This window comes from Microcebus murinus, chromosome 7 (assembly GCF_040939455.1).
Source record: "Microcebus murinus isolate Inina chromosome 7, M.murinus_Inina_mat1.0, whole genome shotgun sequence".
NCBI lineage: Eukaryota > Metazoa > Chordata > Mammalia > Primates > Cheirogaleidae > Microcebus > Microcebus murinus.
Genome location: NC_134110.1, coordinates 3,180,305 through 3,318,095, shown reverse-complemented (window position 1 = coordinate 3,318,095; position 137,791 = coordinate 3,180,305). Strand labels below are relative to the sequence as shown.

At 40.0% G+C, this 137,791-nt stretch overlaps 2 protein-coding genes, 1 long non-coding RNA gene and 1 other non-coding gene across 10 annotated transcripts; 3 read left to right on the top strand and 1 right to left on the bottom strand.

Annotated features, from left to right (window-relative positions):
• Positions 1–24,497: 24,497 nt before the first annotated feature.
• Positions 24,498–49,970, top strand: TM6SF1 (transmembrane 6 superfamily member 1). 7 transcript variants are annotated; one of them, XM_076004709.1, is made up of 10 exons: positions 24,498–24,980; positions 29,533–29,636; positions 32,164–32,261; positions 34,400–34,503; positions 36,405–36,487; positions 37,128–37,249; positions 39,018–39,122; positions 40,914–41,006; positions 41,540–41,659; positions 44,880–45,405. In XM_076004709.1, exons 1-10 carry the CDS (start codon positions 24,889–24,891, stop codon positions 45,054–45,056), a joined length of 1,098 nt encoding a protein of 365 aa, XP_075860824.1. In that variant the 5' UTR covers positions 24,498–24,888; the 3' UTR covers positions 45,057–45,405. The 7 variants fall into 7 exon arrangements, with proteins under 7 accessions (XP_075860824.1, XP_012618665.1, XP_075860823.1 ...); XM_012763211.2 differs by lacking the exon at positions 44,880–45,405 and adding an exon at positions 49,760–49,970 and having other exon boundaries at positions 24,511–24,980; XM_076004707.1 differs by lacking the exons at positions 24,498–24,980; positions 44,880–45,405 and adding exons at positions 25,310–25,327; positions 49,760–49,970.
• Positions 49,971–52,406: 2,436 nt separating this feature from the next.
• On the bottom strand, positions 52,407–119,459 carry HDGFL3 (HDGF like 3). The gene is made up of 6 exons (XM_012763208.2): positions 118,938–119,459; positions 74,171–74,247; positions 68,393–68,531; positions 67,909–68,067; positions 62,941–63,087; positions 52,407–52,545 (listed from the first exon to the last, which is right to left on the bottom strand). The coding sequence occupies exons 1-6, from the start codon at positions 119,019–119,021 to the stop codon at positions 52,540–52,542; spliced, it is 612 nt and encodes a 203-aa protein (XP_012618662.1). The 5' UTR covers positions 119,022–119,459; the 3' UTR covers positions 52,407–52,539.
• Positions 119,460–120,983: 1,524 nt separating this feature from the next.
• Positions 120,984–127,927, top strand: LOC105870556 (uncharacterized). Its single transcript, XR_001153660.2, has 4 exons — positions 120,984–121,086; positions 124,230–125,126; positions 125,652–125,758; positions 126,499–127,927. It is a non-coding gene; the product is annotated as an uncharacterized LOC105870556 (long non-coding RNA).
• Positions 127,928–135,131: 7,204 nt separating this feature from the next.
• LOC142872217 (small nucleolar RNA SNORA36 family) lies at positions 135,132–135,264 on the top strand. The gene has a single exon (XR_012920433.1). It is a non-coding gene; the product is annotated as a small nucleolar RNA SNORA36 family (small nucleolar RNA).
• Positions 135,265–137,791: the final 2,527 nt, after the last annotated feature.

The following is a 137,791-nucleotide window of genomic DNA, read 5'->3' as shown; positions in this document are numbered from 1 at the left end:
TACCTTCCCAGAGCAGGAAAGAGTGAATATGTGGCTTCCTTATCAAGGTGGTTGGTTTAAAATTAGGGCATCCAGGGAGAAGACCTGGTGTCCACTCCCAAGAATGCAGAATTGAGAGCCAGGGACCTGCTGGGTGAGGGTGAGGTGACTCCATGGCTTGTCCTCCTGGTCAGGGGCCAGATGGACAATGTGGCAGTGATTTAGAGGAGCTCATGGGTCAGTGACAGCCACGGTGAGGTTGAGCCAGCTGGAGGGCAGCCCTCAGGCTCTGGCCAAGAGAAACAGAACTAGTTAGACCAACTGCAGAGGTTAGCTGTGGACACCAGAACACCAGGGACAGGGACAGGTTGCCTCTCAACGATCACCAGCCCACACATACCAAAGGGACCAAAGGGCCAGCATGAGGCCAAGGGAGCCTTCCATCCCCACAAAATCTCGAGGTCACTTGGGCCCCTGCCCTGTATACCCAGATGCTACCTTAGGGATAAACTGGAGGAGGAGAGTGGAATCTGAGACTGAGTCGTTCTACCTATGAGACAGCTTTACTTAAAGGGATTGGTTACATTCTTGCTAATTCTTACTAACTGTCCTGGAATAGACTAAAATACATTTTTTCCATGTCACTTTGAAGGTGGGATCTGGTAACATCAGATTACTTAATAAAACAGCTACATTTCGTCTGCACTTCTGAGTATAGTATGAATAAATTGGCAGCCTTCTTTCTTTCTCTCTCGTTTGTTTATTTTTCCTAGATTTTCACCAACTTGTAGACATTAGTTGCTGCTGAAAATAGTTTGTGTCAGGAATTTTTCTAGATATTTGAATAGAATTTGAAAAGAAAGCTCCCGAAATTGCAACTTCCCACAATCATTCCTTTATTTATTAGTAAAACTATCTTTATAAATTTTCTTACTTTTTCACTCTATTCATCATCTACTCATCTCTCCACCCACCCAAATAACAGCCATTTTGTTGGCTCTGTGTGTCAGGTGTTGAACTATGAGATGAATAAGACAGTCCTTGCCATAGACTTTCGAAAATGGAGAGCAAGCAGGTAACAAACGCTGGTCCATACTCACTTTTTCACACACCAGCACGGGCTTGTTTTAGCTTCAGTGTCTGGGCGTTTGAATTGCCAGGCCTTGTTCTAGGCCTCGGGTTTCTGAGTCTTGACATAATGACAGTCGTCGTTGGGAGCTTCCTTGCTTTGTAGTATGTGAAGATGGACAGCTCCTGTCCCAGGCCTGGAATCAGCCCTTTCTCTAGGGAGCCCCAGTTCCCTTTAGTGGGAAATGTATTTAGAAATAAGAACCTGGCCTCCAGGGAGCTCATTTCTTCTGTGTTCATGATTGTTTCTGGGACTTTTCTTTTTTTTTTTTTTTGAGACAGAGTCTCACTTTGTTGCCCAGGCTAGAGTGAGTGCTGTAGCGTCAGCCTAGCTCACAGCAACCTCAATCTCCTGGGCTCAAGCAATCCTCCTGCCTCAGCCTCCCAAGTAGCTGGGACTACAGGCATGCACCACCATGCCCGGCTAATTTTTTCTATATATATTAGTTGGCCAATTAATTTCTTTGTATTTATAGTAGAGACGGGGTCTCGCTCTTGCTCAGGCTGGTTTCGAACTCCTGACCTCGAGCAATCTGCCCGCCTCAGCCTCCCAGAGTGCTAGGATTACAGGCGTGAGCCACGGCGCCCGGCCTGTTTCTGGGACTTTCAATGGACAAAGCTGAAGTGAAGAATATTAGGGGAGGAGAGATTTTAAGAGGTGAAAGAAAAACCAGTTTTTCTCATTTTTTCTATTATCAATCATCTAGATTGCATTTTTTATTATAATGAGAAATAAATCTGTTATAAAGACCTTTATAGCTTTTTCATTTGCTTTGAATTCATTTGCTTATGATACCTGACTCTTATGGATTTATTAGGACAAAGGGCATGGACACCCAGGTGTCTAGCCTGCTTATTTCCTCAGGGGTATCTGCAGGACCACCTACCCAGTTTTCAGGGCCCAGTGTACTTCCTACTTCTACCTCACTGTCTCTCCATCTGTCCTGGGGTTTTCATCTGCTGATGTTGGTTCTCTTGGGCACAGGGATGCAGCAGGCCGAGCACAGCCCTCACAGGCCCCTGGTGGTGTGCACGGAGCACACCGGCTGCGGGTTCCCCCTCCTGCCAGCCATCTGACCACTGGCCTTGGCTTAGGGCGGGGAAGTTGAGGCACATCTTCTCTTCCCATTGGCTGGCTGCCAAGCTACAGTGGACCTGTGAACCCCAGAGTATTGCAACCATTAAGCCAGGACATGCTAGGCCCTAGGCTGCAGGTGGCTGAGAGGTTCGCCTTTGATTTGTCTACTGAAGGTCCCATGATATCACCAGTCTAGGGGGCACGAAAAGAATGCACGTGCCCAGCTCCAATCCTTCCCGCCAGGGATGGAGGAGGACAGTGGTTGCTGGGCAGGAGCAGGGAGAGGCCAAATGAGGCCCAGGCACCAGGGGATGGGGAGCCGGTGGCTTGAGTTGGCCCGCGGAGGTGGGAAGACAGCAGGAAGGGAGACAGTGGGTGAGCTGCAGTGCAAGCTGTGGTGCGTGCCTCACTGTGCCCTCGGACTTCACTTACACAGCACTAAATCAAAGGTAAAATTATGAAACATTTTAAGTTGGCAACTGCAGAACATTCAACCCCAAACATGGAGCTCTTTAGAGCTTAGGGCCCTGTGGGACTGTGCTCGTGGTGTGTCCATGAAGCTGTCCCTCACTATGAAGTGTGGGTTGCAGTTTTTAGGTTGGGGCTCCTGAGGTTCATGGAGATCCTTTAGGTGCTCTGTGAGGTCAAAATTAATTTTATAACGACACTAAGATGTTATTTGCCTTTCCCACTCTCATTCTTAGGAGTGTGCGGTAGGGCTCTCCAAAGGCTACCTGACTTGTGATGTGGCCACAGACTGAATATAGGAGGAGAGAATCCTGCTGTCTTCTATTACGCCAGACATCAAAGAGACTTTTTCTTTTGGTTAGCTAATTTTATCTAACCTTCTTTCTTTCTTTCTTTTTTTTCTTTGAGACAGTATCTCACTGTGTCAGCCTAGCTCACAGCAACCTCAAACTCCTGGGCTCACTCGATCCTCCTGCCTCAGCCTCCTGAGTAGCTGGGACTACAGGCATGCATCACCATGCCCGGCTAATTTTTTCTATTTTTAGTAGAGACGGAGTCTCGCTCTTGCTCACACTGGTCTCAAACTCCTGACCTCAACTGATCCGGCCGCCTCGGCCTCCCAGAGTGCTAGGATTACAGGTGTGAGCCACTGTGCCCAGGCAGAGAGATTTTTTAAAAATGTAAAACAATATCTTCTCACTAATTTCTGTTGTGGAAAATATAGGGTTTTTAAAAAAATAAAAATGTTCTTTAAATTTTTTACATATTTATTTCTATATATTTATTTGTGTTATTTTAAGATGAATTAATAAATATTTTTAAATTTTCCCAGTTTTAATTTCAAATATAATAAATATTGATAGATATAATCCATGGAAGCAAAAGCTTGTTGAGGTCTCAGTATTTTTTTAAATGAATAAATTTCAAAAATTGAGGTAAGATTCACATATCGTAAAATTAACCATTTTAAAGTGTACGATTCAATGGCATGTACATCCCAACATTGTGAACTTTCACCTTTATCTAGTCCCAAGACATTTTTATGGCCCCAAAGGGATTAAGCAGTCACTCCCCAGCCTCTGGCAACCACTAGTTGTCTTTCTATCTCTATGGATTTACCTGTTTTAGATGTTTCATCCAATGGAATTATATAAAATATGATATTTTGTGCCTTTAACTTAGCATACTATTTTTTTCCTTTTTCTATTTTAATATATTTGGGGGGTACAAGTTGAATTCTGCTACATGTATATATTGCACAGTGGAAAAGTCTTGGCTTTGGCATATCCAAAATCCGAATAGTGGACATTGCACCCCATAGCATGTCTTTGAGGTTCACCCAAATGGTTGCATGTATCAGTACTTCAATCCTTTTTATGGTTGAATATTATTCCACTGTATGATATGCCATATTTTGTTTATCCATTCATCAGTTGGTTGATATTTGGGTTGTTTCCACCTTTTGGCTATTGTGAATAGAGAATAATATGAGCTTTCGCATGCAAGTATTTGTTTGAATATGTGTTTTCAATTCTTTGGGGTATAAGCTGAAAAGGGGAATTGCTGGGTCTTATGATAATTCTATGTTTACATTTTTGAGGAATGGCCAAACTGTTTTCCACAACAGCTGCATCATTTTACCTTCCCACAAGCAATGCAGCAGGGTTCTAATTTCTCCACATCCTCACCAACACTTCTTAGTTTCCAATTTTTTATTGTAGCCATCCTAGTGTGTACGGAGTAGATATCTTTCTTGTGGCTTTGGTTTGTATTTTCCTAATTATTAGTGATGTCCAGTATCTTTTCATGTGCTTATTGGCCATTTGTAGATCTTCTTTGGAGAAATGTCTATTCAAATCCTTTGCCCATTTTTACATTGGGTCATCTTTTTATTGTTGAATTGTAAACATTCTTTATATATTCTGGATACTAGAACTTTATCAGATACATGATTTGCAAATATTTTCTCACATTCTGTAGGCTGTCTTCTTACTTTCTTGGTAGTGTCTTTTGATTTTGATAAAGTTCTAGTTTTTCTTTAGTTCCTGGTGCTTTTGACATCTTTTCTAGGAATTGCTTGCCAAATCCAAAGTCAGGAAAATTTACCCCTATGTTTTCTTCTAAGAGTTTAATAATTTAAGTACTTACATTGAGGTCTGTGATCCACTTTAAGGTAGTTTTTTTATATGGTATGAGGCAGAGGTCTACCTTCATTCTTTTGCATGTAGATATCCAGTCATCCCAGCACCATTCGCTAAAGTCTATTTTTTGGTCTTGGCACACTTGTTGAAAACCAATTAACCATAGATGTTTGTGTTTATTTCTGGATTCTCAATTCTATTTCATTAATCTTTATATTTATCCTTATGCCAGTACTGCACTAGCTTGATTCTTATACTTTTGTAGTTTTGAAATTAGGATATGTGAGTCCTACAACTTTATTTTTCTTTTTCAGGATGTTCTGGTTAAACAGGAATCCTTGCAATTCCTTATCAATTTATTATCAGTTTTTAAATTTTTGCAAAAAAAAGTCATTAGGATTTTCAAAGAGATTACATTAAATCTGTAGATCACATTAAGTAGTACTGCCATCTTAATATTAATAATATCAAGTCTTCTAGTCCATGAACCCAGGATGTCTTTCCATTTATTTAGATCTTTATTTTGTTTTCAGCAATGTTTTGTAGTTTCAACATATAAGTCTTATACCTCCTTGGCTAATTTGATTCTTTATTATACTATTATAAAGGGAATTTTTTAAAAATTTATTTTCAGATTGTTCATTGCTAGTATATAGAAATAAAACAGATTTCTGGGTATTGCTCTTGTATCCTTCAACTTTGCTGAATTCATTAACTAGCTATAATAGCTTTTTTTGTGCATTCTTTGGGATTTTCCATATATAGGATCATGTCATCTGTTAATAAAGATCATTTTACTTCCTCTTTTCCAATTTGGATGCATTTTTTTCTTTTTCTTGCCTAATTGCTCTGGCTAGGAGCTCTCATACAGCGTTGATTAGCAGTGATGAAAGTAGGCATTTCATCAGTTTTCCCATCTGCAAAATGGAAAATCAAAGTAGGTATCCTTTGTCTTATTCCTGATCTTAAGGGAAAAGGTTTTAGTCTTTCACCATTGAGTATGATGTTAGCTGTGAATTTTTCATAAATGCTCTTCACCATGTTGAGGATAATTTCCTTCTATTCCTGATTTGTTGACTGCTTTATAATCAAAGTTTCAATAATTTTTGTGAATATAAAGGGAGCCTGAGACCAAGAATGTTAAGAGGTCCTGAGACTAGTTTGAGAACTGCTGGTATAGAGTGTTAGTTAAGAGCAAGTGGTTTAAAGCGTTAGTTAAGAGCAAAAGCTTTAAAATCTGTCTACCAGGATTTGAATTGCAGTTGGGCAACTTATTTGCTATATGACCTTGGCTGATTTTTAACTTTTCTGTGCCCTAATTTCCTTATTTGGAAAATGGGGATGACAATAGTTGTTCTACCTCAGAGGGTTAATGAAAATTAGAGGAATACATGTTAGAACAGTGCCTGATGTAAACTAAGTGCTCAATAATGTTAGCAAGTACTCAAAGAACTGAACCAACTTAAATACTGATGGTAGTTTCTGCATTACTATTTTCCTAAAGTCTACCCTACATAGATTTAATATATATATATATATATATATATATATATATATATATAGAGAGAGAGAGAGAGAGAGAGAGAGAGAGAGAGAGAGAGAGAGAGAGAGACAGAGTCTTACTCTGTTGTCTGGGCTAGAGTGCTGTAGTGATCACAGCAACCTAAAACTCCTGGGCTCAAGCAATCCTCCTGTCTCAGCCTCCCTAGTAGCTGGGACTACAGGCATGTGCCACCATGCCCGGCTAATTTTTGGTAGACACTGGGTCTTGCTCTTGCTCAGGCTGGTCTTGAACTCCTGAGCTCAAATGATCCTTCCACCTCAGTCTCCCAGAGTGCTTGGATTATAAGCGTGAGCCACCGTGCCCAGCCAGACTTAATAATTTGACTTCACTTTTGTTCATTTAACACCTGGTGCCTCATTTTTCAAATTTACATTTCTGTAGTTGCTATTGTTTAAATTTTCACCCAAGTTGTGATTTTTTTTCTTTGAAATCTATTTTAACTCTCTGGTTGTACTTCTGTCATTAGCTGTCTCACATATTGTTTTGATGAAGTCAAATATAAGATAAATAACTAAAATTATTCCAGTCTATACCACATCATCAAGGCTGCCGTTGCGTTAATAAAAATAATTTTAGGGCTCCAAGGACAATGAAGAGCTGGAATTATCTGTCCCACATGTTCTGAATCTTTTTAATAAGCCGGACTGAGCACAGTTGCTGTGATTCTGCTGTAGTGATATAAATATGACCTTCCACGAAAAAGCATGTCATGGCCAGAAATGAAATTCAAAGCAGCAGATTGGGTTTCAGAGTCCCCATCGATAGAATATGCTGCCTCTCTGGTTACAGCGAAATAAATATAGACCTGACTGATTATGTGAACACATTTATTTAACTTCACCCATCTCTGCTTACTTCCCGGCCAACAGAAACGAAAGCAGCCCAGCTATAAGTAGGTCTGCTAATCCCTCTCCCTCCAGCTTCAGCGATTCCCTGCTTTTCAAAGCAAATTTTCTACCTTTGCTCTTGAGTTCTTTCCCTTGCTGTATTGCTAGACTAGCTGTCCATTTTCCCTCTGCTGACCTTAATGTCTTTATTTCTACTGGTTCCTTTCCCTGATGCCCACAGATACATCTTAATAGCTATTCCACTAACAGAAACGATTTCCTCAAAGCCCCGGCTCCAGCCTCTGAGTGTCTGCTGTTCTTTCTTCCTTCCTGTCACAGTTTCTTCACTCCACTTCTTCATCTCCTCACGCTCCTCAACCACGGCAGTCTGGCTGCGGCCACCACTTCCTGAGTGGCTCTAGGGCCACTGGCTGGTGAGCTCTAACTGCCAAGTCCATGAGTCTTTTTCTGTCGTGTCATTTGGCCTCATCGGGTATGAAAGTTGACCATTCACTCCTTGAAACTCCCCTTGCCTGGAATTTGTGACACAGTTTTACGTTTTTTCACACTTCGCTAACCTTTCCTTGTTCCTTTGCTGTGTCACAAGTTTCTCTCCTGCCCCTACCCTTGGGCAGTGGCATTGCCCATGGTGCCACTGTGTCTCATCCCCACCCTCGTTCCGCATGAGCTCATCGATTTCCCCATGATTTCAGCTAATGCTGGTGACCCCCAGCTCTGTATCTGCAGCCCTGATCACCTTCTTCTTAGCATAAGACTTGTTTCAGGTATTTGAATGTCGAATAGAAATCTCCTACTGGTGGCCTACAGACATGTCAGACTGCGCTGACTACGTCTCCTTCCCTGGCACCTCTTTCAATTCCTTACAAGGTAAATCGCTGCTACTTAAAGAGAAAAACTCCAGCTGAAATCCTGGAGGTGAAGTGGGGAGAACGTCTGGCAGTCTGACTTCAGCCTGTGGCCTCAACAGATCAATCATATCAGAAAGCAAGAGAACCGTGTCGTGTGTGTCGTATGACTGCGTTGAGAAATGAGGGGAGTGATCTAATTACATTCCTGTCTCCGGTAATAGCACCACCCACCTGTCAGCTGCACACCGTGGTGGAAAGTCACTGAGCCATGGTCGCCCTCCTGGTCTGCTCGTCACCAGCTCAGGGGAGCTTGGGCAAGGCTTTAAAGCTTGCCAAGCTTCCATTTCTCCATCTGTCAAATGTGGAGAATAACATTGTTGTTTACTTACCTAGGAAAACACAAAAGATAGGATTGTTCAATCAGACTCACAAGAATCAGAAATCTTACCCAGTGTTGGCCTTTACTAGTAATTCAAACGATACAGTTAGTATTGAGACTTGGGTTGACCATGCCATGGAGAAGTCTGGGGCCACCAGGGCAGCTGCAGGTCCTCGCTCACCACATTAAGACGCACCCTGGCCCAGAATGGACATATGAGGTCTTTAAGGGATGCGAGCAGGACATCACTTACACGAAGGGGTCAGGAAACACTTCCATTTTATACTCGGTAATTACACAGCCGACACTAATGCTTTCAATGGGTAAGGTCCCATAAATGCATCCATCCCAGACATGCTTACCATAAAGTACCAGCTCAGCCCTGGAAAACACATCGTGTAGATTAGGCTTCTCTATTATCTTTCCAAATGTAGATGCTACCAAGAGGTATTTAGGCCGGGCGCTGTGGCTCACGCCTGTAATCCTAGCTCTTGGGAGGCCGAGGCGGGCGGATTGCTCAAGGTCAGGAGTTCAAAACCAGCCTGAGCAAGAGCGAGACCCCGTCTCTACTATAAATAGAAAGAAATTAATTGGCCAACTGATATATATATAAAAAAAATTAGCCGGGCATGGTGGCGCATGCCTGTAGTCCCAGCTACTCGGGAGGCTGAGGCAGAAGGATCACTCAAGCCCAGGAGTCTGAGGTTGCTGTGAGCTAGGCTGACGCCACGGCACTCACTCTAGCCTGGACAACAAAGCGAGACTCTGTCTCAAAAAAAAAAAAAAAAAAAGAGGTATTTAGCAGGAGATTGACCTGGATCATTTCTTTTTTTCTTTTTGTCTTCTTTCCTAGGATGTCCTGAAATTTGGGAATGTGACTGTCAACCATCACCTGACAGTTATTTCTTCTTCTTTCTTAGTTTATAGAACCTGATTTTATTTGGGCAGCAACATGCACAAGGAAGGAACACCTGTCCCCGGGCCTCAGAGAAAAGCCATGATTGGTCCAAGCCCGCCCCATTCCCCTGCTAGAAATTGGTTCTGAACTGAGCATGTGCTCAATTATGGCCAATGAAATGGAACAGTCTGGAAGCAGGCTTTTGGAAGGATTTTTGTAGTCCAGTTAAATATAAAAGCCCAGAGAGGAAAAAGCCTCATATTAACAAGCTTAAGGGCAAAAGCCCTACATGCTGAGGATGGGGATTAGGAAGACATAAAGAAGCTGGGTTCTTAATGACATCCTTAAACCACTGCAGCTAAAAAGGAACCTTCTTTCTCCAGGGTTATTGTGATGTCAGATTTTCAAATGTCTACATTGCTTAAACCAGTATGAGTGTGGGTTCTACTCCTTGCAACTCCATGTGTTCCCGACTGAGACAGTACCTTGTAGAATTCTTTGAGGATCAAGAACGACGGCTGAATGTAATGGTCAAGCATATAATAGATCTTTAATTTACAACCACTAGCCACCAGTTTTTCTCCTGTCTTTCCTAGTTTATAAACCTGATTTTATTTGGGCAGCAACAAGCGCACGAAGGAGGACCCCATCCCAGCCTCAGGGAGAAACCACAGTGGGTCTCTATAGGTCTCAGTGTACCTCAGTCCCCTTAGTTCCCTTCCCCTTTCCTTCTCCCTGCCAGCTGTCATCCCTACATTCTTTTCTGGTCCCGGCTGCCACATCCAGGCAAGCACCAAACTCTGTAGACGGTTTCCTGACTGGTTCCCCCTTTCTGCTTTCAGTGTAGCCCTGCTGGCTTGGATGACTGCTCTTCCCCACTCTTTGTGCCCATTTCCCTCCCCCACCTCATTCTCTGCACACCTATGGGACTGAGCTACAGAATGGTCAAGCTGAGCCTGTCACTTCTCTGGTTAAGACGCTAGTCCTACTCCTGCCCCAGGGGGGTGGCTGGAGGTTCCTAGATGTGCTATGAGATTGTAGCCTCTGGGCCACTCCACCTTCTCTAAGTGCCTTCTTCCTGAAACGCAGGCTCTGCCCTGGTGGGGCTTGGGGGGGGTCACGTTCTCTGATTTGCCTGCCTTCCTGGCTGATTTAATCACTTCCTCCTGGTGGGGTTCAGGACACATGACCTCCAAATATGGCACCTTGGCATTTGAGAAAACAGCAGAAGCAGGAAGGTCACTCTCACTTCCCCCTGGCCCTTCTCCCCAAAGCAAGCCATAATTTCCTCACGCCACAGTTACCCTCCCGAAACCCAGAGGAAAGGGACAGTAGGAACATCCTAATCCTCAGAGACACGGACAACAAGACTCTGAACGAACTGGCCTTGCTAACTCCCCTCAGTTTGTTACCGTTAGATCACACCCGCCTTGTCCAGTCCTCCTTCCTCACAGCCGTCCACTTCTGCAGGCTCAGCACAAAAATAGGTATTTCCTTGTTTCTTTGAGTCTTCCTTTCCAAAGGCTCCTGTGTCATGTAAAACTTATGTAAATAAATTTGTTTGCTTTTCTCTAGTTAATCTGTCTTTTGTCAAAGGTGCCTCAGTGGGTATAATCCTAGAGATGGGTGAGGAAAGACATTTTCTCCTCTAAGATCTCCTGTGCATTTTTACCTTATTCACACTCTCACTAGAGCAACTGAGCTGTGATCATTTGTGTATGTGTCCCCTGTAGACCGTGAACAAGTTGGTCACTTATTCACCCTTTCCATCTTTATACCCACGGTGCCTAGTACAGCTGCAGCACATTGTATTCACTCACTATGTAAGCGTGTGTTCAATGAATGAGTTTTAAATTTGATTGTTTGGGTAGGGATTCAGTTAGCCCGCCAGAACCTAGAGGCTGCTTATAAAATATACAGCTTATTTAGTCCCCATCCTCTGTCTTCTTATGTCTCCCTTCTACCTCCTGCCTTTGGCCCATGTTCTCCCACACTGGAGTCGAGTGGGTGGTAAACCAGCGTGTGATGAGTGAATTTGACAGTGACAGTGAGGTTACCATACACAGAATTCTCATTGTGCAAGTATTCGCTATTCAAGATCCCACAGTTAGAGTTTACTTAAAGTAGCAAAAGCCATCAACCCTCCCAAACGTTCACTAACGAACTGGCCAATTAGTCCCAGAGTCCATCTCTGCCCATCGTGCGTGGCAAAGGCTTTCTTTCTCAGAGCTAGCCAGCCTCTCCTGGATTGCTGGACTGCAATTTTATCAAGTTGATTAAAGTGATGTCGGACAACAGCTTAAGTGTAAAAACAAGAATTTGATTGCAAAACAATTAACAAAGGAAGAGCAAAGTGACAAGGATGAAGACATGATCAAGTGCTTCAAAGAGGGTGATCTGAATGTCAAAAGATGAAGAGAGGCCTTTGGAAAAACCACTAATCCCTTGAATACTTATGCAAACACACTTATCTTTAAGATCTTGCTGTAAAATTCAAACATAAAGTGAGTGATGCTGTATTATTCCATCATACTCATTGTACTTATTTACTTGTCAAAGTTATGTGTGTATTTAATAAAATAATAAAAATAGATTTAAAAGGCTTGTAATGAAAACAAGAATTCTCTCCCCCACCTTCTCCACACCTGATTTTTGCTCCCAAAAGAAATATCTTTTAATGCCTTCATTTGGCCCTATATTTTTAAATAACATGTTTATATTGGTATTTCTTAATTTTTTATGTTTAGATGTTATCTATTGACTTTCTACAATAGAACATGAGGCTGCTTTATTAGTTTTCTATTTTCTCTCACTTCAGCCTCAAACTCTGGTGAAAGAGTTTTTCTTCTCTTAATACCTTGAAACACACTAGGTAACCTAGTAATTTCATCTTTTTCTAGAGACAGCAGCCCTGCCCTACATGGGACTGCTTGTCCTCCAGGCCTGCTGCACAGCTGTAACCCCATCATCCCGGGGATACCTTGACCTCATTCCTGTCTCCTGAATCCCATGTCTTTCTCTGCATTGTGTACCCCCTTGTTTTGGTGGAGTACATTCTGCAGTAGCTTTCTGAGAAAAGGCTCATAGGAGTGAGGACTGAACTCTGATCTCTTTTGCCCAAAAATTCCTTTCTAAGGGGGCCTGGGGAGTCACTCCTACAAATGATAAAATCTCACTAAACAGGTTTTGTTAACCCAATATAATGTAGTTTACTTCCCAACCTGATTCCTGTATAGCATCACATGAAAGATAAAAACCCTTATCTTCTTTCTGCTGACTCCTGGTCTTTTAAACAAAGCCTAACTCTTTCACAATCAATTGTCAACTAAAGAATCCCTAAACCCACCTATGAGTTGTAAACCCCCAATGTATGCCTTCCATGTATTGATTTATGACTTTACCTGTAATTCCTATCTCCCTAAAATGTATAAAACCAAACGATAACCCAACCACTTATTCAAGGCTTCTTGAGCATGGTTCCAGGCCATGGTTCTCAAATTTGGCTCAGAATAAATCTCCTTAAGTTATTTTACAGAGTCTGGTTTCTTTTCCATTGATAAGAGATAAATTTTTTGAGACCTTGCAATTCTGAAAATGCCTTTTTTGGGGTCCTTCTCACTTGATAGTTCCTTTTCTTTTTTTTAGAGACAGGGTCTCACTCTGTTGCCCAGGCTGAAGTGCAGTGGCATCATCATAGCTCACTGTAACCTCAAATTCCTGGGCTCAAGAGATCCTCTTGCCTCAAGCTCCTGAGTAGCTGGGACTATAGGCATGTGCCACCATGCCTGGCTAACTTTTAAAAGTTTTTTGTAGAGATGGGGTCTTGCTATATATTGCCCAGGCTGGTCTCAAACTCCTGTCCTCAAGTGATCCTCCAACCTCAATCTCCCAAAGTACTGGGATTATAGGCATGACTGACTACACCTGATTAATTTTTCAAGTTAAAAACCAAGCTATCTGCACTAGATAATATGAAAACACTATCAAACACATTTAAAATTCTGGATAAAATAGAATAAGTCATTTAAACACATAGCCAAGCCTCTAAGAAAGTTACATGAAAGCCGCAGAGACTAAGAAAAAACTAAATTCTGGGGGCTAGAGTCTATGAGCAATGTAGTTGTTGGTTCAGTAACCTGGAAACTTGGTTTTTATGTTTACACCAGGTTAGGAGACCAGGCTTTGAATTCGCTGGACACAGGAAATTGAAACTGACAATCTCTGCAGAGAGCTAGGGCTTTTAAAGGTGACATATAACTGTGATAAAAGGGTGAACCAGCAAAAAATTCCCCTGCACACAGGGAGATAAGAACAAAGCCTGTATGTTTGGCCTGGGCTCAGACAAGGGGGAAAAACTCTTGCTTGTAGAATTGCAGCCATTCTATATCATTATTTGAGATTTGACTTTCTCCAACCAGCATGTTCTGGGAGCAATGATTCCTCTGCAGATAACAGAGGAATAAACTACATCCTTAGTTTATGTCCAGTTTGGGTGTAAAGATATTGTCTGCGTGGATTAGGACAGTGTTCTTCAGAGTGTATGCTGGAGATAACGTGTATCAGAATCTCTCAGGAATCTATTAAGATATTCAGATTCTCAGGCTTTATGCAGAGTTAACAAATCAGAAATCTGGGAGACTACATTTTAAACAAGTTTCCTAAGTAGTTCTTGGGCACACCAAAACTTGAGAAATTCCTGATTGAAGCCAACCTAAGTGACTCTTCTTTTTATTATTATTTTTAAATTTCAGAATATCATGGTGGTATGAACATTTTGGTTACATATATTGCCTTTGCACCGCCCAAGCCAGGCTACAAGCGTGTCCATCCCCCAGACAGTGTGCTCTGCACCCATTAGCTGTGAGTCCACCCCTCCCACCTGCCCGGCACCCGATGAATATGACCTCCATGTGAGCACATACATGTTGCGCAGTTAGTACCAGTTGATGGTGAGCACATGTGGTGCTTGCTTTCCACTAGGGCTCTTTGCTTTCCAAGCTCGTCAGGTCTGTGGAGAACCTGGCTGGAGCTAGCCCTGGACCAATCAGGTACAAAGTGGCTCAAAACAACACACACACACCCAGGACGTGGCCACTTTGTTTTTAAACATCACTGCCCTGGAGAAACTTCTGAACATGTGCACAAGGATGTTCACTACAACATTGTTTCTAGTAGTGAAAAAAATTAAAAACAACTCAGAGGTCTGTTGTGGGGGAATGAAAGATAAATTGTGGTGTGGTCATACAATAGAATAACAGTGAAAATGAATGAACAAGTGTTTAGAAATCAGTGTATTTAAAAAATTTAATGTTAAGAGAAAAACATGAAAGGATATTCATGTAAACTTTAAATTTTAAAAGATTAACTATATATTGTTTGTATGGAAAGTATATAAATATGGACTGAAGATGCTCCAATTTCGGCATAGAGATTGCTCCTAGAGATGGAGAGAGAGAACTGGGACTGGGGAGGAGATTTCAATTTTATTTCTTGAAAAAAAAAAAAAAAAAGGATTTGAAGTACCTTCTCTGCCCATCCCCCCACTCTGAGATTTTTGTCAGTTATTATTCTTACAATGTAAAGGTTTATAACATTTACATTTTATTTTGTAATTCTAAGTAAGTTTTCTTGGTTCTGCCTATAGTTGTTTCAAAATTGGAAAACTTTTAAATAGCATATTCAGCTTCATGAGTATGTAAATATTATGCACCAAGAAACCAATTAAGTGTTATAGCTCTTTTATTAATAGAATTTGTTTGGGAGGTTTTCACATTTTCCAGAAAACCCCCATTATAAAAAAAGGAATTAATGTGATTGGAGCCAGAGAATATTAATAAATGTAAATCCTTGTGTCATTTAAACTCAGTTGGTCCAGGGAGATTCTTTTGAGCATCCCAATATGACAAATCCTCTTAATTTCTTGCTGGCTTCTTTCACTTCTTTGGGGTTTCAGTTTCTTGAATTCCATGTTGTTCTCTTTCTTGGACTTCTTTTTATTTTTGCTGGAAAATATATTTGAATAATTTTGTCATCCACAGAGTATGGATAGTAAACGTTCTAAGTTCTTGCATTTCTGAAAATACCCTATTATTGCCTTCACAAATAACTGGTACTTTGGTCAGGTTTAGATTGTAGGTCCGACATCTGTTTCCTTGCTAACTATGAAGATGTTATTCTTTGTTTTCCAGGATCCAAACTGTTAATGGTAGATAACAGTTCTGTTTCTTGTTCTTTTATGGAAACCCCAAAGATTTTAGGATTTGCCATTTATATTTTGAGTTATAAAATTTTTCCAGGGTGTGTCTAGATTCTAATTCAATTAGATAAATCTTTATTGATGGCTGATGGGTGCCAGCGACTATTCAAGGTGGTGGGTTTCATTAGGGACAAATCAAAGATTCCTGCCCTCCTGGAGCTTACAATCTAATAGGGACGTAAGTAATATGCATAATGCATTAAGAACTTTATACAGTATTGTCAACAGAAAAGAATCCAAACGCCGTAAAATAATTTAAAGAGGTTTATTCTGAGCTGAATATGTGCAACCATGGTCCCAAGAAACCTTGAGCAAGTGGCTGGGTTACAGTTTGGTTTTATACATTTCAGGGAGACAGGAAGGACACATAACAGTCAGAAATCAATACATGAAAGGTATGCATTTGTTTAGCCTGAAAAGGCAGGACATCTTGAAGTGGGGAATTACAGGTTACAGGTGGGCTTAAAGATTCTTTGATCTGTAATTGGTTAAAGAAATGACGCTTTGTCTAAAGGCTTGGAATGTTTTAAGTTAAGATAGAAAGTCTGTTACTCAGAGACAAGCCACTGGACACACAGTCAGACTCAGTGATCTGTTAAGTACATTGAGGACCAACAGATGTGGTTCAAGCTCTGTCTGGCATGGCCCTAGGCTTGTTACTGGGCTACAAAGGACATCTCCAAGAAGGAGGGGAGCATGTGGAGGCTTGTCTGAACTCCCTTCTCACAGCCAGTAACTCAGTCTTAAGGTGTTTCTGGGGTCCCTCGGCCAAGAGGGGTCCATTCAGTCAGCTGGCTGGTGGAGCGTCCAATCTTAGTTTAGTTCCTGGCATGCTAGTAGGTGAAAAGTGCTGCTTTAGTCTTTTTATTTAATTTTGTTCAGGGGACCCTTTTGTAAGAGAGAATTTTTCCACTTCCTTCCTAATAGCAGTATAACTGCATACAACCAAAGAGTGACCTCTGACTAGATTTCAATCTTGTGCATAGCTGCAAAATAGCCTGACTTTGTAACTATAGAGTAATACTTGACTAGCCTAGAGCTTGTGCAGACTTTGTAGAGAAACACATGACTAGACCTCCAGCTTGTGCAGACTTTGTAACCATTTGTTTCTGAAACATGTAAAAGCCATCATGCTTAGACCTCATTTTGCTCAGAATTTGGAGGCCAGACGCCTCTGAGCGTAATTAAAGCCTGTTTTGCAGTACTCTTGTGTGGCTCTCGGGTTGTTTCCTGGTCCAGTTTCCTGTAACACTTTCAGTCTTAAAGACCCATGTATTTCTTGAGCTTAAGAAAATGTTTTGTTACTTCCTTGATTATTTTCTTTCCTTCATTTTCTGTCTTTTCCTAATTAGACTGCTGCCTGTCTCCTCAGTGCTCTCTTACCCTTTCTGCCTCTTTGTTTTCCTTGCTCCACAGTCTGTGAGATCCCTTGATTCTACACCAACTGCTTGGTCTTTCACTGATGCCAATTTACTATTTGGCCCATTTATTGAATATTTGCTGTTGCAATCCTCCTTTTAATTTCCAAGAACCTTTTCTCGTTCTTTGATTTGTTCCCTTCTCATAGCCACGCCTTCCCGGTTCTCTACTGCAACGTCTCACATTTCTCTGAAGATAGTAATTACTATTTTTATAAAGTCCTTCTTCTTTCCTAAATTGTTGCTGTTTCCTCCAAGGTCAATTTTTCTATTGGTTCACCTTGGACTTTCTCTTTCATGCTATTGGTTTTCCTAATATATCTGCAATCCTTGATTTCCTGCCTATACTGATGAATAATAAAGGACCATGTTTATTAGCATGGCAGTTGTCATGAGTGTCTTTGCTGAGGTGTAGGTCACTCTTAGCCCCTTCCTTGACTGACAGTTGTCTGAGGGTTCTATGTAAGTAGGCGGGGTCTATCAAAAGACAGAAACCCTTGTAGGGTGCCTGGGTGAGGAGCAAACTAGTCAGGTGAGAGACCCTCACAGTAGTACAACTGGGCTTCGTTGCTCTTTAGTATTTCAAACTGGGGTCTGCCTCATTCTCAGGCCCTACACCCTCCCTCAAACACTTCCTAGGCAGGTTGCCTGCTTTCCTTAGAGAGCAGGTCCCCTGATCAATCCTGAGTGTGAAAGCCACTGCCTCCAGCTATGACATGTTCATGCAGGGGAGGGGACAAGGGCTGACTCTGAGCTGCTCACGGTACTGTTCCTGAACGATCATCCAAAGCCTCCTTCTACTTTTTGCATGTGTTGACTCTGAGCTCGGACCTGCTCCTTGTCTCCCTTAGGAAGAATTTTGGTGTTTCAGGTTTATGTTTCTCTGTTCTCTGTCACTGCTTTCTATTTTTCAGTCATCCCCTGTCACATAACAAACCACCCCAAAATCTAGTGGTTTAAAACATTAAAAATGTATCATTTCTCATGATTCTGTGAGTTGACCATGCAGTTGTTTTGTTTCATGTGGTGTCGGAAGGTTCAAAATTACATCCTTTTGTGGCTGATTGTTACTGCTTGTGACTGGTGGGGATCTCAAGTCAGGTGTCAGCCAAAGGCCTTGGTTCTTCTCTGTGTTAGCCTCTCCATGTGGCTGCTTGAGCTTCCTCACAGCATGGTGTCTGGGTTCCAAGAGGGAGCATTCTAAGAGGATAAACCCTGATGTATAAGCACCCACAAGCCTCTGCTTATATTTCCTAATGTCTCGTTGGCCATAAAAAGTTACATGGCCAAATGGAAAGTCAAGTGGTAGGAGAGATGTGGTTAATTAGAGGCACCCAAAGTAACAGTACAATCTTCTATGTATCTTTCATATTTTCTGGTCTCCTGGTAGTACCCTTCCCTGTTTTCAAGCTCTGTGTTGTTTCTTCTTTTAGAAACAGAGCAGAGCTGGACTTGGTGGCACTTGGTGGCTACTCGGCTGAGGAGGGAAGATCACTTAGCCCAGGAATTCAAGGCCAGCCTGGGCAACATAGCAAGTATGAGTGTGTTTGAAATACCTCAGGAGCAGCAACATTGAGTTTTGAGTTAGTCCTTGTCCCAGGTCACCTTTTTCATACAAAATGGCAAATTACCCTCCGCTTTCTTGTTTGTCAAAACATAACGTTTTGTCCTTTCTTATCAACACAGAATATTTCTTCTTTCTTGCCAGCCACTATAACTTCAAACTCCCTATTGTATTCAAACTTTATTATATAAAATAATATTCATAGAGAACTGCTTGAAGGATAGTCATGAGACTTCCCTTTGGTCAGAGCTGGCAGGTAGATTCAAGTTGGCATGTGAGGAAAAACGTAGCAATGAATACTGTTGGGGAGGGTTATGAAGTGATGTCCAGTCTCAGTGGGAAAATGTTTAGTGATCATTTGGTGATGTTTGCCCTGGGCTTGGACTGGAAATACTAGTGTGGGTGCCTGGAAGGTATTTTTCCATCCCAGTCTCCAGATATTGTAAAATTTATCACTGAACCAAGCCAAACTTTCAGAGAGTTGCTGATCTGCATGAAATCGTTTTGACCACTTACATGTACTGAAAGGCACTTGGCAACATGCCAATCACCTGCATCGAGGATATTCTGAGAGACAACTGTTCAGAATTTGATTCTATATTTATTGCAGGAATGTTGCTGGGGACAAACTATATGACACTGTGTTCCCTTTAAGAGGATCCAGGGAAGAGTTTTTCTGAGCAAGGGATCTGTTTTTATCTATGGACACTGTACATGTTATAACTGATTATGTTTCCTTCCTTGCTTTGGTTGCTAGGAAACCCAGGACAAAACTGCAGACCTCTTCTGGCAACTGCACAGGACCTTTGAAAAACATTTTAGGTGCTAACTTCTCCCTTCATTTCATTTTTTAATCACTCTTTTTCCTACAGAACTCCTTCCTTCCCGATTCCTTTCTTCCTCTCTCCTTCCCCCTCTTCAGTTAACATTAATTGAGCATCTGTTGTGGGCCAGAACTGTATAAGGGGATGGACACACAGCCATCTTTCCCCCCCAAAATCCATGTTAATAATTGCATCCCTAGTTGGGGCACTCAGGCTATTGGAAAGAGTTGGGGAGACCCAGGCACTGAGAGATTCTTTCAGTAGTTTGCTTGGCAGGGGGTTGGCTCCTCTCTGGTCCCTTCTCCACACAGGACCCTAGGGACTTACCCACTAAGCACACCATCCTTGCCCTGGTTACTCTCAGGCCATTTGTTCTGTCCCTAGACATCCCACAGTCAGCCTATTTAACTGCCTCTTGCACGTTCATCTAGAGTGCGTAACCTTCCCTAGGAACACGGACACAACTTTTATCGAAAGGATAAAAATGGCAAAGGAAAGCATGTGGTGGTGGGGGGTGCAAGTCCGGGAGCTGGGGGCTAAAGCATAAGGGGGGCACTTCCACTTCACTCTTCCACAAAACCATCAGTCTGATTAGTCTGCCCAGCGACATTCTTTTGTAGTTCCCACTTCCCGTCTGACCGGGCTCCACAGGGTTCCACTTTCACTCTTCCCCCTACTTTCACTTCCCCTCTGTGTCAGAAACAGTCATCGTGAGGGGGCCTTCCATTTAATTCCAGATGAGTCACTTATTTTGAATCTATATTATAAAAAACTGTGTCTTTCTCACCAGGTAATGGGCAGTGTGCAGCCCTCTATGTTTCTATTTTTGCTTCCAGGAAGCTTGGAGTCAAATCTGATACTTTGTCACAGCTAAAATATTAGCCTTCTTGGCTTGTAAGATTGATGCTCCTAAAAAAACCAAAAAGCAAAAATAAAAAACCAAACAGCTTTACTGTCTGAATGCCTTTTGAAAAAGCCATCTACAACTCTTTTTCAAACTTAGTAAGTACTGGTCTACATCCAACAGAACTCCAGACCTCAGCCTCCTGAGCAGTGAGTCAAGGTACCAAACTGGGGGTGTCCATCTCGTTTTCTAAGGCGCTGTGCTGCTTGTCAGCTGTGGCATCATGAGTACAGTGACTTAGAGTCAGAAGACACGAATTCAAGTTTGCCCTTTGTCTTCTCAGCCCTGTGAACTTGGGCAAGTCATCTAACTTCTTTGAGCCCCTGTTTCTTCATCCATAAATGACTCTATATTCTTCAGAGTGTTGTGAGGATTACAGGAGATAATACAGATGGCATTACCTTTTAATCTACAAAGTGCTATACTGTTGCAAAATGGGATTATATGCACTGGGTTTATAACCTACTCCCAAACCAGGTTAGGTCCTACAAAACATTCTTCCCAACGGCAAGCATTCTGACCACTCATATCTTAAGCATTAAGAGAGACTGCTGTTAGCATAAATCATATAATCTCCAGTATTATATCACAATACCTCAAGGCTTCGCCATGTCCCTGGGGCCCTTGCAGGCTCTGAGGGAGCAGCTCCCTGCCTGGGATGTTGGATGTTCCTGCCACGGAGTTCAGAAGCGCAAGGCTGTCATGCTGGTGGCAGAGCTCACCAGCCCCTCTCAAATGGCTTCTGTTTACCATCCTCTCTGACTCTACCTTCTTTATGGGACATTCATTTTCTTGATTTTAAGCCCCATTTCTATGTTGATGACCCCAAGAAGCCCATAGCCTGTGCTGCTCTTGGTGCCACAGACTAGTAGCCCAAATTGCCTGTGGGACAGCTTCTCCTGGGAGCCCCATGGGTAGTGAAAACCCAACATGTCTAAAACCAAACTCATCTCTAGCACTTTCCTCCTGACCTTCTCCAAGTCCTATCCGGATCTTCCACATCTGTCTCCTGCTCTTCCTTCTCACTGCCATCGCTTTGGTTCAAGTCCCATCATCTCTTGCCAAGACAACTGTCGTAGTTCCTAATTAATTGTTCTTCTTGCCTTCTATTTCTATTCCTTGTAAACTGTGGTCCCTACCAGCTGCCCAACAGAGGTTTAAAGATGCTACTCTGATTAAGTCAGCCCCTCCTCCCACTTATCATAAATGGATCCTTGCACTTAAGGTTCTATGACATTGAACCTCAGATCACCTTCCGTCTTCACCTCCTGTCAGCCCACCCTGACAGCCCTGCATGACATCCCAGCACTTCCAACCAGAGAAAATGGCTTGCAGTTCATAAAGTGACATGCTCCCTCACACATTTCTGCTTTTAACACATTCTGGCTCCATTGCCTGGAACACTCCACCTCTTCCTTGTCTGCTTAGCCAACTTCTAGCTGTTCTTCAAAGCTGGTCTAAAGCTTCACTTCCTTCTGAAGCTTTTCTTGGCTCCTCCAGACCAAATTGGCTGGTTTCTATAGCAATTTGTACATACATCTTTTATTGCATCATATGGCAATTGTTTACACGTCTTTCTCTCAAACTAGATTGTGGCTTTTTGGGCAATTTGTAATTCATTTTTGTGTGTTCCCTTAGAACAATGCCGGAAACATGGAAGACTCTCTGAGGATGTTCGATGGTTAAATGAATTGATTAGTGATTTACTTATCACACCTATTCTTACAATAGTAGAAAGCACTATTGAAGCCAGGTCAATATGGTAGGAGGAGTAAGTCTAGAGCTGTGATGTCCAATAGAAAAGCCACTAGCTACGTGTGACTGCCAAGCACTTGAAATGTGACTAGTCTGAATTGAGATGTGCTGTGTCAAGTATACATGAGATTTTGAAGACTTAGAATGGAAAAACGAATGTAAAGTATCTCATTAATAGATTTCATATCGATGACTTGAAATGATAATCTTTTGGATATATTGGACTAAAGAAAATATTAAAATTAATTTCACTTCTTTTTACCTTTTTCACGTGGCTGTAAGATAAAGTGTACACGTGGCTCACGTTTGTAGCTTGTATTATGTTTCTAATGGACAATGATGATCTAGAGCATCCACCTACTGTATAATTATTTCTTGAGAAGCTACTATGTATCAGGTATTAATCTAGCCAGGGGTCCTCAAACTACAGCCCGAGGGCCGAGGACATTTATCCCGCCCGCTGGGTGTTTTTGCTGCCGCTGCCTGTCCTGCTTAGCAGCCGACTCATCCCGGGCCCACAGTGCACGTGTGGAATGTGCGCCGCACTCTCCAACGGCCCTCCAACGGTCTGAGGGACAGTGAACTGGTCCCCTGTTTAGGTCCCCGGTTTAAAAAGTTTGAGGACCCCTGATAGACAATGGCACTGGAACAGTGAACAAGACCGATAAGGTTCCTGACCCCAAGGAGCTTCCATTATAGAGGAGGAGAGACACAGACGAGTAAACAAAGGTGTAACCAAAATGATGTCAGATAGTAAAAGCACTATGAAGACAGTCCTGCAGTGTGCTTGATAGCATGGGGGAGGCTCAGGAGGGTGGTCAGGTAAGGCTTTCTAGAGCAAGTGGGGTCAGGGAGAGGGAGATGAGGCAGGAGACTAGGACATAGTCTAGACGAGAGGTGGTGTAGACAGAACTAGGAGGTGGTGCAGATGGGGAGAGGCAAACAGACTTGAGTGATACTTGGAAAGTATCACTGGGACATCTGTGTAACCAAAGGGATTCTGGAGAGGTCGGAACGGCTGTGGACGCCTAGGTGAGTGGGCGAATGTGGTGCCACCAGATGAGATAAAGCAGGAGATGTCCCCAGGAAAAATGAGGAATTCCGTGGCCATGTGGAGTGTGAGGTGCCATTGGGATGTCCAAGCAGCCACGCTAAGGGAACAGGTCAGGAATGATCATTTGGGATCTGTCGGCATAGATGTGGTCATTAATAGCAAATGTTGCTGAGGAAGGAAAGAGAGAAGATGGTAAACAAAGAGGAAACTCAGGTCCAGGGAGCACATTCCTAAATTGGAAGATACTTGAGTGTGCGTCTAGGTTGAGGGGAAGGATCAGGGCAAACAGGGGTACCGGTGTAAGAGGGAAGGCAAGATCGATGGAACAAGGCTTAGTGGTGATGGGAGAGCTGGGGTGGCCGGGTGTACTGGCTGGGAGGAGATGAGGGGTGTTGGAGGAGGTGTGTTAGGGAGGAAGGAGGAGTTTAAAGACAGTGGCGAGGCTTAGGTGAGGGGTAGTTGCGATGGCCAGGTTATGGGTGAGGACACCTCTTGGAGAAATTTTGGCTATGTCCCAGTTTGGGCCAAGGCACTATCATTATGTGCTCAGAAATGAAGTCTTCAAGAAGAGCTAGGATAGGGGATTAGGAGAGCTGCCTTTTGGAAAGTTGCGTGGCCCTAGAGCAGGTTATAGCTTCTTTGTGGCTCATTTTCCTCATGTCTACAATGAGCCAAATGGTCTCTTAAGTTCCCTGCAGTTGTAAGGACACTGAGTATTCGCCAGGACCTCTCTCAGTTGCTTCTCAGTCTGGAACTCACTTTCCTTCCCTTCCCCCACCAGTGGCCCAACTCAGGCTCAGGCTCAGCCCCAAGGGGCTTCCTGACACCCCCTTGCCCCCAAAGCCAGCTCAGGCAGTCAGCGCAGCCCTTGGCACACATTATTCTCTAGAACCAGTAAGCACTTATCTGACCACATCTAAGGGGGCTTGCTTTCCAGCCCGCTGCCAAGCTGGGCAGCAACCAGGCCTCCAGGACGCTTCCCGGAATAGAAAGGAACGTTGTTCCAGTCGGTCAGGTCTTGGCATTTCTCTGAGTGTCAGTTTCAATATTAAAACCAAACCAAAACAACAACAAAAAAGGAATTGCAGGAGATAGTGTGGTGAACAGTGCAGAATAAAGTGCTTCGTCCCCATGAACTCAGCTCACCCCACAACCAACACCGTGAAGTGGGTCATGCTCCTTTCACGGATCAGGGAAGACACAGACCCCCCAGGGGTCGCGCGGGTCGTGGGCACCAGAGAGGTTAAGTAACTCGACGAAGGTCGACAGCTGGTGAGTGGACAGCGGGGTGTAAAGCCAGGATTCCTACTCCGTGCAGGAGCTGTGCTCACTCGCTGCGGGCCGGTGGCTGCTCGGCGGAGAGGTGCCAACGTTTCGGAGCGTTGTCCCTTCCCGTCTCCGGGTCGTGGGCTCCCGCATGGACGCTCGCGCACGCCCTTCCTGCTCCGACACCCGGGTCTGACTCCACCCCCCTCGGCCCGTGGCTCAGACCCGCGCCCCTCCGGCTGCTCGCTGCCCAGCCCCGGCCGTGACCAGGCGAGGACCCGCGCCGCTGAGCCCGGGCGCCCCCGGCGGGAGCGCGGGGAGGACCCGCGGGACTGCACCGCGGCCCTGCGCCCCGGGCCGGGCGGGCGAGGGGACTCGGTGCGGGCGGCAGGGGCGCGGGGCGGAGCGCGGCGGGGGCGCCTCGGAGGGCAGCGCCGAGGGGCGCGGGCGCTGCCGGAAGCCGGGGCGGGGCGCCCGGGCGGGATGCGGTGAAGGGCGCGCGGCGCGGCCGCCGCGATGAGTGCCTCTGCGGCCACGGGGGTCTTCGTGCTGTCCCTCTCGGCCATCCCGGTCACCTACGTCTTCAACCACCTGGCGGCCCAGCACGAGTGAGTGAGCGCGCGGGGGTCGCGCCCAGGGCGCGCGGGCAACTTTTGGGATGAGGCTCGAGCCGCGCCGGGGTTGACGGTTCGCGCCCCGGGGGCCCCGCGCCGGCCAGGGCGGGGGAGGCGCCCCAGGGGTCGCGCAGGGAGCGGGTGCCAGCCCGGGCCGGCGCGGTCGGGGATCTGGTGCGCGCCATGCGGGGCACCCGGGTCACAGAGGGTAACACAGCCGTGCCCCTGCCCTGGGGGAGCTCCGGGCGGGGTGGGGGTGGGAGCGGACCAAACAAGGAAATTGCAGCCTGGCCACCTTATCTCGGGCGTGCTCCTTTGGCGTCTCACGGGAACGTTTCCATGTATGGACTTTCGCATACTTATCATTTCTTATTAATTTTAGAAACTGTTGTGAATGACTAGCAGAAATAGACCTGAACCGACAGGCCAGGACGTGGGTTCTAGGCCTGGTGGTGTAGCCTGGCCTCAGTTTTCGCTGTGTCAGGTGGACTGTGCGCCCACTCTATAGCGACGATCCAAGGGGACCGGACTGTGAAGGGGTGCTGTGAATGGAGAAGTGCTTCCACGTCTCGGCGGTGGCGTAGGGTGGGACCCAGAGGCAGAACGGTTCCATGCTAAGGAAATGGGTGGGGTGAAGGAGGCCACAGGGCTTGGGTTCCCAGTCCTGCAGGGCCACTGGCTAGGGGACCGCACCTGGCAGCTGGAGGCCGAGAGGGCGGTGGGGAAGTGCCTGCCTCTGTGCCTGCTGTCTGGGGTGAGGAGGAAGTAACCCATTATGTTTCTTAGCAGTTGGTGCTAAGGAAATTACATCAGTCCCACACTGCAAACCCCCTTCAGACGTTCAGGCTGCAGAGCAGCCTCTGTGTGCAGTGGTGACTTCCTCCTTTCTCCCTGCTGTAGCCACTTTATACCAACAGCGCCTACACCAAGTTGCCAGCCCCGGGCAGTGTCTGCCTTTGGTCTGACCCAGCCTCTGGCTGCATCTCACGGAAGCGGCAGCTCTGGGCAGCTGAGTATTATGCGCCTGTCAGTCAACACAATGCAGGGGCAACCCCGTGCCCCTAAAATGGCATTATGGACAGTTTGGTGACTATATATTGAGTGCCCACTGTGTGCTTGGCACTGTTTCAAGGGTTGGGGACATAGCTCTGAATAAGCCAGAAAAGGCTGGGGAGACATGTGTTGAGACAGACATCAACAAATGCACAAACTGATAGCCACCTGCTACACAGACAGTAAAATAGGGTGACTGGGAAGGCGGCTGGTGGCCATGGAAGGCTTCTTGGAGGAGGTAACACTTGAGCTTGGGAAGATCTGGGGACAGCCTTTTAGGCAGGGGAACAGGAAGCTGTGCAGGGGCAGGAAGCCGACGTGTGCTGTGGGAGCGCAGATGGGCTTACTGAAGGGTTGCATGGCAGCAAAGAGGGTTTGAGGATGACGCCTAGGTTGCGGCCTCAGCCATTGGGAAGACGGTGATGGCGTTTACCGAATACAGACTGAATTATGTATTGCTGTGCATTATTGAGCGCATTGCTATAATGTTTTGAATAATTAGTTCCAACCCTTCTTCTTACCCTCCTGCAGGTTAAAATCCCAATGGCCTTTGACTTCTCTCTCTCCTTTCTCCACTCCCTTCCTCCTACTGTCCCTTCCCTGCAAGTCTCAGGGCTAGTCCAGTATCTATTCCCTCCTCTCAGTTCTCCTTGGCACTGGCCCTCTGACCTGTGGCAAAGGCTCCCGCCTGAGCCCCCTGCCCCAGGCCTGGCCACAGCCTGCCCCCCCCCACACACACTAATGCTTCAGTGACCCCAGACTGCCTTTGCCCCTGGAACACTCCTGTACACTCCTGCCTCCTTGCTGTGCTCACGCTGCTCCCTCTGGCTGGGGTGCTGCCTCCTCCCCGTCGCTGACTGTTGAAGCCACACCTGGACTTTATGGGCCAGAGAAAAATGCCACTTTTTCGTTTTGAAGACCCTCCCCCTATCCTCCCCCTCCTTTGAGCCCCCTCAGCCCCTTGATTGGAGTTTTCTGTGGTCAGAACTTAGCTGGCCAGGCTACGGCTCACCTTGGTAGTGTCCTGCGCAGCCCGGTGCCTTGTGCATTCGGTTGTTTGACTTTGTTAAATTGAGCTTCCTTCCCACCAGACCTATTATGAAAGTCTGAAAAACAGAAAAGCAAATTAGGTTGAGGGTCAGGAAAGGGTCAGGGTCTCTCTCTCTTTCTGCTCATACTCTTCCATACACGTCCCCTCTCAGTAGGTGTCTGTTCATAGACGGGCATAACTAGCCCTTCCCACGAGGGTCAGGAAAGGGTCAGGGTCTCTCTCTCTTTCTGCTCATACTCTTCCATACACGTCCCCTCTCAGTAGGTGTCTGTTCATAGACGGGCATAACTAGCCCTTCCCACTCCCTCAGACTAACCACCTTTCATCCCTCAGTTAGCCTCAGTCCTTCTCATCCCCGAGTCTCCGCTGGGCGTGTTTCTCCCTGTTTTGAGCAGCCCCTGCACTAGGCTGTTGTAGGTACGTCTCTGGGGACCACACCAGGAGACAGAGATGATCTGCTGACCCAGTTTCACTTCATTCTTCCCTTCTCTCTAGGGGTGGAGAGCATGAGAGGACACCCTGAACCAGTTTACACTGCTCTCTCGTACTCCAGACATGCACGGCCGGTGACTGTGCTGGCTGTGAGCTCAGGCCCTTGGTAGGAGCAGGGATGGATGTGTCTCCTGACCACCACCTGCGGCTGTCAGCCTACCCGGCACACTGCACTGCTGCCCTCCTCACGGATGTTTCCGCACAGCATCTCGCTCTTGACCCACTTTAGCTTCCTCCTTCGGCTCATCCCATAGGAGGAGCCTGGAGCATCCACTCATGTGCACCACCAGAAACCAATTTTTAGTTTCTCACCTGGACACTGACATTGCATCTCATTCTTATCATAGAACTAATGTATTTCTCCCTACATCTGTCATCCATCCATCCATCAGCCCATCCATCCATCATCCATCAGTCCATCCATCATCAATCAGTTCATCTATGTATCTATCATCCACCCATCCATCATCTATCAGTCCATCTGTGTATCTATCATCCTTCTGTCCATCCATCTATCAGTCCATCTATGTATCTATCATCCTTCTGTCCATCCATCATCCATCTGTCCATCCACCATCCATATTCCATTCATCCATCATTCATCTATCATCCATCCATCCATCATCCATCTATCCATCTATTTATCATCTATTTGTGCCCTGCTCCTCACCTTCCCTCCTTTTATCCTTCTCTTTCTCTCTCCCAGGGACATATGGCTAAGGCTCTCTAGAGGGCCCATTGTTGGTTGTGGCGGTGTGGAGGGGTCTCAGCTGAGGAGTGGTGCTTGTGGCAGTCCTAAGGGGTTGTGAGGAGGTTCTAGTATAGCAGGCCATTGGAGTGGGCCAGATGGTTCTTTGTCTAGAATTGGAAGCCCTGTTGGTGCTGGAGGTGTGAGAGGGAGAGGATCTCTCCTGGACTGGAGGTGACTCAAGTTCGGAGAAGAACTCAAGTTCGGAGTTCACTGATAGGTCTCTCCCTGTAGACAGGGACCTTTCTTATTCATCTAGTCTTCTTAGGTCCTGTAACAGTGCCTGCCACATAGGGGTGTGCAAAATGTTTTTTCTTCAATGTTCTTCAATTAATTAATAAACAGATGAATGCAATGTGTGACTAAGGTCACATAGTTAGCAGCAGTAGAGTGGGTACTAGGAACCAGGTCTCTTGACTGCCAACTCTACTGAGTCTCATGCCCCAGGGCTGCCCCATTGAATAGGGGCCTTGGCCCCTGGTCTCCTTGGTGCAATTCCCCTTCCCCAGAAGGACTAGGGGATGTGCCCAGCCAAGCCTTACCTTGGTTTCTCTGGCTAGTGGGGTTGGATGCTGGCCTGTTGGCCTGGATGTGGGTGTCTGGCTGTCTTCATTCTGGCCTCAGGTCTAGCCTAGACTCTTCTCCTCCTTGGATTCCCTGGCCTCATTCTCTGGCCCATTTGCTTCTGCACATGATGTATGGCCCCTTCTTCCTTGTCCCCTTGGAAAGTGTGTGAGGCTGTGATGCCTGTGTGTTCCTTGGAGCTTGGTCTGAGGGTCTCTGACTGGCCCTGAGGGAGGTGGCAGATCAGTGGTCAGGCCTGTCAGCCGCTGGGAATGGGGCTTAGAGGAGTGGGTAGGTAGAGGCAGCAGGGCAGCGGCCATCTCAGGGGCAGGTGGGGAGGCGGAAAAGGGAGTTCCAGACACACTGTCTGTGTGCATGAGGCAGGTGGGCAGGGTAAGAGGAGAGTGAGGGAGAGGAGAGTGATGGCTCTGGTCCCTGGAATTCAGGGGCTGTGGCCCAGATGGGCCAAAGTGCTGCAGATACACTTCACGAACTCCATCTATGGTGCCATGCGCTGCAGGCAGAGGCAGAATTATGTACGAATTACACAGTGCTGGGAGAGAGTGTGTTCAATAGGCAGGAAATTCCAGGCACCAGTGTGTTTGTTAGTGACCACCTCCCTGTTCTGCTTGCTGCAGTTCCTGGACCACTGTAGGGGTTGCTGCCCTCATCCTGCTCCTGGTAGCCCTGCTGGCTCGTGTCCTCGTCAAAAGAAAACCACCCCGGGACCCGCTGTTCTATGGTAGGTCTTCCTGGAGGGAAATCATTTGAGTCTACTTCATAATGTAATACTCCAGCCTCAGTCACATGTGTTGGTTGTGAATGCTGAGCCCACTGGTCACAGTGGCTGGAGGTGCAGGTGCTGCAGGACCACATGGCCCTCACCTCCAAGCTGTCACCTCTCCGGGGTCTGGACCCCCCTTTCTCCCCAGGTGGGGTCCTGCTGGAGGGTTCTTGCCAGGGCCAGGCAGAGCACCCCTCCATTCTTTGCTCCCAAATCCCCAGCATGCTTTGACCTCTGACCTCTGTACCAGCCTCATCCTGGGCTTTTTGCCTTCAGCCTGCTACTTGCAGTCCCCCCCACCTCGTGCTGAACTCAGCGGTACCTTGCCTCTCCTGTTCATTTCCATAAAGAGGAAAATAAATAGTACCTGCCATGGAGAGTTGATACGTTAAATAAGATAATATTTGTCAAGTATTTAGAACAGTGCCTGGCAAATATACATGTATGTTAAATAAATAACAATGCCTCTGAGTGTGCCTTGTACGGCTCTGAGCACTTTAGTGGCATCGCTCTATTTAATCCTCACATTCCCTCTGCTGGAAAATGAAGACACTGGCTCAGAGATGCTACGAAATGTGGTCACGGTCACGTGGTCAGTGAGAATAGCATTGGTCCCCAAAGCCCATGCCCTTTCATTGTGCCTAAAGCAAAGCTGTTACTGGCCTCTCAGCACTTCCTGTGCCCGACACTTTGCTGGACATTTAAATTTCTGCGTCAGTGATGCTGCGTGTCAAATCCTACAGCCACAGACATTATTTTTCTTGCTCTCGGGTTTGTGCGTTGGCTGCGGCCGCTCTGCTTCAGGCTGTGGGTTGGATTCAGGCTGTTCCATGTGTCTCTGTGTTCTTGGAGCAACAGCTCCCCAGGCCGTGCCCTTCTCGTGGCAGGTACAGAGCACAGAGGGGCTGGTGGCCTTGGTTTGGAGCTGTCCCGTCATTGCCACTCACATTTCAGTGGCTGAAGCGTCACAGGGCCGAGCCCATCATCAATGGTGTAGGGAGCATTCTCTGCCCACAGTGGACCTTGGCAAAGGTGGGCTGAGAAAGAATAATTGTGAGTAATTAGCTTCTCCCAATCCACATATAAAAAAGTGAAGCCTGGAGAAATGATGTAACTTGCCCAAGGTTTTGCAGCCGTCCGCAGATGAGCTGGGCCCTCTGGCTGCCAGGCCCGTCTGCCCTTCCACACTGGTCTCCGGTGCTGTCTGGCCCCCTTCTCCCTGCCCACTCGACGGAGTCCACGCTAACTGTCCTGATGACTCTTCGAGGCCGGATGCCCACTCTCCTACAGCCTCAGTCCCCTGTCCTGGCCGCTGTTATAGCTTTGATCACGCTGCAGCCTCAGGGCCAGGGCCCAGGCCAGACTCCTCGCCCCCTAGAAAGCAGAGACCCCGCCCCAGCGGTCACTGGTAGATGACGTGCGGAGCACTTCCGTCCCTGGGAGACGGATGATGGCTAATCACCCAGGAGGCTTCTGTAAAATGAGTGTCAAAAAGTGATGCTGTCGGTGAGGACTGGGCTGAAGGCGTCCCTGGAGACACGGGTTAGGCGCGTCTGCAGGACGGCGCACCAGCGGGCCTCGCGCTCCTGGCAAGGCAGATGTGAATGCTGGCACGCGGCCGCAGGCTCTGGGCAAGGCTGGCTTCTCTCCTCCGAGTCCACCTTCTCCTCTCTCCTCTCCATTTCTTCTTTCACAGCCTTTATTATATTCACTGTCAGATTTTTCTGCTGTCCATGCCCATCCCATAGTCTGAGACGCAGATTTATGACAACTTGGAAATGCAGCTTTGACAAACTGATGTGCACTAAATTTCATCACCTGCTGTTTAAAAATTGTTCCGCAGCTGTTTGCTGCTAGTAGTTTTAAGCCCATTTAGGAGATGCCCACAACTCCAGTAAGATTCTCTATGATGCTACAGCTTTTCTTTTTTGGTATTCAGTTGTACCATCTTGTATTCATTTTTTAAAATCACTGGCTTTTTTTCTTTTCCACTGTCACTTGTACATCAGCGTCCTGCCTGTCTTCAGGAGCTCCAGTATGGAGCAGGGCAGACGCAGCGCACTGTGAGTAGCTGCTTGGTCATCATTGGGATGAATCACCTCATCTGCATCATTTTAAACCTGGTGGTCACCTCTCTGCTCCCTTGGCCACTTGGTTACTGCTTTTGTACCCACTGCCCAGGTGGGATGTGGGCATGTAGGGAGGGGAGTATGGGTAGGGTGACCTGTAGGATCTTCTGGGACAGACTTAGCAGTGACTTTGTTATTCTTGTTCCTGGGTGAGAACACTGGGCAGGGCTGGGGAGGTCCATGAGCACAGACAGAGATCCTGCCGGATGTGCAGAAGGTCTGTTCTATGTTGGTGATGTCCACAGTGTCTTCTGGAAAACATTAAAAACATTCCATTATTATCAGCTAATGCCAAACGCTTAGTAATTGTCCCTCCTGAGCTGCTGCTTTTTAAACGGCTGCTTTCTTTGCTCTAGTGTTTGCAGTTTTTGGATTTACCAGCGTGGTGAACCTCATCATAGGACTGGAACAAGATGGGATCATCGACGGGTTCATGACGTACTATTTGAGAGAGGTATGGGACTGCTTAGTGACGACGAGGCTTAAACCAAAGGGCCAGCAGCCCAGACCACGGGCCCAGAGACAGAAATTCTCTCATTTAGTGTACGCGGGTCCGGTACGTGGCGCTGCGTGTCCTGTAACAGACTCAGGCTGCTTATTCCCAGGGAAAGTGAAGCAGAAAGGCGAGATCAGACCGTGGGAGGCAATTCTCCCCAACAGTCAGTTCTCACGGCTCCTCTCACTCAAGACCCACATGTTGACATGACCTACTTCTCCCCTTTATTTGTATTTAATATAAATGAGGTACGCTAAATGAATTTAGTATTTGTGTGTCTGTGTTACTACATTAGTATCTCAGAAAGCCCAAGTCAGTCTTCAGCTGGTGAAGTACCAGACACTGAGGCACTTAAAAAAGCCATTTGACTGTGATGATGGACACTCCCCCTGCCCTACCCGAATCATAGCATTACAGAGCTCCCTGACACCTAAGAGAGCTCGTCCTATTTTCTTATTTTAGGGTGGGCTGAATCCAGCCCCAGAGAGGTTAAGTGGCTTACTCAGGTCACACAGGAAATAAAGAGCAGAGCTGAAAGCATACATAGTCTTCACCTGTGTTTCAAGTAACGGGGAGCTTTGTATGTAAGCTAACAGAGGTAGGGAGACCATTTGGGAAGGTAGCAGTGGTCCAGTGAGGGATGCTGAGGGCTTAACTGAGGCCATGATGAAGGGGGGGTGACATTACAGAAATAAAATTGATAGGATTTTCCAAAGACTGCACAGGAGAATGAGGAATAAAAGAAAAATGACCCGGTGGTTTTGACCTTGGTAAGTTGAGTGGCATGGCCCCTAATGCAGAGAGGCCAGGCGGGGGCTGGTTGAGGGGAGACGCTGATGAATTAAAGGCGTTCAGGTGAGTTCGAAGGGCCTAGGGACCACCCAATTAGATGTCAATCAAGCCACCAGGAGGGGACAGCTCTGGCTCTGAGAGCCAGGTGTGCAGGCAGGAAAGATTGAAACCATCACATTGGACGTATTCTTCAGCCAGAGCATGTCAGAGAGGGGCGATGTGGGCCAGGCTTGGGTATAGAAGTACAACTTCAGTTCTGTTTCCCCCTCCTCTGTGATTTTAATTTGATTTGATTTGTGGGGAGAGATGACAGAACAGTCCTTGCCCCAGGGGAGCACGAAGCTTCAGTGAATGCCTGCGTGGCTGGCTGATTGACGGGCTGGCTGATCCACACTCTTCCCTGCTGTAGAAAGGACTTGGGGCAGGGCAGGGAGACAGCGACACAGCCAGGAGGGCACAGACACGGGAGAGAGAAGAAAGGAAAACAGGTGGAGTCAGAACAACAGTAAAACCCATGAAAATTTGATAGCGATTGTCTAGGAGCCGCCTGCAAATGGAACCACCTGCAAAAGGGAAATGTAGTTCATTATATAGTCTTGTTTTCCTAAAGTTAAAAATTTCCCAGGAGAGGTATGGCTTTTCGTGGTAGTACAGTCTCCACTAGACATTAGCTACAAGGCCTTAGTCGTGTTCCCTCTAGGAGCCTCTATTTCCTCATCTGTGAAATGCAGTCAATCCTATCCATCCCATGGGGTTGCTGGGAGGGTCAAATGAGGGGTTGGGTGTGAGGCTCTGAGCTCAGTGCCTGCCTGTGTGTAGGTGTGTGGGCAATGAGCGCTGTCCCCATGCCCAGCCCAGTAAGCCATGGGATCAGCACGAATTATTAAGGTCAGCCAGTGGCTTTGGTGGGCAGGGTCTTTCCTGGTCACCCCTCTGGCCATAGCCAAGCACCTTTTGTCCCAGATTTGGCTTGGCCTCAGTGAGTTTGCCATGACGCCAGGATGGCCTGTACCACCATGTACCTTCGTATCACAGCGCAGACCTGTGTTGATGCATCACAGGCCATTGGCCAGGCCCTCTCTAGTTCCAGCCTCTGTGGCCACACCCTCATTTTGGCAGCTCTGGGGTAAAGTTATTGTTTCACATTTCTAACAGTTTTGTAGCGAGGTAGGAATAGTTTCATCCTAGCAGACTAACACAAATTTGTTCTGCTGTTTTATTTTTCTTGCAATACAGGCCTGGTGTTCTGCATCGAAATGTCTGAGTCTTATTTAAAGTGGACTTCTTTCTAATGCTCTCCTCAGGGTGAACCGTATCTGAACACTGCATATGGGCACATGATCTGCTACTGGGATGGCTCCGCGCATTATCTGATGTACCTGGTGATGGTGGCGGCCATAGCATGGGAGTAAGTCAGTTCACCGGTGTGTGCCCTTGCCACCTTAGCGACTGATAAGCGGTATGTAAGGAATTGTTACGCATAGAGGCAGATGCGCAAACAGGTACACCCCTACGTGAATGGAAGCTCCAGGGGTACAAGGCAGACATGGCTAGGTTCTCCTCGTACCACTGCCTTTTGAACACGTGCCTTGGGCTGCTCTGCAACAGCTCGGGCAGACCTTGGCTTTCTGAGTATGTTCTCTTAGAAGAACAGTCTCATTTTCAAAAATTAAAGCCAAGCACATTCCAAACTTTAATCTAAATTTCAAAACTTCAGTCTCATTTTAGTTCAAGACTTCTGTCTTTCCCCCAGTTCACGTGTAGCTCTGAGGCTTGGGGATGTGGTCCTTTCGTCCTCTCTCACCTCACCCTGCGGCTGGCTCTGGGAGTGTGTGTGAACATGGGATTGGAGACGCTGAAAGTGGCTGTTCTTTGGTTACTGGCACCCTCTGTCTGTCGTGAAATACTGACTTAGTCCTGTGAGGCACACGTGTGGGTTCTTTGGTGACCCCTGCCACAGGAACCTTTGCCTGGCACCAGTCTCTGGGTGAACAGTGCTCTCTCTGCTGAATTCCTGTGTCTTGCCTGCCCGTGATGGGACACCCACAGCTTCTTGCTGCTGGGGTCCCTGTAACCCAGGAGGTCTACCCTTTGGGGAGGAATCTTTCATGATGTCTCAAGACCAACTACCTTCCCAGCCTCCGTTTGTTTCCAGGTTAGAGAAAGCCATGCATTTCTGCCCTATTCAAGGCTGCAGTTTGACACCCACCCCCCTGCATGATGTACTCAAGGACAGTGCCAGCTAATTCTTGTCTGTCCTCCCTGTGACAATCCCAGTCATTGTGAATGGGACCCTTAGGGTTTGGTTGTATTTGGCTTGAGGGCTGGGGTGGGACAGGAAGCACACAGTATTCTTCATTTCTGTTTCCCTTCAGAGAGTCTTCCTTTTGAATTTTTCTCATAGCCTATTACATAGTATGGAGTTGGGTTATTGGGGTTATTAGTTGAAGGAACTTTTTCTCAACATTGACAATTAGGGGTGTATGTCTAGCAGCTCCTTTATAGCATGGGGTACATGTCATTTATTATCTTCACCTTTGGGGCTTTGGCCAGGATTCTGTGACCCAGGGTAAGTCCATTTAACATCCTATGACTCAGGCTGGGTGTGGTGGCTCACGCCTATAATCCTAGCACTCTGGGAGGCCAAGGCGGGCAGATTGCTCGAGGTCAGGAGTTCAAAACCAGCCTGAGCGAGACCCCGTCTCTACTAAAAATAGAAAGAAATTAATTCACCAACTAAAAATATATATACAAAAAATTAGCCGGGCATGGTGGCGCATGCCTGTAGTCCCAGCTACTCGGGAGGCTGAGGCTGAAGGATTGCTTGAGCCCAGGAGTTTGAGGTTGCTGTGAGCTAGGCTGATGCCACGGCCCTCACTCTAGCCTGGGCAACAAAGTGAGACTCTGTCTCAAAAAAACAAAACAAAACAAAACAAAAATATCCTATGACTCATACTTATGATGTTTTGAAATAGGAATCCAATTTCCTTTCTTCTTCGAACTTTTTCTTTTCATGCTGTGGGTTTCATACATAATATGGAAATCCAGGAGTCCTTTGGCAGTGATGACCATGTTGCAGTTTAACAGAAGATCAGTGTAGGCAGCATAATTTCCTATTTAAAATGACACAATAAAGGCTATACAGTATATCACACATGGAAATGAAGTTTGATTAGCAGGGCTCCTTGTGTTTGATTTATTTTGTTCCATGTGCTTAACTAGTTTGAATAAAAATAATATTGAGGGTCATCTTTTGCTCATAGTGCACTAAGACAAATGCACTAAGTCAAGCTTCTTTTGTTGTTACAGAGAAAGTTATAGAACCATTGGCCTATATTGGGTTGGATCTATTATTATGAGCATTGTTGTTTTTGTGCCAGGAAACATTGTAGGTAAGAAACTTTATCTTAAAATTCATTTTCCTTTTCTGAAACAATGGGGCTTATTTTTAAACAGAGAAGCTATTTTGGTGATAATAGAACCTAGAGATTCCACGCTTACCAAAAATCTGTTTTGCACATTCATTCTTTTTTCCCTCCTTAATCATATCTTTTGAGCAATTTTCAGAAGTGTGCATTGAACAATGAGAGAGTCAAGTATCAGGGATTCCTGACTTTTTAGAAGGATGTAGAGGGGGCGAGTATGGTGTTTATGGCTACATTTAGTGTGAAAATATTTCTTAAAACTCTTTGTATTAGATATAACTCCAGACACAATGAGAGCTCCAAAAATGTACTTGCAAATTAAGATTCTTGAAGGCTGAAGTAAAAGAGCTTATTTATGCATGTAGGAAATCAGGATATTATATTAAATATGCTTTTAAAATACTATAGATAGGACATGTCTGTTAATACTAAACATGTAATAGTTTTAAACTGATCCCCTTTTTTGGGGGGGTCTCATTAAAAATATTGTATGGCCTGTAACAAAATTTTAGATGACTTGAGATGGGGAGGTATTCTAAATGTTACTTGTGTTAGATGTGCTTTTGGTAAACTTTTGACTTTCTCTTTCTTTCTCTCTTTTAAATAGGAAAGTATGGAACACGAATTTGCCCTGCTTTTTTCTTAAGCATACCATATACTTGTCTTCCTGTCTGGGCTGGTTTCAGAATCTATAATCAGCCATCAGAAAATTATAATTATCCCTCAAAGGTGATTTTATAAAGTTTTGATGTAATCCGTTCTCAAACTCATAGGGCTCATTCACATCCACTGACCACTGAACTGAACTATGACTCTGTGGACTGGGGCATTCAATCAGTGTGACTGTTTTGATTATGTGGCATTAGTTTATATCTTAGTTAATGCAGCCATTACGGTCTGTTTCTGTCTGAATACGTGTGTATCTATTGACAAGGCCATACTTTTGGGAACTTCTCGTGCCCATGGCCACACTGGCTCTTAGGCATCAGATTGTGCATTTGTGTACTAGATGAAGTCCACAGTGTGTGGTCTGGCTGGGGCTGTTAATGGCCTGGCTTTTGAGCACTTGGGCACCTCTTTCTGTGATACCTATATATTTGCTGAAAGGATGCTGGAGAGAAACTGCTGTTCAAGTTACTCCACGTAGCCACAGGGTCTGATTTCCAGGAGATCCAGGCCCATGGAGACGTCTTCTGAGACATCTCTCTTCCATCCACATCCAAAGTGGTCAAGGTGAAACGATACTGGTCTGGCAGGCACTCTGTTAAGGTCTTCATTTCATAGCTAGTTTATCTTTCTAAGTTTCTTCCTTTTATAGGTATTAGATCATGTAGTAAGATCCTTTAAGCTAAATTGATATATGAAAATATGAATTATTAGAGATAATCAGAACATGATTATTCATTTTACAAAGAGATTTACAACAGAATTCATTAAAATACATTAAAATTTACAGACACTTCATGTGCAAACATTCAGACACCTGCTGTATAAACCCTGGCTGGCACACCGACAATCGGGACCCCTTTCCATCCCTTTGAGGAAGGAGGTAGCTGTTAAAAAGAAAAAATAGTAACCTTACCCGTAGTCTTGGCTCCACTGCTTTTGGAGGTTGCATATCAGCAGAGTATTTATGTCATGAGGCACGTAGAACTATTTGTTATTTTTAATGCTAAAACACAGTGATGGCCAGGACCGAACGGGCAGTGTCATACAGTGCTGACAGGAACATAAATTTAGAAGTACTCTGCAAAGCAATTTGGCAATGTTACCAATCTTAACAAATGTAACCCTTCAACCTCATAATTCCACTTGTAGGACCCTACCTTCAGAAAATCATCAGGGAGATGCTGCCAAAGATTTATGTACAAAGTTTTCATTATCACATTAAGAGTAACAGTGAAAAATGCCTAAATGTCCAAAGATGGGAGAACTGCTAAAGACTGATGCTTCTATATGGTATTAGTTTTAGAAGCATTTTTAATAATGTATGAAAGTGCTTATAATATAGGTAGATATTGAGGGCAAAAAGAATACAGAATTATTTATATACAAAGTCCTAATTTTGTGAATACAGATTATGCAGATTATATGTGTATGTATGTGTGTATATATGTAATATATTCATTTATATATATTACTGGAAAAGTATACCAACTATTAATAGTGGAATGGTGGGCTTATGGTTTACATTTCTATTTTTCAACTGAGTGTGTGTTTATAATTATGAAAATGTCATTGTAAGAAAAATATGGACTCATAGAGCTAGAGGGCCCCTTCAAGAACATCTGGCCCAGTCTCTTCATTTCACAGATGAGGAAACTGAGATGTGACAGAGGGAATGATTTTCCTAAAGTTGCATGGCCAGCACTTTATTATATCAACTATGAATCTTCTAAATTCTCTTGTCATCCCTTGTCATAGCATTTCGTGTTTCAGATTTCAGATTCTCGTTTGGCACTTGGGGCCTGCTCTTTAGTTACAAACTCTATTTTAGGTTGTTCAAGAAGCCCAAGCGAAGGACCTGCTGAGAAGACCCTTTGATTTAATGTTGGTCGTGTGCCTCCTCCTGGCAACTGGATTTTGCCTGCTCAGAGGCTTGGTAAGCATAACAGACCGAAGTAACATAACATTACTATACTACTAATACTTCCAAATGGGAAAAACCTGAAAATATGTTTTTGTTTTTTTATCAGACTTCTTAGCAAATTATCACACTATTCTTCTCATGAGAGCCTGGAGCTGTGGACTGGGGCTGTTTTCTACCCCCTCCCTCTGGTCCTTAGATAAAGCTCCACTCAAAGTATCTTCCTTCCCTTATTTTAGGGCCCCTGAAAAATGAGCCATTAGAGTCCCATGCTTTTGAGTCGTTTGACGTTTCTGATTTAGATGTAATTATCTTTGGTAAGGGTGATACCCGATACAACCATGGCACAGAACATCCCTGTGTTTTCAGAAGCAGGGTTGGTGGGGTTGAGGAAGGGGCACTCGATCAACAGTTCACACCCATGTAGGGTCATGTGACTTTCTCCCTGGTAAGAGTAGCGTGGACTAAATTATGCCCAGCTTTGGAGTCTTTATATTGATGTGACTGAAATACATGAAGGGAATGTGGGAATTTCATTTTTTTGTATTTTTCCTTTACCACTTTTATTGTGTAGAGGTTAAGAAAAAGACCCACAGGCCTTGGAGTTGGAATCCTGGCCATTTACTAGCTGTGTGGCCTTGGAAAAATTACTTATCCTCTTTGATCCCCCGTTTTCTCCTTTGTAAAATAATAGTACCTACCTTATAGTATTGTTTTGAAGATTAAATAATATGCATCAAACACTTGGTAGAGGACCTAAAACATAGTAAGTGCTTAATATATGACTGCTGTTACTATTTTTATTGATCAGTGATCCTTCACAATGCTATAGTTTCATGATTCATTCGTGGTAGAAATGAATTTGAGGAGCTCAGAATTATATGGTTAATTATATTCACCTTCAGTGACAATTACTAACTACTGTGAGCCTGTGGAGTTGCACTGCACAGCACCTGGGGAATAGAGTGAAAAGTGGAAGCTGATGTATCTAACTTATGGTTTTGGGGTCCTCGGGTTGTATCTAAGGATCCTATGCAGCTAGCTGGATTCGGGGCAAAAAGCTGTTTTAAGAGTTGTCCTTTGGGGCCCATTTTTACCAACTCAACCACTGGCCCACGTTCATACATTATCTGGGTGGGACATTTATGGCCAAGGACACGAGGAATGGTGCCTGAGGGAGAAGGTGACTCAGAGGGGACCTAGCAATGTGCCAAAGGGACAATTGTCTATTTGTGGCCTACAGTCCACACCACCATGACTAAATCTGCTCTGCTCTCTTTCAAAGTGGACATTGGAGGTGGCTTCAGAGAGAGGACCCTGCTTTCAAATCATTATCCTTTACTGCCCCCAAAGGCCATATACTGTGAGGCACTGGAGAGAGGAGGATGCTATTTTTGAATCTTACAAAGCATAGTAAGATAAATTTGGTGTAGAAATATACTTTTTTTCCGGTAGGGAATCGTTGGCTAGTTATTTCCAGGAAAAATGAAACTGGGAATCTAAAGCAAGCTGTGCTTTGGCTAGCCAAACCTAGATACTTAAAACTCTGAATATTCGAAAGGTATCCAAGAATAGAGCATTAGTTTCCATTTCCTGCTCTGTGATTAACCTCTGCTTAATCTCTTTGGAGTCAATCTGCAGAATATTTATTTCCTTTCTTTCCCTTTCATTGATGAGCCTCTACAATGCATAGTTTTTGTTAAATGGCAAAGCAGCTTGTGACTAAACCTGACATGTTTAGTCTTATGAGCAAACCTAAGAACCAGATGTAACTGTATTTTTACAATGACTTTATTTTGTCCCTAGATTGCTTTGGATTGCCCGTCTGAGCTCTGCCGATTATATACACAACTCCAAGAGCCCTACCTGAAGGATCCTGCTGCTTATCCTAAAATTCAGGTCAAGTATTAATAGTTGTAAAGACTACGATTTTTCTAAAGTTAATTTTCTCTATTTAAAAATGGGAAGGGGCTGGGCGTGGTAGCTCACACCTGTCATCCTAGCACTCTGGGAGGCCGAGACGGGCAGGGCAGATTGCTCAAGGTCAGGAGTTTGAAACCAGCCTGAGCAAGAGCAAGACGCCGTCTCTACTATAAATAGAAAGAAATTCATCGGTCAACTAATATATATAGACAAACTTAGCTGGGCATGGTGGTACATGCCTGTAGTCCCAGCTACTCGGGAGGCTGAGGCAGTAGGATCGCTTGAGCCCAGGAGTTGGAGGTTGCTGTGAGCTAGGCTGACGCCATGGCACTCTAGCCTGAGCAACACAGTGAGACTCTGTCTCAAAAAAATAAAAAGGGGAAGGTATGGTCCCATATAGGAAATAGAAATTAACATTTTCAAAGATGAAAATGTTGATTTTTTTTTTTGTACTTGTTAGGCCATTAACTGCTAATTTGCTGATGATGTGATTTCTCTGTTCAATACAGATGCTGGCATATATGTTCTATTCTGTCCCTTACTTTGTGATTGCGCTTTATGGCTTAGTGGTTCCTGGATGTTCCTGGATGCCTGACGTCACACTGATACATGCTGGAGGTCTAGCTCAGGTACTAAGAATATCCTCTGTTGAGGAAGTTTACTTGTCATCTAACTGTCATTGTTGAATATATGAAGAGCATGTTTGCTCAGTGTTTTAGATGAGATAGTTGTCACCTTTTGTTTATGTTCCTTAGGAGACATTTCTGCACATACATTTTATTTAAATCTCACAATAACTATCTGGTAGGTTTGTGACCCACTGAGGTTAAATGATTTGCCCAAGGTCACATACCCAGCAAGTGATGCTGCTGTGTATAGGACTGTTTCCTTATCACTGAACATCATGGCTACTAAAAAATGATTGAGAACTGTTATCTTTGAGATGTTTATCTAAATTTAAGATTTTAGAAGTCCATTATACTATGCTATACAGAACCAGCGAAACTGGTTTTAAAACAATTCTATTCCTGAAAAGCAGAGCCTATCACTTGATCCCCCCTGGCACCTAGCCAAGTCCCTGGCCTACTTTAGGTATTCAGCGAAAGCTTACTACATTGAACATGAAATTATCTATGGAAAACTTCACACATAACACAAAGCACACTTTTAAATAACAATTAGCAAAACAAATTGATCTTCTGAACAAGGAAGAAAATTAAGTAATTTTACCTTTTTTTCTCATTAGAAATAAAAAACAGTTGAACTCATCTTTAAAAACATTATCTTTGTCTTGGTCTTTTCAAGCAGGCCTAAGAATGAGGTTCATCCAGAAATTCTAGGCATACACAGTCAATTACACTCATGGTATAGTAACCATGATGTCAAAAAGACGTAACTAGAATTTACAGAGTTGAAAAACAGTTATAGTATTTAAATGTTAAATCCTTCCAGTTTGAGGTACTTCTTAATCATAAAATTAGAATATTAGTATGTAACACAGTTGATGCAGCATCCAGAAGTAATGGTTCGTATCCTTTCCTTGAGTGACTAGAGAGAAGAGAAATTTCTCTCCCTTCACTGGCTGCTCTTCCTTGGCAGATTTCTAAATACCTAATTCCTCGGGCCTCAGTTTGGGGTCTTTAATTCCATATCTTTCAGTACCAAGTATAGGCTGATGACTTCCAGTTTCTACCTTCAGCCCAAACTGCTCCCAGACTCCTATATCTAATTCCAAACTCTATCTTTTTAATTGGCTGTCTCAGTAGCATCTTAGATTTAATGTGAAAAATAGAACTTGATATTCCTCACAACTTCTCTTCCAGTTTTTCATTATCTTTGTAAATGGCCCAATTGCATCCAGCAGCACAAACCGAAATGGTGGAGTAATTCCGTTTTTTGGAGACAAAGTTTTGCTCTGTCACTCCAGCTAGAGTGCAGTGGTGTTATCGTAGCTCACTGCAACCTCAAACTCCTGGGCTCAAGCAATCCCCCTGCCTCAGCCTCCTGCATAGCTGGGACTATAGGCACACACCACCATGCCTGGGTAATTTTTCTATTTTTTTGTAGAGATAGGGTGTTGCTCTTACTCAGGCTGGTCTTGAACTCCTGAACTCAAGTGATCCTCCTCCCTAGGCCTCCCAGAGTGCTGGGATTACAGGAGTGAGCCACTGTGCTGGGCCAGAAAGGTAGAGTTCTTTTACACCCCCCATTCTCTCGCCCTCTACATCTAGACCATCACTGGGTCTGGTTAGTTCTGACTCAGGAGTAATTCTCAAACACATTTTTTTCCCAGCTCCACTGCCACCAGATTAGTCCAAGCTCTTAATACCTAACTTTATGCCAGGCAAACCAGGTTAAATCGTTTACTTACCTATTTTTGCAAGGATAGGCTATGTGCTCTGCTGCAGTAACAAATACTCAAATGGCTTAACACAATAAAATTATAGTTTTTGCTTGTGCAAAGATGATGTGGGATATTTTCAAGGGCCAGGCCTGGCACCAACTCAGCTGCGAGGGAGGCTGGTAAATGTGGTCTTCCTGTGTGCCTCCAAAGAATAAACAGCATGATGAACACATAGTATTATCTTTGCCAGTTTTATAAAAAAGTCTCCATTTAAAGATGAGGAAGCTGAGGCTCAGGACATCTTCAGTTACTTACCTAAGATCGCAGTTACTAACTAGCAGAATAGGGACGTGAAATCCTGTCTGATTACAAAGCCCATATTCTTCTCCTGTTACTAATATTTTCTCCCACCCCATGAAAGCAATTAGCTGTGGCACAGAGTCCTACAGCCCAAAGATAGACTTCACATGGTACTGAGGAGTTGGAGAACCTTTGGGGGTAGGAGGCAGTGACATCTGAGCTGGATTCTGAGGGCCGAGCGGGGCTTGATTAGGCTGAGGCTCTCCAGGGAGCAACGCAAGGCAGCACTTAGGCATGAGTGTGCAGCAGGGCTGGGGGCAGAGTGCGCCTCAGCTTTTGTTTTCTTGACCTGGTTCCCCTGCCTTATTCTCCTGTATCTTCCAGGACAGAGGGCCTCCCACCCACTTCACTCTTGCCAGCCCTTTCTTCAGGGAATTAGATTGCTCAGAGTTTGACAGCTATTCATTACCTGTGTGCTTTGCTTGTACAATCAGGCCTTCTCTGTCTGCCATGCGCCCTGGTCTGCATAGTACCAGTCCTCAGTGCAGGAAAGCTAGGTGTCATCAGCTAGGAGGCTAAAGAGACCAGATGCTGGACCTGGTCAAATTGCAGGAGATGACTGGGGAACTAGGCAGGTAACTGAGGCAAAGGCCTAAGAATGTGGACAGAGTCAACAGTCAGAAAACTTAGGAAGTAATTGTTTTGGGAAAAAATGGGTGTGTGACCCTGTAGCAGTAAGACTAAGCCCAGGCTAACCTGTTGGTGAGATTAAGCTTGCAGATGGGCACTTGTGACTCTAGCTGGGTGGTTTTGGGAAGGGCAATGTGGACTGTAGAGCAATTGGCAATAGCAGGGGCAGCTTTAGCCAGACCTCAGGCCTTGCAGGAACCCTTGGGTTCATCCATCACTGCCCAGTTTACAAGGTAGGCTGAAGCCCGTCTTATTGGTGAGTGCCAAGACTCACAGCCTGAGGCTAAGGACCACATCTTCTAAATGTCAGAAGAATGTTTCTCCCAACCTAGCAGGTAAAAGGGTGGCATAATTCAAGAATTATGTGTCTGACATTCCCATAGCTCTTGGCTGGACTTTAATATCTACCTACTTGTTATGTGTAGGGTAAGGAAAAGTTAGAAATCATGCCGCAACTAAACAATGCATACTATTGGAATGATGAGTTACAGTTATGTGATTTGGTTTATACTTAGCAAATACTTGGTTATGAAATGGATTCTCACCTCAGGGGGATACCTGATATATTCCTCATAAAAAGCACTCTCTGTAGTCTTGATCAGCACCCTTGCTTGCTGAAAATGCCATTCCTAATTCAGAAGCCTTATGCATTCACAATCCCAACTAATTTACTAAAACCTGCTTTTATTTAAAGATTAGTGAACTCCTAAGTCTATGCAATTTAACAACAACAAAACAACAAAAAACCAACCTTTGAAAAGTTCTATATCAGTACAGATCAATGCTGGATAGTTACTGGGTCCTTGATTTCAGACCATGTAGGAATCTGCCAAATCTGCTGCCTTCAGAAATCAAAAAGATCAATTCAAAAGTAAAAGAAAACTGAATAAAATAAAACCATTTTAGACCAAAGAGTTCCTTTGGGGACTTATTTATAACCCAACAGTCTTTTCATGTAAAATGGTTACCACAGGATTAAAGCTGCAAGTTTAATTTGAAAAGCATATAGGCTGCTTAGATCTTTACATATTAGCATTTTCTATCAATTGGTATTTTCTATACTAAAATATCACTGAAAATGAAAAAAAAAATCAGAGCCAGTATAGTTAATATGGTTAAGAGCATACGGTCTGGAGGCAGACTGGTTCCGATGTGAGCCTGTCACTGATTAGCACAGCGACCTGGTTACTTTACCTCCCTGATCCTGTTTCCTCTTCTGTGATGTGAGGATAGTACCTTTCTCATGGAGGTGCTGTGAGAGTTAAATGAGGTAATGCACAGGATAGCTTAGAACAGTGCTTGGCACATAATAGCGGTGTAACTCTGTTGCTGTTATCATTATTGATAGAAGATTCCCAGTGAGAATCTGGAAAAATGCCTTATGTTGCTCAATCTGTAGACAGATTAGCTAAGCTATGTGTACAATTGCCAAAAAACCCAAAGAAACTGGGAGAAAGCTTTGGGACAGACTCAGAAAGGGTTTGGCAGGGAGCCTCTGAAGCAGGATCCGTTCCACTGCAGTGAGGTGGTACCCCTTCCCACTGGCTGCCCTCAGACTTTCTAACTCCCTGCCTCTGCAGGGCTATGGTCTGGAGGCTTACATGTGGATAATCTGGTTGTAAAGAGTTGACTCTACTGGAAGTAAATTTCCTAAGTTTTATTTCCTTTATGAAGACCTTTAAAATATATCTGAGTGTAAAGGTTTAGGAAAAACCTGGATAATTGGGATCCTAATGCAAATCCCATTCTACTCATTTGCTTCTGGCGTGATTCATTACTAAAACATCTTTATTTAGTATTACAATTAGACTTTGGGTTCAGGATCTTTAAGTACTTATCCTTTTGTGGAGACATTGACAGTCAAATGGTCAAGAAGGGTGTCTAAAAACAAAGATCCCAGGTTTTTTACATCGTAGAGCACCAGATCATGAATAGGTGTTTCAGTTGAGTTTTGTATTTGTGTCGGAATAGCCCTAAGTGCTTGGCACTAAGAATATCACAAATTGAACCTTCACAACAACCTATGAGGTAGGTTCCATTATGAGGATGCCAGAGGGTTATAGCTCTTGCCCAAGGCCACACTGCTGGTGTGCGGTGGAGATGGGGTTTGACTCTGGTGATCTGGTTCCACAGTCCATGTTCTGAACCACTATACTATGCTGCTCAGAAAACCCTAGGAAAAGATAGCACAGTTCTGGATAAGCAACTCACACTGTATTGACCAAATAGCCTATCCTAGCTGTTGTCCCAATGGTCACATTAGTTTTGGCTTATAACATTAACACTAGCACATAAACTCTTTCAGTTCTTCCTTCTGGAGCTAGGATTATGATTTTTAGTCATCTTTTCCAGATTGTTTCTGTAAATAAAAGAAAACAGAACTATTAAAATTTAAGCTTTGTTCACTTTTATTGTCTTATTTTTCATTCCAATCATCCATTCTAAAAAAATCAGAGTATATATATATATCTTAATTACTTCTGTAAGGGGAAAGATGATTTAGAATGTAATAGAAGAAAAATTATTAGGAACTCAACCTCACATCACTAAATTTTGGAGATTTCTGGCATCCACATGTTAATTCAGCAGCACTGAATTTGTGGAGCGAGCTGACTCCAGAATAATGTGCAGGCTGAGCTCTTCAGGTCCTTCTCAGGGGCTCTCCTGCTGTTAGAAACATCACCCAGCAGACAATTGTGCGGCCCTTTATCAGCTGTGTGCTTAGGAAGGGAACCCTTCTCAGGTGAGACTGAGGTTTTTTTAAAACTTCAGAACCCTGAACATTTAATAACACATGCCTTGGGAGGAAACTATGGCTGGAGGTATGGCAATCATTACACCTGTTAGAACTATGAGCAGTACTGGGTGCTGCAGACAACTGGCCTCAGAGTTCTTCTCTCATATACAAACACCTCTTTGGATTAGGAATGTAATAATCTTTGTCTTTGTCAAATAATTCCGAATAAAAAGGCCTACAAAACAGGTACAAAAATAGAGAAATACTTTGTAGACTTTTTTTTTTTTGAGACAGGGTCTTGCTCTGTTGCCCTGGATAGAGTATAGCGGCATCATCGTAGCTCACAGCAACCTCAAATTCCTAGGCTCAAGTGATCCTCCTGCCTCAGTCTCCTGAGTAGCTTGGTGCTACAGGCGTGCACCACTATGTCTGGGTAATTTTTCTTTTTCTTTGTAGATTTTTTTTGTAGAGACAGGGTCTCACTCTTGCTCAGGCTGGTCTCAAACTTTTGAGCTCAATCGATCCTCCCACCTCGGCCTCCCAGAGTGCCAGGATTACAGGCTTGAGCCACCACACCTGGCCTTGTAGACCCTTTTTGTATTTTGACAGTCACAAGACCACTGTTGTTGAACGTTTATTGAGCTCTAACAATGCGACAAGTGTCACACAGAACATTAGACACAGTACCTGCCCAGTGGGCTTACAATCTAATCTAAGGACATGAATCATTTTTAACTGTTGTCATGACTTTGCTGTTCATGAGAATGAGGTATTAACTGCACTGTTAGTGCAGAAAAAGAGCCCATGGAATCACTGACTTTTGATGCAGGCTTCCCTATGCAAGTAGGCACAACCGCTCCTATTTCTTATTCTCTTAAAGTATGGTTGGCATATTCCCAAATTTTGTGATTTCTTGATGTCTACAAGTGTCCATAAAGGTAGAGCCATCAAACATTTCTGAAAACCAGGGTTCAAATTTAGCTTTTAGTCCAGAAGAAAAGTTTGGCTATATATGTAAAAAAACACTATCATTCAAAATAGGCCCTAAGGAAAAATAGTGAGGGGGGCCAATCTCTTGTTCAGAGTTCCTAGAATTTCCACAGTAGCAGCTCCTCAGGGCACCCTGGCAAATGCCTTTGACTCTCAAGGTCTTTTGTCTTCAGAGCCCAGAGATGCACACACGTTTGCTGGGTTGTGATTGGCATCTGCCTAGGGGAGGTGTGTCCGAGGGCAGAGCCCTCTCAGCGTCTCATGGATCACAGTGCAGACAATTCACATGTTGGTCCTTGGCAACAAACCACACTAATTTTTATCTCCAGAGAGTAGCAAAAACATACCAGAGTGTATCTCCAGAATATATCAGCGATTTGTAAAAATGCAGCCCATTAAAATATCTGCCACTGATAAAAATTCATAATGATGCTGCTTATAAAAGCTTGTCCTTTTCTTGTCATGGGTAAAGTGAAGTGGTAACACTTTTATCTGTTAACCACTTAGCAGAATAAATTGATTTCAAATGGAAGGAAATATAAAATAACTTATGTATTTAAAGGAAATTATTTAGTTCTTCATTCTTGTTACTTCCGTGCCTTCTCTAGATTGCAGTATCTTCTGTCTCTTCACTTTGATCCTGATAAACTAGTAATTTACTAAGAATCACGTTTGGATTCCCAATCCTATTGTCATCTATACCTTGAATTTCAGCAAGAAATGAAAATGCAGACTCTGGGGCTGCATTTTGTAATGATACAAGGATTTCCTGAGGAAATCCTCTCAAAGGAGCTTTTAATCCTGCTGTGGCCTATATGACCCTTTCTAATAGTTTTCCTCTATGCTTATGAAAAGTATAAAAAAAGACCAATGGGCACATTCTGATTGTGTGTTCTGAACAAGTAAGTATACAAGCATAGAGGGAGGCTGTTTAGCAAAACTCAGATTTTGCTGGCAAGTCCTACTTCTAAGTAAATTATAATTTGATTTGAAAAGTTTGCCTGCGTGTATATTTGCCATTTTATAATGAGCAACTATACTCCTACCTCCACACAAGTTGGCAACAGCCTTATCTTAAAAACAATGTGTTGTATTTTTTAAGTTGCATAAAAAACAAATAAAAAATATACAACAAAAAGGCTTTGAGTTCTTGTTCCAAGGAGTAGATGAAAGACTGATAAACAAAGCTGAGATTCCCAGTGCTTCTCTTATGCTAAAAATATTTTAGCTTTCTTAAACTCTGTACTTCCTTCATTTTTACTAGACATAATTTGTGAGCCATAACTGAGTTTCTATGTAGGATTCTCCAGAATGCAAATCAGAACAAAACTGAGATTTTACTCAGACTTTTCTGTTAGATTGAGCCATTAATGTTTGGTAAGGAACACTGGATGGGTTAAAAGACAAAACTAGCATGACGAACCACACTAAAGAATGTATACTTTATTTGAACAGTTATATCAAGAATGGCCCTAAATTTAACGAAAGAGTACATTTAATGAAAGACTATCATATTAAAGACCATCATTTGATGGTATTCTGTCTGCAGGTAAGACTGGTTTTGAGGGCACAGAAACATAGTCTGAATGAACCATTCAGAACTCATCGTGCATCCAGCTAAACACAAATTTCATGCTTACCAATTTTTTTTTTTTTTTAATGCAACAGGCTCAGTTTTCTCACATTGGTGCTTCTCTTCATGCTAGAACTGCTTATGTCTACAGAGTCCCTGAAGAAGCGAAAATCCTTTTTTTAGCATTAAACATAGCATATGGAGTTCTTCCTCAACTCTTGGCCTATCGTTGTATCTACAAACCAGAGTTCTTCGTAAAAACAAAAGCAGATGAAAAGGTGGAATAAAAACATTACTTCATGTTCTTCCTCTCTAGATTTGTGACTCTTGTTATACTGGTACTGATATTTTGTCCCATTTATCCTCTTCCCATATACGAATACTTAAGAATACATAAATTCTTGCTCTGCACTAATATGTGTGAGGTACACTGTATTGTGTGGGTAAATTTTCTTTTTTTGAAGGAAAACTGAAGTTGTTGAGAAAGTTTGTTTAAAGAAATCTATTTGAAATTATTTGCAAATAAACCTTACCATTTATCTCAATATTCTGTTTGACATATTAAATAAATGTGTGAAAAATTACAATTTAGTGCCTACAGTAGTGAGCTTAGAAATCAAAGTATTCAAAAATGAATTATCATCTGTGCATATTAAAAATTCAAAATAGTGAACATAGGTTGGAAAAATAACTCTTGCATATAAGATGTATATGCTTCATTATCAACCTCAATATAAAAGGCAAGTCATCAGAATATTTTAAAATGTTTGAAAAGTGTTTTCCCAAAGAAAGTATATTATTTGCTGTTGTTTTAAAAATTGGTTTTACTAAAATTTTTTGTGTGAATCTAAATAGCTAAGGAAGGATGATAACTTTATCTTTGCTCTTAATGAACACTTATCTTATTGGTGGCTATAAATATTTTTCTTGTATTTCTGTTATATTTTTAATAAAATTATTTTTGGCCTTTATGAAGACAATTTTGTTAACTTTGAAACATTTTATATATGCATATAAAATGGCTTTTTCTTTAAGAAAATCTGTTATATGTTCCAATTCAAAATGTCATCTACATTCTCCTTATGTTTTTAGTATGAGCAATGAAGAGGACTTTTGATGAATTAATTAAACTTCATTAATTATATAATAAAATGTTCAAAATTAAAAAGTACCTTTTAAGAAAAAAGAAGAACTGGATTGGTATCCTTCCTATCTTTTTATGAACGTTTCCTATCTGGAATCGTGTGAGTATACTACTAGAGAGAAACAAACCAAAACTATAGCTGCCTCCGTAGTGTGCTGTGGAGTGGTGAGTAGATTGGTGCTTTCACATCCTTGGCTGACGTCCTCACTGTCGTCGTCATTAATGGCCCTAGGCTTTTAGATCTGCTCACATTTTTCTCTTCATGTTATTTATTAGCTCTTCACAATAAGAAAACCAAAAGAAAATGGGATACAAATCAATGCATGGATAATACCAAGGACGTCAATCTAGGGTCCACAGGGCTGGTAGATATGCATGTGCAAGCAAATCATGTAGTCATTTTCCCCAACTCCCCTGCCCCCCAGTGTTTTCAAATAACCTAAAACCCAGAGAGAGAGAGAGAGTGCTTAAAAAAAAAGTAATAAAGAAAAAGAAAACCCTCACCTGCACTTGATTCTATTGTCAACTTGCTGTTAACAGTTTTTGCTTTAATATATGAATTACATTAATACCTCACGTTACATATATGAAGCCAAATTACACTAACTTAGTTGTTTACAACCTCAAACCTTACTCCCAGTACACATTCCAATAAATTTATTCTGTAAAAACAATACATTTTTTTGTTTTTGATTTTTTTACAGTAAACTTTTCAACTACAAACCTCGAATACGCGAAAGATGTTCCAAAGACAAGCATAACAGGATTGATAAAACTCAAGCTGACTAAATGTGTTCTCACAATATAAGCTGGCATAAAAATAAATAAAATTCTCTATTATCACAATAGCAACAATAATGTACATATAATAATGGTTTGTGGATGAATAGTAACTATTCTAATTCTAGTTCCAAAAGAAAACAGTTCATTTTAAAAGTCTATATTTAAAAGTCAATGCTTTGTCTGTTTTCCCATAGGGCTGCTGTTGAGTCCAGCTTTAAAATGTAAAGTGTCCACCTTGAGTGATTAGCTCAAATTGTATTGGCATTGGGAAAAAAATAAATCACTGCTTTTATTCTGGAGTAACACAAAAAGACTCACTAACTTCACATATAGAAACTTAGTTTGTGTACATAACAACATGAATTTTGAGAAGTATAAGCTGTCAACTAGCTATTTCTAATATGGAATAGATATTTTACAGTATGGTTAAACTTTACACATGGCCTCAAAACTGAAAGACAATTTTAATTTTATCTTCAATATACCAACATTAATGTATTTAGGAATTAGTTCCTGGGTTCTGTCACAAAGAATAAACTCCATCCTTAAGAATTGTGTTGAGTGGTCATTTAAAAAATGCTAATTTATATTTAACTGAGTGTTTGGTGATGGTGGGGTAAAGGCAGGAAAATGATGAACACAACTGCCTTGATCAAAGGATCCTAGACATTTGTAAGTCTGTGCAGAAATCTTGATAATCCTTAGTGGTTAAGGGCAACTTCATGCAACCAAATAATATGAAATTAAATCAGTAACTTTAAAAAAGGCTAAAATGTCTTCTTTTCCCAAACACAACAGAGAGGAATGTGAATAATGTACATACAAACTGGGGTTCTGTCAATGACAACAAGGACTATGTGTTGGTTCATATCAAATCCAAGAATATTAGACAACCAAACATATAACCTTCTTGTGGTTTCTCTTAATACGCAGCATTCAATAGGGTAGTTAGGTCTGTAAAAAAAAGAAAGAAAACAAGCCTTTAGAGGATTTAGGATACTAACAATGGGAGCTATCCACACCTACATAATATATAACTAATTTTCTGAGGTTTTAATATGTACTGCAACATTAACAATACTTACTCTGCAAGAACAGCTTGAGGCTTTGCTTTATACCGATCAGTACAAAAAGTTAAAGGGCAATACTAGGGCATTTTTAGTGCTACATTAAAAAAAAAAAAAAAAAACAGGAAAAAAAGAATAAACTTTGTCTACTGTCTTTTAGGGCAGTACAACTCCAAAGCTATGTTCATTGCTGGATACGTAAAGTCAATGGAGAAACTGATAAAATCTATCTTTGTGAGGATTGTGATGTCAGAAAAGCTATGTAAAATTTAAAAAGCATTTAAGAGTATGCAGAAATTAATCTTCAAAATATTTACAACTTAATCACTTATGACATGGCTCAAAGAAATATAAGAGTTAACAAAATCAAGATGTTCAAAGTCTTTGACTTTTTGCTTTTGAAAAAAATATAAAGGATGAAAAAAAGGAAGCCTAGATTTCTTTTAAAATTTAGATGGCATCCATGTGACAAATATAAACTATTTGTTTCATAAAAGAGATAGGTTTCAATTTGGATTCCACTTTAAATGGTGTCAGGTTATATTTCCCAAAAAGGATGCTGTTTTTGTTTTCTTCATTATTAACCCAAATATATTAAACCTCTTAGTAAAGCTCTTATAGGATAAATGAAAGAAGGAACTCAGGCCCCAAATATTTTTTCTAAAAACAGCCTACTTCAGCTCTTTATTTCACTAAATGAATGAATGTATTTGTAAGCACACATGTACACACTCATAGGTATGTTCTCAGCCAAAATTTATACAATATTTTTATAAATGATTCCAGGACCTTCATAGGAGGAAAAATTACCAAACCTACCATCCCCTCAATATGGCAGAAATGTGTTTCTGCTTTGAGTCTCGCTTTGTTGCCCAGGCTAGAGTGAGTGCCATGGCATCACCCTAGCTCACAGTAACCTCAAACTCCTGGGCTCAACCAATCCTCCTGCCTCAGCCTCCCAAGTAGCTGGGACTACAGGCATGTGCCACCATGCCCGGCTAATCTTTTGTATATATATTAGTTGGCCAATTAATTTGTTTCTATTTATAGTAGAGACGGGGTCTCACTCTTGCTCAGGCTGGTTTCGAACTCCTGACCTTGAGCTATCCGGCCGCCTCGGCCTCCCAGAGTGCTAGGATTATAGGCGTGAGCCACTGCGCCCGGAGGCAGTCAATCTTAAATACAAAACATTTAAAATCTGTGAACTTGCAAAATGCAATGCCCAGTGACTCCTAATTATTTATTAATAAATAAAAACACTAGATATAAGATTATACTCACAGATACTTTAGAGGAGCTTCCTCCCTTGTGAAGGAAGACATCCATTAGAATAATGAAAAATGGTTAGTCAACCAAAGAAATCTTTAACGATGTCTTATTATTAATGTGAAAGGCAATAAACTCAGTGTTTACCTTGGTAGAAAATTCACAGTAACAACTATTAATCCACATCAAAGAATATTTTTGGAACAGATGGTTCCATAGCAGCCTCAGAGTATTACTAATACCTCAAACAAAGTGAAGGTGGCCAGAGTGTGACCACAACTTTAAGCAAATGCTTATTTTTATCTTTAAACAAGGTACTGTCAAATGGGTGCTTTGTAAAAGCAAATTATAAAATCTGAGTTTTTTTTAAACTTCTCATACCATAGTCATTCTCTTTGTATTTATGTATTAAAAAATATATCTTATTAATTCACAATGGTATATAATCTGGACATGGTACTCTGAGTGTCTGCCAGACCTAAAGTCTCTTCTTAGTAGCCAGAAATGGTTCCTTATGCACTGGTTGTCATGCACCCCTACACTGGATAATGGCTGGGGAATCCAATCAGATTCTCTCTTGAGGTACCTGAATGTGAGGCATATTGAGAGGCTGTAGGGTGGCAGTGAAACTGGAAGGTACTCAGAACACAGTCAGCAGAAGCTGTGCGTCAGTAGAAGTCATAAGGATCTTTTCATGGAGCACCATTTTTATTTTTTTTTTATTTTATTTTATTTTTTTTTTTTTGAGACAGAGTCTCGCTTGTTGCCCAGGCTAAAGTGAGTGCCATGGCGTCAGCCTAGCTCACAGCAACCTCAAACTCCTGGGCTCAAGCAATCCTGCTGCCTCAGCCTCCCAAGTAGCTGGGACTACAGGCATGCGCCACCATGCCCGGCTAATTTTATATATATATTAGTTGGCCAATTAATTTCTTTCTATTTATAGTAGAGACGGGGTCTCGCTCTTGCTCAGGCTGGTTTCGAACTCCTGACCTTGAGCAATCCGCCCGCCTCAGCCTCCCAGAGTGCTAGGATTACAGGCGTGAGCCACCGCGCCCGGCAGAGCACCATTTTTATGTCAGGCATATTTAATATGCCTATTTGAATGTGGCAATTTGGCACTTTGTAAAAAACAAAGTGACTTATTACTGGAAGAGAAACAACTGACAGTATTTGTTGCCAATCATAAAATTTGAGCATTTAAGTGAAAAATCAGAATTTTGAATCCTCCATCATTGGCAGCTTCTCAATACTTAAAGACTTTTCTGATGAGGTAGGTAGTGATATTAAAATATTTTATAATGAAATGGGTCAGTATTTGGAAGGCCCAAACTAATGGGAGCCAATATTTTCCAAATGGGTGAAAATTATTCAAAGTGCCGGGTAGTCCAATGGGTTTTAATGTAACAGAATAGGAAAAGTTAAGATTCCACATTGTAACTAATCTTTAAGAAACTACCTCTTATAGAATTAGTATAATATCAAACAAGAATATCCACAATTAGTTGGCAAGACTATTAAAATATTCATATCTCCATTTTCTAATTGCATATCTACGTAAAGCCAGATTTTCTTCATATACTTCAACAAAAATTACATACTGCAACAGACAGAATGTAGAAGCAGGTAAGAATCCAGCTGTCCTCTATTAAACCAGACATTAAAAAGATTTGCAAAAATGTAAAACAATGTCATTATTCTCAAAGCATTTTTGTGAAAATAACTATATTTTCCATAAATATGCTATTTATATGAAGTTATGGGTTTATTATTATTAAATGAATTAAGTATTTTTAATTCTGTTTTTATTTCTAACTAAGTAAATATCAATAGCTATAACATATATAAACAAAGCTCTCTGGGACCCTCAATAACTTTTAAGAGTATTAAAGAGGTCCTGAGACCAAGAATAAATGAGAGTAAATGGTGAGAGATGAGATTGGAAAGATAAATGTGGTCAGACATGAAGGGAATTATATGATAGAATTAAGAGTTTGGATTTGATGTGTGGGCAGCGGGGACAGGTCCAGGGTCAGAAGAATAAAGGCATGGACACTGGGAAATAGCTACAGTGAACTGCAGGTGTCCTCCCAACATTTATTCTATCTTCTGCCCCTTCCCCCAACTGTGGGGTAGCCTTGTGATTTAGGACTTGATCCCAGCTCCACGGCTGAGTAGAACCTGACAAGTGCGAGCCTTTGCAGGGATTAGATCAGCAGCTGGATCAGGGATGGACAGCTTTCTGACATGGTCTCCTATGATCCCTGCCTCCTGGTATTCACACCCGTGTGTAATCCCTTCCCCTCGAATGTGGCCTGGACTGAGTGGCTTCCTTCTAACAAACAGAATGAAGCAAAAGTGATGGGATGTCACTTCTGAGATTTGGTTACACAAGGCTGATTTCTGTCTTGCCAGCTCTCTCTTGCTGACACTTTATTGCTTGCTCTGATGAAGCCAGCTGCCATGTTGTGAGCTGCCTCATAGAGCAATCCAGGTGGCAAGGAACCAAGGGAGGTCCCTGGCCAACAGCCTGTGAGGAACTGAGGTCCTCAGACCAACACCTGCGAGGAGCTGAATCCTGCCAACAATTACTTGAGTGAACTTAGAAAAGGATCCATCCCCAGTTGAGCCTTAAGATGATTTGAGTCCCAGCTGACCTAGACTGCAGCCTTGTGAGAGACCCAGAGACAGAGGATTCAGCAAGTTGCACCTGACTGGATTCCTGATACACAGAAAAGATGAGATCATAAATGCTGCTTTAAGTCACTAGGTTTTGGGGTAATTTGTTACGTGACAATAGATAACTCAGCAGGCCTAAAGCAAGCAGTGCATGGTATCCTCCTGGCCAGAGATTAGTCACCTCCCTTCCCATCTACGTGAACCAAGCGGAGCCAAGTGTTTGGATAAGAGAGGCTGCTCCTTTCTGCCTCCAGCTTCCACTGGCAGGAGTAAGCAGGTAGTCAGAGAGCCTTCGGGAATAAAGAGGGACCCCTTGTAAGAATCTCTTCTCTCCTTCTCCTACCAATGCTCATTACTTCAACCCAACATCTGCATTGAGACCATCAGGCTTTTTATCCTTGTGCCCTTTATCCTTGCTTGCTTCAAGATGGGCTCTGGACTCACATTCCCAGGCAGCTTTGTACACGTCCTTTAATGACCTCAATTCTTAACAACCTCCATGCCCCCAATTCCTTAATCTCTTCTACTGGGCTCTCTGGAAGTCGCATTCAGCCATTAGCAAACCTCCTATATTCCCAACTGGAATTTCCAAGATCCTCTACTCGCCAACTTTTTCTAACTGAAACCTGCTTTCTCACAAGGGCAGTGCTGTTCTTCCCCTGCAAACTCCTCAAATGTTAGCTCTTTCCTCTCCCATAGCCCTTATACTTCTACTGGCCCTGGAGTGGGGAAGGTGTCCTACTTGCTCTTCACTACTATGGATAAGCTGTTCTTCCTCTCTGCTGTGCCCCCATCCTCTGAGAAGAAAATCTTCCCAGCTTTGAATCTCAGTACTGTAAGCCACTTACTGCAGCCATCCACAGACTCCCTGGATTATTCCCCTAATTCCTTAAAGACTTTAGCTCTGGCCCACTGTCATTCAGTATCTTAATTCCTGCGATTTCAATATCCATGTAGATTATCATTCTAACATTCTGGTATCTCAGTTTCTTGGCATCTTCTCTGCCAAAGATCCTGTTCTCTGCCAAAGATCCTGTCCTCTGCCCTATCTTAGTCATTCAGTCCCATGGTTATTTCTTAATTTCTTAAGTGATTTGTAACCACTGGAGTATTATTTGTAAATACTGTTTTAAGCCACTGTTTTAGGAGTAAAATTATGGGGGAATTTTAGGTTGTTATAAGTTAGGGGTTCTACTGGTATTTAAAAGACAGGAGCCAATGGTGCTAAGTGTCCTATGATGTGGATGGTATGCATACAATGAAGCATTATCCCACTCAAAATACCAATAACACCTGCACTGCCATCAGCAACTACTGCAACACTTCCACAATTCAACTCAAATATCTCACTCTATCACCACCTATATTTCTAGCTCACTCCCTCTATTTGATATTCCATCTCCAATAATTCTTTGATATGCAAAATCTGTCAATCATACCTTTTCTGCGTGTACATCTCTCCCTCTTAACATATTTTGAATTCCATGGCACATTGTTATAATCACTCCCTTGCACACACCCTCCATTCCCTGGTCTTCAATCTCCTTTACCCTACTCACTGGGCAAACCCCAATTCTAGTTAAATTCAATTTTCTGCTCTGTGACTGGGCAGTTGAATATGCCTAGAGAAAAAATACACAACCATTCTGTGTGCTCTTACTTCAAATTCATGACCACCAGCCTCAAGTGGGCCCTTACTGCTACCTGGCAACTCAACTTCATTTTCCAGGTTCATTCACTCTCCTATTCTTCTAAATGACAACTTTATATATTTTCCTCTCTCTTGAAGCTCCCAACACTTCTTCCTGTTCTCATTCTCAAATGCCAACTTTATTTCTTAAGAAAATAGAAGCAATCGGATGAAAACCTTTTTTTGAGACAGAGTCTTGCTCTGTTTCCTGAACTAGAGTGAGTGCCGTGGCATCAGCCTAGCTCACAGCAACCTCAAACTCCTGGGCTCAAGCAATCCTCTTATCTCAGCCTCCCGGAGTAGCTGGGACTACAGGATGTGCCACCATGCCTGGCTAATTTTTTCTATATATTTTTAGTTGGCCAATTAATTTCTTTCTATTTTTAGTAGCGACGGGGGTCTCGCTCTTGCCCAGGTAGGTTTCGAACTCCTAACCTCAATCTATCCTCCCGCCTTGGCCTCACAGAGTGCTAGGATTACAGGTGTGAGCCACAGCGCCCGGCCCAGATGAGAAATTTTATGAGCTCTCACCCCAATTATCTACTTACCAGCATCTGTGCCCAAAAACTCTGCCTTCCCTTCTGTTTCGATGGATGAACAAAGGTGACCCCTTCTAGATGTGCACCAGATCTTATGCCTTTTTTAAAGGATACTGCTTCAGCAATTCTTTCTTACATTATTATTCTGTGATCATTCCTCACTGGGGTCATTCTTACCAGCATCTATGCTATAAATTCTCTCATCAGGAAAAAAAGCCCCTCCTTGACCTTCTATCCCAGACCATGACAATTAAGTACTTGAAAAGAAGTTTAAGATTAAGCTGCTACCCTTAACAAGATTTCAGGACTCATTAGAAAGCTACTATAATCAAGAGTGTGTAGTATTGACCAAACAAACAGAATAGAGAACCCAGAGAGAGACTCATGGATATACAACAGATAGCACTGCAGATCAGAGAGAAAAGGAAGGACTGCTTAATAAATGGTGCTGAAAATGCTAGCCATAAAAAGAAAATCTGATATAGCTGACTACAATAAAATTATAAGTCTGTTCACTAAAAGTATCAGAAAGAAATTGAATGGATAAGTGATAAACTTGGAGAAGATACTTACAAGGCACATGACCATGCATGTTAGAATCCAGAACATGTAAAGAAGCTCTACAAATCAATAAGAAAAATTATCCCATAGGAAAATAAGCAAAAACCCAAACCAAGCAATGCACAGAGGAGGAAACATGGGTGGTCAATAAAAATGAAAAGAAGCTCAATCTTATCATTAATCAGGGAATTGTAAATTAATACTATAATAGAACATTTTTGTCTATTATGTTGGCAAAAACTAAAAAGCCTGATTATGCCAAGTCAATCACAGAGGATTCTTATACACTGTTGGTAGGAGTGTAAATTGGTCCAACTACTAGAAAAATAAGTTTGCAATATCCTGTAAAGTTAAAAACCATAAACCATGACTCAGTATTTTCAATTCTAGTTACATGATTCCAGTATACATACACCAGAAGACAAGTATGACAATGCTCACAGAGACACAGCTCATAATTGCAAACTTCTGGAAATAACTCAAATGCCCATCAATAGGAGACTGGATAAAATAAGTTGTAGTACACTCACAAAACTGAGTATTATATCGTAGTGAAAAAGGAATAAAATCACTGCTACACATAACCACATGAAGGAATCTTGGAAACATAGTGGTGAGTAAATGTCATGATTTTTTTAAAAAGTTCAAAATTAAGCAAAATTACACAATATATTACTCATCTACCTGTATGTTAGATACGGGCTAGGATTTTAAAATGAAAGAAAATAATAAATACCACATTGGTGCTCCTCTCTGGGTAGGAAGATGGGACTAGATACAAACATGTAAATAGATACAAGTTAATTGTTATGTTCTAGTTTTTAGGTTGAGTAGTAGGGTCACTGCTATCCATTATGACATAAGGCCTTCATAACTTTATACTACCGTGTTTCCCCAAAAGTAAGATAGGGTCTTATATTTATTTTTCCTCAAAAAGACACCGTAGGGCTTATTTTCAGGGAATGTGTTATTTTTTTTTAAGTACGGTACAACAATCTACATTTATTCAAATATAGTTAAGTCGTCTTCTTCTGGAACATCATCATAATTCTCCAAACTCCGAATTCCATTCTGAATTTCTTACCACTCTATTTCCTTTAGAACCACTGGCCCCAATCTCTCATGTCTAGCAAGAGCTCTCATGGGGCAGATGAGAAGGGCTGCTCGTCTTCTTTACTACCCCGCGACGAAATGCATGGGTTGTGCAGATACACTGTGTAGCCACGCCCATCACTAGGTCTTATTTTTGGGGGTAGGGCTTATATTGCGCAAATGCTTAGAAATCCTGCTAGGGCTTATTTTATGGATAGGTCTTATTTTGGGGGAAACATGGTATATGTAGATAGTTCTCTATATAGAAAAGATAATTCTTTTGTATATAACAAAGATATTATTAAAAATATGTTAAAAATAAAAAGACCTCAGGTTCTGGCTTCCCACTCTGACTCTTAATAGCTGTGTGACCCTGCACCAATTCTTTCAGCCTCAGTTGCCCCAGCAAACAAATGGAGATAATACTTACACCTACCTCCTAGGGCTTACATAAGGATTAAATGACATAATGCATGCACAGCATTTAACAATGTGTGGCACATAGACTACTGTTGCTACCTACTAGCAATTACTATTTTCTATGGTACTTTCTACTATTCAAGTAGAAATGGTTTTATTAGCAATAGAAAAATGAATCTGCAATGCAGGAGATACAGAGTGGAAAGTCATCAGTAATATATAGTAGTTGAAACCATGTGAGTAGATAAGAAGGACATAAGTTTTCAGAGCAGAAGTGTGTCAAGTCCTATTGAAGAAAAAGGAGCTCTCGAAAGAGACTGAGAAGGAATAGAGAGGGGAAGCAGAAAAGATTGTGACCTAGAGGAAAAGTCAGGAAGAGAAAGTGTCTAATGGTATTAAATGTTGCAGAAGTAAAAACGAAGATCAAAGGAGACACTGGATTTGGCAATGAGAGGATCCCTAGGTACCTTAACAGGAGTAGTTTTAATGAATTGGTCAAAGAAAGAACAAGAGTGCAGTGGGTTAAGTCATGAGTAGGAGATAGGGAAATGGAGACTAGAAGAAAAGATAAGTCTTGTTAAGAAGTTTAGAGATGAAGAGAATGGTGAAAAGGGTAGAACATAAGATCCTTCAAGAATAAGGGAGATCATGCAGGCAGAGGGGAAGGAGCCAGAAGAAGACATCAGTATAGGAGAGAAAGGAGACAACTGTTGGGTGTGCCTTGGAGAAAGTAGGAGGAGATAATGTTTTGGACCCTGGTAATAGAGGCATAGATTAGTGCTCCTCAAACTTTAATGTGCATATGAATGACTTGGGGGTTTAGTTAAAATGCAGATTCTGATTCAGAATCCGTGGTCTGGGGTGGCCTTGAGATTCTGCATTTCTAACAAGCTCCCAGGTGATGTTGATGCTACTTGATCACAGACCACACTCTTGAGTAGTAAAGATATAGAACAACTAACTCTTCCTCTGTCACAAGAAGTGTATCTAGAAATAGGTTCAGTAGTAAAGGAAAGAAATTTTGGAAGCGTTTGCTATTTGCATACTGAAGCCACCTAAGATATACGTAGCATATCTATTGAGTGAGCAAGTATTCAAGCCCTCAGGGGTTATTGGCAGGTATATGCCCCTGGGAATGCTGCAAGCAAAGGTAATGACAGAGCACTACTTATTGGAGAAAAGTCAAGAGAAGGAAGGTGGACAGAGGATAGAGTAAAGCTGAGCTGGATGAGAAGAATAAGAGAACAATTAGAATCAAAATACTTTGGGTATAATTATAGATAAATGGGATGAAGGAGGAAAGAATTGAGACGTAAACAGGACTAACATGACTAGGCAAGAACTCAGCTGAAACTAGATAATAATATATCTCATAGGTCATTATTTTAAAATGATTTGACACTAACTAGTCTTCATAGAGAAAGACTCATGGAAAATGCCTAGGGACAAAACTGGCCTTAGCTAACACTTTTACAAAGGTAGACTTACCTGTGACTTTGAAGTTAATAGAGGTTAACAAGAGTTAAGAGTCAAAGTGGACATATTTGTCCCTATGGGTACTTTAAATATCAACATTCAAATACTGCTTGAATATTTGAATATTTAAAGTCCCCATGGGTACATTAATTGCATTCCACTTCTGGGAAAGAAGCAGCAGTATATAATACTCTATTTTGAATATACCATTGATTCTATGATAAAAAAAATACAACTGTCAAATTTTGAGGTGGCATTTATAATTTCAATATTTCATACCATACTTTAAAAAGACTCTAAAGTAAGTTTAAAAAAGAATAAACCTGTTCACAGAGTTCCAAACTGACAGGAAGGTATAATTCCCATTTGGCTCTCTTTTTGTTTTTAGACTCTAAGCATTCAATTACTTATTAAGGAGCTGTAAGTGAACGCAAATAACAGAGAATACTTTTATTCATTTACTAACAGAATGTTTACTAATGCTGAGATATGGACGCTGAATCTGAAGCAAAATGTCCTCTAGGTTAGTAGAAGGTAAGAAAAATTACATGCATATCCTTACCCCTTCACTGGTTTTCTGCAAGTCTGAAGTTGTGTTTCTTGTGTCATTGCCGGCATCTCCACCCTCAGAGCTGCTTTTGTTTTCTTCTTCTTTGCAGTCTTTGTCATCTTCATCTCCTGGAGATTTCCGGGACTGTTTAGAGGATTTCTAAATGTTTAGACAAGTTAAATATTATAGTCAAAAGCAGAAATCCAAATGCACAAGCACAAGTAAGAGATGCAGAAGCAACTGACTTATACCTTTTTGGGTTTGGCTTTTGTGGGTTGATACAGATGATAAAGATGCAACATGCAGTGTGCCACACTGAGCTAGGTGACATTGGACAAGCCATTTCACCTCACTGGGCCTCAGTTTAACTAGCTGGAAAGGAAACAGAAGTGGACTAGATGCCCTCTTAGTTCTTTCCAGCAATGTGGTATTAAAAGCAGAAAATGAAGATTCATGTACCCAGAACCCTGTCAATGAATATACACAGCTGGATAGATACCAGCTTAAGAAACCTACAGAACTAGAAGGCATCCTAAAGGTTATCTTGTTCTTCCTCATCATTTTACAAATGGAGGTCCAGAGAAGTAAGGTGAATTATCCAGATAATATATGAATTCATGTTGGAATACTTTTGTTGAAGCTATTTGGCTAGTCGTATATACAGAATCATCTTGACAAAACTTTTGTATCACTGTGTGATATATAATTTTAATTTTTTAAATTATGGACTAGTTATTTAAGAGCCCAAAGCTATCCTGGTAAACTAGTCCTTTTTCCGATCATCTTGCATTTGAAATCAAGATGAACTCTGGAGAAAGATGAAAATACAATTATAGTTTGCAGTAAGAACTGCTTAGCAGAATAGCATTAAAATGTTAAAAAGTTGGCCCCAATTATAAACCTTTAAGGAAGTAAAATGTTGCATTTTTCTATATTTCTACATTTCTTACAATTCTTCTTTTAGAAACTTTAAGAATCTTCAAGCACACTGCAAATAAGAGGTAAGGCAGGCCAGGTGAGGTGGCTCACGCCTGTAATCCTAGCACTCTAGGAGGCCAAAGAGGTTGGATTGCTCAAGGTCAGGAGTTTGAAACCAGCCTGAGCAAGGGCAAGACCCCGTCTCTACTATAAATAGAAAGAAATTAATTGGCCAACTAATATATACAGAAAAAATTAGCCGGGCATGGTGGCACATGCCTGTAGTCCTAGCTACTCAGGAGGCTGAGGCAGTAGTATCACTTGACCCCAGGAGTTTGAGGTTGCTGTGAGCTAGGCTGACGCCATGGCACTCACTCTAGCCTGGGCAATAAAGTGAGACTCTATCTCAAAAAAAAAAAAAAAAAAAAAGAGGTAAGGCAAAACTGATTTAGCCAAGTTACTTGCAGTCTTACAGAAATGAATTTGTAAACTGAAGCTTCTTCAGAAAATCAGTTTTTAAAAATGTACCTTCCAAAGAGACAACATTTTCTAGCTATGTGATAGAATATATAATTGTTTTTATTTTACTTAACAGAAACTATCAACCAAACCCAAAATGTCAGGTTAAAATGCTGTGAGTTTTACTTTTTTTTTTTTTTGAGACAGAGTCTCGCTTGTTGACCAAGCTAGAGTGAGTGCCGTGGCGTCAGCCTAGCTCACAGCAACCTCAAACTCCTGGGCTCAAGCAATCCTGCCTCAGCCTCCCGAGTAGCTGGGACTACAGGCATGCACCACCATGCCTGGCTAATTTTCTATATATATTAGTTGGCCAATTAATTTCTTTCTATTTATAGTAGAGACGGGGTCTCGCTCTTGCTCAGGCTGGTTTCAAACTCCTGACCTCGAGCAATCCGCCCACCTCAGCCTCCCAGAGAGCTAGGATTACAGGTGTGAGCCACCGCGCCCAGCGAGTTTTACTTTTTACATGAAGAGAAAACGGGACTTAATATTCCAAATGTGGAGTGTCTAAAGTTAAGATTAAGAATGGCAATAGTAAAATATTTTTTGTTCTCCTAATAAATGTACAATTATTAGTAGTAATTGCTTTATATAGAAAATCTAAAATAATAGTCCTTGATCTGCAGTTTCTATAGATAATAATGTACAACTCCCTAAAATTTATAATGCTTATAAAGTATATTTATGAGTAACCTTATAAGTGAGTTTATAAGTATTATAATTTGCTACATATTTGGTATACACAGACTAGAATTAGGGCATTACTAGAGTTTTACTAACGAGCCACAAAATTCAGTATTCTACTACAGAATATGGCTGCCAAGCTGTATTCCGTAACCTTGCAAAGCTCTTCAGATCACTGGAATTCCTGTAATTTGGGGGAAGGGCCTTCATCTATTTTATCAGTGTGGTCTTAAATTGGTTGTGTGCCCAAATATTGCTATCTTTGTTTTTTAACTAAAATTACTGATGGTTTATCATCAGTCTAGTTTGCTGTGAGGCTCTGATTAGCCCTACTATATATAGTAAATAATTTGTATGCAAAATATTTTTGACCTATAATTTTCCAGTATGTGTTACGACTCAAAACAGGAATCATCCATACCCTTACTGCTAAAGAGGAAGATATATAATCCCCCTCAAGTCTGCTATACTGTGACTTTTCATTATGATTATTATGCTCTTTTTCCACAGAAAAGTGAAATTAGGTGAGGTAGAGGAGATAGATGTGGGACATTCCCCTCTACCTAACAGGGATGTAGTAAGAAAAGTTTGTGAAGCACTATTTTTCAGTGCAAAGGAAGACAACTCAACTTTAAGAAATAGATCAGAAGAAAGACCACCATATTCAACAAAAAGGAAACATTTCAGAAGCCAAAGAGAATAAGGTTATGCTAGGTAAGTGGTTCTCTAAATGTAGGTCCCAGATCAGCATTATCAGCCTTACCTGGAAATTTGATTCCTGTACCCCATCCTAGACCTTATAAAATAGAAATTCTGGGGGTAAAGCTCAATAATATTGTCTTAGCAAGCTTTCCATGTGATTCTGATGTATGCAACAGTTTGAGAACCATTGTACTAGGTTACTTCATTGATATTAAAAAGAAAAAGTAATTCTTAAGTGATCATGAAAGCTGTGATCCTGAAGGAAAACCAAGGAAATAATTCTTTTATTCAAAATAAATAATTCTAAATAAACTAAGTATGTCTTTACCCCTTTCACTGCTTAAAACTGTAAGTACACTCCCAGGTATGAGCCCCATTACTTCCAGTCTCTGCAGCAAGCAATGAAATAACGCATTTAAAAGCCAATTTCCACACTATTAACTGTCTAGGCAACATGAGGTAGTTTAGATAATTTAGAGTTGCACAACATATTACATGGAAGTTCAGCAAGCAACCACAAACTAAATAAGATCAATTCAAGTGGGTGCTTAAATGAAGTCCAAAATGCTAAAAGAAATTCAGCTTAAAAAAATAATTGCAACGGAAGATACAGTCTGACAAGGAAAGTGCTAATTTGTTGTGATTTGCAAACTTTATCCCCATCCACAGCAATTATGTGTTTTTCATTAGGTGCACGGGACATAATGCTGCATTCACACAATTGTACTTGTATGCCAGTTGGGTAGATTTTATAAACTGCCGAAATAAACTGCTGATAGTCTGATAAACTTTTGGTTCTTGTTTTTAAGGCATTTCCTAGTGTATCTAGCCACTAAATACCAGAATCTAAATGAAAGTAATTTATCCAGCTATTCAGTCATGTGACAGACCAATTATAGTGAAAATCTATACCACTTTTTGGTATATCAAGTATCCGCTTATCTTGTTTTCGGTTTCTAAAGGTAAGTTTTGCAATCTCATTGTTTTTTCAATTGCATTTCTGAAGTATCTAGACTTCCAATTGTAAATCTAGGATCATGTCACTCCTCTGTTTAAAACCTTCAATTATTGTTACATTTGTAATAAAATCCAAATTCCATAATACGGCCTACAAGTCTGCATTATTTGGCCTTTGCCTGCCTCTCCCCTTGTTCGTGATTCTCTAGCCACACCTTCTTTCAATTCAGAAGCACAGAGCTTTGCTGCTATGTTCCTTTCCCTCTGTCACATATGGCTTCTCCTCCCAAACCTTCTTTCAGGTCTCAGCATAAACCTCACCTTTTCAGAAAGGCCTGGTCACCCAACCTAAAGTAGGTTCCCCATCTCTGTCATTCCCTATTCCCATTCATTTCCTTCATAGCCCTTTCCCAATTTATGTATGTTTATTATCTACTTGATTACTGTGTGCTACCCCCCCATCCCCTACTATACTATAATTCATGTAGGGGCAGGAATGGAGCTGAATTTGCTCACCACTGTATACCCAGTCTAGTGTTTGGCATATACTAGGTGATTAGGAAACACAAGAACTAAATGAAGAGGCAAAGAACATTCTTTCAAGCAGAACGACAAGTAGGAATATCTTTATACAGTCACGTGCCACATAATGACATTTTGGCAGAGATAGACTGCATATACAATGGTGGCTATGCCATATAGCCAAGATATATAGCAGGCTATACCATCTAGGTTTGTGTAAGTACACTTTATGATGTTTGCACAACGATGAAATTGCCTAATGATGAATTTGTTTCTCAGAACATATTCCTGTGTTAAGTGACACGTGACTGTTTTTATATTTACAGTACACAGACACAGTCTTGAATCATATTTATCTCTCATATCCCTAAATTCTTCAGAGCTTGTCTGAAAGTTATTGTAGGAGGCACTCACATGTCCTTAATAAAGAACAGTCCTCCTCCAACTAAGAAAGTGCTATTTCCAGGGCCAAATCAGCCATAAAGAGTTAATAGCCAGATTCTCCAAACATTTACAGTTACTTGTATTATTCCCTCTGCTATATGATTATCCCTAAAGGCAGAGGCTCCACAGAATCTAGTATATTTCTGTATGCTCAATAAACACATTGAAAATAACCTAAAAACTTTTAATGATTATGCTTGTAACATTAATAACAATGGGAAGTTTCTCAGTAACCTTTGAAGTGTATGACTTTTTCCGTTTTGAGCCTGCTTTTTCATTCTTTCTTTTGCCTTTTCCATCTTCTTCTACTCTATCACCTTCTTCTTCACTGCTTGCATCTGCAGTATTTCCACCTTCTCCCTCTGTTTCTGAAGAGCTCTGTTGCTGAATTGCCTAAGACATAATAAAATATTAACTAATTACATTTTTGAAAAAAATAGCATTGAACATAGACTATGAAAAGAACCTATGTTAATTTTAAAGGGTTCAGTTTATTCTTAAGATTTTCAAAATAAAGGGTTGTCAAATTCAATTTTCCAGTGGCCACTGGATTTGAACCCTACTGGGTAAGTTATATTTAACCCAAAATGCTACTGGAATCAAAAAGAATTCTGACTCCAAGGTAACTATTAGTAGGAAGGATGTATAAGAAAGATCTCAAAAAGATTTAAAACCAAAGAAATGAGATTTAGCAAGTGACAATGAACTAAACCATTACCTGGTATCCAGTAAACTTTACTCCTGGGTTATTTTCTATTTCCCATAATCCTTCATTAAATCCTTTCCGTTTATTTGACTTTCCAAACTTGTCTTTGTATTCCTTATATGGAAAAAGGTCTTTGGGACCTAGAAATGCACTGCAGAGATATATTAGGAGAACTGACATGGTGATCTTCAAATGTAAGTTATTTTAAATATCAGTCTCAAATAAGATGTCAAAGCATATTATAGTAAACAAATTTAAAGTACATTTAAACTCTCTGAGTTAGGCACATATTACAAGTTATTTTAGATACATATTTCAAGGCAGAAAAAATGGATAGCTCAGCATACAAGCCAGCAACCCTGGATTGCTGGTGCTACTTTGATTTTACTTTTAAATTATCAATATTTTTGTTTTGAAACTAATTTTTAGTTACACAAGTAGAATTGTGGATGTCTACTTAGACCGCTTAAGTCATCATCTTAAACTAAGATTTATCAACGTAAATCTTACCATGGGTAAGAGTTCTGTAAGATTCACAGTAAAAATGTAAATTCTGGAATAAAAAAATATTTTAATTCTATATATAGTTGTGCCCCCTTATCCATGGTTTCACTGTTGTTTTGTTACCTGCGGTCAACTGTGGTCTGAAAATATTCAATAGAAAATCCCAGAAATAAACAATTCATAACTTTTAAATCTCCTGCTGTTCTGAGTAGCATGATGAAATCTCGTGCCATCCCACTTGGGACGTGAGTCATCCTTTTGTCCAGCATATCCATGTTCTTTACACTACCTGCTCATACTTAGCAGTGGCTTCTGTTATCAGATGGAAAAACAGTAATATGCGGTTCAGTACTATTTGTGGTTTCAGGCATCCACTGTGCGTCCTGGAACATATTCCCTACAGAGAAGGGGGACTACTGTGCCACATTTGTATATTTATTCACTATATTTCTATAAATTGAAAAATCATTAGTGTTTAATGATGCACTAAGCAAAAAAAGAAAAAATAATGAGAGAAGTGGCAAAACAGAATCTTATCCAATTTAAACCTTATCCCTAAATTAATCATAACCAAGAAAAAATAAGTTAGAATAAATACTGGGGGTGGTTAATAGATCTGAGCATTCAAACCAGAGTATTTAGCAATATTATCTATGATATTAACCTGGTAAATAAGACTGTGGAGGCCCAAATTCTGGCTGACATCCTGAAGCTAACACTTCAAACTAAGATTAATTTATTCATTGCTTCAATAAATATTGATTGAACATTCATAATGTTGTAGGGCTAAGGATTCTGCAGGGAACAAAGAGACAAACATCTGTGCCCTCTTGGAGCACACATTCTAGTATTAGAGGTGGGAGTGTGGACAATAAAAAAGATAAAGAGTATAGTATAAATATATAGTATGTGTGCTAAAAAAATAAAATACAAAGCAGAGAAGAAGGATGGGAAGAACTTGCGGTGGATTTTATAATTTTAGATACATAGATCACGGAAGGCCTCACCTAAAAGGGAACATATAAGTAAAGAACTAAAGGAGGTGAAGGAACAACTCATGCAGTTACCCAGGGAAGAAAAGAACAAAAAGAACAGGCTGAAGGAAGAACAAGCACAAAAGCCCTGAGGTGGGACAATGCCTAGTATGCCTGGGGAACAGAAGAGACTAGTGTGGGTAGAGTAAAATGAGTGAAGGAAGACACAGGAGATGAGGTCAGACAGGTAACAGAGCAGGGGCACAGATTATGTTGAGCTTTGGAGGCCACTATAAAGGCTGAGCAGGAAGGGAAGCCACTAAAGGTTTTGAGAAGAGAAGTGACAATTTATGTGTTAACAGGATCACTTTGGTTGCTATGCTGAAAATAGAGTGAAGGGTTAGATACTATGGTGGAAGCAGGGGGACTAATTAGAAGGCTAATGAAGTAATGATGGTGACTTAGACCAGGTTGTAAGCAGTACAACTGGTATGAAGCAGTTAAGATCCCAATTTCATTGTCAAGAAAGAGCTGGTGATGGCTGTATATGGCATGTGAGAGGGTGGAGTTGAGGATATCTCCAAGGTTTTAGACTGAGATATAAGAAGAACAGAGTTGATATTTATTGAAATGCAAAGGTTTTTAGGAAGATAAGATTTGGGGTTAAAAAGCTCAGTTTTAAATGTTTAAGTTTAAAATCCTAGTTAGATATCCAAGTGAAGATGTCAAGTAGGCAGCTGGAGAGAGAATTCTGGAGTTCAGGGGAAAGATCTAAGCTGGAGATATAAATTTGGAAATTATCAGCGAAGAGAAGATATTAAAAGCTTTCAGGCAATACATTAACAGTTTACTGTTGATTTTTGTAAATTCCATTTTCTGACTGGGTCTCAGTGTTGATCCCTCATATGGTCCAGCTGATCAAAAACTTCAAGTTGATAAAAACACCCAGGGAAACTTTTTGACCCCAGAGCTGTTTAGGAATCAACAAACCTTTCCTTATTGCTCACCTTTAACTGCTCTGCATGATTCCATCTCATTGAAACCAGAAATAATTCATTAGGGTTACTCAACATATTAATAACAAACATGTCAAAGTCTTGCCTGGCAAATTGAACATAAGAAAGAAATGCATGTATGGCAATTTCACTTTTAGAGAAATTTGTCATCAACTAAGACTCAGGCTTTTGACCTTCTCCAGCCTTTGACTCTATGCATAGCAAATAATTGTGAGATAAGCTGCCTGATCCTGACATCAGCTACTGATGCTAACCAGAGCTTGCCTGTACTTTAATAATGCCTCAACATCAGGGTTAATGGTTATTATTTTTGGATGAAAGAGTTAATAAATTCTGGCCTTCCTTATTTTTATCTTGTCTCAATTTTGAATACCACTTTTGGACATATGAGATACATGTCTTCCTGTTACAGAGAACAGAAAGCATCCTCTTATGAATAAATGATATGTTTTTACTATCATTCCCCAGGAACGGATTTATTTATTTATTTTTTTGTTTTTTTCTTTATAACATGTGCTAGAGGATGATCCCAGGGATGACCTTAACTGACAACTGGAAAATTTAGTTGTTGCTAGAAAGAGAGGCTCCAAATGCACTATTCTAAAGTAAGTTATTTTTTTTTTTTTTTTTTTTGAGACAGAGTCTCGCTTGTTGCCCAGGCTAGAGTGAGTGCCGTGGCGTCAGCCTAGCTCACAGCGACCTCAAACTCCTGGGCTCAAGCAATCCTGCTGCCTCAGCCTCCCGAGTAGCTGGGACTACAGGCATGCGCCACCATGCCCGGCTAATTTTATATATATATTAGTTGGCCAATTAATTTCTTTCTATTTATAGTAGAGACGGGGTCTCGCTCTTGCTCAGGCTGGTTTCGAACTCCTGACCTCGAGCAATCCGCCCGCCTCAGCCTCCCAGAGTGCTAGGATTACAGGCGTGAGCCACCGCGCCCGGCTGAAGTAAGTTATTTTTGATAGACAATTCTATTTTTTTTCTGGATTATAGATAATTTTATAAATCAAATCCCCTCTCAATTGGTTAACTTTGCTGTATGTTTTACAAATATTAAAGGGTATGAAAGAAAATAAAATTGCTAAAAGCTACATGTACTAATAAGGATGATGTTTTTCCTGGTCAAGAATTCCTTGAAAATTGTCCAACCTAAAACTAGTGGGGTTATGTTATATGGAGCAGAAGAATTTGGGGCTCCAGTACTATCTCCCTGAGAATTAGAACAGATTCAAAGCCATGTTTTGAGGAAAATACTGGTCCCACATGGAGTACTCCTTTAGCTGAACTCAATACAGCCTTTTTGTTAAGTTCATCACCTTCCACATACTCTTCCTCATCTTCATTTCTTTCATTTAATTACTTTTAATTTAATCAATAGCTCTTTTTAAAATACCTACCATGGGCCAGGCACTATAAGCTCTGTGTGTATATATAGGATTAAGCAACACTGACAGGATCTCCGTCCTTCACAGAGAGTAAACATTAGTACTTGCCAGGGCAAGTATAATCTCAGGTTCAGAGACACTGAATATTTAGTAAAAGTTCAGCAGAACCAATGTTATGGCAGGTTTTTAGAAGTTCATTTTCCTCTAGTTACTTTGAAATCTACCCCTAGATGACTGAATCAGCAAAAAAAAAAAAAAAAAAAATCACACATGGACTACAGTACAACCAGTGAAGAGATCACTTGGAGCTAAGTTCTAAAGAAAAAGCAAACAATAGTATACACAAAAAAATAGGTGCAGCAATGAAAACATAAAATATGTATCATAAAGTCCTAAGCATTAACATAGTTAAAACATTTGTTTCTAAGCTTTCTAGCAACCTCTCTAAGGAAGACAACATGATTAGTTGCATAGTACACAATGTCTATTACATAAAAATAATACAAAGGAACATAAAACTAACTTCTTGAAAGAAACACACCTATTTCTCACATGAAGAAATAAATCTGTCTTGAGAGCCCTCCTCTGGCTCTCTTTCAAGACAAGAATGAGGAAGATGTCAGAGTGGCAGAGACAGCAAGTTAAGAAAGAGTTCATGCCAGGCTTTACTAACATTCAGATGAATATAAGGGATAACAATGAATTTGAAGACTTACAAAATTTTGTGATAGTTTTTAGCTTTTACTCACATTTGCAATTTCTATTTTATTTGTTTCCTTGTTATAAGTAATAATATACATTCTTAGTGTGTCAAAGACTAACTGTCCCCTAGTATATCCATTCTCTTCTTGATTTCTTCCATTAATGGATTATTCCTCCCAATATTTAAAGGAAGATACAGAGTTGCCCAGCCAGAGACTATTGTTTACTAGCGCATGTAGCTCGATGTGGTCACATGACCGAGTTCTGGCCACTGGAATAAATGCAAGTGTAAACAATATACAGAAGTCCTCTAAACCTATTGATAGGCTTTTGGAAATTGTGACTTTAAGCAAAATGACATTGAATGAATGATGTTATTTAAAGACCTGCTGTCTGTGGTTTTCCTCAAAGTTAGTTTCCAAGAACTTATTGACATTAGTGAGGAATTACTGTATGCAACTTCCTTGTCATTTCCTCACAAGGAATTAGTGTTCTTCACCTTACTCTTTCCTCCTTCCCTCTGTCTGGAAAATGCACATGCGCTGCTGAGCCAGTTTTTTTGTTTTAATAAGCAGACAAAGGCAACATCCCAGGGAATGACAGGACAAGACAGAAGAAACTTGGGTCCTTAGAGGAATCTACCCACCCTGACCTATCTGCCTACTTCTGGATTATTTCAAAAGAAAGAAAGAAACTTCTATATTATTTGAGACACTGCATTTGTAGATTCCTTTAGTATAGCTGTTTAGCCTGTATGCTAACCAATAGAGTTAGAAACCCTTAAAAAGGTGGCATGTTTCCTTTAGGGTCTCACAAAGTGAAAAAGTCTAAGAAAACATAACTTTCTTTTGTGAAATATGAATAGAAAAAATTTCTCTAGAAGGGCAATACACAAGAGCTACAGAAGAAATTACAGGGAGTGGTAAAAGAACTACCCAAGGACTTAAAAGTATCCTAAAGGAGAATTCTGGGTGAAGACTAACATTTATTTAAAAAGAAGTGGAAATGATATTCAAGAGCAAAGATATGCTTTTAGTTATAAAGATGTCTATGATGAAAAATATTTACATTAAGAAAAATATATTATTAAGCTTGGTAATTTTATATACTTAATTATAATGATTTTTAACAACATAAGATTGTCATAAACAATGTAATCTAGCAGAATCAAGTTAGAGCTGTTGAAACTTTTCTTTGTTAACTTACGTTTCATGGGTGCCAAAAAAGAAGATGGGATACTTGTTTGCTGGAGGCTTCACAGCTCCCTCTGGGAGTTCATCAATCTATTAAAGATAAATTTAGTTATTAAGTAGTTATCATAAACATAAGATTATTGTTCTGATAATTTATTGCTAATTTCAAAATAAGATTAATCAAAATCCTAATAATTTTTCTTTTCTTGAACCTTACAAAATGATTCTAAAGGTTATATTTGGTCCACCACATGGAAGTTAACACAATGAATTGATTATAGCTATTATGATAATTCATACCCAGGAGCCCAAACTACTCACTTCCTTTGATCCAACAGAGTACTCATGGGAATCTGACCTAATGAAAAATTTTAAAGAGTAATAGACAAACAAAAAAGTAACAAAAAGATGTACTTTTTTTGGAGTAATAGAGAACATATATATATCCCTAGAATTTTGTTCTTCTTACAGATGTGCAAAATTACCTGCTGCCTGCCCTAGAAACATAAACATTTCAAGATAGGAGAATTATAAAAAATTAGCTTGATGAAATATTATATAGACATTAAAAAACATCATCTCTTGCCTCGACTACAAGTCTCTCTTGTCACTCTTTTAAACTGGAATTTTCTTTTAAAATGCACATTTAATTATGTCATTTCCTTACTTCAAATCTTTCTAAGCTTCTCACTGTTTACAGCATTCCTAGCTGTGCATAAGGATTACTTCAGTAGCTATTTTTTTTTTTTTTTTTGAGACAGAGTCTCACTTTGTTGCCCAGGCTAGAGTGAGTGCTGTGGTGTCAGCCTAGCTCACAGCAACCTCAAACTCCTGGGCTCAAGCGATCCTCTTGCTTCAGCCTCCCAAGTAGCTGGGACTACAGGCATGAGCCACCATGCCCGGCTAATTTTTTTTGTATATATGTCTTAGTTAGCCAATTAATTTCTTTGTATTTACAGTAGAGACGGGGTCTCACTCTTGCTCAGGCTGGTTTCGAACTCCTGACCTTGAGCAATCCGCCCGCCTCGGCCTCCCAGAGTGCTAGGATTACAGGCGTGAGCCATCGCGCCCAGGCCTACTTCAATAGCTTTTAAAAAATAAGGATATTTCAGCCTTTCCCCAGATCTACCAATTCTTATTGACAACTGAGGTTGAGAATCTCTGATAGGATAAAGCTCAAATTCCTTAGACTATAATAGTTACATATACATTATTCCTTAGAATATTTCAAGAAATAGTCCTTGACCATCTAAACTCCTGTCACTTTCCTCTTCTCATGCCATGATTCAGCAATATGAAACTACATAGAGTTGTTTATAATCATGGTATTTTTTTATGTAGTCTTCTCTGATGGTTGAATTTTCCCTTATCTTTCAGAGACACATAAGAAAATAAACCACAATGGGTGGGGGGAGGAAGAGAAAAAAAGACAAAAAAAGAAAATAAAATAAACCACAAGAAAATTGTAAGCACTTTTCTTCTGCGACCGCTTTAGGCAAGTTCCCAGAAATGCTCAGATAAAAACGCTTTCTGGTTATAACAGCTTCCCCTTTCCACCCCAAACACTGAAATTCCCAGCACTCAGAGGGATCCAGCAAGTAAGGAACCCTGAATTTTAAGTTTCATTAGCTTCATGGTAAATCAAGTAGCTATGATGGCCATGTCACTCTTTGGAAGCCAGACGAGAGGATAAGTCCTGACTCTGTCACTTACTGGCTATATAACCTTGGGCCAGTCACACAACTGCAGTTTATTTATCTCTTCACATGTAGCTAACAACACCCATCCTATAAGGTTGATGTGATCATCAAATGAGGGGTGGTTTAGAATCCCTGGCACATACCAGGTACTCAATAAATGATAGATAGTTTGTTTCTGTTATTAGCTATCAGAGCCCCTACAGAAAGAGCTTTTCCTCATGTGGCTTACGAAGCCCTACTGCCCAAGTCCTATTGACTGATTTCTGACTTTCCCCTACTGTTCCTGCCTGTCCTGTGGCATGGCTGTGTTTAGACACATTTTTAAAATCACTGCTTTTGTGAAGCCTTACCAGACTACCCATGCAGAACTCCTTGTTCCACTGCCATAACTGCTGAATGCTATACATGCTTCTAGTTGCACTTTTTACCTACCTAGTACTACTCTGTTTTTTTTTTTTTTTATTTTATTTTTTTATATTTTTTTAACAAAGCTAGTCAAGCGTGGTTGTGGGGGGAGACAATGTTAAATCAGCTTAACAATAACCTACTACTCTGTTTTCATATAAAAAATGGTCAAATGGGAGGGCACAGTGGCCCATGCCTGTAAGCTTAGCATTTGGGAGGCCAACATGGGAGGATGAGTTGAGGCCAGGAGTTTGAGTCCAGCCTGAGCACCCTGTCTCTACAAAAAATAGAAAAATTAGTTGGGCAGGGTGGCATATGCCTATGGTCCCAGCTACTTGGGAGGCGGAGGCAGGAGGATCAATTAAGCCGAGGAGTTTGAGGCTGCAGTGAGCTATGATAAGTCCATTGCATTCTAGCGCCAGGCAACAGAGTGAGACCCTATCTCAAAACAATAAAAAACCCAACCCTGTCTCAAAAAAAAAAAAAAAAAAGATAAATGATCTGAACAGACATTTCACAAAAGAATACACACAAATGGCCAAGAAGTATATGAAAAAATACTCAACATCACTAATCATCAGAGAAATGCAAATCAAAACCACAATGAAATATCTCACATCAGTTAAAATGGCTATCATCAAAAGACAAGAAATAACAAGTACTGGAGAGGTTGTGGAGAAAGGGGAACTCACTAGTACACAGCTGGTGGGAATGGTAATTAGTATTGCCACTATGAAGAGCTGTGGAGGTTTCTCAAAAAACTAAAAATAGATACACTATATGATCTAGTAATCTCACTGCTGGATATACATCTAAATGACAGAAAATCAGTATAATGAAGAGATATCTGCACTCCCATGTTTATTGCAGCACTATTTACAATAGCAAAGATATGGAAGCAATCTAAGTGTATATGAATGGATGAATGGGTAAAAGAAAAAAGAAAATATGGAATATATACACAATGGAATATTACTCTGCCATAATAAAGAATGAAATTCTGTCATTTGCAGCAACACAGATGGAACTGGAGGACATTAGGTTAAGTGAAATAAGCCAGGCACAGAAAGACAATTATTGCACGTTCTCACTCATTATATGGGAACTAAAAAAGTTGATCTCACAAAGGTACAGAGTAGAACGATGGTTACCAGAGGTGGAGAGGATTGGGATGGGGGTGGGGTGAAGAGAGGTTGGTTAATGGGTACAAAAATACAGTTAGATAGAAAGAATAAGTTCTAGAGTTTGATAGCACTGCAGAGTGACTGCAGTTAACAATAATTTGTTGTATATTTCAAAATAGCTTAGAAGGGAAGATATGGAATGCACCCACTACAAAGAAACAATGGATGTTTGAAGTAATGGATATCATAGCTACTCTGATTTGATCACTGCAGATTTTATGACTGTATCAAAATATCACATGTATCTCATAAATATGAACAATTATTATGTATCCAAAAGAAAACTTAAGAACATAACAAAAAATGAGCAGGAACTAAAACCATTTTCAGGTAAACAGAAGCTCACAGAATTTGTTATGAACAGACCTGCACTAAAAGAAACATTCTTCAGAATGAGGGAAAAGATACCATGTGGAAAATCTGGATGCAAAGATAAGCATTAGTAATAGTGAATAATAGGTAAATATAAACGATTATGCCTTTTTCCTCTCATAATTTCCTTAAAAGACAAGTGACCATTTAAAGTAAAAAATAACAACATTACAAGGTAGAAATATGTAGAAGATATGACAGCATAAAAGATGGGAGTGTGAGTAAATGAAATTATACTGTTGTAAGGTTAATTGATCAGGATGCTGGCATAGCTGGTATTTGGTGAGGGCCGCCTTCTGGGTTGTGGCCTGTTGCCATCTTGCAGTGTCCTCACATAATGGAAGGGGCAGACAAGCTCCCTTGGGCATCTTTTATAAGGGCATTCATCCCATTTATGAGGGCTCCACCTCATGACCTAGTCACCTCCCAAAGTCCCCACTTATTAATAATATCACATTGGGGATGCAGTTTCAACACAAACATTCAACACAACATTCAACACAAACATTCAGACTATAGCAATTGTGAAGTTGGAAATGTAAAGTAGGAAGCATTAGGTAAACAGTAAATGGGAAGTATGAAGGATTAGGTATGAAGTATAAAACGGTAAAATACTCTTTCTAAATAGGCACTGATACATTAAGGACACACTGTTAGTCCTCAAGCAACTACTAAAAAAATGGATAGCAAAAAATATGTATCAGAAGATACATGTATTAAAACAAATATAAATAATCTGATTTGGGATGGCTAAATTAATTGTTCTTCAAAATGTTAAAGTCCTACATAAAATAATAACAAAGGGTTATGAAAACTTTTCTCTAACGAGTTATTTTATAGTATTTTAAAGATTCATTAAGTGTAAGCAAAATCTCACTAATCTGCAACTGAGAGAGGAAAATGATTAGTATGTTACAGTAAATATGAACTACAATATGGAGAATTTAAAAAGAAGTTTTATTACAATATGCCAACTATAGGCTTTAAATATACACAGAGTCATGCACTGCTTAACAACGGGGACATGTTCTAAGAAATGTGTCCTTAGGCAATTTCATCATGTGAACATCACAGACCTAGATGGTACAGCCTACTATACATACACCTAGGATACAAACTAGTATAGCATGTTACTATACTGACTATTGCAGACAACTGCAACACAATGATAAGTATTTCTTTATACAAACATAGAAAAGGTACAGTAAAAATATGGAATAAGAGATAAAAAATGGTACACCTACATGGGACACTTACCATGAATAAGACTGTAGGACTGAAAGTTGAGTGCACAAGTGAGTAGTGAGTGAATGTAAAGGCTTACAACATTACTGTACACTACTATACACTTTATAAGCACTGTGCACTTAGGCTATACTAAATTTATAAAATAATGTTTCTTCAATAATGAAATAACCTAAGTTTACTATAATTTTTTTACTTCATAATTAAAAAAATTTAACTGTTGACTCTTTTGTAATGACGCTTAGCTTAAAACATAAACACATTGTACAGCTCTATAAAAATATTTTCTTTATATCCTTATTCTGTAAGCTTTCTTCTATTTTTAAAAACTTAGTTTTTTACTTTCAAACTTTTTTGTTCAAAACTAAGACACAACACCTACACTAGCCTAGACCTATAAAGAGTCGGAATCATCAATATACTGTCTTCCACCACCACATTTTGTCCCACTGAAAGGTTTTTAGGGGCAGTAACATGCATGGAGCTGTCATCTCCTATGATAACAATGCCTCCTTCTGGAATACCTCCTGAAGGACTTGCTTGAGGCTATTTTACAGTTAATTTTTTTTCTTTTTAAAAAAGAGGTGGGGTCTTGCTATGTTGCCCAGGCTGGACTCAAATTCCTAGGCTCAAGTGATACTCTTGCCTCAGCTTCCCAAGTAGCTGGGCCTAGAGGCATGCACCACTGTACTCAGCCCTTTTTTTTTTTTAATAAGTAGAAAGGGTACACTCTAAAATTATAATTAAAAGTATAGTACAGTAAATACTAGATGACAGGAATTCTTCAATTCCACTATAATCTTATGAGACCACTGTCATATGCAATCTATCGTTGACTGAAATGTCATTATGTGGTATATGACTGTATTTGCTAATCATCTACATAATATTAACACAAAATTAAAGTGAAAAAATGTTACCCAAAGGAGGTTTGGTTGCTTCGAAGTATTTGCTGAGAGGATGGTTAAAAAAATGTAAAAGTAAAATGTTTTTACCTTTTCATCCCCCAAATCTTCCCTTGCCTTTGTCTCCATATCAAACTACTCTTTCTCTTCACTATCCAAATTTCTTTTAAAAAAAAAATGGTATACAAACACGGTGGTTTCTAGTTTTTACCTTCCATTTTCTCCTCATCCATGGCAATATAACTCTATCACCAAAATACCAAAGTAATTCTATCAAAGGTCACCAGTAACATTCCCCTTTCCAGTTTATATCCTCTTGCCCTTTCTATGGCTCTGCTGTGGTTTGAATGTGCCCCCTCCAAAATTCAGGTGTTGCCAATGTGATGGTATTAAGAAGCAGGGGCCTTTGGGAAGTGATTAGGTCATGAGGGCTCTGCCCTTGTGAATGGAATTAAGGGCTTGTATAAAAGGCTTGAAGGAGGGCACTGGTTCTCTCTTGACCTTTTGCCGTCCACATGAAGACACACCAAGAAGCCCCTCACCAGATGCTGACGCTTTGATACTGGACTTCTTAACATCCAGAACTGTGAGGAAATAAATTTCTGTTCTTCATAAATTTCAGTTGACCCTTGAACACCACAGGGGTTAGGAGCATTGACCCTTTGTGTAGTAGAAAATCCACAAAAAAATCCAAAAATACAACTTCTGACTTTCCCAAAACTTTACTACCAACAGCCTACTATTGACTGGAAGCCTTGGCAATAATATAAACAGCCAATTAATACATATTTTATATGTTAGATGTATTACATACTGTATTCTTACAATGAAATAAGCTAGAGGAAGAAATGTTATTAAGTAAATAATAAGAGAAAATATATTCACTATTTATTAAGGGGAAGTGGATCATCATAAAGGTCTTCATTCTCATAGTCTTCACACTGAGTAGTCTGAGGAAGAGGAAGAGAAGGGGTTGGTCTTGCTGTCTCAGGGGTGGCAGAAGCAGAAGCAAATTCACATATAATGGACCTGGACTGTTCAAATCTGTGTTGTTCAAATGTCAACTACATTCAGTCTCAGGTATTTCAGTGTAGCAGCACAAAACAGACTAAGACATGCCCTTATCATTCTTAATAACCTCCTTAAAACTCTCTTCCCTTGGTTTCCACATCACTACAGACAGTCCCCATCTTATGATGATTTGACTTACAATTTTTTGATTTTATGACAAGGATAAACTGATATGCATTCAGTAGAAACCATACTTCGAGTACCCATGTAACCATTCTGTTTTTCACTTTCGGCACAGTATTCAATGAATTACATAAGCTATTTAATACTGTATTATAAAATAGGTTTGGGCTAGATGATTTTGCCCAACTTTAAGTTAATGTAAGTGTTCTGAACACATTTAGGGTAGGTAGGCTAACTGTGATGCTTGGTTAGGTGTATTAAAAGCATTTTTGACTTACGGTATTTTCAACTTACAATGGGTTCATCAGGATGTAACCCCATCACACACTGAGGAGCATCTGTACTATTGTCTGATTTTCTTTTCTAACTACTTTTAGTAATCTGTTTCTCTGGTGATTTTGGATGTTTCTCTAGGTTTCATTCCAGGATCTCATCTACTCTCAAACGATGTTTTCTTTCCAAGTAATCCCGTCTATTTAAATGAATTCAAATTTTGCCATTATTTTTATGGACTCACAATTCTCCATCTCTAGCTCTAACCTTTCCTTGAACTCCAGGTATGAAATTACAAATGTATACAAACCACTACAGGTCCTATAAGCAGCTTAAATCCAAGAAAAGACTACAAATAGTAAAAGAGGCACATTTGTAGCTTAGAGGGCAATAAAAAGGGACTCTCCAGAAATGCTAATTCTCAGACCAAGACCTACTAACTCAGACACTTTGGGAGGTAGGCCAAAGAATCAGTGTTTTTAGGAGCCCTCAGGTGATTTTAATGCAAATTATAAGACATTTCATCTGATTTTAATGCAATTATAAGACATTTCTTCTTGCTGTGGTGTCTATGGATGGATTGCCTGTGTTTCCTGTGATTAACATGTATCTGCTCTAAATCAGGATTTTTGTACTGAGATGGTAAAAATGCATCAGTGCAAGTTTGTTTTCTTAATACTTAAAAAAATCTTTAAATGTCAAATTTTCCATTTTTAATTAAACAAGTACTATATCATATTAAATGTGATGGCCTTTTAAGAAAAAACCCTCCTCACAGAAGCTGCCAGCTCAGAAGCATTTCTACACTAATTACATTCTTAAACTTCTTATATAGGTCTACTGTTAAGTGACTGTTACTTTTGTATAATGTTTAAGATTAAGGAAACTGCCGGGCGTGGTGGCTCACGCCTGTAATCCTAGCACTTTGGGAGGCCGAGGCGGGCGGATTGCTCAAGGTCAGGAGTTCGAAACCAGCCTGAGCGAGACCCTGTCTCTACCAAAAATAGAAATAAATTAATTGACCAACTAAAAATATATATACAAAAAATTAGCCGGGCATGGTGGTGCATGCTTGTAGTCCCAGCTACTCGGGAGGCTGAGGCAGTAGGATCGCTGAGCCCCGGAGATTGAGGTTCTGTGAGCCAGGCTGACGCCACAGCACTCACTCTAGCCTGGGCAACAAAGTGAGACTCTGTCTCAAAAAAAAAAAAAAAAAAAAAAAAGATTAAGGAAACTATAAACCTGAATTACAATTCTCACAAACTTTATTTCAACAGTAATTATGTTCTATAGTGTGATAGATTAAACAATTTCTAACATTCCTGGTTAATTTGAAGACCCTGAAATAACGTTAAATAAAGTTAATTAATGGATAATCTTTGCATACTTGAATAATTTCTAAGATAGAAATATGAAAACATTGGTTGCCAAGTACAGTTTATATACATATATAGATATATATCTTTGATTTTTATATGTTATGTAGTGGCTATTTTTGCCACTTTAAAAAGGTATAGAAAGGATATGTGTATATGTGTGTCCATGAACTTTTCTGGTTTGCTGAATATTTACATGACAGAATTTCTCAATTAGTTACTTTGGTTGTTATAATTAATAGGAGATGGAGATAATACTAAAAACAATAATGCATAGAAGTAAAATTGTGTATGTAAGATAATAAATGTGTTTTTGTTTACCAATGGGGAAAAGATTCGTCTTATCTGTAAATATCCGTGTTTTTCCAAAATGTGAAAGACTGTAATGAAGGACAAAACCTGGATGAATACTGAAAGCTATAGGAGATTTGTTGAAAGGGAAATTTATTTGTCTTGAACTATAATAACTGCAAATAACAGCCTGAAAACGCATAATAAAATATTAAAATTTTGCCAAAGCTGGCTTAGTTTTGATGAGTTTCCTCATAAGATTAAAAAGGAAAAACTCATGAATCCATTAATGTCAAATATTTTTTAATATAAAACTGGAATGCGGTTTTCTGTGTTAAATTGGTCTTGGAGTATTGTGTCTGCTCTCAAAAAGATGTAATAAAAGATTATTCTTCAACTTCTGAATGATCTGTGTAAGTAGCAGATATGACATATTTCACTAGTATCACCTCCTAGACTTTGTGCTGACTCGCTTATATCCTTAAATTTGTTTTTAAACAAACAATAAAAATCTCTTGCTTCTGACAAAACTAAGGTTCTTTAAAAAAAATTTGGTCACCATCTTTCATGTTTATTTTAAAATTATATTGTCAATTTGATTAATTCATTATTCTCAGGTGTCTATGCTCCTAACTTAAATGATCAAATCTCTGAAAACTCTTCTGATGTTGCTGAGTTCAGAGTATTCCCTGGGAAATGAATCTGGTCTAGATTGTGGCATAAGACCTAAAGCTCTATGTTAGGTGCTGCCTTGTCAGGAGGGCCTCAAATGGTCTCTCTGCAAGTTCTCCCTACTCTGCTCCTGTGGCTAAGGTCCTCTAGCCAAAAGCCCTCCTTCCCAACAGGACGAGGCAGTTCCTGCTTATCCTTGAGTAGCAGGCTTCAGTTCCCTGCCAGCCTACATAATTATTCAAAGAAGCCAATCACATGCTCCTGTGGGAAGCAGGTGGTACTTCACCCTCTTGATACTACAAAGCCTGCCTCCCACCACCTGTTTGTTCATTCTGTTTCTGAGTGCACCCCCCATGTGGCCCTGTGTAGCATGCAGTGTCCTCCTCCCCTGGGCTTTAAGTATATGTAACTAGTAAATTGTTACCTGTCTTATCTGTCCAGTGTTGGATATTGTGTGTTCAGCCATCCCCATAACCATAAGGTGAAACTGTCTCCCTTTAAATAGGAGGTGATTAAAACACAGATAGGCACCAACATCAGGATAATCTATAAATACAATGATTTAAAATTCATGATCCGAAACCACAACTACTTTTGCACCAGTCTAATAACTGGGATACAGAGGCAAGGGATTTCACATGGTGGCTCAAACTTGTTTAACCATGTTGTAGCTTAGTGGTTTCATTCATTGCAGGAGTCCAAACGACAGCTGGGGTATGTGGTGTGGAGGGTGAGAGGTCTGAAGGCCAGAGTGCTCGGTGTGGATACCAAGGTTTTCCCTAGGCAAAGTCTCTTCTCTCAGAAGTGCTCATGGCCCACTCCCTTATTTCATTCAAATCTCTGCTCAAGTATCACCCCATCAGAGAAACTTCCTTTACAATCTAACTTAAAATAGCACCTCTTTCCCAATCATTCTCTATTCCCTCATTCTGCTTTTATTTTTAACATTTTCCTGACACTCAGTATATGTTTGTCTCTTTAACATTAGAATAATTTCCATGAGGGGGACACCATAGAAACACCATGTTTTGTTCACCACTGTGGCCTGACTGCATAATGCAGTACCTGACATATGGTAGGTGTATAATAAATATTCCCTGAATGTACGAAGTCATAAGCCTAGTCCTATGGACCGAGCCAACTCTTGTGTGTGTGTGTATGGCAGGGGTGGAGGAGTGATGGGAAAGGGTGAAGGGGAGAAAGTGGTGATGAGTGAAATATAAGGATTTTCATGAGGTGGGGTGGGGGGTGGATGCTAAATATAGCATCAGAAATTTATTTCGGGCTTCAACAGTAGGACAGAAAAAAGAAAATAACAGGGAGCTAAGGTTGAGGATCACCTGAGGCCAAGAGTTTGAGACCAGCCTGGCAACATGAGACCTTGTCTCTACCTACCCCTGCTCCCCAAAAAGTAAGGAAGACCAAAGTTTTGTGATTGATTCACGATCTGAAGATGCGCACATAAAGCGAATTAGTGACCCCCTGCTATGATGGGGAAGAGAAAAGAGTTGTGGAATACTTTCAATAACAAATTACTAAGAAAAACTATTATGAGGTTATACAATAAAGGAGTCTCTATGCATAAGAAAAGAATATGAGAAGGACAAGCAAACTTGTCTCTGAACATGTCAATGAGAAGGATTTTTTGGGCTAGGTGCCAAAGAATGTAGAGCAAAAAAACATTTTGGCTATAAAAAAGTTTATGAGGTGTGATAAATTATTATAGAAGAGGTGGAAAACTCCAAAATTCTAATCTTATTATAAAAATGGACTTAGATAAAGAGAAGTCTGCAAATAAGTTAACAAATTTACTGTAGGGACAGAAGGGGAAAGCACATTATGGAAAAAGTAAGTGTGTATAAAAGAAAGTGGAAACATTTTTTTAAAAATGTGAGTATATTTGGTTTAACAAACAGGTAACTGAGCAATTTAATATTTGAGAAGAACCCTGTTAACAGAATCACAAGCATGATGACATGAAAACACCTTCCAAAATATTAGTTTGAAAAAATGTCTACAGTTATCAGTCCCTAGTTATCTTCAAGTATATAAAAACTGTCATCTGTTAATAAAATTTATAATTAAAGACATTTTGTTTTTAACTGTATAAAACTTTTATTTGTATGTTTACAAGAATTATAAATAATTTTGAGAGGTCACGAAATACTTAGAACTCAGCACTTTTAACTTACTGTAGGCTTTATGTAGGAGATAGACCACATGACTTACTGAGGTCCCTCATTAGTATGTTTACACTGCTGATTATGGAGGAGGAATATGTGGGGGCATTAACTCATCCTCATGGTATACCTGGAGAGATCACTTCTGACAATTGGAAAACTCAGGTTGAACAGTTAAAAGTGAGGGATTTTGGTTTGTGATCTTCCTATAAGACCTTCATTTAACCTCTATGGTTTATCCTTTTTTTTTTTAATTCTAGCAGTCACATTTTAAATTAAGTTGTCCAAAATTTTGGCATATTCCCCTAACTCCTCCTAGAGTCCCTTCAAGTCTTCTGAACAATTGTCCACACAGATTCAATTTTGAACATACATAAAATATATTTGCTTTTAGAGTTTATTTTCATTTTTGTTGAGGTAAAATTTATATATAGTAAAATACACCAATCTTGAATGTATATTTTATGACAATTTGATAATATAATAAATGGATTTACCTTTATAACCAACACTTAAGTACCATAACATTTATATCATCTCATGAAGTCCTTGTACTCCCTACCAGGTATTTCCTATTCCCCATAGGTAACCAATTTTCTAAGTTCTTGCTCTTAAAATATAATGAATCATACAGTAAAAAGTCTTTGGTTACTAGCTTCTTTTGCTCTACAAGCCTTTGGGATAAATCCATATTATATTAGTATTTCATTCTTTTATACTGTCAAGTAGTTCTTTGCTGCATCCATTCTACTGATGGGCATTGTCATTGTTTCCAGTTTTTGACTATTGTAAAGGAAATGACTATAGGCATTCTTGTATGTTTCTTTCTGTGGATATATGCTTGCATTTCTCTTGGGGAAATACCTAGGAGCAGATTACTGAGTAACAGTGTAGGTGTATATTTAACTTTGTAAGAAACTGTCAGACTTTTTCCCAAAATGGGCCATTTTACACTCTCTCTCTCTCGAGAGTTCCAGTTGCTCTACATCCTAACCAACAATTATTATGGACAATTTTTTAAATTTTAGTCATCCTAGCAGGGGTGAAGTGGTATCTATTGTGTTTATCTTTTAACAAACCAACTTCTTACAATGCTCTATGTATTTACCTCCCAAAGTAAAAGCATATGTCCACACAAAAATTTATATAAGGATGTTCACAGCAGCTCCATTAACATGAGAAAGGCTAAACCAACTGTGGCATACAAGGGAATACTATTCAGTAACAAAAAAGAAAGAGATACTAATATATACAATAATAGGAATGAATCTCAAAAACATTAAGCTAAAAGAAAGAAGTCTTACACAAAAGAGTACATATTACATGATTCCATTTATATGAAGTTCTAGAAAAGGAAAAGCTCATCTATGGTAAAAAAATTTGATTAGTGATTACCTCTGGGGGAAGGTGGAGGTGGTGATTGGGAAGGGCATGAGACAATTTTCTGGGGTGATGGTAATATTTTATATCTTGATAGGGTTTTCCGTAAAGTGGGCATAAATATTTGTCAGAACTCATGGAACAGAACACTTAAGATCTGGACATTCACTATATGTAAATTTTATCTCAAAAATGTAAATAAATGTTAAACTCTAGTTAGTGATATGCTTACTGAAGTGTTTAGGGATGAAATATACTAATGTCTGCAACTTATACTTTAAAAAATATGAAAAATAAGATGAATTGATGAATGGAGATTGTTAGATGGATAGAAATGTAATAAAATAAATTGAGCAAAATATTAATTATAGAATTTAGATGGTGGGCATATTGGTGCTCACTTTAATAATCAACTTTTCTGTATGTTTAAAAGTTTTCATAATAATACATTGGTAAAAACAGGTCAAAAGAAAGGGAAGAGAAGATGAGGGTAGTATAACAAGTTGGTCATATCCTTGTCTCTTAAGATAAAATGTCAACAGATTATTATTTACTCAAAAAATTGAGATTAAATAGGAGACTATTATGCTTCATTATAAGTTGAGAGTGATTTTAAAAACCATACACTTACAACACTTCAGTTAAAAAAATTTCAAAAGGCCGGGTGCGGTGGCTCACACCTGTAATCCTAGCACTCTGGGAGGCCAAGGTGGGAGGATCACTCAAGGTCAAGAGTTCGAAACCAGCTTGAGCAAGAGTGAGACCCCGTCTCTACTATAAATAGAAAGAAATTAATTGGCCAACTAATATTTATAGAAACAATTAGCCGGGTATGGTGGCGCATGCCTGTAGTCTCAACTACTCGGGAGGCTGAGGCAGGAGGATTGCTTGAGCCCAGGAGTTTGAGGTTGTTGTGAGCTAGGCTGATGCCATGGCACTCACTCTAGCCTGGGCAACAAAGTGAGACTCTGTCTCAAAAAAAAAAAAAAAAAAAAAAAAAAAAATCACAAAAGAATGCTTTAAAACTGCCAAATTCCCAATTACAGGGATTGTACCAATTAACTCCCACCAATAACATGAGTCCCTATCTCCCTATAGCTTCACGCACAATGAGTATTATCAATTTTTAACCTTATCTTAATTTACTATGTGAAAAACATTTTGTTTTAATTTTCACTTTCTTAATTATAGACGATGTTGAACATCTTTTCATAAATTAGCAAGTTATTTGTATTATATTATTTATAAACTCCTTTTTTACATCCAATGTTCATTTTTCTACTGGGTTGTGGTCTTGTTATTGATCTGTAAAAGCTTATTTTATATACATACATACATATATATAGCTCAGCCATTTTCTATGTAACATATGTTTTTTTCCTCATTTATCATTTGTCTGGACTTCATTTATAATATTTTTGCCAGCAGAAGTTTTTTATATAGTAAAGCTATTATAGTAATTTTTTTCCTTTGTGGCTATGAGTTTGTATTCTGTTTAAAAGACCTTTCCTATTCCAAGATTACCAAAAATTTTTCTCATACCTTTCCCAGTATTACTGTTGTGTTTTTAATGAATTATTTTCTTAAGCAAGAATTGTCCTTAACAGTGGGTGTAGGGAAATGGGCACACACATTAATGATTACTGGTGTAAACTTGTCACAAATATTTAAGAAGTTGATATGACTGCATATATTATAAAATTTAAAACATATACACCACATGGCCTAACGATTCTACTTCTAGGAAACAATCTATCCTGCAGAAATAAGAGCATGAGTACATAAAGATAAACAAATCAAGATATGCATTGAAGCTCTCTTGCCAAAAGAAGAAATAATTAAAGGGCCATCAGTGTAGGAATGGTTAACTAAATTATGGTGCATACTATGGCACATCACATGGCCAACATCTGTATGTACTGACTTGAAAAACTAGTCAAGCACAAGAGAAAAGAGCAACCTACAGAATAAAAAATGATTAATTCCATCAAACTGTGTGTGTGTATGTAAGCCTGGAAAAACATTAGGAAGGGCACACACCAAACAATTAATACTAGTTGCCTCAGTGGAGAGGAATGCTAGTGTTACAAAACTACATTTTCTTCTGATATTAAAAACAAAAGTATAAATTATTTTTTTAAAACTAAACCAATAAAAACATAAATGAATAGGGTTTGCTTCAGAAAAAGTATAATTAAAAAATTATAGAATGGAATTCTTATTAAAGAACTGCACAATTTATCATACCTTACTGTCTACATCTGTTGAAGGTGGCTCTTCCTTTAAACAGTCAGGCCCTTTAAGAACAGAACCAACGAGAACCTCTCTGATTAGATATAAAGAGCACTTTTTGCCATTGCAAAGGAAGTTGGGTAGGGGGTCTCCATTCTAAAACCGGTTTGAATTTCTAGGAACCTTTATTTGCAGGACTATTTGTTTTTTGTTGTTGTTGCTGTTTGACACAGGGTTTTGCTCTGTTGCCCAGGCTAGAGTGCAGTGGCATCATCAGAGCTCACTGCAACCTCAAATTCCTGGGCTCAAGTGATTCTCCTGCCTCAGCCTCCTGAGAAGCTAGGACTACAGGCATGTGCCTGGCTAATTATTTGCAGGACTTTAACCTTCCCTTTCTCATCTCAGTAGGGATTCTTAGCTGGCCCATCTCCAGAAAAATTTCCCTAATTATATGCAAGATTTTATATAGTACGTTTTAATGGAAAGAGAATTCACTGCTTTTTACTCAGACTTTCCAAGCCTTGCCTCCCTTACCAAAAAATTTAAAGAAATACAATCATGTACATAAGCTAAATTTGGATTACTTGTGAATCCAGTTCACAAGACTTGTGCCAATTTTGGCACATCTTTTATTTCTGGTGTCAATTTCAGAGGGTTTTAAGTTGTTAACATAAAATTATATGCAACATCTGCTCTTTTCCCTTAAATTCTATTTTGTCTAACATAAATGTTGCCATCTCTGTTTATTTTACTCAACTATGATAAATTGATCTTTCCAATTTGGGGATAATTTTTGCCTTCTATTATTTGTGTTAGGTCAGTCTAAGCATTATATTGTTGGATTTTATTTATCAGTCCAAATCAAGACCATTTATGCTTGTAATATGATATTCTGGCTTTTTATGCCTGTTTTCTCTCTCCATGTATACCTTTATTCTATGAATTATAACTCAAATACCTCATTTTTAATTCTACAAGGACTCCAAATATTTCAAAGACACTTTAAAACCAACATTTACATAATATTATAATATTAATGATATAATTAATATTATACACTATTTATCCTAATCTGAAATAAGATATTTCTTTCCTCTTCCTTTACCTTTCTCATTCTTTTTTACCTTTCTCATTCTTTATTAATCTTTCCTCAATAACATGATGTCAATATGGAATTACTCGAGTGTTTCAGCCAAAGAGCCAATACAACAGATAATACATTCCAATAAGAGGTGAGTAACCACCATGCCAGACTTGCAAAGAACATGGTCAAGATCCTTGTAAACTTTAGCTCTAGCATAACAACAACAACAAAAAGGTTGGAGATGGCCAAGAGAAGAGTTGGCAGTTATAGACAGAGAATTTTTAGAAAAAGCAATGTATATGTTATGGGTCTCAGCTCCTCTTTCCCCAGGGACCTCAACCTGTGGAAAAAAGCTTCAACAAGACTACCTGGACAGCTTAACATATGTCTTCTAGAGCTTGGGAGTCATAGAAGGCTAGTGTTTGACTCAAGCCTGAGAAATCTTGAAAGAACACAAGACTTTCTGGTGAGTTTCTTTGACGGCAGGGTAAAATGGGTGGTGACTGCACTGGGATGGGCTTGTACTTCCGGAGTTTCTTGTGGGAAAGACTACAAATCTTCATGGACAACTAGCTAGTGTGGGGCTGTCTTAAATCCTGTCAAAGAGGCCACCTGTAGGTAAGGGGATCATAGCAGAAAAAAGCTGAAAATGTGCCATGAGGTATCCTGGAAAAAGGGAGTTAAAAAGTGACCACTAAGAGAGAGATGCATTTGCCTGAATCAAGGAAAGTGAAGATGAGATAACCCCAGGAATGCTGGTGGTGGGAGTGGTAAGCTGTTTCTAAAACAGCTCCCAGTGCCCCCCATTCCTGGTGTTCATGGCCTTGTGTAAAATCCCCTCTCCCTGAGTGTGGGCTGCACCTAGTTATTTACTTCTACTGAGTGGAACATGGCAAAGTGATTGTATGTCACTTCTAAGGGTAGGTTATAAAGAACTATTACCTTCTCTCTTGCTGACTCTTCTCTCTCACTTGTGTGCTCTGAGGAAGCCAGTTGCATTGCCATGTTATGAGTTATTCTATGAAGCCCACATGGCACTGAGGGCAGGCTCTGGCCAACACCCCATGATGAAATGGGGCCCTTGGGCTAACAACCATGAGGAGCTGGATCCTGCCAACAACTACTTAAATAAACTTGAAGGTGGATCCGTCCTCTAGTTAAGTCTTAAGATGACTGTGCCTTTGTGAGATCTGGAGCCAGAAGATCCAGGTAAACCATGACTGGATTCCAGAACCACAGAAAATGTGAAATAATAAATGTGGTGTTGTTCTAAGCCATTATATTTTAGAGCAATTTTTTATATAGCAAAATATAATTAATATGGGCTAGCTCTGAAGAAACTATAAAAAGAGTTCACGAGCAAAAGAATCAGCTCTAAACAGTTGCCAAGTCCAGATAGCATCAACACTAGCCCACAACAATTATTACTCAAGTAAGAACTTTCCTGCCACTTCTCCACTTCAACCCTAGAGGGCTGAAGAATGTGGTTAGAAGAATGTTGGAAGAGGGATCAACATGTTAAGTAGGGTCAGAAAAATTAGTTGACTCCTCTTCCCTGCTGTCAGCAGTCAGTCAGGTGAGGTCAGCATTCAGAAGGTATATGCTTCTTTGGAAGGAAGAAACTCTTGCTTTAGATAAAGTTTGAAGTTTTTAATCACTACACAGAATTTATCATATTAATTATGAACTTAGTCTGCTTTTGTGACTAGAACTGATTTGAGGACTTTTTTTTTAAAGCAGAGTGTGACCAGAATAGAGAACTTTATCCAAGGAAGCAGGAGCAAAGCTAGAGTCACAGAATGGGTTTGAACAAAGAGTAGAGGCAAAATAAAGCTTTAATAGAGTAAAATGAGGAAAGAAAGCACAGGAGCTAAATTATAGGGAGAAGAACAAAGGTAGGGACAGGTCAAGATGAGCACCAAGTCATGCATCAGACAAGACTGTGGAGAAAATCAGTGAGGCTAGACCTAACATTCTATAAATAGTAGTTAACAAACCCACAGGTTCCCAAGGTGCTCTGAGAAGCTCAAATCATTAACGATAGTCATGATGTATACTTCCATTTCAATTTAAAAACCAATAAATACAATAATTTAAATACTTTCTCTGTAAAACTGAACAGCATGAGAGCCTCTTGGTGCCTACTAAACAATTATGTGTAGCAATATAGATAACAGATAAGTGGGCTCATGATTCAGAAATTCAGTTAGGTTTACCACTCAACTGAACACTGCTAGCTGCTTGTGGATTTGACCATTAACCTGTTCTAATTTTTATTCCTAATCTCATATTATTTAGTTTATACTCAAAACTATTGGTTAAAGAGCAAATGCTAAAATAGCAAAAGAACATGCATGCTGAAACAGGAGTTAATGAAGACATAAAATGATAATAATCCTGTAAATTTATTTCAAAATCATCATTATTCTATATGTAAAATGAATTTATCTGATCAATATCAAGATTCTCTATCTAAATCAGCATTGAAAGAAAAAAATGCTGACCAGTATATCTGAAATTAGCATTTTACTTTATTTATTATTTTTTGGAGACAAGAGTCTTGCTCTGTTGCCTAAGGTAGAGTGCAGTGGTGTGATCATAGCTCACTGCAGCCTCGAACTCCTGGGTTCAAATGATCCTGCCACCTCGGCCTTCCAAAGTGCTAGGATTACAGGTGTGAGCCACCATGTCCAGGCTCCATTTAGTATTTTATTTCAAAAATTAATTATATGTTAGGATTATTATTTTGGTGACTATTTTTTTCATTTTATATATATATGTATATATGCACATATATTTTATATAAATGGGATATGTCACAGAAACTGTTATCATAAATATCCTTTTTCTTCTTAAATAGAAAATACCTCCATATCCTCCCTTCCCAGACTTACTCATCCCCAGGTAATCAATATTTATAACAAAGTATGCTTTTCTCCCTGCCCATATAATCATATACAAATCATACAGAGGTTTTTTGGGGGAGGGAGGGAACGTGTCTCTCTCTTTTTTATACATGCACACACCCCTCTCTCTGTCTCTCACTCACACATGCACACACACGGAATCATGAAAAGTCCTTGAAGTCAAGGCACAGATCGAATTAATTTGTTTTTTTAATGGCTACATTATAATAGTGATTGGCTAACCTGTAATTTAACCTTTTCCTGAGGGATAGGCATTTACCTTGTTCTCAGTATTTTTGCCCTTAACAAAAAGGCTGCAGTAAATGTACTTACATTTTTATGCACTGCTGCCTCTATTTCTATGAGATAGATTTCTAGGAGTGAGACTGCTGGATCATAGACTAACAGTAGTTTTCACTTTAATAGATTATTGCCAGGCTGCGTTCAGAAAAGGCTGTAATAATTCACATTTCTACCAAGGTATAAAAATGACCACCCTTCCAATCTTTGGCAGAAATGTGTATTATTTCTCTTTTAAATTTGCATTTCCATTATTAATGGTGAGGTTAAGCATATTTTCATAGGTTTACTGGCCATTAGGATTTGCCTTTCAGTGAACTGCCTATTCATATCATTTTTGCATTTCTCTACAGAGCTGTCTTTTTGTTATTCATTTGTACCATATTAATCAGATATGTATAATTTCCATTGCATATATATTTTTCTATTATATCTTATGTCCATTGAAACATTTCTTCTCTTGAGTTCCAGACACTATAGTCTCCTGGTGGTTTTTTTCCCCCTATCTTATCATCACTTCTGGTGACTCTCCTTTCACAGCTCCTCCTCTCTACCTATACTTAATCCCTTGGTGATATCATCCAATTCTACAGTTTTAAATGCCATCTTATGTTGGTGAGTCTTATATTGCTACCTCCAAATTCCAGACCTCTTTCTGAGCTTCAGACTCACATACTGGGGTGTCTCATCGGCATTTAAAATTTAAGAGTTCTCAAAACAAACCCTTAATTTGATGGCCTAACTTGCTTATCCTTCAGGACTCTCCTGTGAGTAAATGGCATCACCATCCATCCAGCTGCTTCTACCCGAAACCTGGAAGTCATTATTGATTTATACCTCTCCCTTACAGACATATCCCCATCATTAAGTCATTTCAATTATACTCTCAAAACGTATCACTACTACACTAACCACTTCTTTCTTCATCCACTGCAAATACCTTCTACTGCCCCACCCGACCCCTTTCTATTCCACTGTCATCTGATGACTAAACTTCTCTAAAAGCCACCCAACTGGGCCCTTTGAATGTACTTCCCCCTGCCTCTGTCCCTAACAATCAATTTTTCAGTCCCTAAACATAAAACAGATCATGTCATTCCTCTGCTCAAAACTCTCCAATGACTTTCCATCATACTTTAAAAACTCTAAACTTATTACTAAAACTGTCAGGCCCTAAATGATATGGTTTTTGCCTATCTCCTTGGACTCATCTCCAGCCCCTCTCCCCAGTCCTAGTTCATTCTCCGTGAGCCTCACTTGCCTTCTTTCTCTTCTCTTGAACATGCCAAGCTCATTTCCACTTTTCCCTCAGATAGTTGTACAGCTCCTTTCCACAGAACACTCAGTTCTGCTGAAATGTCACCTTTTCAGAAAGGGCTTCCTTGGCTGTGTAGAAACACACACACACACACACACACACACAATCACATCATGTGCTATTCTCTTACTTTGCTTCATTGTTTTTCCACAGCTCTTATGCCTACACTAAACTGCATATTATTTTTGGTACTTACATTACTTATTCATCTCTTCCCCTTTCAACATAAAATGAATGCTTCATGAGGCCAGAGAACTTGTCTATCTTGTTCACTCTTAAATCCCTAGCACTTGGAACAGTGTCTGGCACAAACAGTGTTATCAGGAATTCAGTAAAGTTTTTTTTAAAAGAATGAATAAATGCTGCTTTATTATTTTTTGATGCTGATGACTGCAAAACTGCCTGATTAACTACATTGAAAGCAACCAATGTATAACAGTAGTTCATTCACTTTTAATAAGTATAATATCCTGTTATGTCAATATACCACAATTTAATTTTCCATACTCTATCAACAAACTTGGGTTATTTTCAAGTTTTTTTATCATTTTGATTTCTGTGAACATTCTTGTATACATCTTCTAGTAGATGGGTAAGTTTCTCTAGAGATGCTGAGTCAGAAAGTTTGTAAAATTCAACTTCACCACAAAAAGTTAAATTGTTTTCCAAGTAGCTGGAGCAATATATACTGCGCATCAGTAGCGTGTAAGAGTTTCTGCCGATCCATATCCTCTTCAACTTACGATACTGGCAAAACTCTTAATTTTGGCAGGCTCACAGTGACACTAATTTGCATTTTCTTGGTTACTTATAAGATTGAACATCTTTTCATATATTTATGGGCCTTATGTATTTTTTGTATGAAATGGTTGTTCATGTCTTTTTGCCCATTTTTCCACTGGGCTGTTTGTCTTTTTCTTATTGATTCATTCTGTATGCTAAAGCTTTATTGGTTCTACGTGTGTGGCAAGCATCTTCTCCCAGTTTGTGCCTTTTAAATTTCATTATAGAATTTTTTATTGAACAGAAGCACTTGGTTTTAATGTACTCGGTCTTTCCTTTCATGCCTAGTCCTTTCAGTGTCTTATCAGGTAATTCCTCCATGATGTTCCCATATGCCCTAAAAGCTTTTCATACTATGCAAAAATGATTTGTATATGATATTAAATAGTGATCTAATTTGAGAGGGGAATTGATAGTTAACCCATATGGAATTTAATCCATACGGCTAACTAATCATGCCAGTATTATTTTAAAATAGTTTCTCCCCTCCTACCCCCGATCTGTAATGCCATCCATGTTACATACTATGGGTTCCATGTATCTGTGGGCCAGTTTCTAAGTCCATGTTCTGCTGTACTGGTTAAGATCTCTTTCTCTGAGCCAAACACTGTCTTAACTTACTATTAATTACTCTTTGAACAATTCTGTTTTGATATCTGGTAGGACATGTTCTACCACCTTATTTTTCTTGTTCAAAAATGTCTTGTTTTGGCTGTCTGCTCTTCTATACACATTTTAAAGAACAGAAACAAAAAGAAAACATAATTACACACCTAATTATAACACTGGCAAAAAGTATGATACCTCAGAATACATCTAAAAATAGATGTACAGAAAATTATAAAACAATTTTAAAACATTTAAGAAGGCGTAAATGGAGAAATAAACCACATTCGTGGATTACAAGTGTCAGTATTATAAGATGTCAATTCTTCCCATACTAATCCCATAGATATAATTCAAATCCAATCAAAATACTAATGCAGTTCACTGTGAATTTCAACAAGCTAATATTGTTTATCCTGATTCTTGATTGGAAACATACAGAATTCTAAGTTTTAGACTTTAACCAAAATATGGCTTGGGATCTAATATGTGATAAGCCTTACCTATCTCCAACCTTAGGTCTTTCTTTTATTAAAGTCTAGAACATTTTTTTCGATTATACCTCTGATAATTTTGAACTGTCTGTCCTGTCTTCTTCTAGAATTCAGTTATTAGCAGGCTGACTCTGTCTGAAAGATAACTGATTTTAATTATCCTCTCTTCCCTTATATTTGTCTCTAGCAATTTCTTTTGCTTTCTGGATATGTTCCTTAAAGTCTATTTTTTAGTTAGCTAATTTATTTTCAGTAACATTGATTGTGTTTGTTATACTACGGCGTATGCCCTAGACTGATACCAGACAAAACGCAAAGATCACTGAACAAAGCACAAGTACAATAATCCAACAAATGCTTCAAAAATTTAACTTTAGTAGTATTAATAACATTCTAAGGATTTAGAACCATCTGTTATCTGTTAAATGCATCTTATTGTAATTTATCTCTTTTTGAGTATGAAGATGTGTAAGATAATTTTGTCTTTTTGCAGAAACTGCCAATTCATAATTAACAAAAGAAAAAAACAAAGCCAAAAAACTTTGATAGACAAGTGTTCCTGACAGGGTTGCTAAACAAATATTTAATAATGGAAAGTAAACACCAATATATGCCAGAGTTAAGAGAGCAGACAATGGTGAGTACACTGATTAGGAAACTAATGTTATTTTTTGATGGGAAGAAAAAAAGCACAATGAGCTGATTGTAGTACTTCTGTAAGTAGAGGTTAAGACTTGGTTCTTGGAACAAAAATGTTCATAAAAGACAGCACTTTTTGGATAATTTTCTCAGAAATTGTAACCTTTAGTTTGTCTCAGAGATGAAATTCATCACATGAAAATTTGAAAAATTCGAGGCATAAAACAAAGTATTAAGTTTTGAGCTATGCCTATTTTGAGTCTTAACCTATGCTTGCTTTTTTTTTTTTTTTTCTTCTTCCCAAGAAAAGGCAGTGAGATATGCTTGCTTTTGACAAATAAAGGTAGCAGCTCAGCCAATCCATCTTGTCCGCCTTATATGTACAACAACTGATTTAGTCATCTAAATAATCACTCATAGGCGTTTCCTGAACACTCTCTTGTTTTCCTTGTTCTCGAGCTTACCCAATTGCCTAATTTAAGGCTAGGCCTGGGCAAACTTGTGAAGTTCATCTGATGTTTTCATCTTTCAGTAACTTCCTCTCTTATTCCATTCCATGTATCTGGTAACATCACAATGTCCCTACACAACCTCATTTCATTGCTCCTGCCTTCCCCACATAGAGACTTTCATAAAAACTCATTGTTCTGGGACACCTCTTCAGAGTCCTGTTCTTTGCTTATTTAAATAAATTACAATGAGCACAACAATCAACAAAGTAAAAAGTGAACCCAGGCAACAGGAGAAAATTATTTGTGAATCATGCAAGGAGTTAATATCCAGAATATATAAATAACTTCTGCAACTCCACAATAACAAAAACCAAACAAACCAGTTAAAAAACGGGGCCAGGTGCAGTGGCTCACATCTATAATCCTAGTACTCTGGGAGGCTAAGGTGGGAGGATTGTTTGAGATCAGCCTGGGCAACACACCAAGATCCCATCTCTAAAAGAAATAAAATTGGCCAGGTGAGGTGGTCCGTGCCTACAGTCCTAGCCACTCAGGAGGCTGATCCAGGAGGATTGCTTGAGCCCAGTAGTTTGAGGATACAGTGAGGGAATGGGGAGGGGGAGGGAAAGGAGAGGGAGAGGAGGGAGAGGGAGAGGGGAAGAGAAGGGAAGAGAAGAGAAGAGAAGAGAAGAGAAGAGAAGAGAAGAGAAGAGAAGAGAAGAGAAGAGAAGAGAAGAGAAAAAAGACAAAGGACTTAAATACACATTGTTCTAAAGAAGATATACAGATGGCCAACAAGCATGTGAATAGATGCTCAACATCTCAACTTTGGTAGCAGAGGTCCTCAAACTTTTTAAACAGGGGGCCAGTACACTGTCCCTCAGACCATTGGAGGGCCGTTGGAGAGTGAGGTGCATATTCACACATGCACTCTGTGGGCTCCGGAAAAGTTGGCTGCTAAGCAAGACAGGCAGCAGCGACAAAAACACCTGGTGGGCCAGATAAATTTCCTCGGCAGGCCACATGTGGCCTGCGGGCTGTAGTTTGAGGATGCCTGCTTTAGGGTAATGAGTTTAGGGAAACACGAATCAAAACCACAATGAGATATTGCCTCATACCCATTAGGATAGCTACTAGCAAAAAAACAAAATAACAAGTGTTGGTGAGAAAGTAGAGAAATTGGAATACTTAATATTTTTGGTGGGAACGTAAAATGATGCAATACCATTGGGAAACAGTATAATGTTTCCTCAAAATATATTAAAAACAGAATTACCATATGAAACATCAATTCCACTTCTGGCTACATACTCCAAAGAATCAAAAGCAGGTTTTCAAAGAGGTATTTGTACTCTAGTGTTCATAAAAACATCATTCACAGTGACCAAAAGGGGGAAAAAACTCAGGTGTTCATCAATGGATGGATAAATAAAATGTGGTATATACATACAATGGAATATTATTCAGTTAAAAAGGAAATTCTGGCCGGGCGCGGTGGCTCACGCCTGTAATCCTAGCTCTTGGGAGGCCGAGGCGGGCGGATTGCTCAAGGTCAGGAGTTCAAAACCAGCCTGAGCAAGAGCGAGACCCCGTCTCTACTATAAATAGAAAGAAACTAATTGGCCAACTGATATATATATATAAAAAAAAAAAAAAAAAATAAAAAGGAAATTCTGACACATGCTACAACATGGATGAACCTGGAAGACATTATGTTGCGTCAAATAAGCCAAACACAAAAGGACATATACTATGTAATTCCATTTATATGAGGTACCTAGAGTAGCCAAATTCATAGAAACAAAAGGTAGAATGGTAGCTGCCAGAGACTGGGGGTTGTGGGGGGAGTGGAAGGGAGGAGAGTTGGGAATGGAGAGTTATTATTTAATGGGTACAGAATTTCAGTTTTAAAAGATGAAAAGTGTTCTGGCAGTGATGATGGTTACAAAACAATGTATTTAATATTATTAAATTATAAACTTAAAAATTGTTAAGATAGTAAATTTGGTTATGTGTATTTTACCACAATTAAAAAATTTTAACTCTATATGAAATTATAACTGACAGACTTGAAGGTAGCATAGACAATTCAAGAATCATAGGTAGAGATTTCAACATCTCATTTTCAATAATATATAGAACAGTTAGAAGACTAAAAAGGAAACAGAAAATAGACAACACTATAACCAACTAGACCTAACAGACTTCTATAGAAGACTTCCACCCAACAGCAAAATACACAATCTTCCGAGGTACACATAAAATGTTCTCCAGGATAGACCTTATGTTAGGTCATAAAACATGGTTCAATAAATTTAAAGTATGTTCTCTGACCACAAGAGAATGAAATTAGAAATCAATAACAGAAATTTGAGAAAGTCATAAATATGTAGAAATTAAACAGCATACTCCTAAATAACTATATGGCAAAGAAGAAATCACAAGGGAAATTAGAAAATACCTAGATATATTTTAGATATTTCATCCATACATACATAGATGGATGAAAACCTAAACACAACATACCAAAATTTAGGGATACAGTGAAAGCAGTGCTTAAAGGGACATTTATAGCTGTAAACATCCATATCAAAAAAGAAAATAGACACAAAAACCCCTAAACTTCTACCTTAAGAAACAACAAAGAGTATTAAACTATTTACAACAAATAGAAGGAAGGAAAGAATAGAGTTTAGAATGGAAATAAATAAAATAGAGAATAGAAAAATAGAGGAATCAATGAAACCAAAAGTTAGTTCTTTGAAAAGATCAAGAAAATTGACAAATTATGAGCTGGACTGACCCCCCAAAAAAGAGAAGATTCAAATTACTAAAATCAGGAATTAAAGAGGGAAACACTACTAACTTAACAGAAATAACAAAGATGACAAGGGAATACTGTGAACAGTTGCCAACAAATTAGATCACCTAGATGAAATGAACAAATTCCTAGAAAGGCACAAACTACTGAAACTGACTGAAGAAGAAATAGAAAATCCAAGTAGAACTATAACAAGTGACTAAATTAGCAAACAAAAAACCACCACAAGTAATCCAAAAACTACCCACAAAGAAAAGCCCAGGATCAGATGGCTTCACCGGTGAATTATATCAAACATTTAAAGAATAATTAAGACCAATCCTTCACAAAACCCTTAAAAAAATATTAGATAAGGGAATACTCTTCAACTCATTTTTTGAGGCCAGTATTATCCTGATACTAAAACCAGATAAAGACATAGCAAGAAAAAATATATAGACCAATATCCATTATGACTACAGATCTGAAAATCTTTAACAAAAATCTAAATAAACCAAATCCAGCAACTTATAAAAAGGATTATAAACCCACCAAGACCAAGAGGCTCTATCTCAGGAATATAAGGTTGGTTTAACATGTGAAAATCAATCAATGCAATACACCGTATTAATAGAACCAAGGAAAAAACCACATGTAGGAAAAGGATTTAACAAAATCCAACATCCTTTTGTGATTTAAAAACTCAACAAACTAGGAATAGAAGAAAACATCTTCAACCTAATAAAAGACATCTATGAAAAACCCACAGCTAACATCATATTTAATTGTAAAAGACTGAAAGTTTTTCCTTAAGATCAGGAACAAGACAAGGATGTCTACTCTTATTACTTCTATTCAAAATTGTACTAGAGGTTGTAGCCAGGGCAATTAGGCTGTTGGGAACATAAAATGGTATAGCTGCTTTGGAAAACAGTCTGGCAATTCTAAAAAAATAAAATAAAAAGAAAGAAAGAAAATCAAAGAGAAGCAGCATCAGCTGCTCCAGACGGCAAGGAAATCAGCAAAAGAACTCCAGAAGTATAAAGAATCAAAGCAAAAGGACACCCCAAAATGAACACCAGCTCTCTAGCAATGGAGAACAACCAAAATCAGAACATTAAAATGACAAATGAAGAATTTCAAACATGGATTGTAAGGAAACTCAATGAAATGCAAGATACAATGGAAACCCAACACAAAGAAACCACCCCAAAATCCAGGAAATGAATAAAAAATTCACTAAAGAAACTGAAATATTAAAGAAAAATCAAACAGAACATCTAGAAATGAAAAATTCATTCATGGAATTACAAAACGCAGTGGAAAGCCTTAAGAATAGGTTAGATCAGGCCGGGCGCGGTGGCTCACGCCTGTAATCCTAGCTCTCTGGGAGGCCGAGGCGGGCGGATTGCTCGAGCTCAGGAGTTCGAAACCAGCCTGAGCAAGAGCGAGACCCCGTCTCTACTATAAATAGAAAGAAATTAATTGGCCAACTAACATATATATACAAAAAATTAGCCGGGCATGGTGGCGAATGCCTGTAGTCCCAGCTACTTGGGAGGCTGAGGCAGGAGGATTGCTTGAGCCAGGAGTTTGAGGTTGCTGTGAGCTAGGCTGATGCCATGGCACTCACTCTAGCCTGGGCAACAAAGCGAGACTCTGTCTCAAAAAAAAAAAAAAAAAAAGAATAGGTTAGATCAAACAGAAGAAAGAATGTCAGGGCTTGAAGACAATACCTTATAATTCAACAAGTCAGTCACAGAGATAGAGCAGAGAAGTAACAGAAAAGAGCAAAGCCTACAAGAAAAATGAGATTATGTGAAGAATCACAGGCATTGCTGAGGGTGAAGAAGAAAATACACAAGGGTTGGATAATCTTTTAGAGGGAATAATTGAGGAAAATTTCCCTGGCTTTGCTACAAATCTGGATATCCAGGTACAAGAAGCTCAAAGGACTCCTGGGAGATTAACTGCAAACAGGAAAAATACCACGACACATAGTCATCAGACTGGTCAAAATAAACATGAAGGTAGCCCTCCTACCAGCTGTAAAGCAAAAGCAGCAGGTAACTTACAAAGTAAAACCAATCAGACTAACTGCAGACTTCTCCATGGAGACCTTACCAGCTAGACAGGACTGGGACCCCATTCTCAGTCTTGTCAAACAGAATAATGCCCAGCTTAGAATTTTGTATCCCATAAAATTAAGCTTCATATATGAGGGGGAAATAAAGTCTTTTTCAGACAAGAAAACACTAAGGGAATCTGTCAAAACACAACCTGCCCTGCAAGAAGTACTCAGAACTGTGACACATGAATCAGCACAACAGACACGCAACAGTGTAAAATCATCCAAAAGCTAAAGGTCAAACACCAGAATACCACAACGGCTCAAGACACAAAACAAAGCAACAAAGTTCTATTCAACAGGATGAACAGAAATCCACTCCACTTAACAATTCTTTCAATAAATGTGAATGGCTTAAACTACCCACTGAAGAGACACAGCCTGGTGGAATGGATAAATATACGCAAGCCAAGTATCTGCTGTCTTCAGGAAACACATCTAATCCACAAGGATGCATTCAGACTCAAGGGAGAGGAATGAAAAATGATATTCCATGCAAAGAAAAGCCAAAAGAAAGATGATGTAGCAGTTCTCATATCAGATAACTTAAGTCTTCAAATCAACAAAAGCAATGAAAGAGAAAAATGGTCATTATATAATGGTAAAGGGAAACAACTCAACAAGAAGACATACAATTCTAAATATTTACACACCCAACACAGGTGTGCCCAGATTCATAAAGCAAATCCTACTTGACCTAAACAAAATGATAAACAACAGCACTATAATAGCTGAGGATTCAACACCCCACTGCCAGAACAGGATAGATCTTCCAAACAGAAACAAACAATGGACTTAGAACTCTAGATCAAATGGGCCTAACAGATATTTACAGAACTTTCTACCCTGAAACCACTGAATATACATTCTTCTTAACAGCTCATGAGACAGTCTCTAAGACTGACCACATCCTAGGCCACAAAACAGGTCTTAACAAATTAACCCCGCCCACACACAAATTATACCATGCATCTTCTTAGACCACAGTGGAGTAAAATTAGAAATAAATTCCAACAGAAACACTCATCTCTACACAAAGTTATGGAAACTAAACAACCTACTGCTGAATGATCATTGGGTGAAAGAGGAAATTAAGATGGAAATCAAAAGATTCTTTGAACTAAATGATAAAGGGAACACAAGTTATCAAAATCTGTGGGAGACAACTAAAGCAGTCCTGAGAGGAAAATTAATAACCTTAAATGCCTACATCCAAAAGATAGAAGGATCATAAATCAACAATCTAATGAATTGACTCAAAGAACTAGAAAAAGAAAAGCAAACCAATCCCAAACCCAGCAGAGGTAAAGAAATAACCAAGATCAGAGCAGAAATAAATGAAACTGATAACAAAAGAACTATTCAAAAGATTAATGAAACAAAAACCTGGTTCTTTGAAAAGATAAACAAAATTGACACACCTCTTGATAAGATTAATCAGGAACAGGAAAGAAAGGACTCTAATAAACTCAGGAATGAAAAAGGAGAAATTACAACTGATAGTTTGGAATACAAATATCATCTATGAATACTATAAAAATCTCTAGGCACATAAACTTGAAAATGTGGAGGAAATGGACAAATTCTTAGAAACACACAGCCTCCCTAGGCTCAGTCAGGAAGAAACAGAACTCCTAAACAGACCAATATCAAGTAACAGAATTGAAACAGCAATAAAAAACCTTCCTAAATAAAAAAAGTCCCGGACCAGATGGTTTCACATCTGAATTACAAAGAAGAACTTGTGCCTATCCTACAGAAATTATTCCACAACATCTAGAAGGAAGCAATCCTCCCTGACATGTTTTATGAAGCCAACATCACCCTAATACCAAAACTGGGAAAGGACTCAACAAAAAAAAGAAAACTACAGATCAATATTCTTTATGAATACAGATCCAAAAATCCTCAGTAAAATCCTAGCAAATGAAATTCAGCTGTTCATCAAAAAAATAATCTATCATGACCAAGTGGGCTTCATCCCAAAGATGCAGGGATGGTTCAACATACGCAAATCTATAAATGTAATTCACAACATAAACAGAAGCAAAAATGAAGACCATATGATCCTCTCAATATATACAGAAAAAGCATTTGACAAAATTCAGCACCCTTTTATGGTAAGAACTCTTAACAAAATAGGCATAGATGGGACTTACCTCAAAATGATAAAAGCCATATATGACAAACCCACAGGCAACATCATACTGTACAAGGGAAAAATTGAAAGCATCCCAGTTTAGAACTGGAACCAGACAAGGTTGCCCTCTATCATGACTTCTATTCAACATAGTACTGAAAGTCCTAGCCACACCAATCAGGGAAGAGAAGGAAATCAAGGGTATCCAAATAGGGGCAGAATAGGTCAAACTATTTATCTTTGCTGATGATATAATCTTAAATCTAGAAAACCCCAAAGATTCTGGAAAAAGACTACTGGAATTGATAAATAAGTTCAGCAAAGTCTCAGGTTACAAAATCAATGTACACAAATCAGTAGTGTTCATATAAGCCAACAACAGTGAAACTGAGAACCAAATCAAAGATCAGTACCTTTCACAATAGTAACAAAGACAATAAAATACCTAGGAATATATTTAAGGAGGTGAAAGACCTCTACAGGTAGAATTACAAAACACCGAGAAAGGAAATAGCAGAGGACGTAAACAGATGGAAAACCATATCATGCTCATGGACTGGCAGAATCAACATTGTTAAAATGTCTACACTACGCAAAGTGATCTACAGATTTAATGTAATCCCTATTAAGATGCCAACATCATTTTTCATAGATCTAGAAAAAATAATTCTATGCTTCATATGGAACAGACCCTGAACAAATAAAGCAACCTTAAGCAAAAAGAACAAATTGGGAGACATCAATTTACCAGACTTCAAGCTATACTACAAGGCTGTGGTAACTGTAATAACATAGTACTGGCACAAGAACAGAGACACAGACCAGTGGAATAGGACTGGGAACCTAGATACAAAACCATCCTCATATAGCCATCTGATGTTTTGACAAAGCAGATAAAAACATACACTGGGGAAAAGAATCCCTATTCAATAAATGGTGCTAAGAAAATTGGATAGCCCCATGTAGAAGACTGAAACAGGATCTGCACCTCTCACAAATATCAACTCATAATGGATAACACAGTTCAACCTAAAACATGAAACTATAAGAATTCTAAAAGAAAACATGGGAAAAACTCTTACAGACATCAGCCTAGGCAAAGAATTTATGAAGAAGACTCCAAAAGCAATCATAGAAACAACAAAAATAAATAAATGGGACCTGATCAAATTAAAAAGCTTCTGCACAGCCAAAGAAACTATCATTAGAGCGAACAGACAACCTACAGAATAGGAGAAAATATTTGCATGCTATACACCTGATAAAGGGCTGATAAGTAGAATCTACATAGAACTCAGGAAAATCATCAAGAAAAAAAATCAAACAACCCCATTAAAAAGTGGGCAAAAGATATGAACAGAAACTTTTCAAATGAAGACAGGCCAACAAACATATGAAAAAATGTTCAACATCTCTTATCATCAGGGATGCAAATCAAGACCACAATGACATATCACTTAACACCAGTGAGAATGGCTTTTACCAAAAAGTCCCCCAAAAAACAAATGTTAATGTAGATGTGTAGAGATAGGAACACTCATACTCTGCTGGAAGGACTACAAACAAGTACAACCTCTATGGAAAGTAATATGGAGATACTTCAAAGAACTAAAAGTAGAACTACCATTTGATCCAGCAATTCCACTACTGGGCATCTACCCTAAGGAAAAAAGACATTATATAAAAAAGACATCTGTATTCGAATATTTATAGCAACACAATTCACAGTTGCAAAGACATGGAAACAACCTAAGTGCCCATCAATACATAAGTGGATTAATAAAATGTGGTATATGTATACCATGGAGTACTTCTCAGCCACAAAAAACAATGGTGAACTAATACCTCTTGTATTATCCTGAATGGAGCTGGAGCCCATTCTCTGAAGTATCACCAGAATGGAAAAACAAGCTCCACATATACTCAGCATCCAATTGGTAATGATTGGTTAACACTTACGTGTACATATGGAAGTAACATTCATGAAGTGTCAGGTGGGAGGAGGAAGGAGGGGATGAGAATATTCACACCTAATGGTTACGGTCTGCACTGCCTGCGGGATAGGCACATGTGTAGTTCTGACTTGGGTGGTACAAGGGCAACATATGTAACCTAAACATGTGTACCCTGTAATATTCTGAAATTAAAAAAAAACAATTTAATAAAATTCTAAATATTCATAAGAAAAAAAGAGCCTGGCAATTCCTCAAATGGTTAAACACAGAATTAGCATAACCCAGCAATTCTATTCCTATGCATATACCCAAGACAACTGAAAACCTAAGTCCACTTATAAACTTGTTTAGGAATGTTTACTGCAGCATTATTCATAACAACCCAAAGTAGCAATACCCATCAAGGATTGATGAAAGGATAAATAAGATATGGTATGGAAATATGCAGGTCCTATAGGTTTTGAAATATGCACAAATATACCAATAAGTATAAAGTCCTCTTGTTAATGTACTGTTAGAACCACATACTATAAAACCAAGATAGAATCTAAATATTAAATAGAAATAAAATTGATACCAATAAAATTCCAATATTAATTTCATTTCATACTATTCTGCTGAAATTATTAATATATCCTGTTTACAACATAAATATTCCTCACATTCGAGTTTAGCATCCTTACATTGCCCTGAGCTTCATGATAAATCAAATCTCATACCACTTTTCTCTATCAGAACTATTAATACCAACAGGCCCCCATTTGTACAGCCCATCATGACATCATAAGGTACTCAATAAGATATGGGAGATAAAGTAAAAACAGCATCTAAGATGACTGGAGGTCTTAGTATTTTGGGGTGACTCGTTGGATAGTAAGCCTTTAAGAGAGGAATATTTTGGTGGGGTAGGACAGCTAGATTAGTTTTGACAATAAATTTGTGGTATCTGAGGGATAGCTAGATGGAGCTATCTAGTAGGTAAATGAATTTTTGGATTTGAAGCTCACAATAGTGAATCTGGGCCTGAAATAGAGGTTTGGAAGATATATCATCTTGAAGAATTGTGGCTGAAGCCAAAGAACAACCTGCAAAGGCACTGTCAGAGAAGTGGAAGAAATTTTCAAAAAAAGAAACACATGTGGGAAGCCAAGGGAAGATAAGTTTTTAAATGCAGTATTAAATTCCAGAGGCAAAAGTGTGGAATGTGTTCTTTGGCTTGGCAGGTCATGGTGATCAGTGGGAGAGGGGAGAGAATGACATCACGGCCCAGTTCTTCATGAAGCTTGGCTACCAGAGAAACAGAGAGAGCAATACCTGAAAGGTAAAAGAGATTATTATTTCGTTTGAAGAAAAACAGCTAGTTATGGGTACAAGGCTTAAATTATGTGAGAAAAAAGACTCTGGATCACTTCTCTACCCCTAGTACCTACCCCAGCACTCTAATGCCTGGAACATAGCAAACATTAGAAAAATATGCACTGAACGTTGAATGAAAGGAGGAAAAGGATGGGGTCAAATAAGAGGAAGAGGGTCTCAGTAAGAAGGACAGGAAAGGGGTGAAGGGGAGGAAAACTAACATTTTCTGATCATTTGTTAAACTTCAGGTTCTTTTACATTCATAATTCTTGAAAAGATCCTGAAAGGAAAGCATTATTGTCTCCATTTTACAGATGAGTCCACAGAAGCTAAAAGATTAGGTAAACTGCCCAAGGTCATTCATCTGCTGAGGGACAGAGGCAATATACAGAACCAGTTTCATCTGCACACAAAGCTTTTGCTCTTCTACCTTACTGCCTCCCAGAGAAAAGAAAACACTATATAATTGGGTAGTTAGAAAACATATGGAGCTTATTACTCTTAAGAAGGTATACATATGTATGTATGTGTGTATGTGTGTGTGTATATATATATATATATATATATAAAGTATAATTAGTTTCGAGATAGTTGTGGATACATTTGAAGTTCAAAGATTAGAAGGAAGATGAAAATAGAAAATGTTTGATATGTATACCTAACCTTTTGAGATCAGGGAAATACTGGCCAGGATAAACAACCTAATACAATATCACTTTAATTTCTTACGTTTATGTGACCTTCTGGTAAGACTGTGGCTATGGCAGAATAAAAAACTCATGACTGTTAACAAATCACCATCATAAAAATCCAACTTCTGTTCCACATAAACACATACAACTCATATAGTTCCCTTTGGCCTAAAAGATCATACCAATGCTTTTCAAACTGTAGGTAGTAAAAATGATTTAGTAGGTTGCTACCTGATTTTATACAGAATATAAAAATATCAGAATGTATCACATATAGTGAGTATGATTTGGTAAAAAAAAATTTCTGGTGTTCCTGTTTTGTACAGCTGTAACAGAATACCTATGGCTGTGAAAAGGAAAAGAGGTTTATCTAGCTCATGGTTCTGCAGGCTGGAAACCATGAGAAGCATGACACCAGTATCTGCTTGGCTTCTGATGAGGGCCACATGCTAGGTCAAAACATGGTGGAGAAGGTAAGAGAGGAAGCGGTCATGTTGCAAAGGAGCAAACAGAAGGAACCTTGCTTTATAGCAACCCACTCTTGAAGGAACTAATCTACTCCCAGAGAATCAATCCAGTCTCTAATGAATGACAACTTACTACCACAAGGATAGCACCAACCTATTCATAAGAGATCTGCCCTCATGACCCAATACCTCTTACTAGGCCCCATCTCCCAACACCGCCACATTGGGGATCAAACTTCAACATGAGTTTTGGTAGGGACAAACTATATTCAAACCATAGCTGTGTGTGTATGTATGTGGGTATGTATGCCCATGCACTTGTACAATAAAACGGGAATTAATGTTTATTTCTTCCTGTGGATTATAGTCCAAAAAACCTGAAAACCAGTAGACTGCAACAGAATCAGTCAGCAACAATTACTCATTTCGAAGGTATAAATATTTTCGCAAAATTATTTACTTAATCCTCATGTAGCAGTCCAGTGAAGGAGGTTAATAAAAGTTGTATTTTGTTTTAAAACAGTTGGTCCCATTTTGAAAGCCAAATAGAGGTCTAGAGGGAATTTTCAATTCATTCAACTATGCTAACGCTAAAAAAATTAACAAAGAATTTATAATACTCCCTCTGAATATCCATTTCCTCCCAAAATTAAAGATGTTATTAGTAATAAAGCTCTACTTCAATGTCAAAGAAGGAAATAGACATCTAAAGCTATAAGTTTATTTTCTGACATGCCTGTCTACATAAAAATTCTTTAATCTTCTGTAAAACTCATTTTTATATGTGCTAACCACTACTGAACCTATCACTTGTAACAACTCTAATTCTAAACAAATTTTGCAAATAGAAACTGAGAAGTTACTTGTATGTTATCAAGAATTGAGTTCCCATAGACGCTACCTTGCTGCTACCACTGACTCTTCTACACTGACACCTCCACTTCTGGGTAGCCTTACAGACTTAGAGAAACTGCTCAGAGCATGAATCTCAGTGATCAAATGGGAAGAGTAATTTATTCATATATTCTTTTTATATGCCAGCATGGTCCAGTCTATCTTGCCCCCAAATCCTGAACTCTATGGAAACTCCAGAAATGGCCCATCACATTCAGGAATCTGAAGGAGGGATAACAATGAGAAGTCCCCACAATTCCCAGTGTCTAGAGCCAACTTACTATTATAAAGCCACAAAGAAACTGCTGAAAAACACAACTGCCAAGCCACAGAAGCATTTACTGAGACTTTACTAGGTATCTTGCATTATTTCTGTTCCTGGAAGGTAATTATTTAGCAACTTAATCAGAACTTAATTAGGAAACAAGTTCTTTCATGTATACTTTAACATTTGATTCCTAGGAAAAAGAAGAGAAAGAGAATAAGAATTATCATCCTCCCTATTTTATAAAGAGGTTGTAAAAGATGCCTAACCTAACAAAGCAAGACAGTCGTGGAATTAGGTACTTGTCTTTTAATTCCTGGTCTAGTTTTTCTTTCCCTACATTACAGGGCTTCCTTAGAAATCTGGAGGATGTCATTCTGAAAGCTTGAGCTCACCAATCATTAGATTACTTTATTCTTTTTTTTTTTTTTTTTTTTTACTGCTGTGTGGCTCTCTGTGACCATATGGATGGTTATTTACCAGACTAATTGCAGTAAATTCTTATGTAGGCAAGAAGAAGATATTAATAGAAAAATTCATTTACTACCTCTATCCTCTATTTTAATCAGGCTGACAGATTATCTATATGAATGGCAGTAAATTAACATAGGAAAATGTTGTTATTGGGATTGAGAATGCAGTAAACTGGCAGAAATCTACATAGGCTAATAAGTCATTTTTATGACTTGGCTTCTGGCTCCCTACTGAACCAGTAACTCTCATATAAGTACCCTACTTGATGTTCAAAGTATATGTGTTCTCACACACAAAGTTTTAGAACCTATATCTGACACTATGCTATTCATTCAGAATTGATTTGTAATTGTTCTCTGCTTTCTCCATATGTATAACTAATGTCTCATTTGTTTATATACTCCCTGGGTCAAAGGCCTTTCGAATAGATATAGACTAGAGAAAGATAATATAATCTACTATAATAAATATTCTCTGATTTAAGACGGCCCACTTCACAGCTACTTGTGGGTTCCACATATAGTATATATGGTCTTCTTACATGCTGCCAAATGCTTCTTCAGTCCTTTTACCTAATTTAATGTCACATTTCTTATGTTCTTGTGGCATTCTTAATGGTCTGGGATTATTAACTGCATGACACTGGGTGAATTTCTTAAGCTGAGTTTTGGGGATAATATCTAATAGCAATGTTATCATATATATTTACCCTAACTTGTAATAAAGACACATATATGATTTGATATATATCCTGATATATATATATATTCAGCCTAACTTGTAACTAAAGAAATTAATTATTTGTGTTTATTAAATTGACAAAGATTTTTTTAATGTGATTCATTTACTTTTAATGAATATGTGAGAATACAGGTATTCTCTTATTCTAACAGGTATGTAAGATAGTCAAAACCTTTCTGGACAGTAATCTGGCAATACAAATCCAAAACTCTAAAATGTGTACATGCCTCTTGACTCAGAAATGTAGTTTCTAGAAACTTGTCCTAAGGAAATAACTAATGATTTAGCTAAACAAATGTGTCTGAGTCTTGTTTTATAGTTAAAAAGTAAAAAACTCTAAATATTCTGTAATAGGAAGTGGGTATAATATACAATAAATAGGTTCACACTATAAATTATCAGATAGCTATTACAAATGATGTTATAGAAATATATTCATTGCCGTTCAAAGTCATTTTTAAGATACAGTGTTTAAGTGAGGGAAAAGGTTGTGAAACTGTATATATTATAAAAATTATTTACCTACATATACAGGTGCATATTCATGATGCTTATAACTAGATATAGAGATATTAACATTTCTACAATGAACATTATTACTTGTATAATAAAAATTTTTTGCTATAAATAAATCTTTTTTGTAATAATATAAATTAATGTTTATAAGATGAAGGTCAATTCATTCCTTCTTTTACATAGTTGACACAGTTTAAATAGTTTATAGTATAAGCAAATTGTTTTAGGTATGAGGACCACTACTGATCTAAGTTCTTTATAGTCAGCACTTCTACTCTACCTGTGGTGAAGAACCAGTTTTGTTTTAAATTTCTACTTTGTTACAGAATGACTTTATAAAATAAAAATGAATTTTTTATTAGAAAAATAAAAAGGCATATAAAATGAAGCCTCAATTGTTTTTATTAGATTCACAAACACAAGGCTATTACATCAAATTATTTTAAAGCTTCTATATTCTTACTCTCAATTTCTGTACCTATTTTGCCACCGACAGGTAACAGGACACTGTCCATGCTTTCAGCAGCACTGTTTGAAGTGATAAGGACAACATTTTGCTGTGGGCTAATAACTCCATCAAGTGGATTGGACTCTGACCTAACATCTGGAGACTTTCACAATACAGAACTTTCTTTATTAATAAGTAAAAATATTTGGGCTCTTCACCTATTATGTTTACTGTATTTACTAGCCTACCATGCTTTTCTAATGCTGAGAGGCATTTTTAAAAAAGTCATTATTTTCCAAAGAATCGAACAACCTTTTATAGTAGAAACCTGACTTCAGAGAATTAATAATATTTTTCAAATCATAGGGGAACAAAATTCATTAGGGCATTCCAAAGGGAATTGCCAGAACACAGATTCATCTGGTTGAAATGGGAGCACTGGAAAATGAATATACAGGTATTATAAGAGTTTAAGTTGCCTATCTGCTCCCAGATTAAGCAGAAGAAAATGAGACAATGTGCCAATTCCCTGGCAAAGTGAATGTAGTCCCTAGGGAAAAGGCTGAGTGAATCTGTGTTATCCTACCTGAGGACTGAATCACTGGACTTCGTTGGACTAAGGCCAAAGTAATGAAGATTATAAACATCTCATTTACATTGAGATTAAAAAGAATTTAAGTCCCAGAGTGACTCCCTGAAAACAAACTATGTAGCATGGTCTCCAGAAATAAAATCTCATATCCTAGTAGTTTATTGTCAAATGCAAATAAACCCTGAAAGAGCTATGGATTGAAAAGTGAGGATTCTCAACAAATATTTTATTAATAAAGGATAAGGAAACAATTTATAATCATGTATTAAAACTGCCACGAATTTAATCTGTTGGTAGAAAAATGATAAAAACTACACTTCTGTACTTTACATAGAGTAGGTACTCAACAAAAGCTCACTAAGAGTTCAGCTCTTTCAATCTGCATAATAAAATGGTATGGTCAAATGCTTTATTCTTAAGTTTTACCAAGTGAGAGGCAGATAAAAAACGTGATGAGCAGTGATTTAGTATGAAAGGAAGAGAAAACTCTAATGCAGGTAAACAAACAAGACAGGTTGAAACCAGAGCTAAGTAGAATGCTCTAAAGTAGTAAATGAAGTTTCTAAAATAGTCAAAAGGGAATATGGGAGATGCAATTGGGTAGGACTGAGAAAAAAACTCATAGAAAGCTTAAAAAAATGTGAAATTCAAACCATGTAGAAGCATGACAGATTTTTCTACTCCTTACCTCATATAAAATGTTTTTAAAACTGAGGTATAACTTTCATATTATATAGTATACAAATCTTAAATGTACAATTTAATAAATTTTTACATACATACATGCCCATGTAACCATCATCTGGATGAAGATATGGAACATCTTCAGTGCCTTCTCCCAGTCAGTAATTCCCCTCTGCGAACTGATTGCAATTGATCAGTTTTGTTTGTGAATGTCATACAAAGGGAATCATACAGAATAGACTCTCTTGCTTCTGGCTTTTTCCACTCAACCTTATATTTCTAAGATTCATCCATGTTTTTGTGGGCATCAGTAATTTGTTCCTCTTTATTGTCAAGTAGTACTCCATTGTATGAATATCCTATAAACTTGTTTATTCATTCTCCTGTTGATAGACAGTTGGGTTGTTTCCAGTCTTCTATTATGAATAAAGCTGCTATGTTTGAGTACTCTTGTACAAGTCTTTTGGTGAACATAAACATTCATTTCTCTTGGGTATATGCCTAGAACAGACTTCTAGGTCACAGGTAGACATGTATTTAATTTTAGTAGATCAATTTACTCTCCTAGCAATACTTGAAAATTCTCACATAAAGTTTTTAAATTTAAAAAAGCCCTTTGGTTGAAGCATAAGAGTTTTGAGGCTTTCTGTTTGTATGGTTTTTTCATCTTTTAGAGCAGGGGTAATATAAGCAGAGCATTCATATCTCAAGGAATACACAAGATAATTTTTGGAGGTATGAGAAGAAAACAGTACAGTTTCTATTTTAGTTTCTTATTCTTTTAGTTAAAAGGTAAATTATACTAATATATACTATATAAATTGACACTAGTACCTTTATTCAGACAGTTATAGTTATTCACTTTGGGTATATTGTGATTTACTGCCATTTGCATGTGCCTAATTGAACAGAATTATGGAATATCTATTTCTAACTGAACTAGCTCTCAACCAAATAAACAAGTGGCTTAAAAATAAAAGGGAGTCCCACACAAAGATAATACTAATATAAGAGCAAGCAAACAACAAGGAAATGGCTGAGCTGACATTTCTATTCCAGAAAATCTCTTTAAAAGATAAAAACTATGACCATGTATCTAGTCAGATCTCACAAAGAAGCAGGCAAAAGATATTCTAAAAATTAAGACTTTTAAAAACATGGAGTTAATCTATTACTGTTAATAATATTTTGCCAACAAAAATTTTAAAACAAAATATTTATATCATCATTCCTTTTAGTTTCTTTTTGTGTTTATTTTATAATATATGTATGTAGCAGTACAAAGTACATGTATATATAATTTTAAAGTAAATCTACATATATTAGGAATGCATGCTCAATTGTTTTTACCAATATGGTAAACAATCAAAAGAATTCATAGATTCTTATTTTAGTATATTTTAGTATTAAGCTAGATCATCTATAGGCATAGATGAACTTCTCATTTTTAAAGCCATACACAGCTAGGTATACTCCATTACAAATAGCCAGCTACTATTTAATGTTAAAATAACACATCTGAATAGTGAGGGAGAAGGAAGGAGGACAGGAATCTACTAGAAAGAGGCATGAGAGAACTTTGCTGGGTACTGTTCTATACTTTGTTAGGTTTTTGTATTATACCAGTGTCTACGTTTGTTAAACTCACTAAATAGTACAGTCAAGGTAAATGTGTTTTACTCTTTGAAGTAAATTTTACCTCAAAACAAAAAAATAGAGTTCATAAAAAATATTTACCTCTAGTTAATGGTATGCATGCTGGAGTGTCTAGGAGTAAATAATAGTGATATCAGCAACTTAATTTGAAATCCATTAAAATAAGATGGACTTCTGTATGGACAGAGAGATGAATATATGAATACATACGTAATTGAGCAAGTAAGGAATTTAATTGTAGAATCTGGATGGTAGAAATATGGGTATTCATTGTACAATTCTTTCAACTTTTCTATATATTTGAAATTTTTCATGATAAAATGTTGGAAAAAATAACCAGTCTACTCAAGAACTGAAGGTTGACAGATAATTAAAAATGGTGTAGTGATACAAGGGAAAGTTAGAAATTAAAAAAGGAAAAAGGAATATTCAAGCACCATTGCTTGGTGCTTTTAGATAACTCTATATACGTGGGTTAAGAATTACCCCTGTTTTACAAACTAGTAAACTAAACTTAGAAAGATTACAGATCATACACAAGGCAACAGTGTAAAGCTCAGCCAAGAGCTGAATCCAACCTGTCCAAATTCTGATCCTCTTGACCTACATTCCTCACAAGAGGCTGCCTAGCACCAAAGAAGTTGGTGCAGAGAAGTTGCTTCTCCATTCCTGCATGGACCAGCTCTGTCTCCCCAGGTTTTTCCTCCTAGGTTTTATCTCAATCCTCCCATGACTGGCCTTCATATCAAGTGACAGTATTTGAAATTTGAATAAACAGAACTTTTTTCCAGTTAGTATTTTATAACATTTTCATCTACAAAGCTATAACTAGGTAGAAAGTGGGAAAAATGCCTCATAGAATTGAGATGAAAATAAAATGAGAACATATGTGAAGCACATAGCACTGTAATCAAGAGTAGGGACTCAAATTATCCTTTTCTTCTTTTTCTAACTTACCTTTCCTTAGAAATTACAACATGTTACTCAAAATAATGCTTTTGTTTTTTTAAAGAGATTTAGGTTCTTTCTTTGATGACCTCATGTTAAATGTGAATAGACATAGATTTTTCTTCTTGTATCTATTTTTTAAAATCTAAAAATCGAATTTTGTTTCCTCATTTTACTTTCCATTTTGCCTTGGTTTGGAACTATAACTTCCAGGAATTTTATATACAATTAGATGTACAACTAGGACCATTTGCATAGCACTTTCCTGTTCCACAAATTACTACAGGTGGCCAACCTGTGAAAGCAACATGTTAATGCAATTAATGAAATTTTAAGTCTATTTTCTTTTTGACTCCCAGAAGACATTTTTCAAAGGTAAGATTTTTAAAAGCCATTAAATTACAAGGAAATGACCAATCAGTGATGGTAACTTTTAATTCACTTTCAACTGTGCATATACATAATGCCCTAAAGCTATTTATTTCTTATTTGACAAATACATTCAGGGATTCCCTAAAGGACTCCTAAAGTCACGTATCTTGCCCTTTTAAGCAATACTGTACTACAGCATAAAAAATAAAGTTATTCTTCCTTGAAAACTTTGCCTTATTTAAGGACAACCTACAGTTCTAAAGTGGAGAAGTTCTTTTCACAGCCTAATGGAACAAGAATAAGACTGTTTTTTCCTTTTGATATCTGAGGTTGTTAGTGTTGGAAGGGATCCTAGAGATGATTATTTTATAGTTGCAGAAATGGATATGCAGACAGTTGAAATGATTAGTCCCTGAACCAGACACCAGGTCCCCCAATTCCTGGCCTAGTGTTCTTTCCATTTTACAATTGTGCCAAACCAAACACAAAATAAGTGATTATGTCCATCCATTACCTCAAGTTCACTAAATTTCAGTCTGGCGACCCATGATGTCACTTCCTTTTGTGAATGGGTGTATTTTTTTTTTTCTTGGTGTTGCTATCTTCACTTGGCTATAATACAACATCTTAAGAGTTCCCACTATATGCCAATTTTCCCCCTGCCTATTTCTATTTCTTAAGGAGACTATCAATGTAGTTTCCAAGATACCTTGACCCTCCTTTTCACTATATTTCTTATTTCAAGCAATCTACTGTCAACTATCACAAAATTTTAAAAGGGGATTTATTTTTAAAACACAAAGCACACACGGCAGTGTTGTGTGTCTTCCTCAAAGGGCTTCATAAAAATCTTTAATGCTGTGTATTACATGCAGACGCTTTCCAGAGAAAAAGCCCGCTATGTAGGAAGCGAGAGCTATTGTGGACTGTGGTGGGAGGCCAAGAATAAGGTTTGGGATTCAATCTAAAACAAATATGGAGGTGAAAAGGCACGAGGAGCTTGCTGGACCCACCAGCCAGTGCTCGGCGGCAGGCTCTCGGCCACCCGGTGTCGGTTTGAAAGAACGATGGGCAGCAGGGAGGCACGTAGCCCGGACAATGATGGGGCAGGCGGGGCACCGGAATCGCGCGCAGGGAAAACTCAACAAGTCTGGAAGGCGAAGAGCCGGGTGAATGACTGCCAAGAGGCTCCCGCTGGCCTCTGCATGACCACGACCCCTTTCCAGGATTTGCCGCCGCCGGCACCTCCGGGTCGCCGACAGCCATTTGCTCCCCGCTCCCCTACCTGCCCCGACGTCCCCGGCGCCCAGGCCATCCACCGACCCGGCCCGAGCCGAAGTGCCAGCCCAGGCCCGCTTCCCGCGGCCGGCTTCCCGGCCCCCGCCGGCTTTCCAGGAGGAAGGCAGCGCCGGCCTGCGGGGGCCGGACCCGCCTTCGAAAGTGGGCGGAAGGATGGCCGCCCTGGCGGGCACGGGCGCGGGCGCGGCCGGGAGCCCTCGCCGCCAGCCCGGCTCCGTCTTCCCCGCGCGGCGCTGCCGGCGCCGCAGCCCTGACCGCCGCCGGCCGCGGGCTGGGGCTGAGGCGATGGGGAAGGGGGCGGGCGCGCCATCATGAAGGGAAAATGGTGGGCGGGCGGGCCCGCGCGCGGCCGCCGTACTCACCCGGGCCGGCCAGTGCGGGTAGCCCTTCATCTTGGCGAAGACCAGGTCGCCCGCTTTGTACTCGCGGGGCCGCGGACGCGCCATCCCGGCTGCTCCCCTTCCTGGTCGTCCTTGGTCGCCGCGAAGATGCCGGGAGGCCGCCCCCCGCGGGCCGACGGGCTGCGCCGCGCTCCCCGCGGGCCTCGAGCCGGGCGGACGAGCGGCCGCTCCGACGAGGGGAAGCGGCGAGGCGGCGGCCGAGGCGAGGGTGGGCGGGGGGCGCACTGGCCCGGCAAATCACGGCCCGGCCGCGGGGGAGGGGCGCCCAGGCCGCTTGGTGCTCGCCCGCGTCCGGCCGCGCCGAGGTCCCCGCCGCCGCCGCCGCCGCCGCGCGTCGCTCACAGGCGCCGCGTCGCCTGCCTCATGCCGCCGCCGGCGGCCTCCCTCCCGGGCTCCCGGGCGCGGCGCGAGCGCCGGGCCTCGCGTCTGCTCCGAATTCCTCCTCGGGCAGCGACCGCAAACACGATCTTATTATTGTTCTCGCGCGCGCTCAGCATCCCCCCGCCCCGCTCCCCGCTCCCCGCCCCTCCGCGCCGGCCGGTTAATTCCTAGGTACACGGCCGGCTTTCGCGGAGAAACCGAGCGCGCCAGCCCGGCTGTCGGCGGGCGGGCGGGCGGTGGGTGCGTCCTCCCCCAGCACCGAAGCCCGCGCCGGGCGGGCGGGAGCGCCTACTCCGCGGACGCCGGCAGCCCGCTCCCTTTTGTTCTTGGCTCGGAGCTGCCTGCCGCAGCCCAGCCAATCACCACCGGCCGCCCGGATCCCGCCGGGCCGCGCCACCCGGGGGGCGCTCCCACTCTCGCCCCTGGTCCCACGCCCGCCTCCCGCGGGCTCGACCCCTGCCCGCTGCCCCCCGCCGGCCGCCTCCGCGGGTGCTCTCCGGTAAGTGGGGGACAAAGGCGCGCCAGGCCCGGGGGAGGGCTGCGCGAGGGACCCGCCGCCTGGCCCCAGGCTGCCGAGAGAGCGCGCCCCGGCGCCAGCCACCCCGTTGGGTTCTTGCCCCCGGCCTGCCCTGAAGCCCGGAACAGTGCAGCGTGACCCACCTGGGGCAAGCTGTTTGACCGGAGTCATGGGGGCTTTCTCATTTGCTGAAGGGCACAGCCGGGATTCGAACATGGATCCGCAGGCGTCCAACGTCCATAAGCGGTTATGCTTCTTTCTGTGTGGGTTTCATAGGCCTGCAGTGTTTGTGGAAAGCATGTACCCTGGCAGGTCACTCGTTTCGGATCTTGGCAGCCTTTTGGACGGCGTTTTCGAAATTGGCATCCGGTTCAGGTGATTTATGGGGGTGTACAGGTCATTAGGTCTAGAACAACATGTGCGTTTTACCAGGATTTTACTCTGAATACTTAGCTGGCTGCTTTCAAAGACATTTTGGGGGTGAGAATCTTCCTAACACCCCCCTTTAATTTGAGATTAAATAAAACAATGCAAGGCGTCATTTTGGGTCTGTCCAGTGGAGGAACACTGCTGCTTTCGTCATCCTGAAGCCCACCTCCTTCAAGGGGTCAGCAGGCACAGCTCCACAGCTCCTCAGCTGAGTTTTGTGGCCATCACCTTGTCACAAGGACAGTTCTCATTTGTGGCTGTACCCTCTTCTAGGCTTCCCTGCCCTCTCTTCCTTTTATGGAAGCTGCAGTTTTCCAGGCATCTGCCTTGCTTACTTGCCCCGTGGAATGGTGTGGGTGTGTTTTAACCCCTGCTCTTGTTCCCTGGTGCCAGGCTTCCAATAATGGGGCTTTAAAGTCTCCAGACTTCCTGTGGCTTGTTTACTTTGTTAATAGTGTGTTGGCATTACTTTACTAATGCATTTCCTTACTACTTGCATCTCAGGACTTTCTTTCTTTTTAAGTTATTTACCCTTACTTGTCTACAGGTTCACTTTTTCATCTTTTCTCACTATGGAAGACTAGTCTAGGTGTTTTTGCCTCAGTTTAAATAATCTGCTACTGTCTTTCACTTCTAGAACCTGCTGTGTGCAGCTGTCTTTATGTCACGTGCTGCTGTAGAATGATTCCTATATCCTCTTATGCCAAACTAAATCCGTCTGACTAGCTGCCAAAGCCCTGTCATCCGCTTGCCGGTACGGGCCAACCTTCCTGTGGGCGCAAGGTAAGATCCGCGGAAGAGGAGAGAAATGAGAGGGAAAAGCGGTCAGTTGGAGGGCCACAATGGTAGGACATTAATCAAGGGAGGGATGTTATCATAGTTTGGGTTTAGATAGGATTACTCTGCTGGTCAGTGTACAGGTAGATTTGGGAGTGAGAGGCTGGGCAGGACCTCAGTTGAGAGGCTCTCAGCAGGAGAGAGAAGACAAGGATTGAGATCAAGCTTGCTGACTTGTTGGGGGGCAGGTGCATAGGAAGAAGGAGGAGTCAAAAATGATTACGTGGTTTCTGGCTTAAGCAACAGGTTGATTAATTTTGACACTCACGAAGGTGAGGGAATCCATTAAGGATGGGCAGGTTTGGAGATTAGATCATGAGTGGTTTGGGATGTGTTGGTTTCCATGGGGCATCCAGAGAGATGTTTAGTGGGCAGCTGAATGTACAGCTTAGAGAAAGTAGTCAAGGCATAATGTAGAGATTTGAGTGATATTGGTATACAAATGGTCATTGAAACCATGACAGACCCAGGAGACTCTGTAACACCAACATCTAAGGGTCAGCCAGAAAAAGAAGAATGTAGTAACCTAGGAGCCAAGGAGCCAAAGAATTTCTAGAAGAAAGATGATGTCCACATAGCTGCCACAGGGAGGCCAAGTATGGTACAGAAGGAGGTGGGTCCATCATATCTGGTGATTGAGAAGTCATTGGTGACCTTGCTGGGAACTGTTCCACTGAATGGTAGTGGGAAGAAAGCAGAGAGCAGTGGCTTCAGATGTGAGTGAGAGGTGAAAATGTGGAGGCAGGAAGTGTAGACAACTCATTCCCAGCAGTGGTGAAGGGGTAGCAAGAAAGCATAAAGGGAGAGTTGTTCTGTTGTGCCTGTTTGGCTGGTTTGTAAAAATAGGAGAAATTTAAGTTTGTGGTGAGGAAAAGCAGCCAGTAGAGTGGTTGAAGACAGAGACCAAAGAGGGGATAATTGATGGGGTTTGGTTATTTTGAGAAGGTGGAAATTTCTCCCAGTCTAGGCTTTGGTTTCAGGTTTGCAGTTGAGCCTGGTCTGATTGTTCAGCACAGGTCATTTGTGCAACTATCATGCCTTAACCAAGCCTGACTTACTAATATGCCCACAGGGGCTCTCTGGTTGGTCATCAGGAATCTCCAGATGAACCTGGCTAAGAGCCCATCTGTCAGGCTGGATGCAGACCACCTTGTCAACACATTGGTACTGGGGATGAAGCATTGCCCTGTGGCTTTCACTGCAGACAGAGCTTTCAGACTGGTTCCTCCACTTTAGGCAAAGGACCCAGCTGTGGCTATTCCAGAACAATGCTCTATTCAAATATTTAACAGATAATATGTAACCCTTTAGAGATATCACTAGGACCATTAAAAGAGTCTGATGTATTTTATTTCAGTCAATGTTGCCCCTGGAGCTGGTCTATTTGTTTTATCAAAATAGAACATATTAATTTTACTTCTGGAACTTGGAAGGAAATATATTCACAAATGGTGATAATATCAATTTTCTTTGCTCACTTTTGATTTTAGCATCCTCAAATCCTTGTAGGCTAATAGTTCTCCCTGCCCTTGGCTCCTTGATCTATTTTGCCATCCTCTTCTCACTCATATGCATCCACATACTTTGTTGACTTGATCCTGTTTCCATCTTCTCCTTTCGTATCTTGACTCAGCTTCCTAGTAAAACTCTAACTGTTCCCTCAAATCTTGCCCCCACATTCACGTTCTGTGTCGCTTCAATTGCCTAAAATCTATTTCTCTGCCCCAAATTATGTAGGCTACATACAAAGCACTTAGAACAGTGCCTAGGACATAGTGAGTGCTCATTAAATGTTAGTCAATGTTGTTATCTTTGTTGTTGTTAACATGGTATGAACAAAATTGTGGAAAGAGTCAGGAACAATTGATGTTAATCTCTCTCTCTCTCTCTCTTTCTTTCTTTCTTTCTCTCTCTCTCACACACACACAAAATCAACATGTCATAAGAGAGCTCTCTGGACCTTGAATCAGTCAGTTTCCATACTTTGCCAGTAGAGGTATCTCTCAAATGTCTTCTGATACAGTCTCAGGGAAAAGAGACTCACATTCCTTGAAAGAGAAGGGGCTGGCTGGGCGCGGTGGCTCACGCCTGTAATCCTAGCACTCTGGGAGGCCGAGGCGGGCGGATTGCTCGAAGTCAGGAGTTTGAAACCAGTCTGAGCAAGGGCGAGACCCCGTCTCTACTATAAATAGAAAGAAATTAATTGGCCAACTAATATATATAGAAAAAATTAGCTGGGCATGGTGGCGCATGCCTGTAGTCCCAGCTACTCAGGAGGCTGAGGCAGCAGGATTGCTTGAGCCCAGGAGTTTGAGGTTGCTGTGAGCTAGGCTGATGCCACGACATTCACTCTAGCCTGGGCAATGAAAGCAAGACTCTGTCTCAAAAAAAAAAAAAAAAAAGAAAGAAAGAGAAGGGGCTATAAGATATTGACACCCTCGTGGGAGTAAAAAAAAAAAAAGAACTGTAATATACTACTTGTGGTGAGAGAAAAATCCCACTTCAGTGTGAGTGTCAAAGGCAGTCCTATGTTGGCCAAAGGCACCATTAAATCAATATGGGCCACGATAGGAGGTGGGGGTCAAAGGCAGGGGTCAGCCAGCATTGCCACAGTGGGGCTAGGTAGTGGCAGCAGCTGCACTCAGGCCACCAAGTGGAGAAGCAGAGAGCACCCCAGTAGTAACCTCAGAACATGTTAATAGTTTTGAAAGATGCTGCTTGAGCTACCTAGGATCTTATCTGGGGAAGGAATAGGAGGATTTTTTTCAGGTCCTCAGACTTTCAACCCAAAGGCTGTTTCCATTGAGATTATTCTGAATATCACCCCTTCGCTGTCCTGTCCCAGGCCCAGGAACAAACTGCTTAATTTTACTGAGTTACTAGTTATTTGGCGAGAGAAGGTTCAAGATGTAGACGATATTAAAGGCTTGAAGAATTTGCAAATTTGCCTACCATGTTTGCTAGTATTGTCCCAATATTAGGGTATATGCTGCTGAAGGTAGCATTAGCTCAATGGTTAGCATTCATTTGTTCATTCATTTATTTAATAAATATTCCATTGAGTATTGCTATGCATGTCATTGTTCTAGGTCTAGGATCCATGGAGAACAAGGAGAATGGTGAAGGAATCAAAACCATGACAGACGAAGTAATGTTGCAGAATGCCTGGGAGGCTAGCATATATAACCATGTGAAGTATCTGGAAGAAATTGTGCTTGGCTAGTTCTAGGCCTAGGCATGAAGAGGCCTACCAGGTTTTGTTTTCTTCACTCTTTTGGAGTCCTGACCCACCATGTAAAGAATTACAAATACCCTACTAGTGTGGAGGGAGAGTGGGAGAGAGAGAAGTCTTGGAGAATGAAAGACTAGAGAGAGAGACAGAGACAGAGGGGTGGGGAAAGAGGCCTCGCTAGTCCCCCCACATGTCTGAGGTGCCAGACATGTGAATGAAGCCACCTTGGACCCTCCAACTCCAGTTAAGCTATCCTTGCCAACACCACATGGCACAGAGACAAGCTGTCCCCGCTGAGCCTTACCCAAGTCACGGAATCATGAGCAAATAATAGTGGCAGTTGTTTCAAGCTACAAAATTTGGGGCTGGGTTTGTTACCTTGTGGTAGATCACCGAAGCAGGGTTTAATAGCAGATTAGATACAGCTGAAGAGAGCTAGCGACCTGGAAGATAGATCAGAAGGAAAAGACCGAAGCCCGGAGAGGAAAAAGGAAGAAACAGAAAAGGACATAGTATACTCAACCAGCTTTCCGTTAGTTAGTATTCATAAGCTACTCTTTTTCTGTCTGTGAGGTATGTTGAAAAAGTCTAATGTGGAGTCCCAAATAACGATGATGAGAGAGAGAATGGAGGAGTGTAGGAAACTACAGGTCAGACCCCTTGAGGCAAAAGCCATGAGAGCGTCTTTGACGTCAGCACTGCACACAGTACCTGCTGAAAACAGCAACTGAAGTGGATACAATCATCAGCAAAGGTTTGCTAGCAGAACAAAACAACATCTTACGCCTCCCATGTTCCTTCTTTCTGTTATTAACCTCTCGGTAACTTCCTCCCATTTCTTCATTCCCGGCTTCTCACCTACTGTTGTGCTTCAGTAAATATCCGTGAGGACTGTGGTCATGGTCACTGCCTTAAGCCTCTTCCAGAGGTGCAGGTGGTGTCTCCCCCTCTCGGTCCCTTGGTGCATTTCATCTGGTCTCCGAGCAGTCATTGTCAGCGCAACAGGGTAGAAGCAGTATTTGAGCAATGATGGTCAAAAATTTCCTAAAACTGATGAAAGATATTGCTAAGAATTGAATGTTTATGTCCCTCGAAGCCAAATTCATATGTTGAAACCCTAATCCCCAGTGTGGTGGTATGTGGAGATGGGAGCTTTGGGAAGTAATTAGGTCAGTGAGTGGAGCCCTCATGATGGGATTAGTGCCTTTATAAGAAGAGATACAAAAGAGCTTGCTTCCCCTCTCTCTCTGTGTCTCTCTCTTTCCCTCTGTGTATGAAGATACAGCGAGAAGATGGCCATCTGCAAACTAGGAAAAGAGCCCTCATCAGACACCAGATCTGCTGATGCATTGATCTTGGACTTCCCAGCCTCCTGAACGGTGAAAGGTAAATAATATTGTTTAAGCCACCCCATCTATCATATTTTTTATAGCAGCCAAAATTAACTGAGACACATATCAAACCATGGATTAAAAAGTATTTTGAGCATCAATCATGATAAATACAAAGAAGCCAATCCTAAGATCATAATAGTGAATTGTTGAAACCTGTAGGCAAAGAGAATATATGAAAAGAAGACAAAGGCAAAAACACAGTATCTTCAGAGGTGCCGCAAAAAGATTGATAGTTGATTTATCAACACAAAGAAAATAATTAGCAATCCAAAATTCTAAACCAAGCAAACTATTTCAAACAAAAGAGAAATAAAGGTAATTTTAAGACAAATATAAAGCTAGAGAATTCAGCAGCAACAGAGCTGCACTAAATGAAACACTAATGGGAGCTAGTCAGGCAGAAAGAAAACAAGCTCAGATGTAAACGGTGACATACAGGAAGAAGTGAAGAACAATGGAAAGAATAAATATTTGAGTAAATCTAAATAAAAGTTGACCATGTAAAATTAAGTAATGGTCACTTACTTGGGTTATATATATGGAGAATTAAAAATTCACAAGAAATGGGATTGAGGTAAATTGAATTAAGAATAATTCAGAAAGTGATGGAGCTTTCGGGCGGCTGAACACGTGGGGGTTCCTGGAGGGTGGTGCCCCAGAGAGGGCAGGGAGGCTCTGCACCCCTTCTCCCCCACCTTGCTCTGTGCAGCTCTTCATCTGTGTCCTTTGCAGTGCTGTCACTGAATGTGAAGTTGGGAAGCGACTCACAGAATCATCTCCCATGAGCAGACAGCATGTAATGAAGAATAAGGAGAAGAAATAGAGAAGCAGCCAATGCCCACTCTTCACCTCCACAGTCTGGGAAACCTAAAGGAGACCTAAGCTGGTGGGGTAGAGTTTTAAAATGAATGTTCTATTACCAGTCCAATGGCCACATAAGTAATAGTGCCAGAGCCTGCAGATTGACTAACCTGTGCTATTGTAATCGCTAGACAAGTCTGTAAACTGAGTCAGCTGCAGGTCTGCTGACGCCACGCTGAGTGTCCATGAGAAGACTCTTGCTCAGATGTTTACACGTGGTAGACACATCTTGTTTTCATTGGTTAACATTCCCCCTGGAAATCCAACGGGGGTAGCAAAGGATTGTAGAGGGACAGGTCAGGCCTAAGCAGTAGTACAGGGTAGTGTTCGCCTCTGGAAGAACCCAAACTAAGGCAACTCACCCCAGCACAATACTTGGAGAAGAGGAAGACACTTTATATCAGAAGACAGAAAATGGCAGTGTTTCCTTCTTTCTCTCCAAAAAGACCACCAATGGAAGGTAAGCTCCATGAAGAAAAAGATCTTGCTTGATATGATCATTAATGTATCCCCGGCACCTGGGACAGCACCTGGTATGTGAGGTTTGAAGAGCTGTGCCTCCTTTTTGGCTAATACATTAACTCCTAGTACAAAGGAAGAGCAAATTCTATGAGTACTCTTAATTGTTTAGGCACTTTATAAGCCACCATCAGCAAAACCACCCAAAAAGGCCTGTGCTTTAAGATACGCTACAGTAGGGGGCATCATGGCAAGAAGCTAAAACTAGTGGGACTGTTGTTTTGTTTTATTAAAAATGTCATATTGGCCAGGTATGTTGGCTAATGCCTGTAATCCTAACACTCTGGGAGGCCAAGTTGGGAGGATCGCTTGAGCTCAGAAGTTCAAGACCAGCTTGAATAAGAGGGAGACCATGTCTCTACTAAAAACAGAAAAAATTAGCCCGGCATGGTGGTGCGTGCCTGTAGTCCCAGCTACTTGTGAAGCAGAGGCAGGAGGATCACTTGAGCCCAGGAGTTTGAGGTTGCTGTGAGCTAGGCTGATGCCAGGGCACTCTAGCCCAGGTGACAGAGTAAGACTCTGTCTCAAAAAAATAAAAAAAATCATTATCTACGATGCTATGAATGATTAGCTACTTCATCCAGACTTCTCTGAAAGAAGATGATATTTTTATTTTCTGTATTTCCTTTTCATTCTCCTTCTTGCTTGTATTTGGGTATGGTATTTGTTTCTTCTATATTTGGAATTGTTTGAAGAAGGACTTATAAAATAAAAAGTAATAGTCCAACAAAAAATACAGAAAGTGGCAAAAGTATTAACATATACATTTTTTTTTTTTTTTGAGACAGAGTTTCGCTTTGTTGCCCAGGCTAGAGTGAGTGCCGTGGCGTCAGCCTAGCTCACAGCAACCTCAAACTCCTGGGCTTAAGCAATCCTACTGCCTCAGCCTCCCCAGTAGCTGGGACTACAGGCACGCACCACCATGCCCAGCTAATTTTATATATATATATATTAGTTGGCCAATTAATTTCTTTCTATTTTTATAGTAGAGACAGGGTCTCACTCAGGCTGGTTTTGAACTCCTGACCTTGAGCAATCCGCCCGTCTCGGGCTCCCAGAGTGCTAGGATTACAAGCGTGAGCCACCACACCCGGCCAACATATACATTTTAATAAGTTAAAGATATATGTTGAGATTTCTAGGATAACTAGTAAAAGCATAATAAAAGAATGTTCAGCTAATGGAGGGATAACAAAATAAAATAATAAATACTCCAAAATGGCAAGAAAGGAGAGAAAAAAGAACATAGAATAATTAAATATGAAATAAATAATCACATCGCAGAGTTAAACCCAAATATATCAGTGACCACATTAAAGGTAAAACAAACATGTACTCCAATTATAATTAAAAGAACATGAGACCGTTTTAAAAGACAATCAACTTTATACTGCTTACAAGAGACATGTTGAGTAAGGATATTGAAAAGTTGAAAATAAAATGATAGAAAAAAAAACCTTTTCAAATACCAACAGAAAATGGCTCTACTGATATCAGACAAAATTGACTTTAAGGTACAAAACATAACTATACATCTGTGATTCTCAACCAGGAATGATTTTGTTCCCCAGTGGACATTTGACATTGTCTAGAGATATTTTTGATTGTCATGACTGGGGGTGAGGATGCTATTACCATCTAGAGGGTTGAGGATAAGATTGCTGTTAAACATCTTACAGTGCAAAAGTCAGCACCTCCCACCCAACAAAGAATTACCTGCCCAGAATGTCAATAGTGCGCAGTTGAGAAATGCTGCTATAGATAAAAGAGATGTTAAATAAAAGGGTCAACTCAACAGAAAAAAATAAAATGCCTAATTTGTGTATACTAATAATATAGCCTCAAAATATAGAAAGTAAAAAATTGATAGAACTAAAAGGAAAACAGAAAAATTCATAATTATGGTGGGAAATTTCAATACCATTCTCTCAGGAAATGATAGAACAAGTCAAAATCAGTAAGAATAGAGATGACTCAAATAACACAAGTAATAAACATAACCTTATTGATATATTTAGAACACAATACTAAAACATCTGTAGAATATACATTATTGTCAAATATGTATGGAACATTATCAAAATTGATCATATGCTAGGTCACCAAGTAAGTCTCAACAGCTTCCAGAGAATCAAAATTAGGCATGGTATATTCTCTGACCATAATGGAATTAAACTAGAAATCAACAAAAAGAAAACTAGGAAATTGTAAAATATTTAGAAATTAAACAATATTTTTATTGCCTAATTTTAAATAACCTATGAATCAAGGAAGAAATAACAATGAAAATGAAAATATATTTTGAGTTGAAATATTGGGAATGCAATCTATATAAACTTATGGGATGGAACTAAAGCTGTTTGGAAAGCCTTAAATGCAAATATTAATACTAGAAAAAGAAGGACAAAAGGCAATGATCTGTGTATCCATCTCAAGAAGTTCCAAAAAGAACAAAAATAAACCCCAAAAAAGGAGAAGGAAGGAAATAACAAAGAGCAGAAATTAATAAACTATGGAAATATAGACAGATAAAGCCAAAAGTTGATTTTTAAAAAGACTAATAAAATGGAAAAGCCTCTGTTAAGACTGATCAGAAGAAATAGAGAAAGTACAAATAACAAATATAAAGGATGAAAAGGGGACACCATTTCAAATCCTACAGATACTTAAAATAATGAAAAGAACATTGTGCACAACTTATGCCACTAGGAATACACATGTTACTAAAATCGACACAAGAAGAAAGAGAAAGGTGAATAGTCCTAAATCTACTGAAGAAACCAATTTTATCTGTAATTTAAAAATCTTTTCCCAAATTAAATTCCAAGACAAAGATATCTGCTATCACCTCCTCTGTTCAAGATTATACCAGAGTTCTTAGCCTGTGGAATAAGGTAAGAAACGAAAGTACTAGGATTGGAAAATAGTAGGTACACTGTTACTTGCAGATGACATAATTATGTATGTTGTGAGTCTAAAAGTATCTATAGATAAGCTATTAGAATTAATAAGTGAATTCAGCAAGGTCACTGTATAAAAGGTCAATATAGAAAAAAAAATCAATTGTATTTCTGTATACCAGCAACAAACAATTAGAAAGTGAAATTTTAGAAATGTTACCATTATAATAGCATCAAAAACCATCAACTACATAGGAATAAATCTAATGATAGATTGTAAGAACTTTACACAGAAAACCATAAAATATTATTTGGAGAAATTAAAAATGTCCTAAATAAAGGAGAGATAGATTGGAAGATTCAATGTTATAAATATATTATTCCTCCACACACTGATGTATGGATTCCAATTAAACCAAATTAAAATCTCAATAACTTTTTTGGGGATGTGTGGAAATTGACCAGCTGATTCTAAAACTTACATGAAATACAAAGAGCAAAGAATAGCCACAATAATATTAAAGAAGAACAAAATTGGAGGACTTACTCTACCAGATATCAATGTTGGCCGGGTGCGGTGGCTCACACCTGTAATCCTAGCACTCTGGGAGGGCATTAATCTATCCATGAGGGATCTGCCCCCATGACCCAAACACCTCCCATTAGGCCCCACCTCCAACATTGGGATCAAATTTCAACATGAAGTTTGGGAGGACAAACATCCAAACTGTAGCAGAAGGCAAATAAGTTTCACTATCTGTGCCAGCTCCAAATGGTCAGTATGGCTACCCGTGACATTGTGTAGAATGCATTCTGAAGCTGCATCCAGATCAGTGGGAAGGATTCTGTGATCAGTTAGCAATGTCTGCCGTGGGTACCAAAGACAACATGGTGGCAGATGCAACTATACTGGCCATCTAGGGCTTAAAGATTTTACAACCCTGGGATTTGGCTGATGATGTGGAACGCTGAATTAAGAGCATTGTTTTCCCAGACACTCACCATAGGACCAAAAGAATTTTAATCTAATTATGGATGATATGACAGAAAAGGCAGTGAGTCAATCTGTATAATTACTGTGGAAGTCAGGTTTGATGGAAAGAAAAATAATATTAAGGATGTTGGCAGCAAGTCAATGTGAAATGGAAAGAGAATCGGAAACAGTACTTACAACTTCCAATGTGTACACATCAACTTTTCCCAAACAGATGTTCCATGGAAAACTCCTCAGGACATTTATAAGCAGGCCTGCTCGAGACAGTTGCAAGACCTAGGTCAAGAATATAAATTGAAGCTACCTTTCATATAGAAATATTTAAAAGTTATAGATCAAGCTAATATACTATTAAATAAAATGTGTTCTGCCCACCTACTTTGACAAACATATCTTCAAAATAACTTAAGAAATACTATATGGAGCTAGATATTCCTTTAGGAAATTGTTTTTTAAATGATATAAATATTATATATAATAAAATATTTTGTAATACATTCTGTGATAATGGTCATTCATATATGTAAATTCAGTGTAATGATACGTAAAATTCCTAGTTTGTTTCCAAATCTAGGAATTGCTTTGAGAATATTATCAGCAAGTACAGTTGTAACTGCCCCAGCAGAGCACATTTCTCCAAATGGCAATTATCTTTTAAAACCATTCAAGAACTATGTTAATGTATTATAGACATTAGATATATCTAATCTGATATTGTCAATAAAATGCATGTTATATAAATCTTGATTTTAATGAAATGAAAGTAAAGAAGTAAATGTTAGGCCGGGCGCTGTGGCTCACGCCTGTAATCCTAGCTCTTGGGAGGCCGAGGCGGGCGGATTGCTCAAGGTCAGGAGTTCAAAACCAGCCTGAGCAAGAGCGAGACCCCGTCTCTACTATAAATAGAAAGAAATTAATTGGCCAACTGATATATATATATATAAAAAAGTAGCCGGGCATGGTGGCGCATGCCTGTAGTCCCAGCTACTCGGGAGGCTGAGGCAGGAGGATCGCTTGAGCCCAGGAGATTGAGGTTGCTGTGAGCTAGGCTGACGCCACGGCACTCACTCTAGCCTGGACAACAAAGTGAGACTCTGTCTCAAAAAAAAAAAAAAAAAAAAGAAGTAAATGTTATGGAATAAAAATAAAATAATTAAATAAATATGCTTTTATTACTCATCCACACATCACTGGACCATCAACAGAATGGCCAGACATGCACAATAATAAATAAATTCATCATCTTTGATTTTTGCCATCTTTCAATCACTTAGACCATAACTGCTTACAAATTTTTCAATTTTATCATTTTAAAGATATACACATTTAAGACCAGTTTTAATTGTTCAGTATTGTAAAATGTTCTTCGGCTACTTTGTGCAACTGTTGGCAGATAGCTTGCCAGTTCACACCCGGACCATGAACTGGAATACAAAGAAAAGGAAAAAAAGGAAGCTAGGTCCTATCAGGAAAAGGAATTTTGTTATGCCAAAATGTATTGTCTTCACACTATCTGAGAAGAAGGATTTTGACATGTTAATTTTTCTTTTCTCCTACCTGAGCACGTCTCCCACTCAGATCTCCAGACGCCCCGCCTGCCTTGGTGGTCCCCACCCACAACAGAGCCACCCACACACCTCCCTTGTGTGTCGACACAGTCACCTTTGGTTTGGGATGTAGGGAAGGTGACACAAAGCGGCTTTCCTCTGGGTCTGGAACAGTGTTTGTTACTTGTGGGGCCCAGGGCAGGGATCCCTCTTGCCTTGGTCTGTGACTGGTGCAGTAATAAATGTAGGGAAAACCAAAGTTCGTGCTGAGCTTTCCCTGTGCTACCAGCGCAAGGGGTAAGAGCACTGGGCGGTCACGGAAGGACACCGGATCACTCGCCCTGCTTCCCAGGAGCCAAAACACGTGGAAGAGAGATCCCTCGTATACCCCAGGGCCCAGGGGTTGCCACAGGGAGCAGATGACAGAAGGGAGCCCAGTTTTGCAGGGACCACCACAATGGGGAACAAAGAGGAACAGACATCTGAGGAATGCAACCTGATGCCATCAGCATGAGCATGAGCCTGTGGCCAAGTCTGACGGCGCCACCGCTGGCCCCTCACCAACAGGCGGGTGGAACCACCATTGTCCACAAGGAGCCAACAGACACATCAGCAGGAAGAGGGGGTGCAGAGCAGATCTGTCCTGCTGCTTCCACTCTGTGACTATACTCTAGCCAGGGGGTGTAAGGTAGAGAGGGAACTTTAAGTCACATTTGCAATTGATGCATTAAAGTGAACTGGACTGAATCTTTTTGCTCCCCTTTTTTAAATTTCAAAATATCATGGCGGGGGGGGGGCTACAAATGTTTTCGGTTACATGTATCGATTTTGTTAGGCTGGAGTCAGGGTTATAAGTGTGCCCATCACCCAGCGGTGTTCATCGTACCCATTAGGTAGGTTTTCACCCATCCCCTCCTCCCCCTCCCCCTGCTTGATTTCCACTGAGTTTTACTTCCCGCTGTGCACACGTGTGCTCATCGGTTAGTGCTGTGCACACGTGTGCTCATCGGTTAGTTCCAGTTTAATAAGTGCTGAATCTTAAATTTAAAAAGGTGATGGCACTTAGGGAAGTAGTCTGAGAAGTTAAGAGAACCAGTAGGAAAGGGATCTCTCCAGAGAAGAAGAAATAAATACGACTATTTCTTAGTGATGGTTAAAAGTGTAGATTTTTGAGGAAGAGTACCTGCATTGAAATCTTGGTGTCTCTTCTTATTAGTTGAGTGACCTCTGATATGTTGCTTCATTTCTCTGGGTTTCAGTTACCTCATCTGTAAAATGGGGACAATAAGAGTATTAGTTCCTTATAGATATTCATAGCACATAGATAAATATATAAAGTAAAATCCCCACCTCCCACTCTACCCCACCAGTCCTGACCTAATCTCCCACTCCAACGACAACCGCTATTATAATAATACCTCCTATTTATAAAAAATCACAAACAGCATCTTACTAAACATACTAATCTACAACTTTCTAGTTTCAGTTAGCAATCTACTGTAGATATCTTTCCATATCAGGCTATAAAGATGGAAATCTTTATGTTTCCAAATTTTTACTACTCTCCATTGTATTGTTTCCAGTTTTTACAGCTACTAACAATGCTGCAGAGAACATCTGTGTATGTATACTTTTGCACTATTGTGGGAATGCTTTTGAACAAGATTCCTATACATTCATTTGCTGGATTACAAAGTTGCTACATTTTTCACCAATATTTCCTCCAGACATTTACCAATGGACCCTCCCAATTGTAATACACCTGTTTTCCAACGTCTTCTTCAACACTTTAACTCTGCCAACTGTAGAGGTGATAAATGAACCAACTGATGTCTGTGGTTAGCCAGGCTCCAAGACGGCCTGCAATGAGCCCAGCCTCCTGGTGCACACACCCCACGAGTCTTCTCTCACATTGAATCTGAGCTGGTCTGTGTGACCATGGCTGGCTACATAAGTTGCAGGACTTAGTGTAAAAGCAGGAAAAAGTGCTAATAAAGTTACAGTGAATAAAGATTTTTCCTTTCTTCTAGTCTCTCTCTAAACTTGTCATGGTGTTTTTTTTTATTTGCTATCTAGCGTCATCCCAGGTAAAGAAATGTTAAAATTTTAGCACATATTTTACCTTTCATTTTTATACTGTGCAATGCTAGTTTTAAATGCAAATATAAGAACATTTAAACTCACATGGAATGACCAGAATCACACAATTTTTATTTTTTTGTAGCTTGTACGTGCGTATGCCTTTTATTCTTACTAGCTCAAAATTAACTTTTAAAATTTCACTTCTTGATACACGCACATTCTGTCTACACTCTGTGGAAGCCGGTAGCTGTCAAAACACGCATACCCCGTCTTTGAGCCTCACTGAACTTCCACCAGGATTCTGTGTGTTGCTAATGGTATACGGAAACAAGGCGGTGGGGAAACAGTGGTGGACACACATATTGTGTACATCTCCTCTGTTCACCCATGTACCCCGTGGCTCCACTGGATTCACTTACAAAACAGAAGTTCAAAGATAAAGTGGTAAAGAATGTCAATATTTTCCAAAGTGTTGAGTGCAGTTCAGGGAAGCTTCCCTGTTCTGTTAATTAAACTTTGGGACATTGACATGGGCTAGGGGAGATGACTGGATAGAAAGCACTATTCTATTCATTTACCTCTTAGTCCTACAAAAATGGAAAAAAAAAAAAAAAAAAGAATGTCAATATGGCAATCGCAGAGCTTTAAACCAAGCACAGGCTCTTCTGCGTGCAGGGCCCCGTGTGACCGCACAGGGTGCCTGCCCAGAAAGCTGGCCTGTGTGACTGATGGCGTGTGGTGGAAGTGGTTGTCATGTATGACTGCCAAGGCTAGATTGTAAAGTCGTGGTAGCTTCTGCCTTGCTCTTTTGGACTGCTTGCTGAGAGGAAGCCAGTCGCCATGTTGTCAGGATGCTCAACCAGCCCTGTGGAAAGGCCCACTTGGGGAGGAACTGAAGCCTTTTGCCAACGGCCAGCACCAATTTGCCCAGTTGTGTGAGAGAATGACCTTGGAAATGGATCCTCTAGCCCCTGTCGAGCTTTCAGATGACTGCAGACCCAGCCGAAATCTTGACTGCAACCTCATGAAAGACCCTAAGCTGGAACTGCCCAGCTTAGCAACTCCTGAATTCCCAACCTGCACTGCCTGACAGAGATAATAAATATTCATTGTGGTTTTAAGACACTAAGCTTTGGAATGATTCATCACTCAGCAATAGAAAGCAAAAATAATGCTTTAATTTACATTTGCTTTAATTTTAATAAGATACGGCATTCTTTTTTTTGCATGCTTCATGGTTATTTATGGCTCTTTTTTCTTTGACTTGCTCATTTATTTTGTCCATTTTTGTTGGGTCATTTATCTGTATCTTACTGATACTTAAAGAGCTCTTTGCAAATCAAGGAAATTAGACTTCCGTTGGCTATATGTATCAAACATATTTTTCACAGTTTATACTTTTTGATTATTTTTGATTATAGAAGTTTAAACTTTTTACTATGGTTAGGTTAACTAGTCTGTCCCATCATACACTTTAGATTTTGCCCCAGACTTACTAAAGGCTTTTCTCATTCCATAGTTACAAAAATGTTTGTCCATGCTTTGTTTTATACTTTGATGGCTTCAATTTTTATATTAAAAATTTTTATTTCTTTAGAATTTCTTGTGGTGGTGGTGGGGGGGTACAACTCCTCAACTTTCTTTCTTTCTTTCTTTTTTTTGAGACAGAGTCTCGCTTTGTTGCCCAAGCTGGAATGAGTGCCGTGGCATCAGCCTTAGCTCACAGCAACCTCAAACTCCTGGGCTCAAGCAATCCTCCTGCCTCAGCCTCCCGAGTAGCTGGGACTACAAGTATGCACCACCATGCCCGGCTAATTTTTTCTATATATATTAGTTGGCCAATTAATTTCTTTCTATTTATAGTAGAGACGGGGTCTTGCTCTTGATCAGGCTGGTTTCGAACTCCTGACCTCAAGCAATCTGCCCACCTCGGCCTCCCAGAGTGCTAGGATTACAGGCGTGAGCCATCGGGCCTGGCCAACTCCTCAACTTTCTAATAGCTAGGCCATTGTATGATTTCAATTATTAAATCATCCTCTCCCCATGGATCTGAAATACCTTCTTTATCACATCCCAGACTCCTGCCTATTGTTGGGTTTATTTATGTCTCTAGATTCTCTTCCATTGATTTGTCTATTCTTGTGCCACATTTACTCTTCTATTTATGAGTATCCTGGATATGGTCATGTGTTTAATTTTCCTAGAATAATTTTGGAATCATTGTCGACTTCAAATAAGTGAATCAATATCCCTTAATATTTTTATTGCACCAAATTTACGAAATTGTCCCTATTGGAGAGTAAAGTCTGTCTTTGTATCAGTTCATGTCTGTTTTATGTTGTTTTTTGATAAGCTTTAATTTAGGCCCTATATATTTCATAGTAACTTTATTCCTAGGTTTTTAAAGACTTAGGTATAATTGACATATAATACACTGCACATATATAAGATATCCGATTTGATAAGTTTGGGCAAATGTATATAACTATGAAAGCATCAACACAGTCAAGATGACAGACATATTCACAACCCCTAGAAGCTTCCTCTTGCCCCTCTGTAATCACCATCTCCCGAGGCAACCACTGATCTGCTTTCTATCACTACAGATTACTTTTCATTTTTCAGAATTTCATATAAATGGAATCATACACTATGGACTCTTTTTTTTGGTGTGATCTCTTTTACTCAACATAATTATTCTGAGATTCATTCATGTTGTTCTATGTACCCATAATTAATTTTTTTCCATTTCTGAGTAGTATTCCATTGTATGAATGCGTCACAATTTGTTTATCCATTCAGCTGCTGAAGGACATTAGGATGGTATCCAGTTTTTGGCTATTACAAACAGAGCTGCTAGAATATTATGTATAAGTCTTTGTATAGACATGTGCTTTCTTTTCTCTTTGGTAAGTACCTAAGAGTGAAATGTTTGGGCCACGTGACAGATATATGCTTACTGTATGTAGAACTGCTAAACTATTAATATATTGCACAGTGGCTGTATCATTTTACATTCCCACCAGCAATGCACATAAGATTGTTTTGTGTCCTAGTTTCTAGTCATACTGCACTGGTAGAATAGAATGGGGTCTGATTTTATTCTTCTTTTTGGAATTTAC

Coding starts and splice junctions, on each gene's coding strand:
- HDGFL3 (XM_012763208.2), bottom strand. CDS start 119,021: ATGGCGCGTCCGCGGCCCCGCGAGTACAAAGCGGGCGACCTGGTCTTC. Junction 74,248..118,937: donor ACCCGCACTGGCCGGCCCGG/GTGAGTACGGCG, acceptor TATCTTTAATAG/ATTGATGAACTCCCAGAGGG. Junction 68,532..74,170: donor TTTTTTGGCACCCATGAAAC/GTAAGTTAACAA, acceptor ATATCTCTGCAG/TGCATTTCTAGGTCCCAAAG.
- TM6SF1 (XM_012763211.2), top strand. CDS start 24,889: ATGAGTGCCTCTGCGGCCACGGGGGTCTTCGTGCTGTCCCTCTCGGCC. Junction 32,262..34,399: donor TGACGTACTATTTGAGAGAG/GTATGGGACTGC, acceptor TGCTCTCCTCAG/GGTGAACCGTATCTGAACAC. Junction 41,660..49,759: donor ATGCTGGAGGTCTAGCTCAG/GTACTAAGAATA, acceptor TTAATGCAACAG/GCTCAGTTTTCTCACATTGG.